This window comes from Talpa europaea (assembly GCF_964194135.1).
Source record: "Talpa europaea genome assembly, chromosome: 5".
Lineage (NCBI taxonomy): Eukaryota > Metazoa > Chordata > Mammalia > Eulipotyphla > Talpidae > Talpa > Talpa europaea.
The window spans coordinates 87,509,214-87,653,392 of record NC_140071.1 but is presented as its reverse complement, the minus strand read 5'-3'; the positions used below and the strand labels follow the sequence as shown (position 1 = coordinate 87,653,392).

The 144,179-nt window shown below is 37.1% G+C and overlaps 1 protein-coding gene across 1 annotated transcript; it reads left to right on the top strand.

The window, feature by feature from the left end:
* Positions 1–30,244: 30,244 nt before the first annotated feature.
* MMRN1 (multimerin 1) lies at positions 30,245–85,194 on the top strand (the record flags this gene model as incomplete). Its single annotated transcript, XM_084234068.1, has 8 exons — positions 30,245–30,828; positions 41,575–41,694; positions 52,124–52,230; positions 63,224–63,340; positions 64,788–64,961; positions 69,722–71,707; positions 83,057–83,209; positions 84,773–85,194. 8 exons carry the CDS (start codon positions 30,245–30,247, stop codon positions 85,192–85,194), a joined length of 3,663 nt encoding a protein of 1,220 aa, XP_084090194.1.
* Between the last annotated feature and the right edge of the window lie 58,985 nt (positions 85,195–144,179).

The following is a 144,179-nucleotide window of genomic DNA, read 5'->3' as shown; positions in this document are numbered from 1 at the left end:
TTTGTCAAAACTGTTTTTTTTTTCTTTTCCTGACTGAGAAATAAGCATTTGTTGATACTCTGATTAGTAAACAAATCCAGCAGCATTTTTTCAAAATGCATGGCTAGAAATGGAATCTTCCTTAAAAGACAGTGCCTGCACACCTCTTTGCCTCTTTTTCCACTTTTTATTTTTCTTTATTTCACTTTTAAAGCACAAATATGTTGGGGAGAGCTCTTCCTGCCATTTTGGAAACCAAGGTCTTGAGTCATATACTGGAGATGGCAGAGCAGAGGATTAGTTGCACTTTTGATCCTTGAGAAGTTTCTGGAACAGAGTTGCTATTGCTCCTTCCTTCCTCCCTTCCTTCCTTCCAGCACTGGGTACAGTCAGAAGCGCGGGAGGGTGAGAGAATCCACCAGAGCCAGAGCAGGGAGCAGAGCAGGCAGAAGGACCAAAGTACACTGCTGAGGGGAGCAGCAGGCGGCAGGAGAGGTCTGCGGGCCATGTGGGACCCTCCTCTGGTGGTCGGGAGCAGCTGGGGATCGAACCGGCGCCGCAGAGGCCGCGGGCAGCTTTGCAACCCAGCGCTCAACCGCTGGGCCACCGGGGAGGCCCCAAAGTTGCTATTTCAACCTTTTACTGTGTTTGAATTTCTATTTCATTTAAGTCATTGTCATTTTACATTTTTCTGATGTGTACACCTGAAAATAAACCCAACTTACTGCATCTCTATGAAAATTGTGGCTAAAAGAAGAGGCACTAGATCTCTACACTTTTCAAGAAAAATTGACCTTCCTTCATTCAGCCACCTGTGAACACTTTGACTTGCTACTCCTGCGGTAGCTCTTTTCTCTTGGTGGTTCTAAGTACTCACTGGCTGCCAGCCCCTGGGTCAGCATTGTCAGCCCCACTCTGACCTGAATTCCTATCAGAGCACTCATTCCGGTAGACCTATTGAGTTTTGTCTTGGTTTGTTTGTTTGTCTGTTGAAAACATTGTGACAATCCCCAAATAACACTCTGAAATTTTACACAATCAGAAGTGGGGAGTGATTTAGCATGATTTATTTACTTTTTTGTTTTTCAATCCCTGTAAAATAAATAGAGTTAAAAACTTAATTTTCATGCTACTAAATAAGCAGAGTAAATGTGCACTCTTTATAGGGTAGTGTTGAGGGACTCCCTGGGGGCGCAGTTGGTTGAACACAGCATTATGAAGCTGTCCGCAGCCTCTGCATCGTGAGTTCTATCCCCGGCTGGCTGGGGAGCTACCCACATGGTACAGCAGGCCTCTCCTGCAGTGCCAGCTGCTCCGCTCAGCAGTGTATTTTGTCAGTCTGCCTGTTCTGTTCCCCGCTCTGGCTCTGGTGAATTCTCTCACCTTCCTGCACTTCTGACTGTACCCAGTGCTTACATAAATAAATAAAGAAATCTTAAAAAAAAAAAAAAGAATGGATAAACTGCAGTGAAGGTAGTCTCTTCTATACATGCAGAGATATTATGAAACTATATTAAATGGGACTAAAATAGTTTAGTAAATTTAAAATCTATTTTGTCAATTATAATAAGAATTTGAAAAGAACGAGGTAGAGAAAATGGAAAAGAATATATTGTAAATATTTTGCTAAGTGATATATATCATTTTGAATGCTATATTAGAAGAGAGAAAAATTATGTTTTTTGAAGAAAAAGGATATAAACAAGAAAAATGGGATAATGATAGGTCAAGAGAATATTTTAATTTAAGTTTCCAAAATGTTTTTGTAACAGGGTGGTCCCCAGGAAAGAGGGAGGTTCCCTGCCCCACCCAAGGGAGGGTGGAGCTGAGAAGGGAGAGGAGAAGCTGGAGAAGAGACTGAGGAAGGAAGCAGGATGGAGCCAGGAGACCTGGAGGAGGCGTATGGAGCCTAGAGACATGTGAAGAAACTGCGCTTGTCTTTTGGTCATGGACTGGGTGACACAGATGTGGGTGAGACCCGTGGGGAGGTGACAATGGAAGCTTTTATCTTGATGTTGATTTTGCTCTTTTCCTTCCGGGCTTGTCTGGTTGTTTCTGACCCTTTGCTGTGGGTCCCCACTGGAAGATGCTTTAGACTTGTGGCAGGCTTTGGGGCCTTGTTCTGGGCCGATCCCATATGGATGGAGTTTTACCCACGAGGGGATGGGTAACTTTGGATGGGTAACATTTAGAAACTAGACTCTTGGCCTTACCTGTTTTGTTTCCTAGTTGAATTAAAGTTCCTTCCCATTAAAGTCTCATATGTTTTGTGTTGATGCAGCGGATGGCAGAACCCATTTAGAATAGGCAGGTTTGCGGGGTTTGGGCTGCCCCTTTCCCTGTCCTATAACATTTTCAGAAAACACTTAGCACAATAGAATGCCATAAGCAGGACTGCTGAAAATAAAGCATAAACAGGTAAGCCCTTAAAGTAGGTAAATCTACTTTCTGACACAGCTGGCAGCTCCAGGGTGAACCATAATAGAAGAGTCAATTAGGCAAAGTTGCTGACTCTAAACTGTCCTCCCAAAAACTCATGTTCATCGAAAATTCTGTGAAAAACGAACCTGTTCTCTGTACGCCAGCCAGTTTTATCTCTCCTTTGACAATGACTTTTCTCCCTCTCATCTTCCCCCTTCAGTCATTTTCCAAAATATTGTAACACACTGCCTTCTGGAAGGAAAGAAAAAGCCAATTTGTTCCCCTCATGTGAGGGGACATATTTCCACATCGTGCCTATTGTAATGTAGCTATGAACGTGGGCATGCAACTCCTAAAATAAAAGCAACAGTTTAAGCCACCATGCCTCGATTAAAAAATAAATAAATAAAATGTAAAAAAGTAAAATAAAATTAAGAATGGCTATTTAAAAATTGGTTAATTTGACACATTTTATTATTATCTTTTAAAAGCAATTAGACTGCCAGGCATTTGGCTTCCCTGTGGCGATTTAGTTCTAAGAACTTTTCTCCCATAGGTCATTCTAATTTCTACTAATGTGTGGAGGCGATTATCCTCGTTTTCAAGTGGAGCTTTCTAGCTCTATTAGTGTAAATCAATTGGATTATGAGCTTTGTTTCATTTGCTTTGATGTAAATGTCTCTAAAATTTTCAATCTTTTTTTTCAAGTGCTGTCAGATACTAATTGTGAAAAAACAGTATTTTGTTCAAGATAATGTAAACATTTTTCTTCAAAACTGAATGTCAAAAAAACCACATTTCCTGAATTAAAGCTAATTGGATTTCTGAGGCTACAGCAGTCACTGTGAATGTAAAAATAGATTAAGAAAAAAAGGGAATCACAGAAAAGAAAATGAAAGTGAATTTAGAATTTTATACTGCCATCTATTGCTCAGAAATAAAATTGCCTCGGTTTTAAAGCTAGAAGTCCTTTCTGTAGTCATTTTTAGGCAAAAAGTCATATAAATTAATTTAGCCCAGGTTATCAATACATTTTAAAGAGAGAAAAATATGGTACTCCACTCATGCTGTTCTAAATTTGTATTCAATAGCATATGTTGTATTATAAATATTGCATAAATTATATATAGCTTTGAAATTGTTATAATTATAGATATTGTATAAGTATTTACTTATAAGCTAGCAACTGGGCCTCCCCCGTGGCGCAGCAGTTGAACGCTGGGTTGAGAAGCTGCCCGCAGCCTCTTGCCGCGCTGGTTTGATCCCCAACCGCCAGGCGAGGGTCCCACATGGCGCGCAGACCTCTCCTGCCACCCACTGCTCCCCTCAGCAGTGTATTTCGTCAGTCTGCCTGTTCTGCTCTCCACTCTGGCTCTGGTGAATTCTCTCACCCTCCCACGCTTCTGACTGTACCCCAGTGCTTGTATAAATAAACAAATCTTTAAAAAATAAAAAGTTAGCAACTCCTGAAATGTTTATTTCAGATTATATATTTTTTAAAGATTTATTTATTTTTACACAAGAGCTGGGGTACAGGCCAGAGACAGGGAGGGTGAGCGGATTCACCAGAGGCAGAGTGGGGAGCAGAACAGGAAGACGATAGAAATACACTGCTGAAGGTAGCAGTGGATGCCACAGGAGAGGTCTGCCGCGCCATGTGGGATTCCTGCCAGCCAGCCGGCATCAAACCCGCACTGCAGAGGCTGCAGACAGCTTCATAGTATGGAGTTCAACCCACAGTGCCACCAGGGAAGCCCTCAGATAATATTAAAATAAAAAGTAAAATAGAAGTTATGCGAGATAAAAATGATACTTCCACTATTGAAATGACCTTATTTAGAATGCTAAAGATAAGATTGTCTTCTGGTTCTGAACAGTGAAGACTATGAATGAATTTGTTACTGTGAAAAAATATAAATACATACCTAAGAGTTGGAAGAATAGAATTAGTTTTTTAAACATTCAACTTGTTTAGTAATGTGAATTATATGTTCTCCTATTTGTTTCAATCAATGACCTTAGAAATTCTCAAATATTTATGTACTTAGCATTAGCGTTACAGACAAAAATGAAAGAAACATTTAATGATTTATTAAAAATATTTGTTTGGGAGGAAATGCAAATGGCTGACAGGCATATGAAAAAATATTCAACATCACTTTTAACCAGGGAAATGCAAATAAAAACTACAATGCGATACCATCTTACACCAGTGAGAATGACACATATTAAAAAAAACTAGCAACAAAAAATGTTGGTGAAGATGTGGGAAAAAAGGAACTCTGTTGCACTGCTGGTGGGAGTGCAAACTGGTTCAACCATGATGGAAAGCTGTTTGAGATTCCTCAGTCTACTAAAAATGGAGCTTCTATATGATCCAGCAATACCACTCCTAGGTATTTACCCAAAGGACTCAAAAACATTAATTCAAAGGACACCTGCACCCTTATGTTTATAGCAGCACTATTTACAATAGGTAAGCTATGGAAACAACCCAAATGCCCAAAAATAGATGACTGGATCAAGACGATGTGATACATACACACAATGGAATATTACTCAACTATCAAAAAAAAATAAACTCATGCCATTTGCAGTAACTTGGATGGAGTTGGAAGGGATGATGCTCAGTGAAATAGGCCGGATAGAAAAAGAAAAATACCGGATGGTCTCACTCATAACAGGGATTTAGAAAAGCTAAATAATGGATCAGGAAAAAGACTAATTAAAATAAAGTAAAAATCAAAATCAACAGGCAACTATAAACCAGAGATACACTATGGGGGTTGAGGGGAGAAGGAAGTAGGATTTTATGGGGACTATAACCAAGATGAAAATGCATGCATTGTACAAAAATGAAAAATTATGTAAAAAATATATAAAATTAAAAAATTGTTTTGAACTTTTTTTTTTTTAACAAATATACATAAGTATATCCTTTTTTATTTGGGTGATACAAGAAAAATATTTCTATTGAACTGCATTGAATTATTACACTTTGTCCAAAGATCTTAAATATTTAAAATAACAAAATCAAGTTATTAAATAAATGGTGTTATTTAAGGGGACAAAGATAATTAAAATTACTTATGATTATTGTCTGTATTTATTACATGGTATTCTAAGAGTTTATTTCAATACATTAAAAATAGAACATTTCTAGAACAAATTCAATATTTTGGTTAAAAAATCAAAATTCCAAAGAAATGTGTTAAGCTACTTCATTTTCTTTTATATATAATTTATTGTTTCATCTCTGTCACTTCTTTATAATTTGTCAAAAAGACTTGTCAGTATAATAAATTTGTTAATATACTAACAGATAAAAGGAAATTCAGGAAAGTGCTGAACAATTTAAGTTTGTGATATTACAAAAAGATCATTCGTTGAGTTACATTTCAAATCACATTATATTCTTGTTCACAAAGATAGTTTAACATTTCATGGTAGGTCATTTCATTTAGCTCGAGGCAGAATTTTTTTCTAATGGTATTACATTTGCAAGTGGAATAGTAAAACTAATTTCTTGAATTAGATTCATCTCTGTATTTATTTTGAGTGCTTTCAACTGATAAATATAGAAAGTTCCAATTTTTTTTTCCAGAATGAAGAAACACACTCATCTCCTCGTAACTACTGATAGTATATATAATGCAAGATTTGTTCTTTTATGTTTAACTCCATAAGAGACTCATTAATAATAACTTACACTAATGAATTGATTTTAGACTACTTAAATGTTAGCCTGTTCAAGCAAATCTTCAGTTTTAACTGTCAAATAGATATGAACTGCAAAGGAAATTGGTCAATCAGACTGACGCTTCTATCCAGGTGTAGTATCATAGATTGGCTTTATTCCTTTGCCTCTAGAACTGAAAAAAAAAAAAAAAAGGAAAAATATATGAACAAATGCTTTTTTGACACTGAACATCAAACGACATTGATTGCTAACATATAAGGTGAGTATTATGTTTGCCTACACTGGAGAAGGTATGCAAGCCTTGGTTGAGAAGGGGGTATCTAAGTTGAATTGAGGGTTGTCTTTGAGTTTAGCAGGTAGAATTGGGAAACTGAGACAGCAAATGTGAATGGAGTTTGGAGGATAGTATGGAGAAAAAACTGTTGCACAGAGAGAAAATTATAAATTCTGCAGTGTGCCAATCTCAAGTATTTAGTTAAATTATGTTTAGCATATTCATAAGGAAGGAAATAATTATGCAGAAGATTTAAAAGGAACAGATTTCTAAGAACACATAGGTCCTGGAATTGTGTCTATTCATAATTCCAGTGGTGGTAAACTACTTTTTTTTTTACAATGTATCATAATACCAGAAATTGTCTTTCTTCAATAATCAAGAAAAATTAGCCCTTACCAAATGCTTCTCTGTTCTGCTTAACAAGATTAAAAGCAAGAAAGGAAATGAGCATACTGCTCACAGGTAAGGTAATCATACTCCTTAACAACTCTTAAGAATATTTAATGTAATACAAAAATATCCAGCATTCAGACAAGAAACAATTCACTATGAATTGTTGAATGCTGTTGAAATTTGCCAGACATGAAAAAGAAAGGACATGCAAAATGAGAAAAAAATTGAATCAAGTAATAATTATCATAGAATGACACAGGATAAGTTTAACAGACAAATATTGTGAACAGATTAAATTTTAATCCATGTTTAGTAAACTCAAGGTAATATTAGGAATGACAAGAATTTTTTTGTCTCATGGGGCGGCAGGGTTGGGAGCCACACAGGATCGAGAAAAGACAATTCAAAGTCCAAGGAGATATATATAGACAGAGACCTAGAGGGGCTTCAGGGAGTGCAATGCCTATTTGTCTATTTCCAGGGCTGTCTCACATTTATTGGGGATTAGGTTTAGGGAAGGTGGGCAAGTATGTGGAGGACTGTGTGGAGGAATGTTAGGGGATGTAGATTGGGGATACTTGAGAGACTGGCACAAGCTGGGGGTAATGAATAGGGGCTGTTGCCTGGGGTCCTCCATTGTTGCTGATCAAAACATCCTATCTCTATTTCCTGTTTACATTTAACTTTCTGACAAGATGGTCTAGCTTCTTACCCAGACTCTTGTCCTGGTGAGAGGCCCCTGCCTGACTCCACATTTTAGCTTGATCAGCAGGAACTCTGGGTGCCAAGGCAATATCCTGAGAACAAGGGGGGCTGGGGAATCCACAAGTGTATATATGAATGACATAAAATGTGAGACCCAAATAAACAATGTCTAAAATTGAAAATACACCGGATGGGATTTGTGGCAGATAATATACTGTACAAAAAGATCAATAATCAAAATAAGGTGACTGTCCAGATTTTAATCACAAAGACATGGAAGATTATATTGTTATAGAGTAGGGAGAGGGGCAGCCCAAACCCCGCAAACCTGCCTATTTTAAATGGGTTCTGCCGTCCGCTGCATCAACACAAAACATATGAGACTTTAATGGGAAGGAACTTTAATAAAACTAGGAAACAATACAGGTAAGGCAAAGAGTCTAGTTTCTAAATGAAGCACCCAAAGTCACCCGTCCCCTTGTGGGTAAAAGTCCATCCATATGGGATCGGCCCAGAGCAAGGCCCCAAAGCCTGCCACAAGTCTAAAGCATCTTCCAGTGGGGACCCACAGCAAAGGGTCAGAAACAACCAGACAAGCCCAGAAGGAAAAGAGCAAAATCAATATCAAGATAAAAGCTGCCATTGTCACCTCCCCACGGGTCTCACCCACATCTGTGTCACCCAGTCCACGACCAAAAGACAAGCGCAGTTTCTTCACGTGTCTCTAGGCTCCATGCGCCTCCTCCAGGTCTCCTGGCTCCATCCTGCTCCTTCCTTCCTCAGTCTCTTCTCCAGCTTCTCCTCTCCCTGCTCAGCTCCACCCTCCCTTGGGTGGGGCAGGGAACCTGGAACTTCCCCCTTTCCTGGGGACCACCCTGTTGCAATATCACCTTTAGAAATATCAAAAATGCTACAATAAAGAAATTCAAATAGAAGGACAACTAGAAAGCAAGTCAAAGTGATAGAAGAAAACTTTGAAAATATAATCAGCCATACAAAAAATTGAGAAAACAAATGAATGAGCTCAAAACTAGAATTATGAAAAGGTATAAAATGAAACTTTAAGCAAATAACAGGGATTTAGGATATAAAAGGTGCAAAATGAGGTCAATCAAGGACCAGTGGGGCCTCCCTGGTGGTGCAGGTGGTTAAGCACAGCGCTGTGAAGCTGTCCACAGCCTCTGCAGTGCTGGTGCGATCCCCACCAGCCGCAGAGAAACCCTCATGGCGCGGCAGACCTCTCCTGTCTTGTCTCGCTGCTCCCCTCAGCAGTGTATTTCAGTCAGTCTGCCTGTTCTGTTCCCTGCTCTGTCTCTGGTGAATTCTCTCACCCTCCCGCACATCTGGCCTGGACCCCGGTTCTTGTACAAATAAATAAAAATCTTGGAAAAAAAAAAAAAAAGAACCAGTGAGGAAGGATCGCTGCACCTCAATCAGAATGGTGACTTTAAAGAGTATTGCACAAAGGACCCGAGTGGAAGTATTTGGGCCTTCTGGACACCAAGTGCACTATCTGGGATGAGACAGCTCATCACTTGCATCCTTAGGAATATTTTCCTTTTCCTAATCTCTTGTTTACTGAATGAACTCTGGTTGAACCCTGAACCTGACTGGTCTTGCAATTTCGTGCATGAGTGAGAACTTACTGATAGTGATTGTGCCCTGTCTAGGTCTAGGTCACTTAATACTGTTTGAATACTATGTTGATTGATTGTTTCATTACTTCAAAAAAGTTTAAAATATAAAAATTAATGATTAGCAACTTGTATCTGAAAAATAGATAGATGCCAGATATATATATATATATATATAAATATATATATGGGTAGGTAGGTAGGTATGTTGTTATTTTTGGAGTCTGTGGGTTTGGAGAGCAGGATCTTTAGGTTCACTCTGAGAAAGATTTCACCAAAGCACCCATTTCAGCGACATGTGGCAAGTTTCCCAGGCGAGTTTCTCCACGAGGCAGAGATGTTAATTATACTTAAAGGGCAGGCTTATTAAGGAAAGGGACAAGAGAGTAAAAGACACAAGTGGGCAGGAATAGCTGCCCGGAAAGGGACAGATTTGCTGAGAGGCCTGCATGGTTGCGGGCGGGTGGCCTTGAGGAGAGCTGCCTCTGCTGAGGGAAGACAGTAAAGAGAAGTCCCAGCATGGTACAGGTCAGGCATGGTGCCGGTCATGGCCAGGCAGGAGGTTGCTGCCCTGCAGAGGGAGAGAGTTGGTGAAAAGAAGCACCTGCATAGTCACAGGCGGGCAGAAAGAGTGCTATCCCGAGCCTGTGCTCTGCACTGATAGTCTTCTGTTTGGGAGGGATCACTCCTTGTAAGCCTTCAGTTAGTTGCTGATTTTGGATAACTATGTAGAATCTGAAAGGGACCAGAGATTCCACAATGGGCTCAATCTCCATATCTTTACCTTTGGGGTCTGTTGGGCTCAATCTCCATATCTTTACCCTTGGGCCTGTGCTCTAGACACTCCCTACAGCAGTCTGATACCTGCTTGAATCTTATGCTTTGTAATCTAGCATTGGCACCTAAGGATCTTGGTTTCCATAGCTGGGTCAATGGCTATGCTAATCCCGTCCACCCCACTTCCAGCTCTTGGCATTGTGTGAGCCAGGTTTACAGACAGACAGCCAGGTAGATGATAGATAAGCATCCACTATATATTAGCAATCATTTTAGGCAATAAGATAGATAAATGTGATGGGCAAGCTCCTTTGCCATAATGGAATTTAGCAACTCATTTGGGAGAATGGTTTAAAACAAGTAAATAAATGATTTACCATCCAATTGTGATATGTGACAGGAAGAAAGTAAACTGCAATGAATGAATAATTGTGAAATTCATATTTGAAGGACATATTCATGCAGAAGAGGGAGCTAAATAAACAAGAATTAATGAGAGGGCAACAGGTATGGGAAGAGATATTTCTAGACATGGGCACAAAATATTCAATGATAGAGTGACTAATTTGAAAACTGGGAGAACACCAGTGTGTAACAAGGACATTGTAAGCAAAAAAGAGACTAATATTGTTGGGGTTTTGTGGAGTTGCGGGGTCCTTGGGTTCACCCTGGGAAAGGATTCACCAGAGTTGCTGTTTCAGTGGCATGCTGCGAGTTTCCCAGGCAAGTTTCTCCATGAGGCAGATACGTTAATGATTTCAAAAGTCAGGTTTATTAGAAAAGGGATAGACACTTGCATCGACACTAGCGGGCAGGGAGGCTGCTGCCCTGCAGAGGGAGAGAGTTGGTGAAAAGAGGCACGTGCATAGTCACAGGCTGGCAGTGGTAGTGCTGCCTGGAGCCTGTGCAGAGACTGCACTGATATAGTGCCCTTCTGTTTGGGAGGGGCCACTCCTCTGTGGAGTGGCTTGTTCGTTGCTGGTTTGGGATAACTAGGCAAAACCAGGAAGGAATCAGAGATTCCAGGGTGGGCTTAATCGTTATATCTTTACCCTCAGGTCTGTGCTCCACTCCCTATAGCAGTCTGATCCTGCTTGGGTCTCCTGCCTTGTGATAGGGTACTGGTGCCTGAGGGTCATGACCTCTACAGCTGGGACAATGGTCATGTTATTCCCCTCAACCCCCACCTCCTTGTGTGAGTCAGGATTTAGTCTTGTGAGGATTCCTTTCCAGTTTTTCTATTCTTGTCCTTCATCAATATGAAATAATTGGGAGGGGTAAGATCATTCAATACCCAAGAATTTGGTTTGTGTTGTAAGGGCAATGGGGAAGACAATGATTTAACACAGAGAAAAATACATAATCCAGTTACCATTTTACATAAATTACCTCTGGTTGCAGTAGAAAATTGATATTTGAGAATTGAAAAAGCTTCAGAAAAGTTGATATGACTCTTGAGAACTATTTTCAACAATTATTTAATAATCACATAAATGTACCACATTCTAGAGATACTATTATGACAGAAAAAGACAAAATTTTTTGAGCCAGGAAGCTTAATTTTTCCATGAGGAAATTATCTCTTTATCTACACAAGCACACACACACAACACACACATGCACACACACAACACACACACGCACACACAACACACAGACATACAAATAAATAAATGAAAGGTAACCTCTGAATAATTCACATAGCTATTTACTTATTTTTGGCTTTTTAAAATGTTTATTCATTTACTATGTACCAGTTATTTGTTATATGTCAATGTACATATATACCCATTATACAAACAAAATTATGCATATAGTCTATGCACAATGTTATTCATGTATCTTGTGATAAATATGTATGTGTGTGCACAGTATACATGTACACTATAAAGCATATATAATATTACAGAAATAATATGTAATTTATACAAAGTAATACATTTATATTAGATGTTTTCATGTCTAAAAATATTTGAAAGATGATACTAACATATCTAGAATGGCCTTTGCGGTATAATCTCAATACTGTGCATCATACTCACATAATAGTCTCTGCTGATGTTCACATTGCTGTTTTTAAACATTTTTATTAGTCAATTTTATATTTTTATTTTAATAAACAATTTTAATATAGATCTGCCTTTTATGAATTTCATGTGAAATATACATATCTAAGCATAATTTCTTATTTTAAAATGTAATGTTCAGGTCAAACTTTAGTGTTTAAGTAAAAGTTTTTTATTTACCTGTAACTTATTATTTTATTCTGTTTGTGATCAGGTTTTATATTTATACAGCAGTTCAGAAGTTTCTCTACCTTGACTAAAAAGGCTAAGCTAGAGGAGCATAGAGAACTCCATGCAATACTCTTAAGACTTTTACACAGTGTCTTTTCATAGGATCCTGTGATAGAATTTTAGGTTATTTCATGTGAAAGTGATACTAGGAGAAACTGAGAGGTGTCCAGGAACCCCAACCATTAAGGGGAAAACACAGATTGCCCATTCTACAGGTCATACTGTTATAGAGCAACCCTGATATTAAATGGGTTCCTGGCTGTGGGTCCTCACCCGCGCGCTTTAAAGGGACTTATGAATACTCTACTACACACACTAAAAGGTTAATAAAAGGTTTATTTACAAGAGGAAAGGAAATAAGGAAAATGTACAACTCAGGGAAAAAATAGGGAAATAAAGTCTTTAATGCGTCCTACCCGATCCGACGACCCGGAAACCCAAAGTCACTCTCAGAGCTGGCCGGACGCTGCGAGCTGGTGGAGAGCCCAAAATGGGGTCCCCCAAAGCCCACGTGTCTGCCTTTTCTATCCACCTGGCTGCTTAACCCCACCCTCAGGTCCCAGCCACCTTCCCTTTGGTGGTGATGGGATTTGGAGTTCCCAGTGTCTTTGGCTTTGACCTGGGGTGGGGGTGGATCCCACAAAGCCTATATGGAAATAGCTTTGGGACATCCTTTTCCCCCTAACAATACTACCTGTGTGCATAAAGGCAAAAATATCTGACACTAGTATGCTTAAGACTTTAATAGAGAGAGAAAAGAAGCAGAGGGAGATAATGACTTCAGAATACAGACTTTTGTCCAACTCTGAAATCATGCAACCACTTGTGCAAACACCCAGCCAAACAGGTTGTGTCCAGGGTGGTGAGCTGAGCCTGAAAGCAAAGCTGCAGGAATGAACCCCAGGTATATAACAGCAGGGGGGCCCAGCAAGGTGTTTGAATGGGTTCAGAAAGCAGGGAGGGGCTGAAATTCACAATGTGCCATTCAAACAGGATTATCCATGAGATCAAGATGATGGCTGCCATTGCCTCTGGAGAGCACATCTCCCCCCCAACTGCTGAGGCTGCCAAGAGCAAAGACTAGGAGCAGCCTGCCTACCTGTCCTCCATTCCTCACATGTTGCAGACTCACTCCTTCCTCCTTTCCAGCAGCCCTCAACTTCAGTTGAGAAGTGAGATATCTGAAATATCTCCCAGTAGAAGTAAGATGCAGAAGATGGCACTGTTGTTGCTGTGGCAGTGAGTGTTCTTCTCTCTGGTCCAGCAACACATCCTGTAATAAAATATTGATGCTAATATGTTATGGTTTCTATCCATTTCACAAAAACAGGATAACAAATGGAATATATATGTATTTTTTTTTTTCTGGCTGCTTTTTTCCCTAAATATGACATTTTTTCTTTGAACTGCAGACCATTGAAATGAACTGAGGGGCCTCCCTGGTAGTGCAAGGGGTTACATCTCAGTACAATGAAGCTATTGGAAGCCGCTGTGCCATGAGTTCGATCCCCAGCCAGGGAGGTCACCCACAGGTCACCTGTCTTACCCACTGCTTCCTTCAGCCATGTACTTCACTAGATCTGCCTGTTCTGTTCCCCACTCTGTCTCTGGTGAATCCTCCCACCTCTCTGCACCTCTGGCCTACACCCCTGTTCTTGTATGCATGAATCAATAAATCATTTTTTGAAAAAGAAAATGAACTGAATTTTAGTTGCAATGACACTCCCACCCATATGTAGTTAATCTTTCAGTGGCGTTTCAGGAGGCGATCTGAATGGTTAAAATTTGAAGACTGTCAACAGTGAACAATGTGCTCAACTGATAGCAAAGCCCAGGTCCTCCTTTTAGGTTACAGAGGCAACCGAGTTACTCAATAAAAGAAATGGAGCAAATGCTGAAATAAAGTGAAATAAGATTCAGCTTACTGAATTTTCTTTCTGCTTTAGAAAAATTCTGTCAGAGACGTACATTCCTAAGAACTCATTTTCCATACACTTACAGGAGGTGTAAGACACTAGGAAGTTTCAGCAAAGAACTGGAATCAATTTTATCATGGTCTGAGAAATACTTTTAGGAATGCAACCTAGGGTTTCAACAATGTGTAAACAAACAAACAAAAAATAAAAACAAAACAAGCAAAAAAATGGAGCAGATTGCCCTTGCCTATTTTTGTCTTATTTTAAGTCAGGTAGAATTAATTCTAAATCTTAATGTATAGGATTTGTATATTGTGTCTGCTTTCAAAATTGGCTTAAATAATGTTAATTATAAAAAATATATATTGCAATGAAGATTCTGGGGAAAACTCTTTGTCTTACATTATTCAGAGCCCTTTGTTCACCATGGTGACTAAACCTCAAGTTGGATAACACTTTTGTGTAAGAGCTTGAGGATCTCATGAAGGGCAAATGGCGGCCTGGGGGCAAGTGGCCCCAGGCATCTTGGATTCTTGGCCTCTTGGTTTCTGTTGCTAGGCATTTTAGTGAGAATAAAGTAGGGCCATTGAAAGGGAAATTTGGCTCTCACTCCTCTTTTAAGCTTCTGGTCTCTGCTGGTGAAAATTTGGAGAAAGCCTACAGCAAGAGGAAAACAGGTTTCCACATGTGCATCTAGTTTACATACACAGGCAAAGAATATTAAGGTAAGAAACTAGCACTGATTTCTTTTTTTAATTAGCATTCTACTTGAAAGAAACTTTTTTTTTTTTAAGAATAAAAGTTTGCTAAATTGCTTCTAACGAGATCGTGGGTCTATTACTAGTTGTATACATTTGTTTGTAACATACTATGAATTTTTTCAAATATTAATTTTCCTTTAAAATGGCATTTTTCATAATATTGTAAGAGTGTGTGTAGAGATAAACTCTTGTCAGAATTTAATAATATTACGTCAAAATAGCCTGTGGGATGCATTTTTTAAAATGGCTTTTACACAATAACTTATTCTTTTAGTTGATAGACTACCTCATGTACTCAATCAGCAAATGTACTGTGAAATTATTATCTTTCGGATGCTGGAAGTCGCAGCTTTAATTTTAATCTTTAAAAAAAAAAATTCTCTGGATAGCTGACTATGGAGGATGACAATTGGTGTACTTGCAAGCACTACTGCTTTCTTTTCTTTTGAAACCAAGCTCTGTGATGTTTACTATTTTTTTTAAACCAGTTTTCTATAATCAGATATAGACGTCCATATGTCAACAAAAACTTAGAATCTAATGTGTGATGTCTGGTTCTTCTGGGGGACAGGATTTATTTATGTTCTAAAGTTAAAGAATCTGGATTCAAATCACAGTTCTGTCAGTGTCAGCTGCCATAACTTGGGCAGTTACTTGACATCTTGATAAAATGGGGATTATGAATCACAATGTTGTGTGTTGTTAGTGTACTGAAATAAGATAATATATATATCTTATAGTATCTATAAGATACTATAAGATAATATAGTATATACGATAATATACTGAAATAAGATAATAAGATAATTGTAGGGTCAGGAATACCACAGTGCAGGTTTTGTATGATCCAGCAGACCAGGTAAAGGAGGAGTCAGAGCCCTCAGTGGCTTTTTGCAGGCTTTTATTGGCGTTTACCTGGTACACAGCAGGCAGGGATATTGGGGGGCCGGGAGGCTGGCAGGCCTCCCAGCCCCCAGCAAGTCTCACTGTATCTGGGCTCTCCGGGCCTTCTCTCTCTCTCTCTCTCTCTCTCTCTCTCTCTCTCTCTCTCTCTCTCTCTCTCTCTCTCTCTCTCTCTCTCTCTCTCTCTCTCTCTCTCTCTCTCTCTCTCTCTCTCTCTCTCTCTCTCTCTCTCTCTCTCTCTCTCTCTCTCTCCTTCTGCTGCTGCTGGCATCCCCGTGACACCGCCCTTAAAAGTCCAGTCTCTCAGCCCAGGTGTACCCACTTCAGATGCCCGCCATCAGGCATGTATTCAGGACCATAGGGTTCCCTCATGTATCCTAATGGTGGGAGGGCAGAAAAGCCTGATACCTTTTACCTACCCTACAGTAAAGTTGTGCCTTAATGGAGGCTATGTTTTAGTAACATAATCTGAAAAGGTGTGAACCTATACATCAGATTAATATATGGTATTGTAAACCAATATTACCTCAGTAAAAAAATAACATAAAAAAGTAAGTTATATGCCCTTTAATATAATGCTTAGCCCAGAAGCAGCAGATAAGGAGCCAACAAATTTTGAATTATCAGGAGAAGGGAAGTCATTACTAATCTGTCCTATTGGCGTAAGAAGGGACAATTCAGATATTTGTATATCCAATGAGATTGTAGAACATGTGACTTGCACAGAAGACTTTCCAATGTTTAGAATAACTCAGCCTTACTGATTTAAGAAACACAGGGATAGGCAGGTCCATGTTCAAGTGATGGCAAGAAAAGAGAAAATACAATGGAAATTAAGCATAGGGTTGATAAAACATAGATCTATTTTCTTTATATAATAATATACCATATTTCACAATATATTACTTTGCATGTATAAACCACTCTGTATGTGTTGACTCACATAATCTTCAGAAGACTATAGAATAGGAAACGGAAGCTTGGGAAACTAAGGGGTATGTCTAAAGTCATACTTACAGTATATGCCTGACTATGGATGAGAAAGTGATTTTTGGGTCAAATCTAGTCTATCTGTCATACTGCCTTCTTCCAACATATGCTGCCTGCTTCTAAAAGAAATAAAGGGTTAGGGCTTCCCTGGTGGTGCAGAGGTTAAAGTCTCAGCGCTATAAAACTATCATCAGCTACTGAGGCCTGAGTTTGATCCCTGGCCAGGGAGCTACCCACACATTGCAGCAGACCTCTCCTGTCTCCTCAGTAGTGAATTTCAGTGGATCCATCTGTTCTGTTCTCCACTGAGTCTCTGGTGAATCCTTTCATGCCCCATATCTCTGGTCTACACCCCAGTTCTTATATGCATAAATAAATAAAATAAATCTTTTTTTAAAAAAAAGAAATATAGGGTTAATAGGGAAGGGGCCCATAAAAATATGAGAAAAACTTTGTGCTTTATTAGGATATAGATGTATTCAGGAGAGCTAACATTACCTATTAGGGTTTGGGAATGAAAGTGATGGAGGACAAGGATAGAAAAAAAAAAAAAAAAGGAGGCACCACAAGACCAGAAACCTGGCTCACACAAGGAGGTGGGGGCAGAAGAGATTAGTATAACAATCCACATAGTTGCAGAAACTAGTATCCGGAGGAGGCTTGGCAGTATCCGAATTGGGGACGCCTGGATTACGAAGGATAACATCCAAGCAGGTATCAGACTGCTGTCTAGAGCACAGGCCCAAGGGGAAAGATATAGAGATTGAGCCCATTGTGGAATCTCAGGTTCCTTTCAGATTCTATGTAGTTATTCAAAATTAGCAACCAACTGATGACTCACAAGGAGTGGCCCCTCCCAAACAGAAGACCGTATCAATGCAGTCTCTGCACAGGCTCAGGGCCGCACTCCCACTGCCCACCTGTGACTGTGCAACTGCCTCTTTTTACCAATTCTCTCTCTGCAGGGCAGCAGCCTCCTGACCACCTGCAACCATGAAGGCCTCTCAGCAAACCTGTCGCTTCTGGGACAGCTATTCCTGCCCGCTTGTGTCTATGCAAGTGTCCTTTATTTTTCTGACCCTTTTCCTAATAAACCTGCCCTTTCAATATAACTACCATCTCTGTCTCATGGAGAAACTCGCTGCGTGCCTCTGAAAGGGGAGCTCTGGTGAAACCTTTCCCAGAGTGAACCCAAGGACCCCACACACCAAACCCACAGATTCCAAAAATGACAACAAAAGCATTAGTGAATGCAAAGGAAAGTGTGTTAATCAGTGAGAATCCAGTCATTTATGTAGCTGTTGGATTCAGATAGTGGGGTCCTTCAACTCACTCTGGGAAAGGTTTCACCAGCGCTTCCCTTGCAGTGGCACGCAGTGAGTTTCCCAGGCAAATTTCTCTATGACAGAGACATTAGTTATATCCAAAAGAGCTGGTTTATTATGAAAAGGGAGAGAAGAATAAAGGATACTTGCATAGACACAAGTGAGCAGAAAGAGCTGCCTGGAAAGGGACAGGTTTGCTTAGAGAGAGGCCTGCATGGTTGCAGGCGGGCGGCCTTGAGAGCTGCCTCCACTGAGTAAGGTCAGTGAAGAAAAGACCAGGCATGGTACAGGTTACAGGTTGGCTGGAAGGCTGCTGCCATGAGGAGGGAGAGAGTTGGCAGTGAGGAGCCTCTGTATAGTCACAGGTGGGCAGAAGGAATGCTGCCCAGAGTCAGTGCAGAGATTGCATTGATAGTCTTGTTTTGGGGGGAAGCTCATTCCTTTTGAGTCCTAGGGCAAGTTAGGGATAATTAGGCAGCATCAAGGACTGTGCAGGGACTTCAGGAGAGTTAAGGAAGGCTCCAGAGATAGGGGCAACAAATTCCAAAGGGGACTAATCAAACACCCCAGGACTTATGACATTAAGGACTTACTTTATGATCTTAGGGTCAACAGGACAGTGCAAATTGAGGACAATGAAGGAAAAAAGATAAGGGCTGGGACACAGAGACTTAGTTCTGGGCACAGAGACATTTAGGCAGTAAGTGAGACCACTGAGAACTAACCAAACACAAAGAGACTGGTGGGGCTTTAGAATAATCAGGGAAAGAAGGTCTATATTCCCTGAGACATGACTCCACTTCTTTGCCCCTCCCTGGCCTGGTTCCATGGCCTCGGAGTCCCACTTTATTTCTGTTCCCTTTCTCCTCAATAAACTTTTTCTTCCTCTAAACAAATCTGGCTTCTTCTCACTTGCTTATCTGAGTGTCTGTGAAGTTCCTGCTGCGGCTTCGTGAGAGACCAACCCATGGTGGTCTAGTGGCTGGGACTCAGCGCTACCCCTGCAGCGTGGGGTCCGTTCCTGGCTGGGAAACTAGGCCTGAGAACCTCAAATTATGGTATCGCTTTGTGGAGTGGCCTGTTTGCTGTTGATTTTGGATAACTATGTAGAATTTGAAAGGGACCAGAGATTCTACAATGGCCCTCAATCTCCAAATCTTTACCTCTCTGGTCTGTGCCCCATGACGCTTTGCTTGGGTCTGTGCCTTGGTGCCTACGGGGATTTTTAGTTTCTGTAGTTGGGTGAATGGTTATGTTAATCCCTTCTTTCCCCACTTACAGTGCCCAGCATTGTATGAGCCAGTTTTCTGGTCTTGTGATACCTCCTTTCCAACTTTTCTATTCTTATCCTCCATCAAGAATACGGGGGGTGATGACTAAAGAAAATTAACAGCGCACATATCCAGAACCCCTGGAAACTTTTGCCAGGCTCAGTGAAGCCAGGAGAGAGCCAGGAAATGCCTGGAGGTGAGAAGGCAGTTCCAGATGCTAACCACCTGACTGAACCAATAAACCAACACCCACTGAGTGTCTGTGCTGTAAATCCCAGAAAGTAAGAGTGAGCCTCCTCACCGAGTTTAAGTCAGGAGTCTTGTTTTTTTAAAGATTTGTTTTTATTTGTTCAGACAAGAACTGGGATACAGGCCAGAAGTGTGTGTGTGTGTGGGGGGGAGGGTGGGCGGGGAGGATTGACCAGAGACAGTGGGGAACAGAACAGGTGGATTGGCTAAAATACACTGCTGGACCTCCCTGGTGGCGGAAGGGGTTAAACACCGCACTATGAAGCTATCTGCAGCCTCTGCAGCATGAGTTCAATCCCTGGCTGGCCAGGGACCAACCCACATGGCGCAGCAGACCTTTCCTGACTTGCCCGCTGTTCCCCTCAGCAGTGTACTTCAGTCAATCTGCCTGTTCTGTTCCCCACTCTGTCTCTAGTGAATCCTCTCACCCCCACATCTCTGGCCTGTACCCCAGCTCTTGTATGCATAAATAAATAAATCTTTGAAAAAAAATACACTGCTGAGGGGAGCAGCCGGCAAGACAGGAGAGGTCTGCTGTGCCATGTGGGTGGCTGTGGATAGCTTCATAGTGCTGCGTCTTAACACCTTACGCCACCAGGGAGGCCCTAACTCAGGAGTCATCTACCATCACTCTCATTTGTTCTTCCCTGGATTCGGCCTGCCTGAAACTCTTCCCAGGTGTCCTATCCCAAAAACCTTTGCTTTGCTTGGATGTGTCTTTAAATTCTTTCATGGAAATAGTCAAGAATTGAGCAACTCCCAAACCCAAAAATATCTAAGGACTCCCAAACCCAAAAACAGAAGAGTATTGTTTGCTGTTTCATTTCAATCCTAGAAAATTCTTTTGCCTGTATTCATAGGAATGTTTTGAGTGTATCAGTCCCTTTATTGAAACAATGATACACAGATTTCCATACAGTCAGATAAAAAACAAAATGTAAACTATACATGAAGGCAAATTCTTAATTTTATTGGAGTGTATGTTAGTATCTAGTTAATCTAAAATTTTCTGACAGTTCAAAAAGATGGGGGTATAGCAAAGATGGCTGGCTCACTCCTCCAGACACACAGAATAAACTGATGCAAAAGAAAGACAATAACCCCCAAGAGAAAAACTTAATCATCTACACAGTAGGAGCATCAGACCTACTGAAAGAGGTAGGAAAAACTTCAAGTGAACTTTGTTTAAAATAATAACAAGGCAGTACAACCTACCAGAGGGAGGAGTGACTGTGGGGCAGAGCTCCCTGCAGCTATTGCCTGGGGCATACACCAGTATGGGGGTACTAAAATACAGCATTGTACTAGATAATGAGGCACATGAAAAATCACCCAAGATGGAGTGTGCCCTCTGGGAGATTTCCATAGGTGAAAACAGAATGAGAACCACTGGGTTGAGTTTGGGGCTCTTTACACAGAACAGGTATTGTCTGAATTGGGTCAATACTTCAGAACTTTGCTACGGAAAAGACTATTACTGAAGTCCAGGCTGAGAGATACCTGAAGCACCTGCCACTCCCCACCCCAGGCTGAGACATGGAAATGCTTGCCAGCCCAGAAGAAGATAGTCTTTACAGGAGTATCAAACTCCTGAGTCTACCAGAGGTGATCATTTCATGCTTCTTGCCCCAGCCTTCTTTTAAACCTACTACCCCTTGCTGATATCAGCAGCCTGACAATGCCAATGACTACCAAAACCAACAATTGAAAATTAATTCTTATTAATACATACACAAAATTTAAAAAAGAGAGGCAAAGCAACACAGTACAAATGCCAAACAAACAAACAAAAAACCTTGAAAGGAGTTATGACTCAGTGGAAATGTTGATTATGACGGAGGGGAATTCAGGGCAAAAGTCTGGGCAATGCTAATGGAATGAAAACATACAATGAAGGGTAGAAAAATGCAATAAAGATATTGGTATGTAATTATATGGTTTTTTTTGTTTGTTTTTTTGTTTTGTTTCTTTCTTTGCTCTGATGACTAACATGCTTTTAAACAAATTTTACAGAGGTTATTTGTATATATTTTGTTATGTGTCTGTCCAAGTATTTTGTCAATTTAATTGGATTTTTAATTATTTATTAATAAGAATTCATTTTACATTTGGAATGGACAATTTGTTCAAATATCTTTTTTTTTTTTTTTTTGCTAGAGTGTGACTTGTTAGTCATTTTTTAAAGTTTGCCCTTTGATGAACTAAAATGTTTAATTTTGGAGAGGTTCGATGTATCAAATTTGTTATGGTTCATCCTTTCTGTTCACTATCAAGTAAACATTTCTTTTTTCTTTTTTTTTTATAACACAATCAATAATTTAATGTTATCAAACACTGAATATGTATTTACATTTTTATGGTTAAACAGAAATGTTATCTTTTAATGTAGTTGGAGTATCCTTTTTTTTAAATTTACACCTTCCATACATTCTCAAGAAATTATGTGCTACCATATTGTTAGTAGAATGTTCTCCTAAATTCTTTACCTATTTGGTTTATTCATTTAACCTTTGAATCACATGAAATTGATTTTTGTGTAGGATACAAAGTAGAGGTTCAATTTTTTTTCACTATTCTTTTTTTTTTATTAAATAATAAATTTTATTTTTATATTCCCCTATACAACTGCACATGCCCCATTCTGACCCCAATCCCTCTCCTCCCGGCCCCCAACCCCCAAAAAGTGTCTCTGGTTCATAGTTTTTGTTGGTTTTGATTTTCACTTTCTTATAGTTATTCTTTTTCCTGATCCCTTATTTAAGTTTTCTAGATTCCTGCTATGAGTGAGACCATCCGGTATTTTTCTTTTTCTTTTTGGCTTATTTCGCTGAGCATGATCCCTTCCAGCGCCATCCATGTTGCTGCAAATTGCATGTGTTTATCTCTTTTGAATGCTGAGTAATATTCCATGGTATATATGTACCACATCTTCTTGATCCAGTCATCTATTTTTTGGGCATTTGGGCTGTTTCCAAAGCTTAGCTATTGTAAATAGTGCTGCTATAAACATAGGGGTGCAGGTGTTCTTTGGAATGGATGTTTCTGTGTCCTTTGGGTAATTACCTAGGAGTGGAATTGCTGGATCATATGGAAGCTCTATGTTTAGTAGGTCCAGAAATCTCCACACAGCTCTCCATAGTGGTTGGACCAGTTTGCATTCCCACCAACAGTGCAGGAGAGTTCCTTTTTCTCCGCAACCTCACCAACATTTCTTGTTGCTAGTTTTTTTTAATATGTGCCATTCTCACTGGTGTAAGATGGTATCTCATGGTAGTTTTGATTTGCATTTCCCTGATTACAAGTGATGTTGAACATTTTTTCATATGTCTGTTGGCCATTTGCATTTCCTCTTCAGAGAAGTTTCTTTTTAGCTCTTCTGCCCATTTTTTGACTGGGTTATTTTCTTTGTTGTTGTTGAGTCTCATCAGCTCTTTGCAGATTTTTGTGATCAGTCCTTTATCATTAGTGTTGGGTGCAAAAATGTTCTCCCAGTTGGTGGGGTTTCTCTTTGTTTTTGTTATTGTCTCTTTTGCTGTGCAGAAGCTCTTTAATTTGATGTAGTCCCAGCTGTTTATCTTTGCCTTTACTATCACTGCTTTGGGTGATGTGTCTGTAAAGATGTCTTTGATATGCAAATCACATAGTGTTTCACCTATATTTCCTTCTATGTATTTTATGGTTTCAGGTCTTATGTCTAGTTCTTTAATCCATTTTGAGTTGATTTTTGTGTATGGTGTGAGGTAGTGGTCAAGCTTCATTCTTTTGCATGTAGCGACCCAGTTTTCCCAGCACCATTTATTGAACAAACTTTCTTTGCTCCAATGCATATTCTTTGCTCCTTTGTCAAAGATTAGTTGACCATAAATCTGTGGGTTTATTTCTGGATTTTCTATTCGATTCCATTGGTCTGTATGTCTGTTCTTGTTCCAATACCATGCAGTTGTGATGATTATGGCTTTGTAGTATAGTTTGAAGTCTGGGAGTGTGATGCCTCCATTTCCTTCTTTTTTTTTTCAGTAGAGCTTTGGCTATTCCGGGTTTTTGGTGATTCCATATGAATTTCATCAATAATTGTTCTATTTCTTTGAAGAATGACATTGAAATTTTGATTGGAATAGCATTGAATCGGTAGATTGCTTTTGGTAGGATGGCCATTTTAATAATGTTTATTCTTCCAATCCATGAGCAGGGGATGTCTTTCCATTTCTTTGTGTCTTCTTCTATTTCTTTTAACAGTGTTTTATACTTTTCTTTGTATAGGTCCTTTACCTCTTTTGTTAGATTTATTCCCAAATATTTGATTTTTTTTGTTTCGATAATAAAAGGGATGTTTTTTTTTTATTTCTTCTTCTTCAGATTTATTGTGTGTGTATAGGAAGGCTACTGACTTTTGCGTGTTGATTTTGTATCCTGCCACTTTACTGAACTGATTGATAAGTTGGATTAGTTTTTCTGTGGAGTTTTTGGGGTTCTCTAAGTACATTATCATATCATCTGCAAATAGTGATAGTTTGACTTCTTCTTTTCCTATTTGGATTCCTTGTATGTCTTTCTCTTGTCTTATTGCTCTGGCTAGGACTTCCAGTATTATTTTGAAAAGCAGTGGTGAGAGTGGACATCCTTGTCTTATCAAGTAAACATTTCTCTATACTAAAATCAGAAAGATACTTTATGTTTGCTTCTTGAAGGTTATGGTTTTACTTTTTATATTTAGCTTATGATCTATCATAAATTAATTTTGTGTTAGGGATGTATCAGAAAGGAAGGCACACTTTTGAATTTATGTAATTATTTGCTCCAGTATCTTCTATCAATAAGATTTTTTTTTTTTAATCATTGAATTGACTAAGTGCTTTTCTCCAAAATCAGTATGGATTCGTTTCTGGACTCACTGTTTTTTTTCCAATGTTATATTTTCTATCTTTTCACTAATACCAGTTTGTGAGGTTTAAGAGCTAAACTTAAGATGCAATATTATGTGCTGCCTTGACATGAGAAACTTGGAGGACCTCAGATGGTCTAACCACAAGTTGCCTTCCCTACACTGCTCCACTGGATAAGGAACCCTAAAAAGAAATCCTCTTTATCAAGGGAGCCAGACACAATTCCTGCTTACTCCTGAGTAGTAGGTTACAGTTCCCAGCCAGACTGTAGAATTATTTAAACAAGTCAATCACATTGTTCTTTAGGAGCAGGGGTGGCCCCACATTCCAGATATTACAAAACCTGTCTCCTACAGCCCCTGGTTTTTCCTCTAAGCCAAACTGCAGTCCCTTTGTGGCCCTGTGTAGTACCTGGTGTTCTCCACAGAGTTGTATATGCACATGTAAACTGTTGCCTATCTCATTTGAGTGTGGGAATTATTTCCTCACCGGTGAGGTGAAAAGGAGGTGAGCAAAAACATTATTAGATTTTGGAAAGAATCAGAATTGAGCTAAATATGTTCTATGCATTACCAGTTTGTTATCATAGCGAGTTATTTATTTCTTTTTTATTGTATTACTTTTTTATTGGGGTAATATTGGTTAATGTCAATGATGTTGTTGCAAATAGCAAGATCTAATTTTTTTTTTTTTAATAGGCGAGCAGATGCCATTGTGTATCTTTATTGCTCCTCTGTCCTTAGGCGCCTTCCATAGCTTGGCTGCTGTAAATAGTACTGCAATTAACATAGGAATTCAGATATTCCTTTCATTTAGTGTTTTTACATTCTTCATGTATACAGCTAAGAGTGGAATTGCTGGATATATGGTAGATCTACTTTTAATATTTTTAGAAATCTCCACACTGGTTTTCATAGGGGCCCAGTCTACATCCCCACCAGTAGTGTATGAGGGTTCATTGTTTCCCAAATTCTCACCAACTTGCTGTTTCTGGTTTTTCTGATATGGATCATTCTCACAGGTGTAGAGTGGAATCTCATTGTGATTGATTTGCATTTCCCTGATGAAAATGATGATGAGAATTTTTTCATGTGCCTGTTGGTCATCTATATGTATTCTTTGGAGAAGTGTCTATTTGGCTCTTCTGTCCATTTTATGATTGAGTGATTTGTTTTCTTTTTGTTGGGTTGTAATTTCATTAAGCTTAATTTTTATCAATAAAATTAAGAGTTTAATACGTAGCATGTTTGACATATTTGCCTTATATAGCACATTGTTCAGCTCATCAAAATCACACATAAGTCTGTTACTTTCCTTACCCCACTCATGTACTATATTATTATAAATTTCATTTGCCCACATACAAATTTAAAAAGGTTTAATAATTTTATTTTTTTATTATTATATTTTTTAAAGATTTATTTATTTATTTATACAAGCACTGGGTAGTCAGAAGCACGGGAGGGTGAGAGAATTCACCAGAGCCAGAGCGGGGAGCAGAGCAGGCAGAAGGACCCAAGTACACTGCTGAGGGGAGCAGTGGGCAACAGGAGAAGTCGGCGCGCCATATGGGACCCTCACCCGGTGGTGGCCGGGGATTGAACCGGTACTGCAGAGGCTGCCGGCAGCTTCACAGCCCAGCGCTCAATTGCTGCGCCATGGGGGAGGCCCGGGTTTAATAATTTGTTTTTTTTTTTTTATTTATAGTTTTTTTTTTAAAGATTTATTTATTTATTTACACAAGCACTGGGTACAGTCAGAAGCATGCGAGGGTGAGAGAACCCACCAGAGCCAGAGGGGAGAGCAGAACAGGCAGACTGATGAAGTACACTACTAAGGGGAGCAGCGGGTGCGGCAGGAGAGGTCTGCACGCCATGTGGGACCCTCACCGGTGTCCGGGGATTGAACCGGCACCACGGAGGCTATTAGCAGCTTCTCAGCCCAGCGCTCAACTTCTGCGCCACCGGGAAGGACCTGGTTTAATAATTTTAAATCAATGTAAAAGTGCAGCTTAAAACTTTGCTTTCTGCAATTATTTTTGGATGATTTCAATTTATAGAGAAGTTTTATGATAAAACTTTTAAATGTTTAAATTATTTGAAGAAAATAAGAATTTCTCATGTGTAAAAGAAAATCTGCTAATACATTTTATTTAGTACAATTTTACAAAGAATATATTTTGTAGCATTAGAAATAATTTTAAATGATAATAGCACAGTCTATAAACAATGGGTTCCTCAATCTAATATTTTCTTTTAACTCATTTATATATTGTTTAAACTTAAAGTTTTTGGTTTTTTCTTGTAATTAGAAAATTAATTCATATATATTCTATAAGTGAAAAAAGAGAAGGAAAGTATATTCATTATTCCATCACCTAAAGAAATAATTTTGCAATGTATTGTCAATGCTATGCTGATGATACAATGAAAAATGACATTAAAACCTCCAGATAGTACATAATGTAATGAGTTCGTAGTTTCTTGTTAAATTATTCAAAGTAAATAAATGACAACAGGGTGGAGCAAAATTTAATAGGAACAATCTATGAGCAATAGGCGTAGAACAGAATGATAGGGCTCAGGTATACAAAATTCTGATGGTATAGTTTAATCCAAGCACAGCATTTAAGGTGTCTAGAAGAATGAATTCAGTATTCTTCAGGCAGGAATTACAGGAATATTATTTTTCTTAATTGTTTTTTGATGGATATTCATGATTCCCAGAAAGCAGGATTTGAAGTTAGGCCTCTGACAGTTTCTAAAGTACCAATATATTCTATGCCTCCAATTAAGGAATGATGCATAAACATAAAACAATGCAACAGCCTGGGAGTTCTCTGGGGATTCACAGCATCACATGGCTTAGTGGATTGATAATGAGATAAAGAATCTTGGGCCTCCCGGGTGGCGCAGCGGTTGAGCGCTGGGTTGCGAAGCTGCCCGCAGCCTCTGTAGCGCCGGTTCGATCCCCGGCTGCTCCCCGGCCACCGGAGGAGGGTCCCACATGGCGCGCAGACCTCTCCTGCCGCCCGCTGCTCCCCTCAGCAGTGTACTTCGGTCCTTCTGCCTGCTCTGCTCCCCGCTCTAGCTCTGGTGAATTCTCTCACCCTCCCGCGCTTCGGACTGTACCCAGTGCATGTATAAAAACAAAAAACAAACAAAACAAAATAATAAATAAATAAAACATGCCTCTATTAAAAAAAAAAAAAAAGAATCTCTAGCCTTTTGGTTACAAGGTAAGCTAGGGTGGGGTAACCAAAAATCATTATTGGTCAATACCTTTCAGGGTAAAATGAATTGCTTGTCTCAGTTCAGTTTTAATTACCAGTCGAGAGGCATTTGTTATCACTTATCGATCCAATGAGTGACCCCTTACCACTGTAGTTCACTGATCGTGAAAACTATAGCAGCAAAAAAAATCTATATGTACCGTTATTCTGGCCATATCTTTAAGGACAATCTGTTCACCCACTTTCCTTAAGTCTAACTCCTTAGATTTAAAATTGTTCACTAACTAGAAAATTCACTTGCATTTTCTGAATTACTGATTACATCTAAGCCAAAGCTGATTCTATCCTTCTGTCTTTTTCCAGATGAAGAAACTGTAATATCTTTATCTTGGTACTAAAAACTGTGCTTGTTCTGAGAAAAATATGCAGTTTCATTGTTTATTTTAGTAGCTAATTGATGTCTGGATTGTCTGTGGTGGAACTTTTGACTTTTTCGCTAATGCATGGTTTTACTGTAAGAGTTTTCTGTGGTATATCTGAGAAATAGCTGCTTTGTACTCCATATCAGAGTCAATTGGGGTTGCTGCTGCTGATTGTGTGTCATTTTAAATGACTTCATATTATATATCATCTAATATTTCAACAATGTACTTTCATTTAGTACATTCTAAATGAATGGCAAATATGAAGAGCAATGGAAGTGTTAAGAACAAGTAGTTTAGAATTCATGAAAAAATTAGGACTTGTTTCAAATCCTGGTGTTCTGTGTGTAAAATTAGGAACAAAAGTAATACATAACCAAACCAGCTCAAGATTTCCAGTTTTCCAATTCTGAAAGAAAATATTACATGACTGAATATTTACCAAGAGCCTAATGCTTGGCACGGAAGTTGACAGAAGGATTAATTACACAGGAATCTAACCTTTGGATAAAATACAATGGATGATAAACAAACTGAGAGGATATTTTCTAGCTTTCCTGTATAATCTCAGCACCTAGAGAGTATCTTGCTGAAGCTGATTAAGGCTTTGTGTAATTATTGAATAAATTGATACATAATCAATGGATACATAATAAATACATAATAATAAATACATAATAAATTGATACATAATAAATTTTTATAACTTGCTATTTATATATCAAAGAGTCTACTATGAAATTATGTTTACAGTTAAGAGAGCTTAATTGAAGCCTGAGAATCAGAAATTTGCTGGAGTAGTGAAACCATAAATTCCATAAATGTGGCTAGTAAGAAAATACCCATAGAAAAGTCTTTGATTGGGCCTCCCTGATGGCACAAGGGGTTAAGCACCGCCCTATGAAGCAATCCACAGCCTCTGTAGCATGAGTTCGATCCCAGGCTGGCCAGGGAGAAAACCACATGGCGCAGCAGAAGAGGTCTGCTGCTCCCGCGGCTCTCTTCTGTTGTGCCCGCTGCTCCCTTCAGCAGTGTACTTTGGTCAATCTGCCTGTTCTGTTCCCCACGCTGTCTCTGGTGAATCCTTTCACCCCCACACCTCTGGCCTGTACCCCAGCTCCTGTATGCATAAATAAGTAAATCTTAAAAAAAAGTCTTTGATCAATTTAGCTGTCTATTATTTCTAGCTAGTATATTTTTCTACTAGAGTAAAAAGTACAAAAGCATTACATATAATCACATTTTTAATTTATTTTCATGTGACTTCCAATTTTTTCTCATCCATTCCTTAGTAATACTAATAAAATGCTAATTACTTCTCACCACTAGATCAGGATTAGAACACAGAGGAAATAAAATACTGATTAATTTTATTAGTTAATACTGAATGAAATTCTGAAAGCAAAATTCAATGTTTCCTGTATTGTTCAATTACTTGTTTTCTTTCTTTGTTATTACTTATAAACATTAAGATTTACTTCAAATAATGGTATACCTGAGGTATATGTATAAAAGTGGGGGATATATGTGTATATTCATAAATCAGCTGGTGATACATAAAAATGTAGACAATGCAAATGAGATTGTATTTACTTGTGTGCATGCATATATGCCCTTCAGCAAAATGTGGCTTTCTGGATGGAGTATACTGGAAAATTGTTGCAACACTTCTCAATTCCCTTGTGTAGTAGAACAAAATATTAGATTTACTGACTCAGCCCATTCAAACAAAATTCCTTACACTGTATCATCAAATGAAGTTTCTTTTTTAAAAATAGCAATGCACAAAGCATGAGTGTTCTTACTTCATATTTTTCACATATATTTTTCTGATAATAATTGCTGTGTTTTCTCTCATCTACCCTTTGTTTTTTCAGAGAGCCTTCCCCACTTCCATAGATCCACCACACCAGAGGTCACAGATCACACAAAACTACAGAACCAGGAAATCAAACTTCCTGAGTCCCCTACAAAACAGAGAAACCTGTTTCCTTTACACATCTCAAATTGGCAAAGTGCTTAACAGACTCAGTGTGGAAGCAGCTAATGGAAAGACGCACAAGACCTTATCCCTATTTCACATGAGTTTCCTTGCTTCAAACTACCAAGATGAAGGGAGCCAGGCTCTTTGTCCTGCTTTCTACTTTATGCAATGGAGGCTTTGGGCTTAATAACACTACACATACTTGGACTACACCTGAGGATGAAAACTATCAGAAGAACATGACTTCTGCTTCAGTTGATTCAGAAAAAATGCAAAGTTTCCAAATGCCAACTACTCAGATCATGTCAGTTGAGATAACCACAACTCCTGAGACCAGAATTTCTGAAGAGAGTCTTCTAAAATCAACGCTTCCCTCAGGGACAGCAGAATCTCCTAATGGTCTGAGAAAGCAGACTGTCACACCCACAGAGAAGACAGAAGAAGAGGTGTTACCGTCCAAAGCTTTTGCCCTCCCAAGCAAATCCAGCATCAAGTTCATTCCTAGAGCAAAGTCAGAGGCCATTTCCAACTCTACAATGAAATTCCTTCAGAGTTTTGCCAGAAAGTCAAATCAACAAGTAACTTCTCTCAACTCTGTCGGAGGTGTGGGCAATCGGTCTCCACGGGAAACATACCTCAGCAGAGGTGACAGCAATGGAAGCCAAAGAACCAGCTATCAAAAACCAAGTTTTGAAACAACTAGGGGAAAGTAAGAAACATTCTTTTCTTTTTTCTCTTTAACTCTATGATCTATAAGATTGCAAGCTAACAAACTATCACACTCCCAGAAAATGATTTCACGTTCAAGTTGAAATTGAATCATATTTCAGTTAGATAAGTCAATTTTAAATGTTACCTTATGTGAAGAGGAAAGGGTGAGAAAACCAAATGCAGCCATTTTATTTTAATGAAGTAGCCAGTCACTTATAGACTTGCTTGTATGTAGGATAGTGACTAAGATATTGTGTAGCATCACAGTGACAGTTTACTTACTTAAACTCAGTGATAAGTTGGTTGTGCTTAGAACTACCCCCACAATGCAGCTGGGATGTGACATTTTAAAACTGAAACATCTTGATACTGGAGAAAGTGTACACAGGGCTGGATTGGAACCCGAGCTCCAGCACTCTCCAGATCTGTCATATGGGAGCAAGACAATAGTCTCCCTGAAATTCAATTTCTTCACATGAAAAACAAAGATATAGCATAACAAATACAGTTAAAAAATGCCAACTTGCAGGGTTATTATGAAAGATTTAAATTAATGAATCGTGCTTGGACACGTACTTGTCACAGAATTGGATTTTCCAGTAGTGTTATATTGAGTTATGCCATCATCATGAATTGATGAATAGAAAAAACAGTTTTTCAAATTGATTTTGACTTAAAGTTAGAGAAAATTCAATTTGAATTGCTGGAGTAAAATAATAAAGCAATTGTTAACCAAGAATTACTGAAGAAAAATTTCAAAAGGACCAAAAATAAAACAAAACCAACAACCACCAAGGCATCTGTGGAAAATGCAGGTTAGTGTTTTATTACATGAATGTTCAGAGTTCTCTATATGTGTGGAACCCAGGAAGTGTTACAAAACTAAACTTTCAAGTACCCTGTACCTACAGTAAAATAATTTCAAGACACCAAATAATGTCTTGGAACGTAATTGACTAAATCATTTATCAACTATATAACAAGTTACAATAATAGTAGCTTACACCTGTTATGTGAAAAGCATTTTGTTGAAGCTGTTGTTGATATAAAGATAAGGAAATACTGGAAAGGACACAAGTTAATTGGCTCATATTTATGTGTTCTTTATTATTCAAATATGGTATTTCATTGATTTTTAAAAGTTATAGACTTTTTAACATATGTCAGTATCAAATTTTAATTAAAAGCTTATTCACTTGGTGAAAGTTGAAATAATCCCAACTTGCAATAAAACAAATGGTACCGATGATAAAATGTTCAACTTGGGATGGCAAGATTTTTGCCTGTAACAGACATTTTCATAGATATAAATTAATCTTTCTTTGGGGCAACAGAATGTGGTCTATTTAATAAGAACAAATGCCGTTTTTCAAGCTTTCCATGTTACTAACATGATCATTTCTATTAATTTAATTTCTGTAATTTGTATGGAAGATTACATAGAACTTTTAGTCACTTGAAGGAAATAATTGCAAACCTTTTAGAGGTTCCATTATCAAAGCATTTTGAGGAGAATAGGAAGTATTTCTTCAAAAGAAGAATACGGCCATTAATCACTTAAATTGTATGTAAAATATAGAGAACATAAATAGTTGTATTATAATTAGAACTAGTAATCGATATATTAATCAATATTAGTTTCAAAATAATGTGAGTACAGGGATCTCACTGTCAAAGATTGGGACCACATATTTACAGATAGTTCTCACATCACCTCTCACAGTGCTAGACTCTGGAATATGTAAAATTTTAATAAGAATAACCTGCCTCCAAAGAATATGTAATAAAATAAATCAAACCAATACTTAAAAATTCAATATGTATTAAAAAGAAACAAGATATAAAGTTATAACCTGTTGAACAGAACTTCATCCCTGGACTTTTTAAATGAAAATGGTACTAGAGAAAATTTAGTTACAACTCTTAATGACAGAGTACTGATACATGATTCTGTTATTATTTCTTTACAGAAAGCTTACATGACAACTAAGCTCACTTAACTAGTTTGTCTCAGAACAAAGTTTAAACCAAGGCTGACTGGCTTCAGAAACAGTTTCAACCCCACATTAAATTTCAACCCCATCAATAAATCCCCTCTATTATCCCAAGTGGGAAAATGAGAGTGACCTATTCACTTTCCTGCTATGAGCCTTTAGAGGCTATTATTTGTCTCCAGAATAAAATCCAGATTCCTTGTCCAGTTAGTCATACAGTGCCATCCATGTTCTGGAGCCTGCCTACCTTCTCAGGATCATCTTTTGCCACCTCCAGCCCATTAAAATGTCTAGTATTGTCCAAAATATGCTGTTTGTTAATCTATCTTTGTTCCCTATTTATCCTTCTGGGTAACATGGTCTTCCTTTTCTACCACTTTCTTCATTTACACCTAATAATAATACCTGTCGAAGGCTTTCTCAGGCTGACAGTTATAATGATTCTTAATAAAAGGAATGTGTTTGTCTATAGGTCTTTTCTGGCATATTTTTGTTTCATCTTATACTTTCTCTCATGTTAGCACTGCAGGAACTCTGGCTACCCCAGAGCTGTGGTTTCCTGTCTTGCGGAGTGGGGACTCGGCAGTGACTAAGCACTATGAAACAGGCAGGATAAAAGAAGACCTTAGGATTAACATTTTCATGTGTTGAAAAGTATTGGCTGAATATCTAATCTGTCTCCGGCACTGTATCTAGGCTGAAGATAAAACAGTGAACCAAACCCCCTATGTGTTCTGCCCTCATAGCTTCTACAGCTCAATAGTAAGGGCGCAGAGAGGGAAAAAAGTGAATCACAAATGCTGATATTGAATCAGAAAGGTGGTAGATTTTCTTTCTTTTTTTTTTTTTTAATAGAGGCATGTTTTATTTATTTATTTGTTTGTTTGTTTGGTTTGTTTGTTTGTTTTGTTTATACATGCACTGGGTACAGTCAGAAGCGCAGGAGGGTGAGAGAATTCACCAGAGCCAGAGCAGGGAGTAGAGCAGGCAGAAGGACCGAAGTACACTGCTGAGGGGAGCAGTGAGCTGCAGGAGAGGTCTGCGCACCATGTGGGACCCTCCTCTGGTGGCCTGGGGCAGCCGGGGATCGAACCAGCGCTGCAGAGGCCGCCGGCAGCTTCGCAACCCAGCGCTCTACTGCTGCACAAGGTGGTGTGGAACTTAAGCAAGGCTACACATAGGGAAGAGCCTACCTTAGAGTTAGGAAGCCTGTCCTGAGGTGATAATAGGTGAAATGAAGAATTGATATTTACTATTTACTTAACTTCTCTCACAACCCCAACAATGCACACACGTATATCAATCTTCACATTCTCAGTGAATAGCTAATTCCATAATTAGAAACTAGAAAACTTGGATATATCTATGACATTTTTCTCTCAGTCACAGCATTCATTCAGTCTATCTACAGGTCTTCGTAGCTTCCCCCCCATGTATTTCAGATACTTTAGCCTCTTCACTATCACTATATAACCTGCTGCTAGTCTCCTAACTTGTCCACAAGTTTCTACTCTTGTCTCCTGTAATACACACGCCACAAAAGTGACAGGTCTTTTGAAACCTTTTCCTATGATTTATCTACTTCATTTGATGTAAGACTTCATATAACAAGTAATGATACATTCATATTTTAGGTGCAAGTAAGAACAAAAAGTATGACATTGTGCATCCTTAGACTTTTTATATTTTATTTCTCTTCACCTTAGAGATTTTTAAAAATATATGTCTCTTTTATATACTAAAATGTAAATATAGGGCCTCCCCTGGTGGCGCAGCAGTTGAGCACTGCGCTGCTAAGCTGCCCGCAGCCTCTGCAGTGCCGGTTCGATCCCCGGCCGCCAGCGAGGGTCCCACATGGTGCGACAGATCTCTCCTGCTCCCCTCAGCAGAATATTTCGTCAGTCTGCCTTTTCTGTTCCCCACTCTGGCTCTGATAAATTCTCTCACCCTCCTGCACTTCTGACTGTAACCAGTGCTTGTATAAATAAATAAATAAATCTTAAAAAAAAAATAAAATGGAAATACAAATGAAACCAGATAAGGTACTTCCAGAGCAATGACAAAGGGCACTGTCTGACCCATAGTGACAGAAAGATACCATTGATTTCAAAATATATGTTTGATTTCAGAGATATGAAATTCTAATGGAATTTGACTTTGCCCATGTGTTCAAAATCATTCAGGAGCTTTCTATTCCATTTAGAACAAAATCCTAAATCCTCACCATGGCCCACTAGGTCTTGCTTAATTCATATGACCCCTGACTGTCCTTATGATCTCATCTCCATTAACCTCCAAACTCACTCTCCTCCACTTCCTCCAGTCACACAGAACTTTGGAGGCACAGAACACTTCAAGTTAATATGCATCTCACTGAAACTTCCTGTTTTCTCTTGCTGATATGCGCATCCTTCAGTATCTAGAATTAGGGTCTCCATTCCCTCATACTACCTCAGCTCCTGAAAGAGACCTTCTTTGACTATCCAAATTGAAGTGTCATTTCTCAGCTCTTCACCCTTATGTTTTTATCCATAGCACTTATTTGAAATTACTGGGTCTATTTATGTGGGCAGTTGTGTATTTTGTCTTTCCAAAATAGAACATACATTTCATGGAAAAAAGTAATTTTATCTGTCTTACTAATTCTTTTAGCTGCCTAGTACAGTGCGAGGCATGAAGTAAGAGCTCAACAAAACTCTGTGGACTGACTGATTATTGTATGAATATGGATTTCAGAGCAGAGTAAGACAATAAATACAAATTTGTAATATAAGATATATATAGGGAGAAATATGAATAATTGAGTAAGTTTTTTTATATAAAAGCTTGGGAAGAGACTGTCCAGAGAGTTTTCCACTGTTTGGTTATTATTTCGTGTGTGTGTGTGTGTTCAGGATGGTTACACATATGACAAAATATTAACAAGAAGGGCCAGAAAGAAAATAAAAATTGAGTGTGGGACATAACAAGTATTTTATTTGCTGAGTTTAATGATTTATTTGTTCTATAATTTCATTTGTTTATTCTTTATATTTAAGCTACACAGCTTATTTATGTATAAGTAGGTGACAAGTTAAATGAATTGTGATTTCTAGTGTCTAAATTGATAACTTAATAGGTCTTTTGATAGACCACTTACTAATAGAAATTTTCAATACCTCATTTTACAAATGTTTTGAAATTACTAAAACTAATCCTTAAACTAATTCTATCAAACATATATTTTTGCTTAGTTAATGTGAATTATGCAAAAGTTTTAGATATGAGAAATCAGAGTAATTAAATATAGGTTGTCTCAGTCCATTCAGGCTAAGTGATAGACTGAATAGGTTATAAACAACAGAACTTTATTTCTCATAATTATGGAAGCTGGAAATCCTAGTTCAGGTTGCCTCCTAGGTTGGGGGGTGAGGGCCCTTTTCTGCACACTTCTCACTGTGTCCTCACATGGCAAAAAAAGTGAAAGATCTCTCTAGGGTCTCTTATCAGAGTATTAAACTCATTCATTTCTACCAGTGAAAACTAAAACCCAATGAAGTGTATTCAGTGTCTCAATCCTTTCATTAAATTTTTCCTTTCATTTCATTCCTTTGCTGTTTCTAATCACTAAATATGATTGAATATATAAATATACATTTTATTATTATGCTAGAACTTAACAATTACTTAATAGTCCAGGTAATTACATCAGGTGTTTTTGTATTTCCATACATATTTATAATATTAAAACATTATTTTAAAAATTACTAATTGGAGGAAATTCTAAAAGAGTCAATTTATAGGAACAACCAGAATAAGCAAAAAAGTTAGGCATTGCAAAATGTTTTAGGCTTCCTTTCAAGAGGCTTTGTGGCCTGCACACCGGGAAAGCCTGACACCTACTGGGATAGAAATAGTTTGCAATGGCTATGCTAAGGTGGATATGCTAAAGTCAAAGGTAGGAAAAAGAAATAAAAGTAAAATTAGTTAAATAAACCAAATTTATGAAAAAAACAATATTAAGGAAATTTTAAGTAAAATTAGGTTAAATAAAACAAATTTATGAAAAACATTATATTAAGGAAGTTTACATTATATCATTGCAAAATAAATTGGCCCCAAAAAGCAAACTCCCTGCATATCCTGGAATGGGGACACATTCATGTCATTCTCCTGGAACTTTACATTGAGAATATTGTACACATACAATAATTTGTGACTCTGACATTGTGCAATGGTTGATCATCAAGAGAATCCAATTGTATTCACCATACTTTGCATTCTATGAAAGACAAATTAATGATGTCTACAAAAAGCTTTAATTACAAAATTTGGTATATACATATTAAGTGGTTTCTTCTTAAATCCTAAATTAATCAGAAAATTAAACGCTAAGAAATTTTCCATGATCTGAATTTTTGCATGATTGCCTTTCAGAATTTATTTAAAATATTGTAAAACAAATAATTTTACCAAAACAAATACTTCTATTCCAGTTTAAATAGTATATATGGGCCTCCCCGGTGGCGCAGCAGTTGAGCGCTGGGTTGTGAAGCTGCCCACAGCCTCTGCAGTGCTGGTTCGATCCCCGGTCACCGGGTGAGGGTCCCACATGGCGCGCAGACCTCTCCCACAACCTGCTGCTCCCCTCAGCGATGTATTTTCTCAGTCTGCCTGTTCTGCTCTCTGCTCTGGCTCTGGTGAATTCTCTCACCCTCCCGCACTTCTGACTGTACCCAGTGATTGTATAAATAAATAAGTAAATCTTTAAAAAAATTAAATTAAATTAAAAATATAGTATATATTATTTTGAAAAAGAATGGACTATATAAAGTCACCTACAGTGAAATAAAATGTACTATAATCAATATTCTGTTTGAAAATGGTAATTTTCTTAAGATAATTAATATCAAGATGAACTTCTCTTTATAAATATTAGCCCAAACTAAATAAATCTAAATATAAAAAAGTCTAGTGCTATATTCATGTGTGATTTACATATCAAAACTCATTTTATTAAATATAAATTATTTTTTCCAGTTTCTATTAATTATTTCTTATTGTGTATATTTCCTTTGGATTTCTTTCTCATTCATTACTAACATACTGCATGTATACATTTTGAATTATTGGGATATCAGAAAAGTCATGATGCATTTTTGCTTGAAAAACAGGAAAAAATAGGGCTTCCCCGGTGGCCCAGCGGTTGAGCACTGGGTTGTGAAGCTGCCTGCAGCCTCTGCGGCGCCGGTTCCATCCCTGGATGCTCCTGGGCACCGGGTGAGGGTCCCACATGGCGCGCAGACCTCTCCTGCTGCCCGCTGCTCCCCTCAGCAGTGTACTTCAGTCCTTCTGCCTGCTCTGCTCCCCGCTCTGGCTCTAGTGAATTCTCTCACCCTCCCGCGCTTCTGACTGTACCCAGTGCATGTATAAACAAAAACAAACAAACAAACAAACAAATAAATAAATAAATAAAAACATGCCTCTATTAAAAAAAAATACTCACCATTTTTCCAACAATACATTCAGATTTTCAGACATTGTGAATATTTTTCTGAACACTGAGCTTTTTCATGTGAATTGCACATAAATGATGAGTGTAGTTTTCTGATAGAGGTTTTTTTAATTATTGATACATGTAAGCAATTATGTTTAAACTAAATTTATCAGGTCACCAAAGAACTGAAAAGACCTATATCTGCTTGCATATGAGACAAAAACATCAGGATACATAAATATATGCATGTTGGTACTATATATGTTCTCTTTATTAAAAAGCCCCACTGAACTCTGAATCATTTAGCAGCAGCAGCAGCAGCAGCAGCAACAGCAGGTGTTTTACATGTGTTATATTAACTCATTTAGTCTCAGTACAATCCTATATTAAGGAAGTTTTAAGAATCATTACATATATATGGACCTCCCGGTGGCGCGGCGGGTTGAGCACAGTGCTATGAAGTTGTCTGCAGCCTCTGCAACTCAGGTTGGATTCCTGGCCAGCCAGGGACATACCCACATGGCGCGGCAGACCTCTCCTGTCTCAACCGCTGCTCCCCTCAGTGTTGCTTTTGGTTCGTCTGCCTGTTCTGCTCCCTGCTCTGTCTCTGGTGAATTCTCTCACCTTCCCGTGCCTGTGGATTGTACCCCAGCTATTGTATAAATAAAAAAATAAATCTTTAAAAAAAAAAAAAACTTAAGGCCTCCCCGGTGGCGCAGTGGTTGAGCGCTGGGTTGCGAAGCTGCCCGCAGCCTCAGCTGTGCCAGTTCGATCCCCGGCTGCTCCCCGGCCACCAGAGGAGGGTCCGGCATGGCGCACAGACCTCTCCTGCCGCCTGCTGCTCCCCTCAGCATTGTACTTCAGTCCTTCTGCCTGCTCTGCTCCCCGCTCTGGCTCTGGTGAATTTTCACACTCTCTGGTGCTTCTGACTGTACCCAGTGCTTGTATAAATAAATAAACAAATAAATCTTTAAAAAAAATAAAAAAAGAGTACTTTGCGAGAGAGTTTATTTAAAAAAAAAACTTAAAAAATCATTACATATATATCTTATTCAATATACCTTCTTAATAGATACTACATTGCAAAATCGACAGGATCCAAAAAGCAAACTCCATTGCATATCCTGGAATGGGGACACATTCATGTCATTCTACTAGAACTTAACATTGAGGATATTAGGTATATATTATTATACTTTACTGTATAGATGACACATTTAATCATTGATGACAAGCTAATGACTAAAAAGTTATAGAGTCAAGATCTAAAAGCAGGTTGTCTGGCTCCAGCATCTACAAATCAGCATCTGGATTACATGCCTCTGTATTCGGGGATCATTTTCCTTCATTATTTTGTTTTACTTTTGCAGGTATTCCTGGCCCTTCCCCTCCCACTTAATTCAGCATTAGAAAGAAAAACAATTACTACAGACACACCCTCTCTTCTTCATTTGTCCACAAATGAAAATCTTGTTCGGCAGGCAGTCCTTCATCTGAAATGACATAAATTTGACAGACACTAAAAGTATATGTCTATGAAGACTGTGCAGTTGAGTCAAAATATTTTCGCATACCTTTCTAAAAATCAGAGGAATTTGAAGAAAATAGGACTGATGAACACAGGAAAGAATAACTTTGTTATCTTTTATTTCTTAAGAAAGATATTTCTTGTGGTCATTACTAAACGCATCCATTGATGCTTCATTCCACTATCAGTTTAGAATAAGAATGTATGTGGTTTGGGGTTAGGGACATTTCATATGGCAAATGAACAATTTTTGGATATTTTAAATTTAGTTTTTCCACTAGTTGCCTTAGATTATTGGATTTCTAAAACATGCCAACCAAAAGTCTATGCATGAAATTCTATGCACACAGTTCCCCTAGGTCATTATCCACAGACGTCAAGTTGTATAAGTCAAAATAAAATCCTTTTACTATCATCTTTTTTGCAAACTCTTTTTTTTTACAAATAACCAAAGATGTCTGCTTCTGCCTAGAACAAACGTCTTACCTATTAAGCTGGAAAAAAAAATCAATAAAAGCTTTTTCAGTACACTTTGCTGCACAAAAATAACAGTGCTATTTCCTTTAAAGAGAATCCCAAATGTAATCTGCTGTTTGGGGGGCCCCCTCCCGCCCCCGATCCCCACTGTGGAAAGCTAAACACTTCAAAGTAACTGTTTTCCATTCACCATAATCAGTCTGGAAAGGTACAAAGGATTTCTAGATTTAAGCAAAATACTTATCTGGGATCATTCCATTTACCTTCCTGCTTGTCACCATTTTGTCATAGCATGTTCTATTTTCAAGCTTATATTTTCAGATAATTTGGTTTTAAAATTATATTGACATTTTTTAGCATCCCTTAATGAGCTTATGTCATCAGGAGCATAAAACCAATTATGAGTCACACCAGGGGATCTTTGGCTTTGGATAGTTCTTTCAGTTTACACTGGATCAAAGATTACTGGGTTGTGAGCAATCTACTGATTTGGTTTTGTTGCCCCATCTGTGCTGAACCTATCTGCCTTATATAGGTGAATCACTGAGTCAGCTTTATTTGTGGAAGTACATCTGGTCTTAAAAGGTCTAAATATCCCGGAGCAGATATGAACTATCTTTAGTGGCCCTATTCTGGGGGGAAATGTGTGGCCCTTTAACATTAGGTTGATTTTTTTGTCCCAAAGTTAAGTTGATTTTTTTGCATTATTTTAATTTTAAAGCAGACGAAATTTCTTACAATCCACTAATTTCAAGGCATATATCTCTTACTGATATGAACTTACAGTGATTTGATTTTATAGTCATAGAACATATTTAATACTGAACTTTACAAATTGCCCCTGTCCCATAACCACCCCCTCAAAAAAAGGTCACAAATATGAGGGGAGAATATAAGTTGAACATAACAAGATATGTATTCACAACAGGAAAATGATAGTAATCTCAATGCTAATATCAATAATTGTCATAGGACAATTCAGGATTGTGACTTAGTTCACAGTTAAATAACAGGTTCTGAGTTTAGCTTAGATTTATTCTGAATGTACTTTAGTGATATAGATTTTGTTTTTGCTTTTTTTTTTACTTTCATGAGTATAGTAATATAGTAACATGTTTATTCTATAGTATCTCTAGATATTTTAAAGCTAAGTACCAATTTTTAAAGAATCTTATTTCATAAACCTAGAATATAGGTTTATGAAAATAATTCGGAAGCAAAGAATTCTCGGCAATGATTATTTTCTAACAAAAAGTATCTCTTCCTTAGGAATTGGTGTGCTTATGTACATACCAGATTATCTCCTACAGTGATACTAGAAAACCAAGACACGTATGTGCCAAGTGGGAGAGGACTCTGTGGCTGGACCAGAGGATCCTGTCCTCAGAGGTATGTAATGTCTCTTGAATATAGTCACTGTGGGCCTCTGGTGATACAGGGGTTAAAGTCTCACTGCTATCAAGTTACCTGCAGCCACTGCAGCATGAGTTCAATACCTGGCCAAGGGGCTAACCCACACGGTGCTGCAGACCTCTCCTTTCCTCGCCTGCTCCCCTCAGCATTGTTATTTCAGTCAATCTGTCTGCTCTGCTCCCCACTCTGTCTCTAATGAATCCTCTCACCTTCACCGCCCCCCATCCTCACACCCAGTTCTTCTTTGCATAAATAAATAAAAATAAAGCTTTTTTAAAAACAACAGAAAATAGTAATTTCTTGCATTGAAATCATTCATAGCTTGGAATATATAAAGTTAATCATTCCAGGTAAATATGTAGAGTAGGGCCTCCCTTGTGGCGCAGGCAATTGAGCGCTGCACTTGAAGCTGTCCACAGCCTCGGCAGTGTGAGAATCCCACATGGCATGGCAGGCCTCTCCTGTCTCGCCTGCTGCTCCCTTCAGCAGTGCATTACGTCAGTCTGCCTGTTCTGTTCCCCACTCTGTCTCTGGTGAATCCTCTCACCCTCCCGCACATCTGGCCTGTACCCCGGTTCTAAATAAATAAAATAAACCTTTAAATAAATTAATTAATAAAATTTATTAATTAATAAATAAAATAAAATAAAATAAATCTTTAAATAAATTTATTAATAAAATAATCTTTAAATAAATCTTTAAAAAATATGTAGAGTAGGAGTAGGGAGAGTCTCTCTGGCTGTATGATCTTGAATAAGCTAAATTAAACTGTATGTGTGATCTTAAGTAAGAATATGAGGTAATGTAGTAGTGTATTTAGCCTAGTACCTGGTACTTTGTAAATCTTTAATAAATATTAACTCCCTCATGCCTATTACTATTTTTACTATTATTATTACATTACCTGATCAGCAATCCTTTAATTCCTAATGAAATTCATACCCATTTATAAAGTTTTACTGATGACTTCCAATTCATGCTAGGTCAGAGATAAATTCATAATTTTGCAAAGCATAATAATGCATGGCAAATCAGCTAAATAAATTCTTTTTTCTTGTATCTATTTTAAAGACTCATGTTATTTGGTGTTTTTTTTTTAATTTTTCTAATTGTCCTAAAATATGGGGCAGTTTAATTGATAGAGTCCCTGAATTCATAAGGTCAGTTAAGATGGATATAACAGAAGAAACAAAATAAAACCTAAAATTGTTATTCAAAACATGATGGCTAAGGTTATGCAAATTGCCATATAAATAACTCACATGCTGCATCTGACACATGGGCAATCTGGATGAATGCACAGTAAGGATACATAAAATCAAGGTATTTCTTAGTCCCTTGAGGAATAACTAAGGTTCATGGTCCAAAAATCAGCACAGATCAGGGATCTGAGAGAACTAAGCTCCAGTTCTACTTTCAGCATTACTCCCTTTGTGACAATTTTCTTGTTCACATGAGATACAAAGGCTGCATTGTTAATTCTTTAGCAGTGAAAATATTGCCACAGTAACACATATCATACTGACATTCTGGGTTCAAGAAGAGCTCTCTTTTTAAACAAACCATAAATATGAATATGTACTTTATTCTAATCACTTATCTTTCCCTACCTCTGAATGGGCTTCTTCGTTCAGTCACTATGTCAGTACTTTCACACTATTTGTCACTTTTTCTTTTATTTGTGTCTATTATGTACACCAGAGATCAAGTTTGACCCCGACAATAATGCAACTAATGGCTTGTGTTCACCCTAACACATTCTAAAGACCCCTTTTCCAAACTGCCTTACCTCCTATTTAATTTTAGATACTTGGCTGGCGATGACATGTCTTCAGATAAATTTATATATGGAATAGAATTGACTGAAATAAGCAGAGATAAATGACTGGCTTACTTTGAGAGATGGAATGATCTTATAGCTTATTTTAATTAATCATTTTTATTTATTATTTATTTTATTATAAATTGTTTATTGCTTAATTTATTTTATTTATTTATTTTTATTAGTTTATTTTTTAATTGTGGTAGCATTATGATTTTCTCTATCAGGTGTCACCACAGTATGGCATCCACCATCAAATTGCTCTAGTCCACCAGCATAGTGTACTGTGCTTCCTTCCCTCTTGTTCCCTACACCTTCCCCTCACCCTCTCCATTTTGGATACTTCAGTTCCAGAGTCAGTTTTCAAGGAGTAGCAGTTACTATTGTGTTTCTATGGCTCTTGGTTTGGTTTCTCTATATTGCACTTATTAGTGACACCATCTGATATTTATCTTTCTCCTTTGTTTTTTCATTTAGCATTACTTCTCTCAACTTCACCTATGTTGCTGCAAAAAGACATGAGCTTACTTTTTTGACTGCTGAGAGTGTATGTGTGTGTGTCATGTATATGTGACATGTTCAAAACCCATTTATCTGATCTTGAACATTTAGGCTGTTTCTGTATCCTGGTTATTGTAAACAATACTGTAATGAGCATTTGAGTGCAGTTTTCCTTTTTAATTACTATATTTGTGTTCTTCAGGTAATACCAAGAAATGAAATTACTAGGTCATATAGCAGAACTATTTGAAGTCTTTTGAGAAAACCCCTCACTGTTTTCCATAGGGGATGAACCAATTGAACATTCCAACCAACAGTATAAAAGGGTAACTTTTACTCCACATCCTCACCAGAATTCATTGTCTCTGGACATTTTGATGTGGGTCATTCTCACAGGTGTCAGATGGTATCTCACTGTAGTTTTGATTTGCATTTCTCTGATAATAAGTGATTATGAACTTTTTTTTTCATGAATGGTGTGTAAATATATTTTTTTCCATCAGTGGGGTGTCTTCTCTGTTTTAGCTATAGTTTTATTGTTGTTGTTGTTGTACAAAAAATTTTCAGTTTTATGTAGTCCCATTGTTTTGTATTCTCCTTTGTTTTGCTTGCTCCTGGAGATGAGTAAATAAAGATGTTCCTGTAGCATATCATGGACTCTTTTTGTTTATGTTTTTTCCTATATACTTTAAGGTTTCAGGTCTTCTGTCCAATTTTTTATTTTCATTTTGAATGATATTTGTGTATGGCTTGAGATAGTGATATAGTTTCTTTTTTTTTTTTTTTTTTGTATGTGGCTGTCCAGATTTCCTGTAGCCACTTATTTAAGAGGCTTTCCTTTTTTCCAGTTTACATTCTTGCCTCCTCTGTCATAGGTTTAAACCCAAGATATAGGTTTGGGTTTAACTCTGGGTTCTCTATGTTACTCTGTTGTTGTATGTTTTTGTTTTTGTCCAAGTACCATGCTATTTTAATTATTATGGTTCTGTAATACAGTTTGGGGTCTGGAAGTGTGATACGACCAATCTTCACCTTTTCTGTGAGGATTGTTGTGCAAGTCTGAGTTTTTTGTGTTTCCATGTCAATTATGGTAATGGTGTTTTGTTTTTTTTTAGATTTATTTATTTATTTATACAAGCACTGGGTAAAGTCAGAAGCACGGGAGGGTGAGAGAATTCACCAGAGCCAGAGCAGGGAGCAGAGCAGGCAGAAGGACCGACGTACACTGCTGAGGGGAGCAGCGGGCGGCAGGAGAGGTCTGCGCGCCATGTGGGATCCTCCTCTGGTGGTCGGGGAGCAGCCGGGGATCGAACCAGAGCCACAGAGGCTGCGGGCAGCTTCTCAACCCAGTGCTCAACCGCTGCGCCACCTGGGAGGCCCTATGGTGTTTTTTTTCTTTGACGAATGTCATTGGACTTTTGATGGGTATTCTGTTGAAACTTTGGGTAGGATGATTATTTGACAATGTTGATATTTCCAATCCATAAGCATGGAATATCTTTCCATGTTGTTGTGTCTTCTTTCATTTTTTTTAACAGTGTCTTATAGTTTTCTTTTTATAAGTAGTTCACCTCCTTTAGATTACCTCCTAGGTATTTAATTTTTTGAGACATAACAGTGAGTGGGCTCTTTTTAAAATTTCGTCCTATCTCTTTTTTTGCATAAGTGACATTAACTGATTTTTGTGTTTTGATTTTATATCACTTTGATTTATATGATATTTTATATTCACTGTGCTGAAATGACTTACTGTTTCAGTTAGCTTTTCAGTAGAATATTTAGAATTCTTTATGTATATTATCATGTCTGTGAAAATGATGTTTTTACTTCTTTTCAAATTAAGATTTTTTTATAGCTTTCTCTCATTTAATTGCTATGTTGAATAGTATTGGTTAGAGTGGACATGCTTGTTTTAAACCAGATCTTTGTGGAAGAGCTTTGTAGTTTTTCACTATTGAGAATGATATTAGCTGTTGGTTTGTCATGTATAACCTTTATTATGTTGAGATAGGTATTCTTTATCCCAAGTTTTTGAGGGTTTTATCATATATGGATGTTATATTTTATCAAATGATTTTTTGGCATCTATTAATACGATCATATGCTTTTTGTTTCTTTTTACTGATGTGGTCAATCAATATGATTGATTTTCATATGTTGTACCACCCTTATATTCCTGATGTATATCCTGATTTGTATGAGTCTTTTAATGCATTGTTGGATTCTGATAACTTAGATTTTACTGAGGATTTTTGCATTTGTCTTCATTAGGGAGATTGATCTATATATTTCTTGAATATTCTCTGTTTTAGTTTCATTAATCCTTTGAATTGTCTTTTTAACTTCTAATTCATCAGTTTATGGTAACTTCTATTATTTCTTTTTCTTTTTTTCCATTGGCTTTTGGGTTTGTTTGTACTTCTTTCAAGTGAGGGATAAGGTTATTTTTTTGAGTTCTTTCTTGTTTTATGATGTGGCCTGAGTTATTATTTATCTTCCTCTTATTACTACTTTTGCTGCATCCCATAAGTTCTAGTGGGTTGTGTGCCCATTGTCATTTGTTTTGATATTTTATTTATTTCTTCTCTTATTTCCTCACTAACCCAGTATTTTTTAAGTGCTGTGTTGTTCAATTTCCATGTATTAGAGGTTTTCCGTGTGTGTGTGTGTGTGTGTGTGTGTGTGTGTCGGGGGGGGGTGGTTGTTGCTGTTGTTTTTCTGGTTGATTTCTAGTTTGATGCCATTGTGTTTAGAGAAGATGCTTGGTGTTTGTGATGTGTGTGTAGTGAACTAACATATGGTCTATCTTGTAGAAAGTCCTATCTACACTTGAGAAGAATGTGTATTCAAGTTTTTGGGCAGTGACCCATGTATCTCTACTAGACCTATGTGGTCTAGTTCTTTGTTTAAGATTATTGTGTCCCTATTGATTTTCTGTTTAGTTGATCTGTCCAGTGTTGAAAGTGGAGTGTTAAATTCCCCTACTACAACTGTGTATATCACAGTTGATGTTTTCAGAGTTGATAGAAGTTGCCTAACATATTTTGGTTGTCCTTCATTTGGTGAGTATAGATTGATTACTGTTATGTCTTCCTGATAATGTTCCCTTAATCATGAAATAGTGTCCATCACTATACACATTACTTTTTTTTTTTTAGCTAGAAATCTATTTTGTGTCATATAAATATGGTATTCCTGCCTTCTTTTGAGTCCCATTTACTTGTGGGATTGCTTTCCAACACTTTACTCTGTTTATGTTTATCTTTGAAGCTCAGTTGCATTTCCTAGAGGAAACAGAAAGTTGGGTTCTGTTTCTTTCTTATTATCTTAAATCATTGTTCATTTTTGTACTGTATTTGGTTTCTCCCCTCAGGTGTAGTCACCACAGTTCTCCTATCACCTTATCACCAGTCAGCTGTCACCACGGTCCCTTGTGCTCTTTCCTGCCCTTTTTTGACCTCCTTTCCCTCTCCCTCCTTTGATTTATACCTCATATTTATGGTCAGCTTGCACATTTATCTTTTTCTTGACCTTTTGCTTGGTTTCACTATATTCCACATATAAGTGAAAAAATCCAATATTTATCTTTTTTCTTCTGACTTATTTGGCTTAGCATAATCCCTTCCAGCTCTGTACATGTTATAAAAGGCTTGAGTTCATCTTTTTTTGATCACTGAATAGTATTCCATTGTGTAGATGTACCCCAACTTTTTGATCCATTCATCTGTTTTGGTACATTTAGGTTGTTTTCATATGATAGCTATTATAAATAGTGTTCAAATTAACAGAAGAGTGAAGATTTCCTTTTGAATTAATGTTTTTGTGTTCTTTGGGTAGATTCCTAGTTGTGGAATCACTGGGTCATATAATTGATCAATTTTTAGTGTTTGGGGTACCTCCAACAATTTTCCATAGTGGCTGGACCAGTTTATATTCCCACCAGCAGTGTAAAAGTGTTCCTTTTTCTCCACATGCTCATTAGCATTTGTTGTTTTCAGTTTTTTAATGTGTGTCATTCTCAATGGTGTGAAGTGGTTTCTCATTATTGTTTTAATTTGCATGTCCCTGATAATTAATGATGTTGAACATTTTTTCATATATCTGTTGGCCATTCATATTTTTTTCTTGGAAAAGTGTTGTTTTAGCTATTCTACCCATTTTTTTAGGTTATTTGCTTTGTTTTTATTGAGTTGTTTAAGTTCTTTGTATTCTTTGATATTAGTTTCTTATCATTTTATGGTATGTAAATATTTTTTTCCCATTCCGGAAGATAATAGGTTATATCTTCATTTTGGTTACTATCTTATTTGTTGTACAGAAACTTTTATTTTAATTATTCTAAATATATATTTATTTATGCATAGAAGATCTGGGATGTAGGCCAGAGGTGTAAGGGATGAGAGGATTCACCAGAGACAGAGTAAGGAACAAAATAGGCACATTTTCTGAAATAGACTGTTAAGGGGAGCAACAGGTGAGACAGGAGAGGTCTGCTGTACCATATGTGGGTTAGCTGCCTGGCCAGAGATTGAACTCAGACTAACAGCAGTGATAATGCTGAGACTTAACTACTATGCTATCAGGCAGGACCCAGAAGCTTTTTATGTTGATGTAGCTCCAGCTGTTTATCTTTTCCTCATTTTCCTTGCTTCTGGAGATGTGTCCTCAAAGAGATATCACCTTACACCAGTGAGAATGGCACATATTAAAAAAACAGGAAACAACAAATGTTGATGAGGATGTAGAAAAAAAGGAACTCTCCTGCACTCATGGTGGGAATCCAAACTAGTCCAACCACTATGGAAAGCTGTGTGGAAGTTCCTCAAACTACCATAAATGGAGCTTCCATATGACCCAGCAATTCTACTCCTAGGAATCAACCCAAAGTATACAAAACCATTAATTCAAAAAGATACCTGCACCCTGATATTTATTGCAACACTATTTCCAATAAGTAAGATATGAAAACAACCAAAATGCCCAAAAATAAATGGACCAAGAAGATGTGGCATATATACATAATGGAATACTATTCAGCAATCAAAAAAGATCAAGTCATGCCATTTGCAACAACATGGATGGAGCTGGAAGGGATTATGCTCAGTGAAATAAGCCAGAAAGAAAAAGAAAACTATCAGTTGATTTCACTTATAGGAGGAATATAGAAGAACCAAATAAGGAATTAGGAAAAATTAATCATAATAAATTAAAAAACAAAATTAATAGGCAACTATTAATCAAAGACACTCTGCAGGGGAGAGAGACAAGAGGGGTCAAAATAGGGGAGGAAAGAACAAAGGGGTGGTGGAACAAAGGGAGGGTGATGGTGCACAGGTGAATTGGTGGTGGGAATTTTATAGGGACTACAACTGAGAAGAGAAAGCATACATTGTACAAAAAAGAAGAATGATGTAAAATATATATGTATAAAATATATATTATATAGAATAAAAAATTAAAAATTGATAATAAAAAAGATGTTTTTAAAGTTTATGTCATGGAGTATTTTGCCTATGTTCTTTTTCATATATTTTAGGGTTTTAGGAGTTATATTCAAGTCTTTTATCTGCTTTGAGTTAAATTTGCATGTGGTATGGGACATTAGTGTAGTTTCATTCTTTGAGACATCTGGATACCCTGTGTCTTTTAATTGGTGAGTTCAGTTCATTTACATTTAGTATGATTATTTATGTATGAAAATCTGTTGCTGTCGTTTTATCTTTAGGGTTTTTTTTTTTTTGGTTCTACTTATTTCTTTGTTTACTTCTTTATGTATGTTCCTTCCTTTCTTTAAGTTAAATATAAGAACTTTAAGTATTTCTTGGGGGCAAGGGTTAGTTTTGCAAATCCCTTCAGTTTTTGTTTGTCTGTAAAAATCTTTATGTCTTCCTAATATTTGAAGACGTTTCCTGCAGGATATAGTATTCTTGGCTGGCAGTTTTTATTTTAAGTATTTGGAACACATCATTCCTTACTCTCCTTGCCCAAAGTATTTCTTCAGAGAATTCTGATGTTAGCGTGATCATGGTAACTTTATTTACTTACTTCCCCCTTGCCAGCTTCAGATTCTTCGTCTTGAACTCTTGAGAGTTTTATTACTAAATATCTTGTGTGTCTTGTTTTGTTTAGATATCCTGGGGTTCTTTTAACTTCCTGGATTTGTATATTTATCTCCTTCTCTAGGTTTAGGAAGTTTTCCTCCATTATTTCTCTAAATATATTTATTGTTCCTTTCTCGCTCTCTCTCTTCCCTCTAGTATCCACATTATTCTTATTTTTCCTTTCTTTATGGAGTCAGCTAATTCTCAGGGTAATTCTTCATTTATTTTGTTTTGTTTCTCTTTTAGTTTTCTATCTGGATTCTTTGTCCATTCACATCTTCAAGTACATTGATTCATTTTCCATTTGGTTTATTCTACTTCCACAGCTTCCTCTTGTATTTCTGCCTCCTCATATGTTCTTTTTATGCCCTGAATCTTCATTTCTTTTCTCAGAACTTCAATTTGGGTCTTTTTTCATTGATCTCATTCTCATGAAATTTATTGGTCTTTCTGCATTTTCTTTGTACTCTTCCCACGCCTTTATTTTCCTTGTCATGGCAATTTTGAATCCTACATCAGATAGAAAGACTATCTCTTCCATTTCTTTTTGTTTTGGTTCTTATCGTTTGTTCTTTCTGTGGTATTATGTTCCCCTGGGCTTGGTGGTTGTTTTCTGCGCTTTCCCTCCTTCCCATGTTAGTTTTTGTATTGCTCAGCCATGGATATGGCTTCTGTTTTCCTAAGCTGGCCTGGGCTCTTATCAGGACCTTCTCATTTGACTTTGAATGAGGTACACAGTGGTTGTGCCTGGGGATGCTGTGGATTCCTCCTGCTTCCTCCTTTTTGAGCCTGGGTTGGTCCAATTCACCTGGAACTGCTCAGAGTGTTGGGGAGCTGACTGCAAAAGCCATGGTGGCTGGGGGGATGATGGCACTTTCTCCAAGACCAGGCTATACATTTTTAAATTGAGGAATAACTTCACACATATTGAATTATCTATCAGGTTAAAGCAGAAATTGAAACCTAAGTTTCCTAAAACCTAATCTGTTGTAATGCATTTTGTCTATATAATTACTATTTGGTAATAAAGCTATCACTATTTTCTCCACATAAGTGTATGTAGCATCTAAAATAATAACAGAAGATGCTAACTCACACTGTATACATTAAAATCCAGGCTCTGTTACACTTAGTTACATGGCTTTGTGCAAGATATGTCATCTCTCTATTCCTCAGGCTCATCCTCAGCAAATCAGGATAATAACACTCTCCTCATGAAACTAATATGAGGATTAAACAAAAGAATGTCTACTTACTTCACAGACTCATTTGATACATATTAGCTGTATATTGAAGTCACAGGGATAAGAGTAATACAGCCAGGATGTATTCATGAATACCATTTAGTTTTTATACTGATTTTTCTGTGGAAATATCACTTTTTTATTTCCCTTCTGGGGTTTCTTCTCAGAAATAACATTTTCTCAAGTAAACCCCCTGCTCAGGGAAATACTATATGAGAAAAATAACAGAGACTATAATTTTAAAATTTGGGAAATAAGAAAGTACAAGCTGGAAATGATAAATGATTACCTTAATTTCAATTAGATCACTAATATCCAATTTATTTTAAATTGTTTGGTATTTATATGGAGGAAAAACAGATCTTTAATATAAAGATATACAAATGATAAGAATGGAAATAAAATAAGTTACCTCTATAAACTATTTGAAAGTTGGAATAAAACAAAATTTAACACTGACTTAGTGGAAGTACTACAAAGGGAAAAGCTATAGAATCATTAGAAAATGTAAGAAGAAGTATAAATACAAAGAAACAGTATAATGCCTAATGTTTTCATAATGTATTTAAAGAAAAATAAGCTTGACGATAATATTGAAGATGATAATAACAACAACAGATATTATTTACTTAACTCTGTATTTCAGACACTGTCCCAAGTACTTTACATTTATCATTCCATCTGGTAATTTAATGTGACACAATAATCTGTTTTCCCCCAATTGCTCTCCTCTCTAGAACTCAGAAGATATCAAATCCTGTTTACAGGATGCAACACAAAATCGTTACCTCATTGGAATGGAAGTGTTGTCCTGGATTCAGTGGAGCAAAGTGTCAGTTAAAAGGTACATTCTAATATTAATTTCAAATAACAAATAGAAGCAAAAAAACACCTCTGAAAATTAGCAACAGATTTCAGCAAAGAAAAGAAACGCTTCTGAGCCAAGTAGCTATTAAGAATGCTACCTTTCTAGAGCTTCCAAATGTGGTAGCTATTATTCTAGTAACCTATAATCTCATAAGATATCCTTTAACTTCTCTCTGCATTTTTATGTTAGTTTTATATAATGAGTAGATGGGGATCTGACCTACATCTTACTTGTTCCTAACTAAATGCTATTGAGGCATGCCTTATTAAAATATCAGAAATCTTAATTGTATTTTTAAATGAAGCAACCTGAGATTTTAGAAGTGAGTCTGTGTAAAAATAAGACTGCACTTCAGTTTTGTTCCAGTTTATTTATTTGACATAATATGCCTATGACTACAATTCAATTTTAAAGAATTTACAAATAAGGCATGAATAATTCCTCTTTAAAAAAATATCTTAATGGAGCAGTTTTTTTCAACTGAGATTTTAAGCATTTCTGAGAACAAAGCTGATCAAACACATGGTAACTTACTATGGCCTAACATCCATGTGAATATTATCTTGCTTTTCATTTTAAGCAGGTTTCCTTTGAAAAATAAGATATGGCATCAGCATACATTTTAAATGAATTAATATTATAAGAAACCCATTAGCAGTGGTGGGGAATTCAATCAGCAGTGTAAAAGACTGTGATTAAAAATTAATGCGAGTGTGGAGAAACCATTATGACTCACATTAAGAAAAAGAAAATTGTAATACAAAAGCTCTAGGAAGCTTGCAGTTTAGTTAGGAATATTATATATGGTTCTTCTAGTCCCTTCAATCAGAATCTGTAGGCAAATTCACTGGACTGAATTTCAGAGATTATATATAAATCCAAAACATTTTTACAGGGTAGCGTGGAGATATACTGTATTTTTTTTAAAGATTTATTTATTTATACATACAAGAGCTGGGGTACAAGCCAGAGGCGCAGGGAGTGAGAGGATTCACCAGAGACAGAGTGGGGAACAGAACAGGCAGCCCAACAGAAGTATACTGCTGAGGGGAACAGCGGGCGAGTCTGGTGAGGTCTGCTGTGTCATGTGGGTTGCTTCCTGGTTGGCCAGGGATCAAACATGTGATGCAGAGGCTGTGGACAGCTTCACAGGTTGCATCTTAACCCCTTGTGCCACCAGGGAGGCCCAAGATACACTGTATTTAAACTCCTCTAATATAAACTTTTAAGCAAAATATTTGGAAACAAAGTAATTAGCATATTCTAAAAATCCAAATATGGTACTTTATTTCAAATGATTTCTGACTTTCATGAGGTACACATTTATACTCACATTGGTAAAATATATTTGTGCCTTGTCTTTAAGAAGGTTAATTTAGTTAACCTAGTTTAATAGTTAAAATTTCTAACAGCATTTAGAATTATATATTAAAATATAAGATTTGGCTTTATATTTGTCTTCTATCAGAAGTATTAACTTCATATTGCTTCTTAAAGATTTAAGTGTGCTTATTTACAGAATACCTTTCTAGAAATTTAGGATGTCATTACACACTCTAGTGCACATGAGAGACTGAATGTGAATACGTGACAAGGAGCAAAGTCTGTATGTCAAAATTGTCAGGGGCTCCAGGTGATGAGGATGGCTGTAGCTGCATGCTTTGTCATTTATACCTACCAATCGATTATTTATCACCACAGAGGACTATATACACTAAGAAGGGAAAACACTTGGAATGTCATCGTTTTAATATAAATACAAGAAACAAAGACTAGCTGACAATTTTGAATATTTATGATGTACTATCATTCCCTTTATTCCAGAATATTATCTGAAACATTTAAATTGAATTCAAATACTAGCTTTGGTTGTTTAATGACACCCTGTGTTCTAATTGGAAGCAACCTTGGATCTCTTTAATCATACATTTACAAATTGTTATCTTCAACCCCATTAAGAGAAATATCCCAGAATATGCCTATGACTTTTGTCACAGTACTATAATTAGAACTACTCACAATTCAGGTGTCTGCTGACTACACTAAGTGGAAAGATCTTTCTAATGAAATCTATGGCAGGAATAATATTCTGATGGCAGATATGCCCATTGTGTCATGTTGTACCACCAATTCTAATATAACTGTGATTCCAAAAGAAACCACTGTCGCTCCCAAACATATTCTGACCATCCTCTTCACTTTTATTGCTGTACGTAAAAGCTGTTGAAATTTTTATTAGTGCACTAATAGTATCAACAACTCTAGTGTCCCTTCATCCATTGAATCATTACTTATTAGCTCTCTATTCTGTTTTTTTCCCCCCTCACATTTTCCCCTTCTGATTCCTACCCAATTACACATCAATTCTCTCTCCCCTTTTTATCACATTTTATGTATGTGCCAACAGTCTTTTATTCTTAGAGAGAAAATCATCAGGTTTCCTTTTGACATCACTTTCCATACTGCCTTATATGACAAGCAGCCTTAAATGTGGCAAGAATAATCGGTGTGGCTGATTCATTCTTTAAGCCTCTTCAGAGCCCTCAAGGGTTTGGAATAACCTAGTTACATAGCTACCAAGATAATTACTTCAGTGCTCATCCTTCAAGACATCAGATTATTTTATTTACAGAAAGTGAGTAAAATACTACATAAATTTCACAAATCCCTGCTTCCCCAACAATTTTCCTCTCCACAGACAAAATAAATTTCATTAATAAAATAACAATTTTATTTTCATTTAAAATCCAGCAGGGAGATCTTTTTCAGTATAGAAGACAGGCCAATATATCAAGTTATAAAAGGAGCTGCTAGCAATTGCACTCTCTTAGTCGTTTGCCACTTTTTTGCCCTTTTCTCCACCCTCACCCCTGAACACACACACAGATCCATTCCCAACCTGTTAGGAAGGGTGTTGTGATTCACTATCCACTGGGCAGTTTCTTCCTGCTGCCATATCTCTAATATGCTATTTATAATATTACTGAATCACCACACATGCACTTTTTTGTTGCAAATCAGGCGATAAAAATTCTAGTAATAAGTTCTAGATTAACTTATTAAAAATATTAGTTATATTGGGGGCCTCCCTGGTGGCCCAGGGTTTGTCTCAGCGCTATTATAGCTATGGCATGAGTTTGATCCCGGCCTGGGAATTGACCCACATGGCACAGCAGACCTCTCTTGCCTTGCTGGCTGCTCCCCTTAGCAGTGTATCTCAGTCAGATTGCCTGTTTTGTTCCCCACTCTGTCTCTGTTGAGTCCTCTCACGCCCCCACCTCTGGCCAACATCCCACTTCTTCTACAAAATAAACAAACAAAAATAAAATAAATAAATAATTTTTAAAAAACAAAAAAATATTGGCAGTTATACTAACAAGATAAAAACAATATTTTTGTATCATTCAACTGTATTGAGCACAAAGCAAGATTAAGCATCTTTGACTTGGTTGCACACAACTAAAGTAGGAGCCCAGGGAGGTTAAGACTGCACAGCTTTCCTTGGCAGGAAGATGTTCACCCTGTAGTTCCATCTTCTTTTTTTTTTTTAATTAATTAATTAATTTTTATTTTTGCCTAGAAGAACTGGGGTCTATATCAGAGGTGTGGGGGATGGGGGAGGAGCATGAGAGGATTCACCAGAGACAGAGTTGGGAGCAGAACAGGCAGATCTACTGAAATACACTTCTAAGGGGAGCAGCTGGCCAGACAGGAGAGGCCTGCTATGCCATATGGGTTAGCAACCTGGTTGGGGATCTTACTTAGGCCATAGAGGTGAAAGAGCTGAGACTTAACCAGTTGGCCACAAGGGAGGCCCCTAGTCCTGTCTTTTGTTCAAAGATAAATCTATGTTCTTTCTGTTGCCATAGTACCTTTAATGGAAAAAAAAAAAAAATTAAGTCTGAGTGAATAGACTCTTGCTTTCAAGAAGGCGCACCAATGAAGTAATTTTTTTAATTATACCTTTTTAAGGGTCACAGAATTTTGTCTTTAGATAGGTCCCTGATAATGTGCTATGATATCCAAGATATTTTTTGGAAAGTCAGTAGCAAGAGACATTTTAAACCAATTTTGTAAAATATGCAATAATGTGCTTTTCCAGTAGATATCTTTAAAATGTTCAGAAGTAGAACAAGGAAATTATTGGCTTGTTCTAATGACACAAAAGACAGATATAAAGAAGGAAAGAATAACTTCTTTGCAAATTTGTTTTTTTTTTAAATCAGTCAAGCTTAATCAGTCTTTCTATTATAGAGAAAAGTTATCTTGTAAAATTATGTTTTATAAAATATATTATAGGCCCTCTGAATACTGAAACAATGCAATCATGAAGTTATTGGAATAAATTGACCCCTACCAAAAATTATGAATATATGCAAATACTTCATTTCACAAAGGTTGTAGAATTATTCAATAAATTACACTAAAACTATTATAACATTTTAAATATGATTTCTTTTGGACTACCTAAAATATTATATCAAATAATATAAATAACATAAAATTTAAAACAGAAAAAAAATCTATGTTCCCCAGTGGGGATTAATGTTTTCTTTTTTTGAGGCACTTGCTCAATAAAACTATGATCAGAAAACACAACCTGTCTTCAGTCTTTAGAAAGCATGAAATTGCTTTCTTTGATTTAACTAATGAATTATAGTAAATTTTTACATATGTCTGAATGTCACAAAGTAAGCATTCACTTCATATCCCAGAATCAGCTGGAAGCCCATCTTGGCAAGTTTCAAAGGAAGGTTTCTGGTCCTAAGAGGAAGAGAGCAAACCTCCTCATTACTGACTTGGCATTAATGACTTCCGCCATATACCTCAAAGTCCTGGAAGGGGGAGGGTGAGGAGGGCAGAGCACACAAGTAAACCTGTCTAATTAAATAAATAAAAAAAAAGCACCTGAGAAGGAAGCTGTTGCTGGTGATACTGCTGACCTTGCTTTCTAAGACCTTGATCGGCCAGGTCAGAGTTTCCAGTGCAGAGAAAGAAGGGTGATCATACTGGGAAGATAGAAAAAAAGGAACTCAATTTTAAAAATAATCTACATTTTTTAGAAGCCTGAAGTAAATAATTCTCTTTAAAAGTTATTTACTTTAAATAAAATCCCTTTTGTCTTGACACCTATTTCTCAGAAAGACCAAAAAGAGACTTAGAAATCTGCATCTACGAGCAAAACAAAGATCTGTCCCTAAGTGCAAGACAAGATAGATTGCCTGGTAAACCTAACATCCTTGGCAGTTTTTGTAGTAGTGAATACATTTGAGAAGACAGAAAGATTGTTAAGTGAAAATATAAAAGACCATTGATCACCTGGGAACCTATCGCAAGAGTGACTCCACTGTCAGGGATCTTATCAGCACTTTTCATAGGTTAAGTCCCCAGCAACAAATTGGGATGGAGGCCAGTATTGAACTCTGGTCAACAAATTGAGCCAGAAAAAGATAACATAAACTGTTAAATTTGTTAAACAAGCATTTTAAGTTTTAACCTTCTTGGCAGGGAACCCATCCAATTAACTGCACAGAAAAGGGGTACACAACAACTAGATCTCAAGGATCTTTGTATGACATATAATAGTTTTTTCTTTATTTTACATTTACAACTTTCTTACTTAGTTTCTCCCAAGATAATTAGTCTGAAATCACTTAAGACTAAATGGGAAGTTTGATGCAAAGCACATAAGCACACATTTGTAATTACATTAGTTTTTGTTATTCAACAATTAAAGCTTTATTCAATTACATTTGCTTTCAAAGCATTTTTTAAATTTTTAATTCCATTAAAGTTGATTTACATTTTTATATTTGTTTCAAGTGTTACAGGTTCAGACCTCTACAATTGTATGTTTTCACATCATACCCGCCACCAAAGCACTGAACAGTTTTGCAGTCAGATATCAACACTTTATTATTTCTTTGGTTTTGTCTGACATTTTATTTGATTCTTTGTATTCCATATACAAGCGAAACCATGCTGTACTTGTCTTTCTCCTTCTGATTATTTTCCTTAGCATTATCCTCTCCAATTTCATCCATGTAGTTGCAAATGGCAAGAGTTCGTATTTTTTAATTGATGAGTAGTATTCCAGTGTGAGCACGCACGTCCTTGTGTGTGTGTGTATGTGTGTGTGTGTGTGTCTGTCTGTCACATTTTTCTGATCCACTCCTCTGTCCTTGGACACTTAGATTATTTCCATAACTTGCCTATTGTAAAGAGGGATGCGGTGACATTGGAGGGCATATACCCCTTCAATTTTTTTTTTTCATTATCTAGGTTGATACCTAGGAGTTGAATTGTTGGATCATATGGTAGAACTTAATTTTAATGATTTGAGAAATCTCCATGATGTTTCCATAGGAGCTAGACCAGTCTACATTCCCAATAACACTGTACAAGTATTCCACTTTCTCCACCACTCCTTGCCAACACTTGTTGTTTCAGATCTTTTTTGATACGGAGCAATTCTCACAGATGTGAGATGATAGCTCATTGTGGTTTTAATTTACATTTCCCTGAAGATAAGTGATGATATATATTTTTTCATGTGCCTTTGGCCATCTATATGTTTTCTTTGGAGAAATGTCTTATTTAGCTCTTCTGCTAACTTTTTGATTGGGTTAATTGTTTTCTTCTTGTTGAATTGCATGCATTCTTTATATATTTTGGATATAAGCTCTTTGTCAGATATATGATATATACATATCAAATCACTCACTCTTTCTAAAACTTTAACAAAATTTGGAGATTCATTTTTCTTAATTTATATAAATTGTATCTACCTAAGAATCACCAAGAAGCAAGAAAATGAAAGACTTCCATTTAATACAGGCATATCTTCTTATTATTTTTATTGCTGTTGTTGTTCTGTACTTCCTTCAGTTTCTCTCTGAACATTTCATTTCCTTGTTATAGATTTAATATTTTTATCATCTCTTAGGTTTTTCTTTTTAAACTGCTTATTTCTCTAGCATGTTACATTTTTCCTATCCCATTATTTAAGTTATTTATTTTATCAAAGTAATGTTGGTTTACACACAGTATAGGTTTTAGGAATATAAGTTTACACCACTTCAAATGTGTGTTATCACACCATGCCAAACACCATAATCTCCACTAGGTTCCAAAGGCCCTCACCACACACTGGCTATCTCTGGTAGTCTCAGTTCTGCAGTCAGATTTCTAGGGTTTATTTTATTGTCTTTGTCTGTTCTTTTCATTTACATTTTTATATTATAGATATGAGTGAAATAAACTGTCATTTGTGTTTATCTCTTTTCATATGAAACTTTAAAATTTTGTTAATTTTTTTAATTTACTGAGGTAACATTGATTTATACCACTGTATGTTTCAGGTGTGTAAGCGCACACCTCTATAATTGAATATTATCAAACCACCCACAACATTAATCTTTCACTTCCCTTTGTTCCCAATTCCACCTCATACTCTGTTCTAGTAAATTCAGTTCTGCAGTCAGATGTCAAGGATTTTCTTTTTTAATTTTGTCTGTTATTTACAATTGGGCATAAATATCTGTTCTATTATCAGAATGTTACCCTAGGAAGCTATTTAATTTCTTTTTCACTGTACTATCTTTTATTGAGGTAATATTGGTTAATATTGGTCCTGATATAGCAAATGACAAAAATTAACCATTTTTTAAATATCTGAGTATTATTCCATTGTGTGTATATACCACATCTTTATCCATTCATCTGTCCTTGACATTGCAACTATTATCATAATCTGACTGTTGTAAATAGTACTGCAGTGAACGTAGGCGTGCCTATACACCTTTAAATTAATGTTTTTGCATTCTTCCAGTAGGTACCTAGGAGTAGAATTTATGAATAATATGGTAGATCTGTTTTTAAAATTTTGAGAAACCTTCATACTGTTTTCCATGAAGTTTGGACTAGTCTTCATTTCTAGTCTTCATTTCCATCAAGTGCAAGATAATTTCTTTCACTCTACATCCTCACCAACATTTGTAGTTTCTGGGATTTTTTTTTTCATATGGATATATGATTATATTTTATTGTGGTTTTGATTTGCATAAGTTATGGGGAGCCTCTGTATGCCTTCTGTGGAGAAGCATCTATTAACACTTCTGCTGTGCATTTACAGTACTGTAACAACTGCTACCTCAGTAAATATAATTCAAAAATTAAAAAAAAATTAAATGTTTTCTTTCTTTTCTCAGTGTTTTTAATAATTATAAATTCCTGAGTTATATTTATCAAAAGCTGCACTGAGAATAGTTAGCAATGTACTAATGAGTAGGGTAAAGTAAGAAACAGTGATATGGAAACTATAGTAACTACATAAATTATACATGATAATAAACTGATGATTCTGCTAAAACACTCAAAGTTTCATAAAGTGTATGTGGTGTATGACACACATGCACCATATATGTGCATATGGGACAAAAAGCTGCTCTTAATGTTTGCGATTTTTCAAGTGCTTCTGACTTCCATTCATGATGAGAAGGTATTGTTATAAAGAAATTATTTTTAAAAAACATAATATGGGCCTCCCCAGTGGCTTAGTGGGTTGAGCCCTGTGCTGTGAAGCTGTCTGCAGCCTCTGCAGTGCTGGTTCAATTCCCGGCCTTCCGGGGAGAAACCCACATGGCGCCCAGACCTCTCCTGCCTCGCCCGCTGCTCCCTTCAGCAGTGTCTTTGGTCTGTCTGTCTGTTCTGCTCCCCGCTCTGTCTCTGGTGAATCCTCTCACCCTCCCATGCCTCTGATCTGTACCCCAATTCTTGTATAAATAAAAATAAATCTTAAAAAAAAACATAATGCATGTGTAAGAGTTAATGATAGAAAAGGACATCTGAATATAACCCTGTATGTCATAAAACAAGTCTTCTTTCTTACTATACATATGCATAACATCCTAACAAAGTGCTGCCTGCCAAGTTAATGCATGACTTTGCATGTTCCAACTCTTCGTTTCCCAAATAATCTACTTGAAAAGCTAAGATTAAGAAAAAAAATTTTCATCCTGTTAAACCGACCTGATGCTTTTGCTGTAATCCTTCCATCTCTGTGTCCTGAATACTTTCCTGCCTATGAGACATTCAGGGAAGGCAGGAAATGGTAAATTGTAAAGGAAGATTTATCTTGACTCTTTATTCCAGTGTTTCTCAACTGTAGAATGCATTGGAATCACCTGGGAAATTGTTAAAACATAGATCATAGCCCCACTCCAGAGTTTCTTCAATTATCAGGTCCGTGCAGGAGCCTAGACATTGTACCTTAAAATTTCCCAGGTGAGGGCCTCCTGGTGGAGCAGCGAGTTGCGTGCAGCACTGTGAAGCTTGTCCATCAGCCTCTGCAGCGCAGGTTTGATTCCTGGCTGGCCAGGGACATACCCACATGGTGCGGCAGACCTCTCTTGTCTCGCTGCTGCTCCTCTGAACTTTGTTTTTGGTGTTCTGCTTCCCGCTCTGTCTCTGATGAATGCTCTCACCCTCCCATGCCTCTGGCCTGTACCCCAGCTCTTGTATAAATAAATAAATCTTAAAAAAAAAGTTCCCAGGTGATACTGATACTGCTGATAGAGAAAGCCCTGTTTGAGAACCATTTCTTCACTCTCTAGTTAGCCTGGTAAGTAGAGTTAGATTCTAGTTGCCAGATAAAGTTTTTAATACATCATATAAGGAGGAACCTTGATAAAATTTTGCATCATTTAATGATATATTTGTACAAATTATTTTGAATTTAGACTATAAGAAACTTATAGTTTGGGTTTAGCAAAAGAAAAATAACACTTTGCACTACCTACTGCAGTGCTCAAATAAGCACAATTTTCCCCAAGCTGCAGATAGTTTTCTTCCACTAAATAAAGCAAAAATTACACACATCATTCTGTAATGCAATGGAGAAAAAAAATATCAAAATAAGAACCTTGGACTTGAATAGAAATTCATTAATTTGGCTCAATTCCCTGAAGAAAAGAAATGCAAAATTCAATCTAACAATGGACACTGACTCAAATCAGTGCCAAATGTATTTTCTATGAAGTAGAGATACTTTAGTATTATTGTCACAGCCACGTTGCCTTGGGGAGCATAAATAACAGGTGCTAAAGGTACAGTTTCATTGGTACATGATTTCACTTGGGAAGAAACTCAGCAAAACCCCCAACACTTGTTTTCTCGTGTTAGATACACAGACTTCAAAGAATAAATTTGTACATTATAAGTCTGCAAATGACAGGCATATATTACTTGATGTATTCAATATATTTTAATACATCTTCCCTCTAAGTTGTTTTCCCCAATGAAAAATTGTATTGGCATTTAAAATACTACTTGTCTTAGAAAATGGGAAGTGATTTTTGGCAGAGTACATTTATTTTGTGAGAATTTTCTTTTTTTATATTTCACTGATTTCACAGGTTGACTCCTAGAGAGCTGTTCTGTAATAGTACAATTTACTTATATTCAGTTTGAGTATATATCTTAAAAATCTGGGAACTCATTTAAATGGCACTATTGCTTAACCAGATACTCTTTCAGCAAGAAGCCTGGATTTCTCCCTTATTTAAAAACAGACACCAGTTGGAAATCGCGTTGTTAAACAATCAGCCTTTATGGCAATCCACTTTTTAAACGGCTGTAGCTTCTAATACAGCTGATTTTAAAGTGCCCTCAATTATGCAGGCAGTTTAAATCCACTCGTTTACATAGATCCTCCAAACTACCATCCATTTTTGCCTGAAAAGAAACCTGAATAATTTTATTTTTTCCAAGCAGAATTAGCGTCTTCCACTCCGACACCAGCGTGGGAGCACATTGCCCTCCAGATGGGGGTGGAGCCGCTTACTCTGCAATCATCGCAATCCATCATGCTTCAGTACCCAGGGAAATGGATGTCAGTCACATCATTGCCCAGCACTGGAAAAAATGAGTCAGTTGCAACGTTTAACTCTCTCTTTTTGCTTCTGTTTAGCACAAGATCAGCATCCCTTGATACACAGCAACCAGGCGGAGAGTCAAGATGCCGCTGGCAGAAGGGCAGCCCAGCAGCAGCAGCAGCAACAGCAGCAAGAAGACTGTGGTGACCCAGGTCACAGATGATAATTACCACCATCCTTAACACAATTATTCTCAGCTCTATTTATGACAACTTCCAAACAATAAATCACTGCTCTGTCAAATGTTTCATGGTGCAAATGAACATGGTGACATATTGGAGCTGCATGTTGGGAGAATCTGGGTGAATCGTGTGTAGGTTCTCAGTCCGAAAGGAGCTTGTGCAGTTAGTAAAGAAGAGCAAAAGTGCTCTCCTACCAGGTTGCAGGGAAATCATAGGTTTCCAAAATAAAATCAAACTTTTGTTGTCCAAAGAGTACAATCATGGAAAAATGTTGACATGGAAGGAATGACTTATTTTCAAGGGAGCTAAAAAGACTGTTCTGTTGGCTGACCTGAGTTCAGTAAGGGATGCTGATCACTGACTCAGGCAAAGAATTGTATCTAAGACTCCACAAGAATTGCATATTGAACCTAATGTCACATGTCATTTATTTTCTAATTTTTATAATCATAAATATGATTTCTTTTAATCTTAAATTTATCTCATAAACAAAAGGGTGGTTATTGCTAAAAAATCTCACTTTGTTTAGCATATATCTAGTCATTCGAAAAAAAGCATCAAGTTGAGAAATGTGACTTTAAGGAATCTCTTTAAAAATGTAGGTGAACATATCTTAGAAAATGCAATTATTTTAAGGGATTGGAAATCAGTGTCTTCATAAATTATCATAAAACCCTCCTTGAATTATTAGCATGCACAGGTAAAAGTATGGAAACTATCATTGATATAGAAAGTATTACAAGCTAAATTCTTATTCTCTCTATCTCTCATGAAAGTATATCTCAGGAGGTTGCCAGAAGGGAGGGAGTCAGGGAGCACATGGGGGAGGGGCCCAAAGGACCATGGTGGAGGATTATGGGTGCCTTGGTGGTAGGTATAGTGTGGTAACATACATCTGACAAGATGTTTACCTATACTTCCAAGTCACATAAAATATTATAAAACCAGATTACATCAATATATTCTCAGAGTATAGATATAACTACAAGCATATATAATTACATATATTTATACATATAGTTGTACATATATAAATATGTATATAGTTATACATATTTAATGCTGGAGCATTAGATTCAAAAGCAGGTTATCCATTAGCTCTGTAACCTTAAAAAATCATTTTGGTTTTCTGACCTTCAGATGGCTATTGATTATAACAATAACACTTTGAGGTTAAAACAAAAAGGCTGAATTTTGGGGGAAAAGATCAACCATTTGGGAAACCTATGATATTATAATATTTTCCACCCAAATGTTCACCCCTAAATAGTGTAGAATTCAAGTTGTCATTTGCTTCGTGAGTAGTCTGTATTTTCAAATATATAGTGTAAATATGGTTTATCTTTATCTATTGTTGAATTGAGTGGTTCTAAATAGATATTTTTTAAATGTTTTCAATTTTCTCTTCCACATGCAGCAGTGACACAAAAAATTACTGACCAGATGAGCCACCAGGCGATAAAATTAACTCTTCTGCAGAAGAAGATTGACAATATTTCTTTGGCTGTGAATGATGTAAGGAACACGTACTCCTCCTTAGAGGAAAAAATCAATGAAGATAAAGGCAGGGAATTTCAATCTTTTCTAAAAGGTAAAAGTACAATAAATTTTTCATTCAGTTAAGACACAAGGCAAATGACTCATTTATCTTTTTGCACTTTATTCTGGGATCACTGCTTTACAAAAGTGGCATAAAGGTGAAGAGATATTTTTTAAGTATCTTTTAATTATTTAATTTATGAAAGAATTTGAAACATCTAAATATTTGTGACTATACAGTCACATATTTAACTAATATTTCAACTGATTTATTGATGTTAGTTACCTCCTAACTTGTTATTTCTTTATAAAGTGAGCTATACTTAATGTAGCTCCATTGTGGATTCCAGTTCAAGAATAAAATGAGGTTAAGAGATGATTATCTTGGCAGTTAGATTCTTGGTTAGTCTCAATAATATTGATGGAGATACTGAAGATAAATATAAAGTGCACAATTATCACAGAAATTATCTAGCTCAAAGAGTATAATCAATAAAACATATCCTGTATTACCTCAGATCAAAGAAATAAAAATTTCTTTGTAAATGTGAATCAGTCTTGCCTAAATTTCATTCTCTTAAAACAGTAAAGTTTCTTCCAAAGATTTTCCAGGATAGTCCTTCTTTGCTGAATTGAAGTTGTCAGAATTCATTTATTTGTAGTTGTGGGACAGAAGTCACATTTTCTTGGTGTCTATAAACTAGGACTTGGCAGTTGACCTTCTTCTACCACATAGGAGTCCTCATGGCTTCTGATACACCCCCCCCACTTCTGACTTCCTATTTTAAAGACTTGTCATTGCTTTGAGATTTTGGATCATCCCCTTATATTTAATCATATCTGCCAAGTCCTTTTCACCATGCGAGGTAACATCTTCATAGGTTCAGAGAATTAGGGGGGTGTGAATATCTTGTGGAGGGGCAGCATCCTACTACATCCACAGAGACTTACATATAGTCAGTATTTGTAACAGTAACACCATGCATAGGATACAAAGAGACCATGTGATAGTTTCAATAAATCCAGTCTAAGAATCCCAGGGAAAATTCTAGAAGAAAAACATCACAGATGATAAGTGAGGATCAGAAGTAGTTAATCAGACAAAGCAGTTTCCATATCATCACCAGTACAACAGCAACCATGTTTTTTTTTTAAACTTGTAAATAATTGGTGTTATTAAGCTACTGAAAAGACCTTGTCCTAATACAGTATGTCCCCTGTGACCAAAACTCACTGATGGAAAACATGAGAGAAGAACATATTCTCCCTGAAATGATAGCTTGAGAAAGTAGTCAAATAGAAACAGTGTTTAATTGACTATCACCACTGTAGTGGGTTTGTTTAGTAAAATTTGATCATGACCTAGAGAGAATTAGGACTGTCCGCTGCTTTTTCTGAACCTATTAATAAACTTTTGGGTACGAACATAGGGAAATACATGCATTCATAGCAAAACAGTTACAAAATTCCCTCTCTAATAGAAGGCATTGTGTAATGAGCACAATCAAAATTAAGAGCATCAGAGGTCTTGCTGGTTTTTTTTTTTTTAAAGTTGGTTACATTATTATTTTTTAAAGATTTATTTATTTATGTATACACGAGCTGGGGTACAGGCCAGAGGTATGGGGGTGAGGATTCACCAGAGACAGAGTAGGGGAACAGAACAGGCAGAGTGACTGAAATACACTGCTGAGGGGAGCAGGGGTCGAGTCAGGAGAGGTCTGCTGTGCCATGTGGATAGCTCCCTGGCCGGGGATTGAACTCGTGCTGCAGTGGCTGCAGACAGCTTCATAGGTTGCATCTTAACCCTTTATACCACCTGGGAGGCCCAGGTCTTGCTGTTAATGAATGTTTTTACACTCAAGGAAAACTAGCCTCAACCCCAGGTGCCTTGTAAAACACAGCCTTTTCTCCTGCTCCTTCTACATCCAGAAAGAAAGAGAAATACAAAAGGAAAAAAAAAAAAAAAGAAACAACACATTAAGAATCATCTGACACCATAGAAAGGAAATACAAGAATCATAGGCGAAAACTGCCTTGTCTGACAGTAGCCATATTAACTATTAAAAATCAAATTCCCCAACTTTTGCAGAGGTTTTGAAATATTACAAGTAGATCAAACATTGAAAATAACAGAAGAGACATGCTTATATAAAATATACCTGTTAAGACATCAAATACAATATCACCTTTTCCAGAAAGCAGAAACAAATGAGCCACATGAAACAGAATCAAATGGAGTAAAAATGATGGCCTGCTCAGATATTAATATAAAACACTTTGATGTGCTTTTGAAAAATCAGGTTTTTACATAGATGTTTCTTTAATAATAAGTTGTAGAAATATTCTCTGATAAACTGCTGATCCTGAAGTTAGTTTCTAATTTAATAATCTGCTTGAGTATTTCAGACACTGCTGTGAAAAATCACAAAAGTCCTTTACAAAAGTCCTTTACCCAATGTATTTTTCTATTATTGCTTTAAAGCATTTCAAATGAAGTAACTCCTAAATTTCATTTTAATTATTTAATTTTTCCTAATTTCCTTAATCAAGATTTTGTACTGATATTTATCTGTCTGAGGAGACATTTATTTCTTTATTTTATCTGATGGAAAGCTTTTGAGGATAGAATAAGCTTACCTGGAAGTTTTTTTCTTGGAGTATTTTGAATATGTCAGTACACTCTCTTTTTTATTGTAGTGTTTCTTCAGAGAAATCTGAAGTTAGCTGAATTGGGGCTCCTTAATAGATTATCTTATTGTTTCTTCCTTATCAGCTTCATTCATTTTTCCTAGTCTTGAACTCTTGGAAGTTTTACTATTATATGTCTTGCTTTAGGTTTTCTGTTGTTCAAGTAGCTTGGTGGTGTTTTAGTTTTCTATAAACCTATGTTTATATATTTACATTTATTTCCACTAGGTTAGAAATGTATTTTTTTCCTTTTACGTTATTTAGCAATATTGGTGTTTAGGCTGTAGGAGTTCCACGAAAATATTTATCTGTGTAAACAACATTTACAACTTTGTCTTTGTACCAGATAAACCACTATCAGGATACTCAAGCAATACATCATTCTCGTTGCTATAACTGCTATTTCACAATAATTTTTATATATTTTTTTATACATTTTAAATACTTTTAACAAAACTTTCTTACAAAATTGAGACATATAAAGAATGCATATTTTTGTTTTATAACCCTTCATATAAATAGGCTAAATAATAACCATAAATCATTTAGCTACACCCCATTAGCAGACTTTCCTAGATAAAATTCTTTGTACTATGTTGATATATTTTACATTATATGCATTGGCTACATTTTGGACATAAATGGACATATATAATTTATAAGTACTTCAGAACTATGTATTATAATTTTTTTTATTTTTATATGTGACAGGTTTCATATTTTTAAATATTCTGTTTTCTATTTTATATAGTTCTGAATAATCTATAACCTTTTCCCATTTCTAATGCTTAATTAGAATTGTCTACAATTATGATTCATAAGCAATCCATGTTTTGTACTTCTGGAGATATTAGTATTGACAATTCTCTTTTTGTTAAGAAGTTAAGTCAGAGGACCTCCCTAGTGGCCCAGGGGTAAAAATCTCAGTGCTATCAAGCAATCACCAGCCCCTGAGGCATGAGTTCGATCCCTGGCCAGGTATCTAACACACATAGTACAGCAGACCTTTCCTGTCTTGCCCGCTGCTCCTTCAGCAGTGTTTCAGTAGATCTGCCTGTTCTGCTCCCCACTCTGTGTCTGGTGAATCCTCTCACACACACCCCACACACTGACCTGCACCCCACTTCTTGTATGCATAAATAAATAAAAATAAACCTTTAAAAAAGAAGTTATATCATATTATGATAATCAAAGTATATATTGAATATCTGTTTCTATATGAGGTTTACTTTGTTTTGTGATTCCCCAAACCTCTCATCATTATCAAACTATTATTGCTGTGAGCTATTGTTGAATCTTTTGACTTATACTCATGTTGTTACTCATGTTGTTGAGAATCCTATTAAATTTCTCCTCTGTTGTCAAGTTTGTTATTTTTTTATAAGCCCATAACAGAAACTCTGAAACCTAATTACGAGAACCTAATAACAGTAATGAGCTAACTAACACCAGATATTATTTCTCAAGATAGAAAGCCCAGGGCCTCCCTGGTGTCCTAAGGGTTAAGTCTCAGCACTATCACAGCTACAGTCTGAGTTCGATGCCCAGTCAGGGAGCTAACCCACATATGGCGCAGAAGGTCTTTCCTGTCTCACCTGCTGCTCCCCTAGCAATGTATTTCAGTAAATTGTCTGCTCTGATACCCACTCTATCTCTGGTGAATCCTCTCACCCCCTCCCTTACCCCACACCCCATTTCTTCTATGCAAAAATAAATTTTAAAAAATGATAGAAAGCCCAATCCATTCGTTTTAGTACAATACTAAGACTGGACCTATAGTTAGACATACAGAAGTCTTTACCTAAAGTCTGTTGTAGTTATTCCTGTCTTTATTTCCAGAGAACTTTAATTTTGTGGTTTTAAAACATGTTCCACACCAAAATTGAGTCTTCCCCTTAGATTTATGAATTAGGAAGCAAATAGCCTTCCACAATCTATGATAATTTTTGAAATTCTTTAGTAAGTATAATGAAGAAATATTTTTATGATTTATGTTATTAGTGTTTAAAAAGATAAAAAATTGAATATAAACACTAAAAAGATAAAAAATTGAATATAGAGCTATGTAAATCATCATTAATATCATGTATAATTTTTAATGCTTATTATTTCTTTCTCTAGGTCTGAAATCCAAAAGCATTACTGATTTGGTAAAGGGCATTGTAGTGGAACAATTTAAAGTTTTTCAAAATGACATGCAAGAGACTGTAGCACAGCTCTTCAAGACTGTGTCACGTCTATCAGAGGACCTTGAGAACACCAGACAAGTAATTAAACAAGTTAATGAATCTGTGGTTTCAATAGCAGCCCAGCAAAAATCTACTTCAATGCAAAATATTAGACCCACTTTGACTGACATTATAGAGCTAAAAAATCAAATTGTGAATCTAAGGCAAGAAATGACTTTTACATGTGAGAAGCCTATTAAAGAACTAGAAGCAAAGCAGACTCATCTATCAGGTGCTCTAGCACAGGAACACTCAAGAAGCATTCTATATTATGAATCCCTCAACAGGACGCTTTCTAAAATGAAGGAAGTACATGAGAAGATTTTATCAACAGAACAAGTATCAGACCATGGGATTGTTCCAGCTCCTGAATCAGTTAGCAATAATGTCACTGAGTACCTGTCTACTCTACAGGAGAATGTAAAGAAGCAGGCTTTGATGCTGCTGCAAGTATTTGATGATTTACACATCCAAGACAGCAAGATTAACAATCTTTCTATTGCTTTGGAGATGGAAAAAGCATATGTCAGGAGTGAATGTGAAGACATGCTATCCAAATGCAGAAAAGACTTTAAATTTCAAATTAAAGACACAGAAGAGAATTTGCAAATTTTAAACCAAACTTTGGCTGAGTTTCTCTTTCCAATGGACAATAAGATGGACAAAATGAGTGAGCAACTTAATGATATAACTTATGATATGGAGATACTTCAACCCTTGCTTGAGCAAGGAGCATCAATTAGAAACACCTTGACTTCTGAACAACCGAAGGAAGAAGTAGCTACAAAGAAAAAGGTGGAGACTCTAACTAGTGCTGTGAATAATCTAAATTTTCTTATCAAAGAACTTACAAAAAGACACAATTTACTTAAAAATGAAGTACAGAGTCGTGCTGACATCTTAGATAGACGTATCAATGAATATGCCGTTGAAATGGAAGATGGCCTAAATAAGACAATGACAATTATAAATAATGCCATTGATTTCATTCAAGATAACTACATACTAAAAGAGACATTAAGCACAATAATGTATAATCCCATGGTCCATCAGAAATGCACCCAAAATATGGAAACAATTTTGACATTTATTTCTCAGTTCCAGCGTTTGAATGATTCTATTCAAATTTTAGTCAATGACAATCAGAGATATAACTTTGTTTTGCAAGTTGCCAAGGCCCTTGCAAACATTTCTAAAGATGAGAAACTAGGTCAGTCCAACTTTCTAAAGATTTATCAAGCATTCAATGAAACCACTTCCCAAGTGATGCAACACCAGCTAAACATGAGTTATTTGGAGGAAAAACTACTTTCAGCCACAAAAACTTCAAAAGATTTTGAAACTCGGTTGCAAGACATTGAATCCAAAATGACCAAGACACTCTTACCTTATTATGTTTCACTGAAAAAAGGAAGTGTGGCTACAAATGAGAGAGATCAGGCTCTTCAACTGCAAGTATTAAATTCCAGATTTAAGGCACTGGAAGCAAAATCCACCCATCTTTCAATTAACTTCTCTTTGTTTAACAAAACTCTCCATGAAGCTTTAGCAGTGTGTCATAATGCTTCTGCTAGAATATTAGACCTTAATGCTACCATACCTAAGTGGATAAAAGACACCCAACCAGATATTGAACTTCTTCAGAAAGGTCTGACAGAATTTGTGGAATCAGCAATTGAAATAAAAACTCAAGTTGTCCTGTCTAATTTAACTTCATATATAAATCGGTCATTGTCTAGTAGTCCTGCAAATGTCAAGTCTCAAAAACAAGTAAAACAGTTGCTGAAGAAACCTAATTCTCTTAAAAAACCAACAGAGTTTCTTACCACCGTCCAAATAGGTCGGACCCAAAGAAACACAGAAAATGTTTTATTTCCTGGTAAGTTATTGCTAAAGTATATATTTTTAATCTCTTTTTATTTCAATGATATTTAGTAGATTTGTACAGGTTAACAAGACCATAAAATAAAAGATGCTTGCTAGAACTTTGATATACAGTCAAATATTGAGAAATCACTAATAGATTATTTTAATCTAATTTTATTGTATGAAATTAGACATCAGGTCAAACAACTTCTTATAAATGTCTGCTATATGATTTTTAGCATTTTTCTGACAATCAAATATGAAACAATCAAATTTGCCACTATAGAACATTTTTCTTTGCTTTGGATATTAATATTCTATTAAACAAATAGCTCCTTTATGCAAAAGACAAGACTGTGTTTTATACCTCTTAGCATTACCTTGCAAAATGTTCAGTATACAATATGAACACAGTAAATATATGTTGAATAGCTATCTAACTGAATGGATGCAGAAATTAAATTGGGATAGAATACACAAGGGCTAAATGTCTTAGTTTATCCAAGTGGCAATAAAACACATTGACAGACACAAACATGGACTAGGTAGCTTGTGAAAAACAGAAATTTATTTTGGCATGTTTCTAGATACTTAATGTCTAAGATCAAGTAGCTACATGGTTATATTCTGGTGTGACTATAACCCCTCTTCCTCATTCATAACCAGCAACTACTCTGTGTCCTCTCATGTAGAAAGGGTGAAGGATTTCTCTGGGGAATCCTTTTTTTTTTTTTTAAAGAAAACTAATTCCATTCATGATTACTCAAATTTCATAATAGAAACACTTCCCAAAGTCTTTCCCTCCTATACACATTCAGATTAGACATGATTTTGTAATGGATGGATTTTGAAAATTGGCAGCGTGTTTGGATGTGGTAAGAAATGTATCTCAGAAGTGTGACTCTAGCACAAGTGTGTAGTATGGTTGCAGAAAATTAAGTTAGAGGTACCAATTCAGATGTTACTGAGTGGATATGGTCAAGAGCAGTGTGAGCCAGGGATAAGAAAGAGGTAACTGACAGAGACAGATGTGAGAAATGTTGTGAAAGTTAAATTAGAAACAGAAGGATGGTGAGGAAAGGAATGACCCAAGGCACCACAAATGATGGTTCTGGCCCCTGTTGTTTAGTACATGTCTGTGTAGCCTGCGAAGGTTTGCTTCTCGGGTCTCAGTTTCTTCCTTTTGGGTGTTAAGTTTGTGACAAATATTTTGCAGAGCTCACTAATATAAATATGTTGCAGACTGCATACTGTAGGGAAAAGAAAAATATGGCTATTTGTGAACAGCCTGAATGGTGCCATTAGGGAAAGGGAGAAACTTAGAATATTCTGAGGTTTTGCATTTGGGAAACGAGAGGGATTAACAGATATAAACATGAGTAGGAGCATAAACTGGGAGGAAAGAAGAACTCAGTGTGGTACTGTAAACTACTTAATAGTCCCTCTGTATGAAAGAAGTATTTTATGAGTTTGTTTGGCGTGAGTAATATGAAATGATCATTTCACAATGGAAAGAATAGCTGATCATTACTAAGAGAAATAGTAGTATTGCTTTCATGTGAATCTGTTGTTAAATTATATGCCGATTGGATAAATACCGTAATTTTTAATTCCAAAAGTGTGATCATTATCCTGTCATTATGAGTCCTCTTATTTTATCTCTGAATGTTTTCATAATGTTGAAGATTACAGAAAAAAGGGAAGTTAAATTGATAATTTGCTGTATTTATTTGTTTATTTTTTTTGATAATTTGCTGTATTTATTTGTTACTACCTCCAAATTAATCTGATCCAGGAACACTAATCTTGCCCAGTGAGATTAAAGAACAAACCATCTCCAGGAGGAAGGTAGTTTTTTAATATGAGGTATTCTTATAATGATTTTAGGAAAATAAAATCATTCTACTTTTAAAATCAATCCATTCTACTTCAATCCTCAGTCTCCCTGTGGACACAGAAAATGAGTTTCAGTTAACTTCCACAGAATATGTGATCACACTGCAGGCAAACCATACAATTTTTTTCTTAAACCAAAAAAAAAAAAATACCTGTCTATACATAACTAAGTGTAATTACCTCAAATTAATTGAGACAAAATGTTTAATAAGATGAAAAACTTACAAATTTTGTGGTAAAAAGAATGCATGTTAGAAACATAAAATTGTATTAAGATATTTACACAGCAGCTGTTTCCATATTAGGCTTATGAGCTCATTATTAGCTCAGTTCTAACTTTTTTCAATGAAAACTTATAAAATTGTCTCTGTTCCTTTACTTACCGTACACGGAAAATTTTTATAGACCTATCTACCCAAATTAAAAATTAATTGAAAGGTTTTTTTTTTTTTAATCTCAGCAAGGATAACCAATAATAATGTCTGGGCAATAGGGATATATTGGCTTATGTTCGTGTGTGGAGTGTATATTCACTTTATGCAGGACCAGCATAAAAATGTGTGAGCTCCTCTAAGCAGGTGCATAGATATGAAGCTCATTAAGCCAGTGCTGCTGCTTCTATGCAGGAGAGAACTGCTGGCCCTTCCTGGATGGCTGAACAGTGAAGTCTGTGCAGGTGACAAAAACAATGGGCTGAAGCTAAGTTCTCCGTAAGAATAAACCAATTAAAAATTAAAATATTTCAGTTGGCAATGTTGTATCCCAGGGATGGAACACACTGGCACACTGGCTGTTTCCTTTGACCTTAACCATTATATTAGAAATACCATATGGCCATACTGCTTCTACTCGTAACTAACCCCAGATGATGATTTATCATTACCTTTTAAAAAAATGTTATTGAAATACCATTATAATAAAGCATTACATAAATTTCAGGTGCACCATTATAAATCAATGTCTCTAAATACTATATTATTAATATTAATGCATGTTACAGCATTTATCATGTGTCGAATAAGCACAGTTGGTACAAAGAAAGACCTTATAAAGCTTTAAAATTTTAATTCTGATTTTAATAACTAATAACTTACTTTGAAGTCTAATAAAAGTGATACTACAATAATATGATAATAGGTACTAAATAATATACAGTAACCCCTGCACTGTACAAATTATACCATAAACATTGCTATTACTTCATTTAAAAATACTTCTGAGTTAGTTATCATATCTCTTATTTTGAAAATGAGGAAACTAGCTCTGAAATAAAGGATCTTGCCTAAGATCATGCAGTAGTCAGTGATAGCATCTCAGGCCTAGTCTGTGGCAGACAGGTATTGGGTCTCAATCCCTGTACTCAGAAAAAGTAGAGAATGCAGTTTGTCTATCCCATAGTCTGGTCATATCCATATCCCATGATGCCAGAGTTGATATTCCAGGGAATTTTCTTTCTTGAGCATCCAAACATTGTCATTCGTGTCAGCAATGTCCAGAAGCGGGTACAGGTGCTTGTTTTCAGTTTGTCTGTTATGCGGTGTGACCAGTGAGCAGTTGTCATGGCAAGGACCATTAATTATTCAAAAGGTCTTCTTAGGACTGACACAGTAGAAGTACATAGTGCAGAGTAAGCAACCCTATTACTTCCTTTTAGTTCAATTGTCCATTAAGTTGTACTAATTAGGATTCTGGGCAGATAAGCTTTCTGGTTAAATCCTAAATATTTGACTTGTGTCTAAACCATATTCCAGGAGACAACAAGGGGTTTTTATTTCAGCTTTGAAGATTGTATTTGTAAAACAATTGGCAGATTTGTCCTTGTAGAGAGAGTTTGGCTGCTTACCTTCCCAGATGCACTGCGTTCTGCCCCATTGTAATGTCAGCAGATGCACTCCTGCTTCTAACACCAACTTTGTAACCATCACCCTATTATTTACCAAATATAATCTAGCTTATTTTAAGATTTATTATGATGATTTATTCTGAATTCTTATGATTTATTATTAAGATTTATTCTGAATTCTTCAGACCTACCACATAGAAAATCATTACAACAGTCCTGGAGTGAATAAATGAAGATATCAACTAGAAGATAAATTCAGGATAAAGTGGAAGCTGGAAATAGTAGTTAAATGGGAGTGCATACTAGTAGAAAACAACAGCAAATTGAAAATACAAACACAATGAAGAATAACATTGCAGTTTAAAGAAAACATCAGTGAATGGGAAATTGATAATTCCAAAAAATGAAAAGAGTAGCACTAAGGTGAAATACATGTGTACTCGGGAAGGAAAGGTTAGTCTGTAATAGCACTTTAAAAAGCTCTGATTGCTATGGAAATATCCAATTAGGTCTGAAACCAGAGAAAGTTTGTTTATAAAAGTTGGAAATTATTTGCACAGAGGTGATATTTGAGAATGTGGAAGTAAATTTGATAGCTAGAGAAATAAAAAAGAAAAATACAGAAGCATGAAGATGTCCTATAATTGAAGAAAACATGAAAGAGAATTATTGAAGAAAAAAGAAGCTTATCAGAACCAGTAAAGGGCACATCTTGTGGAACTTAAAATTGTTAAGAAAGAACAAAAAGTAAGAAGACAAAAGGATGTAGAAGGAAGTTATGCAAACAAAATAACAGAAATGAAATTGTTGGGAAGGTGTCCAGGGAAAATAACTATTTTGGAATGCAGTGAAGATCCATCTCAGTGACTACTGACAAATATGATTGAAGAGTCAGTATGACCATTTGAATGTTCACCTTAAAAGGTGTAGTTAAACATCAGCTATGAGAAATCTATTGCATTTTAAAAAAAGAACATTTTTCTAGCTCCCAGAGTAACGTAATCATAATGGAAAATATGCAGTGCCCATAAAATGCAAAGAATATAGAATGGCATACAGTAAGTCCTCAAATGATTTTGGTTTTATATTTTATCATAATTATAATTTATTACAAACATTTACAAAGTGATTGGTATTTATCCCCAATGATTTTTTTTCCTATATTCTAATCTTATAGACAAGGCATAAGGTGCTCTATATATGTCAATATTTTTGAGTTTCAAAACAATTTCTGCAGATGGTATAATTATTATTTTCACTATAGGTGAGGATACTGTATCCAGAAAGATTAAGTAACAGGTACAAAGTCACAGAGGTAATTAGTTTTGGAGCTATGATGCAAACCTAAGCAATCTGTCTCCTCTCATGCTCAAAATGATATACTGTCTCTCAGTTCCATGAAAGACTCTGCTGATATTTTTAAATCTGTATTCTTTTTTGACTTTCAGAACATTTTCAGTTTTTCTCTATTATATATACTGTTGCACCAATAGAGAAGAGTTTGTGCACATCTTTAATTTTTTTCTTAAGATTATATCCAAGAAATAAAGCTGTGATTTCATTTTTAAAGTATTTGATAAGTATTGCCAAATTTTTATTCAAGGACAGCCAATTCATACCTCCAAAACAATGTATAAAAGTAAGTGCCATATGTGTGCATACACACATGCACTTTACATTTTCCCGAAATAATGTTTAGGTAAACATCTAAAAAATTAGTAATTCAAGATTTTGACAGGCAATCATGTTTATAATGTAGAACATTGAGGTAATAATATATTTCACATCTATATCACATCTATATCCCATCTATATCACATCTTTAGTGGGTGGCAAACTGGTTTGAAAACCACTACAATAAGGTGGCAGAGTTTGTATACATTGTGAAATATTACTCAGCTATCAAAAAGGTAAATTCATGCCAATTTCAGCAGCATGGATAGAGCTGAAAGGGATAATGAGAAGAGAAATAAGTCAGAAGGATTGTGTCACTTATATATGGAATATAGGGAAATTAAAGTTAGGGTCAGATAATGACACCTTTGAAAACTAACCTTTGAAAGCTGGCTATAGAACTGAAGCATCTAAAAGGCGCAGGAGGAGAGGGAGAGGTGAGAACAAGGATGAACAGAAGCACAATGGACTAAGGAGGTGACTAAGGGTGACTTGGTGGCAATACCTGATAGGGGAAGATACTATTCTTCCAAAATACCAGCAGTAATGTAAGCCAATGTCAACTTAATTAAAAAAAAATCAATCAATATAATAAAATCACTACAATCATCTCAATATGACATTATGAGAAAGTCAAATAGGATATTTAATGGAGGTGAAATGGAAATAAATAAGCAGGGACCTATTTTATTTTGGGACACTGTATTTAGTAAAGGAGTAAAAGCTACAACACAAAAAAGAAGTAAAAGAAAAAGCATGGATTATATTTTCAGCAATTTTGAAATCCTGGAGAGGATCTTGAGGGGCTTAAAACAGACAAATTTAGAATTTGCATTCAGTTAAATATGCTGTTTTGGGTGTACAGCCTTTAAAAAATGCATAGCTGTGTAATCACCATCACAATCATGATAGAGAATACTTTCTTTGCCCCCCAAAATTTCCTTGATACCTTTGTAGTCAAGCCCTACTTCCACTGCCAGTCACTGCAATAAGCAATACTTGTTTTTCTCCTGCAGTATTATCTTTTCCAGAATATCATATGAATAAGATTCTAGAGAATGTGAGACAGGAATCGAACCCGCACTGCAGAGTCTGCGGACATCTTCACAGCACTGCGCTCAACCCTCTGTGCCACCGCGGAGGCCCAATATATGAGAATGCTAATTGTTCCGCAACTGTAGTAAAACTTAGCACTCTCATTTGCTTATTTTACCATTTTAATAGGTGTATAGTTCTGTCTAATTGTGATTTGATTTTGCATTTTCCTAGTGATGAATGATGTTGAACATACTTTAATATATATGCCACTTTTCAAGTTAGCCTACCATAAACATTAGGGTGAAAACATTGCAGATAGCATTGGAATCAAGATAAAAGATAAAGTTCTAATGTTTTATTGAGTATATTGCCTAGTGTGGAGTTATGTGGTGAATTCAGTTAATGTTTTACTCGATGCGTTACAAAACTGTACTAGAAACAATGACAGCTGCCTTGACTGATCAGTTGGAAACTCTATTTTACCCCAGGCAAGGATCAGTGTTATTTATCTTCTACAAACATCCTGTTTCAGTGAAAAAATTTTAAAGTATTAGCTCAATTCTAGTGTAGATGTAGGAATAAAATTTTAAAAATCAACTTAAAATAAAAGTAGTAATATGTACAAGTTAGAGAAATATTTTATGTTTTAAAAAGTAAAAGAAAGAATGAAATAAAAGATATCAATACTGTATGTTTTTATTTTATTCATCAAATACCTGTTGAGTAAATTTGGAGTGAGCTCTGAGGACAACTGAGTGGACAAAATGGCAAACTCAGCATTGTCCTTCTTTTCATGGATCTCATACATTAAGCAAGTAATTATAATGAAGAATGGCAAATGTTAGCAAAAGCAGAGTACTTTGAAAATGCATGGAGCTCTCCAATCAGTTCAAATTTAACATGAACATTTATGAAATATGGAAGTAGGACTAATAGAAAGTGTAACATGAGCATACATCAGGGTCCAGAAAGCAAAGACCAGAACAAATTGAGACTTATGGAACATTCCATAACAATGACAAAGGAATTTTAGTCATGTTCAGAGAAGGGAAATGGATATTGAAAGATTAGTTATGCTATTTGCACAAGGTAGTAGAATGTTGAGTTGGCATAACTGTTCAGCTAATTCCACTGATCTCCATCAAAGAAAATAAATGGACTGGAAAGAGTTTAAGAGATTATTAAAACTCAAGGTAGGAGAGATGCTGCAGAAATTTTGCTAGAAATGATTCCATATCTCTACAAAAGCATGCCAATGATATCATACAGTGAAACTATACCTGATCTTTAAAAACCTAAAGAGATAGAATATTAGATCTTTAAAAACATAAAGAATGTCACCATTCAATTTTTCTACTAGCTTGTTTATTCAACTTTTAAAAGCATTTCAACTTTTTATTTCAGCCACTGTGGTAGTCAATAGTGACACAGTTTGAGAAATAAAGTGCCTCACACAAACTCACGCTGCAGATGGAAGTAAGACAGTATGTATAGTATTACTGTATACTATCACAAGTTTGACAAAATCAAACTTCAGAACATCAGACAATAATTTAGGGAATCAATGAAATGAATTTTATTCACAGGAATGAGGGAAGATGTAAGAAAAACGATGCTTTGCTAGAGTCTGATTTATGTGTTGAATCAACAGCAAATTGACTGTTTATCACAATAGGCAAGGAAGCAGGAACTTTTAAAGGTACCTAACCATTTTTTAATTATTTTGATAATAATACAGAAAGTCTGACTCAGATGTACAAAAGTAGATATGTAGTTGGTTGTAAAACAAAATACAAATAGTTTTGGTTGACAAATAAGTGTCAACCTGTCTTTAGTTATTTGTTATGAGATTCTGTACTTTACATTTCATCCACTAAGTATTTTTATCACTGATTTGGATGAACACATAAAACATAAATTTGGAAAGCTGGAAGAGGTGATTAAAATGTTGCATACAGAATTAAAACAAAAGAACAATTTCTATGAACAGAGATAAGTAAAATAAAATAAATTTATTCATAATAATTATGAATTCTTGTTAAATTAAATAAATAGGGGATTTTCAAGAAGTTCACTGACATCAGAGCATAGAAAACCTGTTATGATACAATATGATACAGATGCCAAACACACACACACACACACACACACACACAATGCACCTAAAACTCATATAGCATTAAATTAAATGAAATGTCTTTTCAGAAGGGTAACTGGCAATTGTTATGGTAGCCTGCTATAATTAGACTCAGTTCACAATTTGTTGAACTCTGGGAGCCATGGGTGTAGTTTGTATATTGTAATACAGATTACTTTGGCAGGGATCTGGGGACCAGAGAGATCTAAAATTTCAAGGAAGACAAAGAAAGGAACTTGAAACACAAGCAGCAGAAGCACTTGCAGGCCAGTGCAGGCCAGTGTAAGGCTCCCTGGGCAGCAGCCATCATGAGAGGTGTCCTAGAAGACAAGCCATGTGCAGTCTCAGAAATTTTGAGTGTAGCAGTGAAAGGAGGAAATGCAGGTCCTTAATTAGACTTAAGTGGACCTCTTCTCCCAATGAATGACCCACATAGAATAAAGGCAAATATAAGGAATAATGGCAAAATGACACCCACTGAAATGACACAAAAAGGAGAGTAAGGCAAGACACCATTGTTGCAATAATAGAGCAGAAGGAGGAGAAAAACAGAATGCACATCCTGGACAGTTAAATAGAATGCAAATATGGTACTGGTCTTGTAAAATCAGAGTAGAAATAATAGTATTGCAGAGGAATTAATATCTAGTTATTCTGAAATTTTCCTCAGAGAACAGGTTTCATCCTTGTTTCACTGGCTCCAGATCAGAGAAACATTTTCCCATACGGGGAAATAAGAGTGTTAGAGTTGATCAGATTACATAAATAGCGCAATGTTGCCCAGCTCCACTGCAGTTATTCATTCCTAGTGAAGCACATTAATTAACACCTTGTGAGTTGATCGCTGTACTACATTCAGGAAACGTGAAAACAGATGAAGCCAATGTGCTGACATAAAGAATACACAATTTTATGAGTAATAGACACTCATTGAAGCATTAAAATTAGCAAGTAATGGACTATATTTAATAATGATCACTAATAGTGGAAAGTTTTACTAACCTTTTTATTTGATTGAGAAATGATGTTAAAGAAATGTGGGCCGGTTTGAACCATTTTTTAAAGGATATGACATACATGTGACATTTTTCATAGACATCTTCATGAGGATAATAGTTTATAGGATATAGGATATTTCAGAGAATGTGTAAATGAATCAAATCAGTCTCTTATTGTGCAATATATTTTCTAGCAAAAAATATTTAATGATATTAAGTCATTGATATGCAGTTCGGTCATATTTTATGTGAACTTGAATAATCTAAGATAAGATATATGTAATAATTTACACATTTTACTTCTTGAGAAAAATTGTAAACAAATTGTGTAAATTGAATAAATCTGAATTTTATAATCATGGTTTGAAATGAGTGAATTGCAAACAGTTTGAGACATTGCCACAAGATGGCGCCATAGTGGTAACTGTGACCAGTAATGTATTATCATTTTCTCTGTATTTACATAATCATGTGCTATGTGTATTACCATACTCACAATCTGATTCTTTCTAAATAAATTAAATTGTTCCATAACTGACATATGAACTGAACTTGTCTTTAGTAAATCAAATGTGTTGGGGATCTATCTCATCCTATAACTGCTGTCTAATATTCCTTAGAAGGAACATACTATATAAATCACTTAACAAGTCCTGCATCAGCGGTCACTTTGATGTCTTAGACTTTTTCACTAATGAAAATGATGTCATAAAGCATTCTTAGTTATGTACATGGGCATGTTTGTCTGGAGTACATACTCTATCAGGAGAAATTTCTGGCTTGAAGGAAATGTAACTTTTCAGTTCAATTGTTCTCTAAAAAATTCTAACAATTTAATCCCTAATCAACAATGCATGAAACACTCTTTCCTCCCATTATGCCATGGCTGAATGTTTTCTACCTTTTTAGATGTTGCCACATGATTTAAAAATGTAATTTATTGGGGGTAATTTATTACTCCCTAATTAGTAATGAGGTTGAATGTGCTTTAAATATTTTAGTGAGCTTTTCTGGGTTTTGTTCCGTTATTTTCCCTTTTCTTTTCACTTTTTAAAGGGAATTGCTGCTTTTCTTTTGCACTTAAAGCTTTTAACTTTTTTGCTCATTGTTTCTATTTATTTAAAAATCTTATCTCTTAAACTGTTGCTCATCGTTGAACTTTGATAATGACGAACTTCTTTGCAGATGACTTTTAATTCTTAGATGGCTAAATATGAGGATTTTTTTCTGTGTTGTGGTTTCTGGTTTTGCTTTTGTTTGGCTTTGAATGAACTTTCCAAAATTTTAAGACTCTATAAAGAAATGATTTGATTGTAATGCTTTTATGTTTACTACATTTTTATACAAGTATGATTCATGTTTTTATGGATATCCAGTTATCTTAGCACCATGTATTGAGTGGACATTTTTCTTCACCAATAATTTCATGTACCAAATCTTTATCATGTACCAATTCCAAATCTATTTGGTTCTCTGGCTAGATATCCTATTCTACACTTGACAAAAATCTTAATATTTTATTACAAATAAATGCAATAGATCCCAAGTGATGATTCACTTTGAAGAAGCAAGAAAGGGAATTCAGAGAATAAGTAAGATTCGTTTTGCATGAGATTTGTTTTGCATGTTTCGTTGTTTATACTGGTGGACAACATGAACTATGGGGGTCATGTCTGTTATTTCTAATTCAGTATTTTTCCCATGCAAATGCAAACTGATTTCAGATAGATAGGAAAATAGCTGACTTCATTCTTTCTTTTCTTGGTGCTTTTTCAGTAACGAAGGAATATTCAGACTGTAGTAAGTCCCCGTGCCAAAATGGGGGCACATGTATAAGTGGAAGAACCAACTTTATCTGTGCTTGCAGACATCCTTTCACTGGTGACAACTGTACTGTCAAGCTTGTGGAAGAAAATGCTTTAGCTCCAGGTAAGCAGTGCATGCATCCTTGAATTTGTTCAATGTCATAAATGAACCTTTTTTTTTTTTTTTTTTTGAGAACAGAATAGGTGGATTATTGAAATACCCTGCTAAGAGAAGCAGCGGGTAAGATAGGAGTGGTCTGCTGCTCCTAAACAAACATTTAAAAAATGTTTACAAATATGTATTTAAATTTGATTAATCAGGACTTGCTGGAGAACAAATTCATTTTACTCATGAAATTTATGGAACACATACAGTATTTACAAATGAAAATTTTTATCAAGTAAATTCATATTGGTACACACTTCTGGAAAATCTCCCTGTTGGTGAAATAGAGGTAGTTTAATGAAAATGTTCTATTCTCTCCAGTTTTTCATGCACCTTAAAAGAAAACACAGATGTGTATATCTCACTATATAAACTCTCTCTCCTCAAACAAATTATTAAAGAAACACCTTTGATACATGTCAAGTAAGGTCATTTAAAGGAAGCTTTAATAAGTGCTTAACAGTATATTTTCCCTGAAACTAATATTGCCATTTGACTGGTGAGGACTGTTAGAATATGCTCACAAGTATTGAGCAGAACAAAATGCCTTTTGCAGATGCCACTTACTTTCATAAGTATTGGTTGCTGTAGATTCATTTCTGATTTTTATAAAGGATGATGTATACAGCATTTAAAATGCATTCTTAAAATACCAGATGGTCTCATTCATAGCAGGAATTTAGAAAACCTAATTAAGGGACAAGGAAAAAAACTAATTAATACAAAGTAAAAATCAAAATCAACAAGCAACTATAAACCAGAGACACACTACGGGGGCAGGGAGAGGGGAGAGGAAGGATTAGGGTCAAAATAAAAGGGGGTGCAATTGTATGGGGAATATAACCAAAATGAAAATGCATACATTGTGCAAAAATGAAAAATTATATAAGAATTATATAAAATAAAATATTAAAAATATTTTAATGTAGCCAATAAATTTCAGTTGAAGCTTTTCTTAATATACTTCATATTAAAGCGTAAAATTTTTAGTCTATTTTTAAATATCGTCCTGCTTAAATACATTTGGCATTAATTACACAGAAAATTGCTTTTGTCTAATTCTCTATGGTGCCTGTGACTTTATTTGGTTTCTCTTTTTGCCTCTTTTGACAAGGTGCTGGAAAAATTGTCTCTACATCATGTCCGTTTCAATTCTTGTGAGGGTCTTTAAAACAGCTGGCATACCCTAATAATCACAGAGTGCTTTGAGCTCTTCTACCTCCAGAGAGATCATAGCAACGTGCAAATTAATCTTTGAGGCAAAGCTAAGAGGGGGGTATCAAATGTTATTTTCACGATCTTCTAATCTCAATAGAGAAACTGAGGCTCAGAGAGGCTAAGCCATTTAGGGTAACTCAGTCAATAGAAGAGGCAGGCATCAAAATTCTGAGCTCTTTTTCATCCAATGAGTGACCTTTTTACTTCTGCTAATCCTTTTTATATCTGAGATAAACTAATAAAGGCAAGAGAAAGAACAAAAGAAAAACATAAAAGCTCTCTCTGTATTTTTCCCTCCAACAGATTTCTCCAAAGGATCTTACCGGTATGCACCAATGGTGGCATTTTTTGCATCTCATACCTATGGAATGACTACACCTGGTCCTATCCTATTTAATAACTTGGATGTCAATTATGGAGCTTCATATACTCCAAGAACTGGGAAATTCAAGGTTCCTTATCTTGGGGTTTATGTTTTTAAGTATACCATTGAGTCATTTAGTGCTCACATCTCTGGATTTTTAGTGGTTGATGGAGTAGACAAGCTTGCATTTGAGTCTGAAAATATTAACAGTGAAATACACTGTGATAGGGTTTTGACTGGTGATGCCTTGTTAGAATTAAATTACGGGCAGGAAGTGTGGCTGCGACTTGTAAAAGGAAAAATTCCAGCCAAATTTCCTCCTGCTACTACATTTAGTGGTTACTTGTTATACCGAACATAAATTAGTATAAAAGGCAGACTATCACCTTTACTAAGAAGTAACCAGTGTTTTTATTTGTCTTTTCATGCACATATGCTCTGTTTTTGTTTTATTCTATAGGAGATGAAAGCTAACTTCTGTTTTAATCTGTCTAAGCCTATGAGTTTATTCACCTACTTAAGAATTATTTGAATATCTATTGAATAATCTGTATTTGAAGGAGTTATTGCTCCTTAACAGAATAGTGTCACAGAAAGCAAAGTGCACATGTTATGTTAGCATAACTCTTCCTTTTCTTGTTTGTTTTTCATGTTAAGTCATTTCAATGTAAAGTAATACTATAAAAGGATGATTATTCATTATTGTCAATCTCAGTAATTCCAATAAAACACTTAACTTTTGTTATTTCCTGTGACAACACATAACTCTTTTCTTTAATTCACAAATTCAAGTAAGTTACTCTAAGACTGACAGGTGCTTTTGAAAACTGATTTTTACTATTTACTGTTAAGTTGAACAATTTTAGATATTAAAATTTTCATTCATATCCCAAATTATGAAAGTTGAATTTGATATTGAAATATTTGTAACTCATTCACTTCCTGTAGTTGCAGAATAAAGAAACTATTGACAAATATTTGAACATTGATATCCAAGTCTTAGGATATATAAGTGGATCATTTACTTGTATCTACTATACATTATCTAGAAGGGAAAAATACAAACAAATGAGCACTCTTTTGCAGCAACCTTTCAGTCCTGCCCATATTGTAAAGAGATTGTTTCATAATGGTCTATCACGATATTATGATTTATGGAATATACACTCTGCTTGGTTCTCTTCTAAGCAACTTACATGTAATATCTCTTTGATTCCTTACAAAATGTTTTATAAGAATAATGTTATTATCATTTTTTATAGTTGCAGTAACTGAGACACAGAAAGATTAATGAACAGATTAAGCTCCACACTGAGTAAAGGCTGAAGCAGACTATTTTTTAAAGATTTATTTATTTATGTATACAAGAGTAGGGTGTAGAACAAAGGTGAGAGGTGTGGGGTGGGGGTGAGCAGATTCACCAGAGACTGACTAGGGAGCAGATTACTGAAATACACTGCTGAGGGGAGCAGCAGGCAAGACAGAAGAAGTCTGCCAGGTCATGTGGGTCTCTCCCTGGCCGGGGATCTAACTCATGCTACTGTGGCTACAGATAACTTCATAGTGCTAGGACTGAACCCCTTGTGCCACCAGAGAGACCTATGAAGCAAAATTTAGACAGTTTCCCCCACACCCATATCCATTCTTTCTCTGTATTGTCTCCTACAGATGTAGGTCATTTAGACCATTTCCAATGTGTTATTGTTACATTATTTTCACAGTGAACAATATTTCATAGTGAACCCTTAAACAGCATCTCTTTATATGTATGACAGAAGTATTTCTGAACAGATTTCCATAAATAAAGTAATAAAGTAATAATGAAAAAAAAACATTGGCATGGCAAGAATTGTTAATGAATGGATTAATTTATTATATACTTACTATAATCCTATGAATTACTATTGACACTATAAACAACATATTATATATTATCATCCTCTCTCCACTGATGAGAAACAGAGACACTAGAAGGTAAGTTCCCCAATATTACAGAATATTATAGAAAATTTGTGGAACATAGAATAATTGTATTTTAAATTTTGATAAATTTGTCCTTGAAAAGATTTGTGCCAATCCATAGCCCCATTTTTTCATGTAAAAGGGCAAATCCCAAGGATATTCTTATCCAAACTTAATTTTGAAAATATTGCAAATCTTGAAGGTGAAAAAGTAGAAACTTGAAAAATTTCAAATATACTAAAACTTGAAAGGAGATGCCCAGACAAAGCCTCTTAAATGAATATTTGCAGTGACTTTATTTGTAATAGCCAAAATGACAAAAATGTCACATATCCAGTGACAGAAGAATAGTTAAGCAAACTCTAGTACATCCTTAGACTAAAGGACTGCCAAGCAGTAAAAAGGAAGTGAACACGTTACAGCATGTATGAGTGTCATAATTATCCAGGAGAAGATTTCACATTGCAGCCTGTCGAATCTCAATCAATCCTGCAGGAAAGTGTGAAGTAAGTAATTTTTTAATTGAGATGTAATTGACATATAACATCATAAAGGTATGCCAAATGAACTGATATATGTGCATATTGCAAAATGATTACATTAAGTCAGTTAACATCCATCACTCACATAGTTACATTTTTTTCTTGTGATGAGAGCTTGTATGACCAACTATATATGTTTTTTTTTAATTTTTTTTATTTATGCATTCAAGAATTGGAGTCTAGGCCAGAGGTGGGGGAGGGAAGGAGGAGAGAATTCACCAGAGACAGAGTTGGGAGCAGAACAGGCAGATCCACTGAAATACACTGCTGAGGGGAACAGCAGGCAAGACAGGAGAAGTTTGCTGTGCCGTGTGGGTCAACTCCCTGGCCGGGAATGGAACTCATGCTGCAGTGCCTGGCTATAGCTTGATTGTGCTGAGACTTAACCTTTTGCACCACCAGGGAGGTCTCCTATGACCTACTATATTACCAACATTCATCTACACATTACAAATTGTTAGCTTTAGTACGGCCATCAGTATGTGTCATGTTGAGCCCAAATAGCTGGGCCTTTATACCCTCATCTCTCATTAGAGATTCAGGTAACATGGAAGACTGTGTGTTAATTGTCAATCTCAGTAATTCCAATAAAACACTTAACTTTTGTTATTTCCTCCATGACCAGTGAGCTGGTGACTGACAATATTTTTATTCTCTATGACAATATTTTTATTCTCTAGTGTCATTTTTCAAAAATATTTGGAAATTTTCAAGTTTCTTTAGTTCCCATTTAAGATTGCATTATAATTTACAATATTTTTCATTCTATTCCTTCATGTACTCGGATATTAAATGGATTTTTTTTTCAAATACACTTTCAAATATACTTAACATAGAATCCAGAGATTTCAATGTTCTGCTTTTTCTTAAACATTAGCAGAACAAAAGAAATTATTTGAGAATATTTGTCATATTGTTATAGGGCAGCCCCGATATTGAACAGGTTGCCTGGCTGTGGTTTGCAGTGTTTGGGCTGCCCCTCTACCTGCCCTCTAACAATATCCATGTATAATTTATTGGTTTTGTAGCTAGCTAATTAAGAAAATTTAGTATTATATGGTGCTTTGGTATTGGGAATTTTAAATTTTAAAATTCTTTCTTTTTTTAAAAAAAGATTTATTTATTTATACAAGCACTGAGCACAGTCAGAAGTGCAGGAGAGTGAGAGGATTCACCAGAGCCGGAGAAGGGAACAGAACAGGGAGACTGACAAAATACACTGCTGAGGGGAGTAGTGGATGCAATTAATGGAAAATTACCATCAATAGTGAAATGGCATTTTTCACTTTTCAATTTGCTGTGAAATTGCTTGGTTATATTTTAAAAAGTCACCTAATAGAAAGTAAGACAATAAATTGAGAAATGCATTTTTAATTGTCATTATCAGACTTACCTATGTAGAAAGGATCCAGCACTGGGATTTTCTTTATTTCTTCTGTGGCAGCAACAGATTTTTATGGATATTTGTAGATAGAATTCCAGAGTCCTCTCTCTTCAGAACTTCCTATACAGCAAGTTCCTGAAGCACAGAAAAGCTTGAATTATTAGTGATAATCTCATACCCATTCATTCATCAATTGTTTAATAAACATCTAACTTATGACTGGTAGGAAAAATTGATGGAGGACAAGAATTAAAAAACAAAAAAAGTGAAAAGGAGGTGCACTGCAAGACCAGAAACCTGGCTTACACAAGGAGGTGGGGGTAGAAGAGATGAGCATAGCCATTGACACAGCTGTGGAAACCAAGATCCTTAGGCGCAGACAACACAGTTGGAGAAACTAGTATCCTTAGGCACGGACAAGTATCCTTAGGCCCTGACACCTAGATTACAAAGCATAACATCTTTGCAGTTATCCAAGCAAGCGCACATCCAAAGGTAAAGATATGGAGATTGAACCCATTGTGGAATCTCTGGTCCCTTTCAAATTCTACATAGTTCTCCAAAATTAGCAACCAACTGACTGGGCTCAAGGAGTAAACCCCTCCCAAACAGAAGAAGACTGTCAGTGCAGTCTCTGCACTGGCTTGGGGGCAGCAATCCCACTGCCCACCTGTGACTATGCAGGTGCTTCTTTTCACCAACTCTCTCCTACAGGGCAGCAGCTCCCGGCCTGCCTGGCCATGACCTGTACCTGCCCGGACTTCCCCTCACTTACCTTCATCAGTGGAGGCAGCTCTCCTCATGTCCGCCTGCCTGCAGCCATGCAGGCCTCTCTCAGCAAACCTGTCCCTTTCCAGGCAGCTCTTCCTGCCTGCTTGTGTCTTTTACTCTCTTATCCCTTTCCCTGATAAGCCTGCCCTTTAAATATAACTAAAATGTCTCTGTCTCGTGGAGAAACTTGCCGTGTGTCACGGAAAGGGGAGCTCTGGTGAAACCTTTCCCAGAGTGAACCCAAGGACCCCGCACTCCAAACCCACTGAGTTCAAAAGCGACAACAAAAATCATATAGAAAGATAATATAAAAATAAATATCGTGAAAATCTATACAGACAGATGTTGCATTTTTTTAACCTGTTATGAGATTCATCTGCTGTTCACTACCTCTAAACTCAAGAGCAGTCTGTGAGAATGGAAATGTATCATTAATACAAGCCCCTCTTTTTCCTGCACCTTTGACCAAATTTCCATTTCATTCTTTTAGCTCATTCCAAGAATTAAAGAACTTCCCAGTCCGACTAAGAATGTCTAAATTGTCCTTCCATACTCTCTTCCACCAGCCAAAATTCTCATTTTGGAAGAAAGGGCCAATATCACTTGGGAATTAAAAAATGATGAAAAAAAAATTGTTGTATACCTGCAACTAATGTTCTCTGTTAAGTTTCCCTCAAAGGAAAAAAAAATTAAAATATAGCAATTTCAGTTTATTAAATCCTTTTAGAGGGGAAATTTTGGTTGCTTATCTTCTGTTTCAAAATATAAATTTACAGTCAAATGAATTCCTTATTTGTATTTCTGTTAAATTGTATATAAAAAGATCCTTTTATATATTTATGTTATGTATTCAATTATACACAGATTAAATATATTTAATCAAATATAGTTATATATCAATCTAAATAGATATATAATTTTTATATATAAAACTTAAGCAATTTATTATGTACTTGTCATTTACTGAAGAAAATGGATAGATTTGATATCTTTTAAATTACTATGGTATGGAGGGCAGATCAACATGGTGGTGAGGAAACACTGTAAGATCTCCCATAAAAAAAAAAAAGTTAATACGGAGGAAAAGCGGCAGGTCCCAGTGAGAACTGGGACACGGAAGATTAAACGGGCGACTCCAGCAAACTACCCGAAGAAGAAAGTTGTCATAAAAGAGGACTAGAAGGGAGGAAAGCTCAGAACCCTGCTACCCTCCCCCACCCACAAAGTCGGCACTCTCTGACCAACAGAAAGGAGGAAAAAACAAAAAAACTAAAACAAACAACAAGAACAAACTATGCATCAAGTGGGACTATGAGCGGAAAGGAACTATTTCAGCCACCACACCCCGTGAACTGGAGCTGTGGAGAACCCTGCAGAATTCCCTGCCGAGGTGAGCAAACGGCTCCAGGAGCCATTAGAGAAAAACAAAGACTTGGAGACCTACAAACAGCCCTGGGCCAGACGGTAAGCTTGTGCAGAAAAGCTGCGTGCTTGAAAAGGATACGAGGAGAGGATCGAGGATCGTGGCTGCCCAAGTCCTCGCGCCTGCGAACTAGGCTTGTGGGGAGACGCGCAGGGGCCCTCACTGAGGTGAATGTCCCTCACTGAGTAAACAGAAACCAGGAGCCCGGACACAGGAGCGGGGTGCAAAAGGTGCCATTTCTGCAGACACTGAACTGGGCTACAGCCCATGTCCTGGACCTGAGGGCTTTGGATCTGAGACCCGGGGCACGAAATTCGGGGTGTGGGATCCCCATGACGGTGAGGCACAAGGCAGACACAGCACCCCAAAGCTGTTGAGGCTTTCCCCACCACTCCCACTCTGTTCCCCTGTCCCACGGGGTGAAAAAACAGCTCCCCAAGGACACTAGGCGAGATCTCTGGTGCCACCTAGTGATCAGAAAAAAAATCACCAACACCCTATAGAATAGGGACCTTTCTTCAGTAAAGACTGCTTGAAACCTGCAGAAGGCTCCCAGAGGACTCAGAGGTAATCTGGAAGTTTGCCCAAGCCAGGCCTCTTCTGACCAGCAGTCCGAGCCCAGAGGGAAAGCAGGCACCCACGGCTGGGGCAGACTGGGTGCGCGGAAGAGTGTGCCTGTATCCAAATTGCCATTTTAGAATAGTGACCTTTCCTCAGTAAAGACTGCTTGAAACTGGCAGATGTCTCCGGGAGGAGTCAGAGGTGAGCTGGGAAGTTTGCCCAAGCCAGGCCCCCCTCTGACCAGCAGTCCAAGCCCAGAGGAGGAGCGGGCACCCTCTCGGCTGGGCAGATCCAGCGTGCAGGAGAGTGTGCCTATCTCCAAACCACCATTTTAGAATAGGGAACTTTCTTCAATAAAGACTACTTGAAACGGGCAGAAGGCTCTCGAGGAGCCAGAGGTGAGCTGGGAAGTTTGCTCACACCAGGCCTCTTCAGGACAGCAGTCCTAGCCCAGAGGGGGAGCGGGCACCCACAGCCAGGGTAGACCAGGCGTGCAGAAGAGTGTGCCTGTCTCCAAAGCTCCATTTTAGAACAGGGACCTTTCTTCAATAAAGACTGCTTGAATCTGGCAGAAGGCTCCCCGTGGAGCCAGAGGGACAAGGTTCCCAGCGCAGTCAGAGGTGAGCTGAAGGCCCCCACAAGCCCGGTCCCGCCTGCAGGAAGTCGGAGCCTAGAGGAGGATCCAGAGATTTGGAACCCAGAGTGCAATCCAGCTGCCCCACCTCCAGTGAAGTCGGTGGGACTTCAAGACGCACATTTGTAACTAAACACAGAAGGAGGAGAGATTCTGTGACAGTGACCTTTAACATACTCAAAATACCACTGCCTCACTAGACTTCTGGCATAACAGTTTTTGACACGTTTGGATTACCAGTTTCTGAAACTCCTGAAAGAACACACCAAAAAGATGCCAGCCAGAACCAGCGGCACAGTGTCCTAACGCATAAGGCAAATTAGAAGATAGGCAGCAGGGAAAAGAAAAACTACAAGCAACATAGCAACGCCTCAGAAAAAAGACACATCACAAAACAAACAAACAAACAAACAAACAAAAAAAACCACTTACCAGCTTGCAACTACGGTGACTTGGAAGAACTTCTGAGCCATCAAGAAAAAGAATTTAAAATTGCCATGATGAAAAAACCGATGGAAGTCATTAAAGAAAACAACTCTCAGAAGAGTGCAATTGAGTCCCTAAAGAGGGAAGTAAAAGAAATGCAGGAGATCAAAGAATTAATGGAGGAGCTAAAGAAATCTGGGAAAAGCAATGAAACCAGAAAAGATGAAATGGAAGAATGAATAAGTACTCTTGAAGACACAGAAATAAAAAGAACCAAAACAGAGAAGGAAAGAGAAGTATGAAGGAAAAAGACCTAAGAAAGACTTTGGGAACTACCTGACTCCATGAGGAAAGGAAATATAAGAGTTATAGGAATCCCAGAAAGAGAGGAGAGAGATGTAGGAACAGGGAAAATATTCAAGGAAATAATTGAAGAGAACTTCCCAAACGTGAAGAAGGAGCTGAAAATTGATACAGGAAGCAAGAACACCAAACTTCCATGATGAAAGGAAAAACACAGCAAGACACATAATAGTACAGCTCCCAAGAATCCAAGACAAGGAAAAAATAATGAAGCTGACAAGAGGGAAGAAACAGATAACATTCAAAGGAAAACCAATCAGGCTGACATCAGACTTCCCCGAAGAAACACTACGGGCAAGGAGAGAGTGGAGGGTCATAGTCAACAGACTCCAAGAAAACAGATGCCAACCAAGAATACTCTATCCCACAAAGCTCTCCTTCCTCTATGAAGAAAGAATAAGGACCTTCCCAGACAAACAGAAACTCTGGAATTTCATTACAACTAAACCCCCACTCCAAAAAATACTACAAGGAGTCCTAAAGCCAGAACCTCAGAGGGATGAGTAACAACAATAGAAGGCAAAAAAAAAAAAAGTTATTAAAAGAATAAATAAATAAAATCAAAGGAAAGACAAACACAATGGCAAATACAGATGCTAACATATGAATATTAACTCTAAATGTAAATGGACTAAACTCTTCAATAAAAAGACACAGAGTTGCAGGCTGGATTAAGAAACAAAACCCAACCTTTTGCTGTCTCCAGGAAACACATTTAGCTACAAAAGATAAAAATAGACTCAAAGTTAAAGGATGGAAAACAATTCTACAAGCAAATGGACCATAAAAGAAAGCAGGAACAGCTATACTTCTATCAGATAAAACAGATTTCAAACTCAAAAACGTAAAAAGAGACCCCAACGGTCACTCCATTATGATCAAGGGGACAATACTTCCAGGAAGAAATACCACTCATTAACATATATTCACCAAACGAAGGAGCACCAAAATATATCAGACAACTATTATCATCTTTGAAAACAGACATCAGAGAAAACACATACGAAGTGGGAGACTTCAACACACCACTATCAACAAAGGGTAGATAAACGAGACAATAAATAAGTAAACACACTAAAGCTCTAAATAAGGATATAGAGCACTTGGGCTTAACAGACATCTACAGAACACTAACCCCAAAAAATCTGAGTACACATTTTTCTCAAGTGCACATGGATCATTCTCCAGGATTGCTCACATACTGGGACCCAGACAAACATCAACAGATACACCAAGATTAAAATTATACCAACCATCTTTTCTGACCATGAAGGCATCAAATAGAAATAAACCATAAAAAGAAGGCAAGGAAATCTCCTACCTCATGGAGATTGAAAACCACACTACTGAAAGACTACTGGACTAATGAGGAGATCAAAGAAGAAATTAAAAACATTTTGAATTGAATGACAAGGAGGACACCAATTTCCTAAATGTATGGGATGCAGCAAAAGCAGTAATAAGAGAAAAATATATAGCAATAGAGGCTCACATCAAGAAACAAGAAAGAAATCAAAGAAAAAAACCTAATCTCAAAGATCAAAGATCTAGAAAAAGAACCACAAAAAAACGCCTAAAACCAGCAGAAGAAAAGAAATAATAAAAACTGAAGCAGAAATAAATGAAATTGAAACAAAACAAAACAAAAAAAATCCAAAAGATCAATGAAAGCAAGAGCTGGTTCTTTGAAAAAAATCAAGAAAATAGACAAACCCCTAGCCAGGCTCACAAAGGAAAAAAGGGAGAAAGCACAAATAAACAGGATCATAAATGAAAGAGGAGAAATCATAACGGACACAGCAACAATCGAAAGAATAATCAGAAACTACTATGAACAGTTATATGGAAACAAGTTCAACAATCTAGAGGAGATGGACAAATTCCTACAACTCTACAATCACCCAAAGCTAGATAAAGAAGAAATAGAACACCTAAACAGACCAATTACAAGCAGCAAAATTGAAATGGTAATCAAAAACCTCCCCAAAAACAAAAGCCTGGGACCTGATGGATTTACAAATGAATTCTAACAAATGTTCAGAAATGAATTAGTGCCTATCCTTCACAAACTCTTCCAAAAAATTGAGAAGGGCGGGATAATACCAAACACGATCTATGAAGCCAGCATTACACTAATTCCAAAACCGAAAAAGGACAACACAAAAAAAGAAAATGACAGGCCAATCTCCCTAATGAATACTGATGCAAAAATCCTCAATAAAATTTTAGCTATCAGAATCCAACAATGTATCCATAAGATAATTCACCACGACCAAGTAGGATTCATTCCAGGGACACAAGGATGGTTCAACATCTGAAAATCAATCAACGCTATCCAACACATCAACGAAAAGAAATACAAAAACCATATGACAATATCAATAGATGCCGAGAAAGCTTTCAACAAAGTGCAACACCCATTCATGATAAAATCCCTTGAAATTCTTGGGATACAAGGAACATACCTCAACATCATAAAGGCCACATATGACATGCCAACAGCCAGTATCATTCTCAATGATGAAAAGCAGAAAGCATTCCCATTAAGATCTGGTACAAGACAAGGATGTCCACTCTCACCACTGCTTTTCAATATAATACTGGAAGTCCTAGCCAGATCAATAAAACAAGAGAAAGACATACAAGGAATACAAATAGGAAAAGAAGTCAAACTATCACTATTTGCAGATGATATGATAATATACATAGAGAACCCCAAAAACTGCACAGAAAACTAATTCAAGTAATCAATCAGTTCAGTAAAGTGGCAGGATACAAAATCAACATGCAAAATTTAGTAGCCTTCCTATACACAAACAATAAATCTGAAGAAGAAAAAATTAAAAAAAAATCCCTTTTATTATCAAAACAAAAAAAATCAAATACTTGGGAATAAATCTAACAAAAGAGGTAAAGGACCTATACAAAGAAAATTATAAATCACTGCTAAAATAAATAGAAGAAGACACAAAGAAATGGAAAGACATCCCCTGCTCATGGATTGGAAGAATAAACATTATTAAAATGGCCATCCTACCAAAAGCAATATACAGATTCAATGCTATTCTAATAAAAATTTCAATGACATTTTTCAAAGGAATAGAACAATTATTGATGAAATTCATATGGAATCATCAAAAGCCCTGAATAGCCAAAGATCTCCTGAAAAAAAAAAAAAAAAAAAAGAAGGGACTGGAGGCATCACACTCCCAGATTTCAAATTATACTACAAAGCCATAATCATCAAAACTGCATGGTATTGGAACAAGAACAGACACATAGACCAATAGAATTGAATAGAAAATCCAGAAATAAACCCACAGATTTATGGTCAATTAATCTTTGACAAAGGAGCAAAGACTGTGCATTGGAGCAAAGAAAGTTTGTTGAGTAAATGGTGCTGGGAAAACTGGGTCACTACATGCAAAAGAATGAAGCTTGACCACTACCTCACACCATGCACAAAAACCAACTCAAAATGAATGAAAGAACTAGACATAAGTCCTGAAACCATAAAATACATAGAAGGAAATATAGGTGAAACACTACATGATATGCACCTCAAAGACATCCTTACAGACACATCATCCAAAGCAGTGATAGTGAAGGCAAAGATAAACAGCTGGGACTACATCAAATTAAAGAGCTTCTGCACAGCAAAAGAGACAATAACAAAAACAAAGAGAACCCCCACCAACTGGGAGAACCTTTTTACACACAACACTAATGATAATGGACTGATCACAAAAATCTACAAAGAGCTGATGAGACTCAACAAAAACAAAGAAAATAATCCAGTCAAAAATGGGCAGAAGAGCTAAAAAGAAACTTCTCTGAAGAGGAAATGCAAATGGCCAACAGGCATATGAAAAAATGTTCAACATCACTTGTAATCAGGGAAATGCAAATCAAAACTACCATGAGATACCATCTTACACCAGTGAGAATGGCACATATTAAAAAAACTAGCAAGAGGGCCCCCGGTGGCACAGCGGTTGAGCGCTGGGTTGCAAAGCTGCCCGCGGCCTCCGCGGCGCTGGTTCGATCCCCGGCTGCTCCAGGCCACCGGAGGAGGGTCCCAAATGGCGCGCAGACCTCTCCTGCCGCCCGCTGCTCCCCTCAGCAGTGTACTTCGGTCCTTCTGCCTGCTCTGCTCCCCACTCTGGCTCTGGTGAATTCTCTCACCCTCCCGCGCTTCTGACTGTACCCAGTGCATGTATAAAATAAACAAACAAACAAATAAATAAATAAATAAAACATGCCTTAATAAAAAAAAAATTAAAAAAAAAAACTAGCAAGAACAAATGTTGGGGAGGTTGTGGAGAAAAAGGAACTCTCCTGCACTATTGCTGGGAGTGCAAAGTGGTCCAACCACTATGGAGAGCTGTGTGGAGATTTCTGGACCTACTAAACATAGAGCTTCCATATGAACCAGCAATTCCACTCCTAGGTATTTACCCAAAGGACACAGAAACATCAATTCCAAAGAGCACCTGCACCCGTATGTTTATGGCAGCACTATTTACAATAGCTAAGCTTTGGAAACAACCCAAATGCCCAAAAGCAGATGACTGGATCAAGAAGATGTGGTACATATATACCATGGAATATTACTCAGCATTCAAAAAAGATAAACACATGCAATTTGCAGCAACGTGGATGGAGCTGGAAGGGATCATGCTCAGCGAAATAAGCCAGAAAGGAAAAGAAAAATACCAGATGGTCTCACTCATAGCAGGAATCTAGAGAACTTAAATAAGGGACCAGGAAAAAGAATAACTATAAGAAAGAAAATATCAAAATCAAGAAACAACTGTATGGGGGACAGGGGGTGGGGAAAGGAGGGCTTGGGGTCAAAATAAGGGCGTTGTAATTGTAAGGGAAATATGAAAATAAAATTTAAATAAAATAAATAAATTACTATGGTTTGTTAGTGTCAAATTTTTTCACATTAGAAACTAATGAATGATAGGACCTCCCTGGCGGCTCAAGGGATTAAGCACCACACTATGAAGTAATCCACAGCCTCTGCAGCACGTGTTCGATCCCTGGCCGACCAGGGAGAAACCCACATGTGAGGCAGTCCTCTCCTGTCTCGCCCTCTACTCCCCTCAGCAGTGTATTTCAGTCAATTTGGCTGTTCTGTTCCCCACTCTGTCTCTGGTGGATCCTCTCACCCCTGCGTCTCTGGCCTATACCCCAGCTCCTGTATGCATAAATAAATAATCTTTAAAAAAAAAGAATCTGAGTGATATTCTTTGTATATGTTCTTCATCAAACACAGATTTTACATTTTCAAAATTTTCCTTATTCACAATTGTTTGACTATCTTATTATAATTCAAGGCTCACAAGTGACATGTTAAAGCAGACCAATCACCTCAGCTTGAGAGCTTTTATCACAACTCAGTGAGAATCTTCAATGTGTTTTGAGAAAGCAGCATTCATTTCCCTGACTGACATTCTAATTAAATAATCCCAATTGTGGAAAAGTCCAAATTTTAGAGTTTTTATTATTTTATTCATGGATTGCTTTGTAAATTGTCAAAGCCCAGGCTTTAGTTAAAAGCAAAACATATTAAAAAAAAAAAAAAGCAAAACATAAATTGAAAGAGTAAGAGAACCTGTGGGAAAAGGAAGAAAAGGAGGACACCGATGAAATGAGGTAAGTTGCGGGAGTGAAATGAGAAAAAATATACAGCTACATTGTTTAGTTTTGAGAGAGAAAAACACAGGATGAGATGGTGTGAAGAGTGAAAACCACCAACGATGTTAGATACTGGCGACTTTTGACATCCCTCTAGGATTGATGGTCTAAAAACTAGCAGCTATCTGTGAAAGGGAATGATTACGGTCACGACCACTACTGTGGTATGGGTTCAGTCTATGATACTGACTCTTGAGAAAAGTGCTCATTATCATTGTCAGATGACAGGCAGGGAGACAGGTGGCAAGGCTCAAGTCTGTCTCTGATTTGAAGTCGAAGGGGCTTTTATAGGCAGAAAGAAAAATAGGAAAGAAGGAGCTTTGTGACTTGGTAAATTTTGATTGGTTAGTCATAAAGTGGTCTGTAGGGTAAGGAAAAAGTATCAGGCTTTTCTGCCCTCCTGCCATTAGGATAGAGGAGGGAACCCTGTGGTCCTGAATGCATGCCTGATGGTGGGCACCTGAAATGGGTACACCTGGGCTGAGAGACTGAGTTTATAAGGGCGGCGTCACGGGGATACCAGCAGAAGCCAAGAACAAATGGAAGCCGAGAGAAGAAGAGAAGCAGAGAACGCCAGAGAACCCAGATAGAGTGGGGATTTGCTGGGGGCTGGGAGGACTGCCAGCCTCCCAACCCCCCAGCACCCCTGCCTGCCATAAGCCTGGTAAATCTCAATAAAAGACTGGCAAAAGCCACTGAGGACTGTTCTTCCTCAGAAAACCTGCTCAGTGCACTGTTCCTGCCCCTACATTGTCCATTTATAGAGAAGCATGCAGAAGCTATTTCACATATTCTGGTTCTTGGGATTCCTGTTGATGAACCTCTTGTCACTAAGTGCAGTCCGAGGAACTTCTCTGTTTCTTTTAGTTCTGTCAGCACCTATTAGCTCCAGGCAGCTTGGGGCTTGGCGCGAGGTGACTCAAACCTACATGTAGATGTTTCATTTGCAGATAAATGTCAAGTTCTGCTGTACTTGTAAAAACAAGGAAAGTTTGATTTTTTTTTTTTATTTGGGCTAGAGGTCTGAGGGTGTAGGGTCTGACCGGGCACAGTGCAGGTTTTCTGATCCCATGCAGACTGGGTAAAGGAGGAGTCAGAGTCCTCAGTGGTTTTTTTTGCAGGTCTTTTATTGGGGTTCACCAGGCATATGGCAGGCAGGGGTGCTGGCTGGGGGGGCTGGGAGGCTGGCAGACCTCACAGCCCACAGCAAGTCTTCACTCTATCTGGGCTCTCTAGCGTTCGTTCTGCTTCTCAGCTTCTCTTTCGGCTTCTGCTTCGGCTTCTACTGCTGCTGCTGGCGTCCCCGTGACAGTCTTAGCTCAGCTGAAAAGCAGTCTTAGCTCAGCTGAATCCCATCTACCTATGCCCACACCCTATTCCAGGTGCCCGCCATCAGGCATGCATTCAGGACAAGGATCCATCATCTATCCTGATGGCGGAAGGGCAGAAAAGCCTGACATTTTCTTTACCCTACAGAGGGCAAATTGACCTTGGTTTCATTATTCACTCCAGTTGCAATTTTGAAAACCTAAAAGTTGAGATATACATTGTCCTTTGGACTTTGCAAAATACTCTTCTCTGAGTTATGTGACATCAACTTCACAAACTAGGAAGGAAACAGTTTATTCCATAATTTAAAAAATTCTTTGTGGTTATGTATTCTTATTTTTTGCTGTCTTGTTTTGTAAGAGTAGCCGTTGTGGCTCTCGGCTCTCTGAAGGCACTGTGGCCCCAGCTGGGCGGCATCGGCCTGGGCTACACCACAGCAGCTGGGTTTGATGACTGACCCCATACATTGGGTTTTGAGTTTTTTGGTACTAAAAAAGGCAAGAGGTGGAAAAATAAAAACATGAGAGAAAAAATACCACAACATACAACAGGTTTAAAACTGGCCAGTGCTAATCAGATCTTGTCTGTCCAGCTCCAGCTGGAGAACGCACGGGGTGGGTTGGATGCTGTAGGGTAAATAATTGTCAGGTTTTTCTGCCCTCCCACCATTAGGAGTGCTGATGGATCCCTGTGGTCCTGAATACATGTTTGATGGCGGGCACCTGGAGTAGGGTGTGGGCATACATAGGTGGGTACTCCTGGGCTGAGACTGGGCTTTTAAGGGCGGTGTCCCGGGGATGCCTGCAGAGTGAAAGAGAGACTGCAAGAGAACCAGCAGAGAAGCAGAGGCTGCAAGAGAATGCCAGAGAGCCCAGAAAGAGTGAAGATTTGCTGGGGGCTGGGAGGCCTGCCAGCCTCCTGGCCCCCCAGCAACCCTGCCTGCCATGTACCTGGTAAACTCAATAAAAGTCTGAAAAGCCACTGAGGGCTCCAGGATTCTCCTTTACCTGTCTTCTCCAATCATAGAGATCCTGCCCCGTGCCTTCTTGCTGCTATAGATGCGTGATGGAGATTTTGGTTTGCAAACCTGTAGGTTAAGGAAAAATATCAGGCTTTTCTGCCCTCCCGCCATCAGGATAGATGATGGATCCTTGTCCTGAATGCATGCCTGATGGCGGGCACCTGGAATAGGGTGTGGGCATAGGTAGATGGGATTCAGCTGAGCTAAGACTGTGCTTTTTAAGGGCGGTGTCACGGGGACTTCAGCAGCAGCAAGTAGTAGCAGCAGCAGAAGCCGAAGCAGCAGAACAAACTCCAGAGAGCTCAGATAAAGACTTGCTGGGGGCTGGGAGGCCTGCCAGCCTCCCAGCCCCCCAGCCAGCACCCCTGCCTGCCATATGCCTGGTGAACCCTAATAAAAACCTGCAAAATCACTCAGGACTCTGACTCCTCCTTTACCCGGTCTGCATGGGATCAGAAAACCTGCACTGTGCCCAGTCCGGCCTCTATACTCCTCCTTTACCCGGTCTGCATGGTGTAGGGTAAAAAAAATATCAGGCTTTTCTGCCCTTCCGCCATCAGGATAGATGATGGATCCTTGTCCTGAATGCATGCCTGATGGCGGGCACCTGGAATAGGGTGTGGGCATAGGTAGATGGGATTCAGCTGAGCTGAGACTGTGCTTTTAAGGGCGGCGTCACGGGGGGACGCCAGCAGCAGAAGCAGCAGAAGCAGCAGCAGTAGTAGTAGCTGTAGCAGCTGAAGCAGAAGTCGAAGAGAAGCCGAGATCACCAGAGAGCCCAGATAGAGTGAAGACTTGCTGGGGGCTGGGAGGCCTGCTAGCCTCCCAGCCCCCCAGCCAGCACCCCTGCCTGCCATATACCTGGTGAACCCCAATAAAAAACCTGCAAAACCGCTGAGGACTCTGACTCCTCCTTTACCCGGTCTGCATGGGATCAGAAAACCTGCACCTGTGCCCAGTCCGGCCCTTACACATGGGATCGGAGAACCTGCATTGTGCCCAGTCCTGCCTCTACAGGGATATATTAGCAGAGTCTCCAGTGGGGTGAAGAAATAAAAGACAAAACAAGAACTTGAGAGACTATCCTGAAGGGGCTTCAGGAGAGACTGGTCTAGATTCTCTCCTGAGAAGATCTGCACATAGACCTTTGCTTCAGCTTCACTCATGGGGGGGGTCTACTGGTCCATATCTGGTATAGGGTAAATTAAGTGAATCAGGTATTTTTATGCCCTCCTGCTAGCCTCTATGACTACCACCTGCAGTCTTGCCCTCCTCCTAGGTTGCAAGGATGCCCAGGGCCAGGGATCATGGTCTCAGGGTAAGCACGCCTGTGATTGTGGATGCCTGGGCCCAGAGAGACGGGCATTGGCAGATGTAGGTGTGGACACCTGTGCTGAGAGGCAAGGGATAAAAGGATGGGGTCCACTCTGAGGCAAGACTATCCCCAAACTTCCCAGCCTCCCCACCTCCTTGGATCTGGGAGCTCGCCTTGCCTGCTGGCCACAACATCTGGCATCTCTGAAGCCTGTGAATGCTGGTGCCATGGTCCGTGGACACCACCTCGGAGAGTTGTCTGATGTCTGGCACTGCCCACCCTGGCCTTAGGATTTTTGCAATTTAGTAATTTCCCTATTAAGAGAGAAAATTACCATCCCCTCCCCCTTTTTTGGTGGACTCCAACGTCAATTTCTGGAATAATGTAACCATTAGTTTGTTCAGCAGACTCCTCAGAGGGCTGCCAGGCAGCTCCACACATTAGGATAAAAAGGAGGTAGGTAAAGTGGATGAAATTTTAATAAATAGAAATTAAGTTATATAATGCAATTGCCAGGTTTCTGCAATTATATTGCTGCTGATAAAAGTATGTTAGCAAATAGGCTTAAAAGTTTTCTGTTTTTTTGCACTCTAGAAGTGAAGAAAGTGCTAGAGATTTTTTAAAATTTCTTATTAAATGCAGATTTATTTGAAGTTGCTTTTTTTTTTTTTTGCGTAGAACTGGGGTGTAGGCAGAAGTGCAGAAGGCAAGAGAATTCACCAGAAACAGAGCAGGGAATAGAATAGGCTAGATCTACTGAACTATACTGCTAAGGGGAGCAGCAAGAGAGACAGGAGAGGTCTGCTGTGCCATGTGGTTAACTCCCTGGCCCAGGATGAACTCATGTGGCAGTGATAGTGCTGAGACTTAACCCCTAGGCCACCAGGTGGGCCCTAAATCTGCATTTAAATAAGGTTTTTGGACCCATCTGCAAAGTAAAGCTGGTGTGTGGAGAAGCTTCCTCACACCAACAATTCTTAGACATTAGCAGGTGTATTCAACTCAATTCAGCTCAATTCTGACACCATCTACCCATAGATACCATCAATTTAGAGCTCAATCTCCCAAGACTGCCTCCTAGCTCAGACTCCATCCATAAGCCCAGGCTGTCATCTGTGCTTTTGACCTACTAACTACATATTGCAGGTTCCCAGACCCTAAATAAATTGCTAGAGGCACTCACAGAACTCAAATCTATTTACTCATTAGGTCACTTTAGTGCAAACACACACGGGGCAAGTTCATTGCCGATTAGAGCAGACAGATAAAGAGTCCTGGAGCCCTAGATAAATTTTACAGGCCTTTAATGCTCTCTCAAGGACCCAGGTACACAGGTGTAGGGTAAGGAAAAATGTCAGGGTTTTCTGCCCTCCCGCCATCAGGATAGATGATGGATCCTTGCGGTCCCGAATGCATGCCTGATGGCGGGCACCTGGAATAGGGTGTGGGCATAGGTAGATGGGATTCACCTGGGCTGAGACTGGGCTTTTAAGGGCGGCGTCATGGGGATGCCAGCAGAAGCTGAAAAAGATGCCGAGAAAGAAGCAGCAGAAGCCAAGAGAGAAGCAAGAGAAGCAGAAGCCAAGAGAAAGCCAGAGAGCCCAGATAGAGTGAAGACTTATCAGCCTCTCGGCCCCCCAGCACCCCTGCCTGCCATGTACCTGGTAATCTAAATAAAAAAACTGACAAAAGCCACCGAGGTCTCCAGGACTCTCTCCTCCTTTACCCCGTCTGCATGGGATCATAGAAAACCTGCTCCATGGCCAGTCCTGCCCCTACAGCAGGGCACACCAGGCAAGGAGGCTGGCATGCAAGGAGGCAGGCACAGGCCAGGCAGGCAGCTAGGAGGCAGGCAAGCAACTCAGCCTCCCACCCTCTCACCACCCTCAGGAATCTTTGTACTCTTTCTCAGGCCTCTGGCATTCTCAGTTTCATATGCCTCCTGGTTTCGCCTCAGAATGGTCATTCTAATAAAGCTGCCACAGTGGCCTTCAGCCCCCCTCTAGGCAGGTCTAGGGTAAGGTAAAAAGTATCAGGCTTTTCTGCCCTCCCACCATTAGGCTAGATGACGGAACCCTGTGGTCCCGAATGCATGCCTGATGGCGGGCACCTGGAATAGGGTGTGGGCGTATGTAGATGGAATTCACCTGGGCTAAGACTGGGCTTTTTAAGGGCAGCGTCACGGAGAAGCCAAGAATGGACAGAAGCAGAGAAGCAGAACAGAAGCCAAAAGAAGAAGAGAAGCAAAGAGAACGCCAGAGAGACCAGATAGAGTGAGGATTTGCTGGGGGCTCGGAGGACTGCCAGCCTCCCGGCCCCCCAGCACCCCTACCTGCCATGTACCCGGTAAATCCCAATAAAGCCTGCAAAACCCAGGCCTCCCCTGGTGGCACAGCGGTTGAGCGCTGGGCTGCGAGGCTGCCCGCAGCCTCTGCAACGCCGGTTCATTCCCGGCCGCCGGCGAGGGTCCCACAAAAAAAAAAAAAAAAAAGCCTGCAAAAACCACTGAGGGCTTCAGGACTCTCTCCTCCTTTACCCCTCTGCTGGACCAGGAAAACCTGCACTATGGCCTTTCTGCCCCTACAGCAGGGTGTGAACTTTACTCATGTGCATGCCCTGTGGTCTCTGGGCCCAGGTGTCAGCAGTCTTAGGCACCTGTGCCCATGCCCATCCCCCCCCACCAGCCCAGGCATCCATAGTAGCAGCTGGAAAGCATAAAAATGTCTAATTTTTAACTTCAATTACCCTATAATCGCCACTTTATTACAATAGATACTAAAGGGAGGCAATTCAAGAGTCAAGTGAAGAGATTCATAGGGAAAGACCTCAGAGCATCCTGCTGTCTGGGCACTCTATTCTCCCAGTACCTTCACCTGCTTGCAAAATGGGAAGCCCTCCAAAGCACCCCCCCTTTTCAGTTTTTTTTGGAGGCTTCATGTCTTAGGTATGATGGATTAACTCATTACCATTGATGATTGATTTGATCTCCAGTCTCCTCTCCCCTGAGATCTGAGGTGGGAATGGATGTTCCAACCCTTAATCACATGGTTGGTTCTCTAGGCAACCAGCCCCCACTTTTAGATGCTTCAAAAAAATCACCTCATTAACACAACAAGAGACACCTTTATCACTCTCAACACAGGAAATTTCCAAGCCTTTGGGGAGTTATGAAACAAACTATGGATGTGAACCAAATATATATGAATGGTCATCCGAACAACATATATAAGATACATGAATATGAATATATATATAAATGTCTTATAAATCACTATCACCAAATTGAAGTAAGAATGCATTTAATATAATTTGTATAAATGTTGATCAGAAATTGATTTATAATAACATAATTCTCTCCCCCAAACAGCTATTAAAAGATAAGACAAAATAAATTTCCACCTAAAGTGAAATTTCATTGAATTCTACCTACATTTCTTTTGAAAAAGGAGAGGATACTGATAAACATAAATAACCAACTGTGGAGGTGGAGTTTGGGAGAGGAGATTCTTCATTAAATATCAAAACAGGTATCACAGGTATATTCTCCTATTGTGTCATTCCTGAAACAACATCATCCAAGGTTAAAATCACACATTTCAGAATGACTTGGAAGATATTCTGGAAGGTTCATTATTCTGTTTTCCAACCCTCTCATTAGAAACAACAAAGAAATAGGGCAATTCTGTTGTTTCTTGCCCACTTTAAATCTTACTTTAACCTCTAAATTCACCCTCCCTGTGTTTCTTGGCAACTCCCTGCACTTCCTCAGGAGGCTCTCCTGCTGTCATCAACCCAGCAAATAAGTGTTCCAGGTGCAGACAAATGGCGTGTGCCTCACCTGAGAACTAGCCAAGACCTAATTGCCTCTCTGTGAGCCACATTGGCAGGAGATCTTACTCATTCTTCCTCCCACATCCTCTCCCTTTCTAGGAAAGCCAGCCAGGAGGCAGGATATCACTTTCTCATTACACGCCAGCTTGAGTATCTACAGGAGACCTTCAGAGTCAGCAGGAGATTGGCCTGGCAAGTGAAAGGAAATGCTTTGTCTTCTCACTTCCAGGATTCTGCATCTTCTTACCCCTGCCCCTCTTCCACCTCCTCTTTCTACTCACTGCTCCTTTCCCCTCTTCCTTTTCTTTGTATTGACAAACTCCTTGTGTTTCCTCCGCTCATCTCTGTCACCCTGTGATCTTTCACTTTGACTTTCAGTCTCTGCTCCCTCTCTCCCTTTCTTTTTCTCACTCTCCCTTTCCTGCACACATTACCATAAACCATTATTAAAAGAATGTGCAGATGTTAGAATTATTCTCCTCCTTTTTCCTCTTTTAATTTTGCCTAATATTTTCTAAAATCCAAAAAATAATTGAAAACACTCTCTAAGACGTACTCTATTTTCAAAGAAATTAATTTCCATTCTATATATTACCGAAGCAGGCCTAAATTGCATTTTCCTTATTAAAGTATTGCTGCTAATGTGCTGTTCAGTAGGACTCTATAGCTATAGATTGAAGTAAATGGTCATCTGGGTTGTACATTTTTAAAAAATATTTTAATATCATTACTTACAAACTACTGCATCCACTTTAGATATGGATGACCCTTTACTTATTTAGGTCAAATATTTGCATTGTTCAAAGAAACATCAAATAACAAAAAACCTGGTATCTATAGAAAAAAAAGTCATCTTTATAAACAAATAATATGAAAACTATGCAGAACTAAATAAATGGTTCACAATAGGGATGGAGAAACACTTGGACTGTACTAGCTTCTAAACAAAAAATGTCATCAAAGAAAAATTTTTCTTCCTAAGTATCTGAAGCCTTTTGAATGTCCACAACTCACATTATTGAAAATCAGTACATTTCAGTTGATGAAGATTAAACATGATGAATGCTTGATTATCTCAGATGAAATCACATGTCTGACAGAACATCTGGTACAGCTTCATTTCTTGTTATTTTGTTGCAAATTTACAACCTATTGCAATTAAAATCACATGATTAAAATTATAGAGATTTTGAATAAAGGTTAATTTATAGACCTCTCTAAATAATCAAACCTATTTTGCAAGTGACAAATTTTGAAAAGAAAATATTTCTAATATATATATACTTATACATATAATGCTTTTTTACTATAAAAATACTGTTATTTATTATCTACATTCAGGCATAGTCGTACGGGGTGGGTAATCTCAGAATAAGAAATCTTCATTAACCACCTATTTGTTGTATTTATTACAGCTATTTCACAGGAACTTAATATAGGTTTTTCTGGTTGCTTGCAATATTCACAAGGTCTAGCCCAGGGACCAACCTAAAGTAAGAATTTATTTAGTATTTATTACTGAATGCTTGACTGGAAAAATGAATGTAGGAGTAAAGTGTTCATAAGAATATATGTTCTAGATGTGCACAAATATATTTCCTCAGAAAGTCAGTACAATTACTTAAAACTGAAAGATACCACAAATAAACAGATAATAAATAAATGCATAATGTCTGTGAAATGGTAAGACTAATATTAAATTAAATCAACAGAACTGGATCTGCTCCAAATAGAAGACTTCGAGAGTCATTAGTAAACATACAATTGAATTTTTGCTAGATATCCTAATTTCATCATTCATTTACCTTAAGTCAAATTTTCTATCCATATTTTAGCATAGATTTTGGTGTTCCTTTTTAGCAAGGCCTAGAACCAGTTGGTAAAAGCCAAATATCATGCCTCGTGTATGGCAGAGGCAATCTGGGGGGTGGGGGGGAAGAGGAACTGATGGGCCTGGATTGAGTTTAAACTGTAACTTTTTTATGTCTCATTTTTTTATCTGAAAGCAGACATACAATAATTTTGACTAATTGTTTGGATTTTAAGTTGAATATGAAGATACATACAACACGTTAAACACTTAGGTTAGTACTTTAAATACTCAATAAGTACGTGGCTAGCACTAGTATGCTGGGAAGAAGATAGTGAAGGGTAATGACAAATGTACAGAAAAGAGGAGATGATCAGCAAGCTCTCACAGATGCTTATATTGGACTGAAGCATTGACAATAAAAAGGAAAAGCAACAAAATAAACAGAATTAGTAGAGAAGGACAATTTATGAAAATGAATAGGACAAAAGAGATCATGTCTCTGGAATAAACTTGTTCAAAGATCCTCTAACTGAGGGAGGGAGTGAGGGAGGGAGGAAGGAAGGAAGGAAGGAAGGAAAGAAAGACCAGGTTCCATATATCTGAAATGAAATGTATCCTTACCCTAAGATAATGCATAAGTGTGTGGGAGAAAGATAGGCGCACATGAAAAAGAAAATTCAACAGAAAATAATTTGTTACATTCCAGATGCTATATAAATTCTTCACATTTCTTTCCATCATAGGGACACAGATTTTGCAGGTATATAAAAAAGGGTTAACTACAAAAGAATATGTGGATATAATCATTGCCAATATAAAAGTGACTTCCCACATAAATAAAAACTTAAATCAGTTTTAGTTGGATTATTGCCTTTTTCAATTTTTATCTAATTTATTTATTTATATATGTTACATCATTGTTAATTTTTGTACAATGCTTGCTTTCTTTTCTCAGATGTCGTCCCCATAGAATTTCCACCACCAATTCACCCGTGCAGTGCACCATCACCACAGTCCCTTGTGCTCTTCCCTCCCCTATTTTCAACTTTCTCCCTCCGCTACCCCTGTAGAATGTCTTTGACTTATAGTTGCCTATTAATTTTGTTTTGTATTTTATTGTTATTATTTTTCCCCATTCCCTTATTTGACTCCCCTATATTCCTCCTATAAGTGAAAACATCCAATATTTTTCTTTTTCCTCTGACTTTTTCCTTCCAGCGCCATCCATGCTGCTGCAAATGGTAATAGTTTATCTTTTTTGATTGCCAAATGGTATTCCATTGTGTATATATACCACATCTTCTTGATGCAATCATCTATTTTTGGGCATTTGGATCATCTCCAAATCTTACCTATTGTAAATAGTGCTGCAAAAATCATAGGGTTGCAGGACATTTCTACAAAGAGAAAATGCAAATGACCAACAGCGTATGAAAAAATGTTCAATATCCCTCATAATCAGGGAAATGCAAATCAAAACCACAATGAGATACCACCTCACACCATTGAGAATGACACATATTAAAAAAAAAAAAAACAAAAAACTAGCAACAACAAATTTTGGCAAGGATGTGGTGAAAAAGGAACTCTCCTACACTGCTGGTATAAATGCAAACTGATCCAACCACTATGGAAATCTTTGTGGAGGTTCCTCAAACTACGAAAAATGGAGCTACCATATAACCCAGCAATTTCACTCCTAGGACACAAAAACATTAATTCAAAAGGATTATTGCCTTTTTCAAGTTAGTTTTACTAGGAACCATCACACACTATTAATGGGAATGTAGCCCATTCCAGATCCTATGAAAAACAGTATGGTGGTTTCTCAAAATTTTAAAAATATGTATCACATGATCCAGCAACTCCACTTCTAGGTATTGACTCAAAGAATACAAAAGCACTAATTTGGAGAGATGCATGCATTCCTATGTTCATTGCAGCATAATTTACAATAGCCAAGTTTTGGAAACAACATATATGCCCAACAACATGTGAGTGGATAAAGAATATACACATATATATATATATGTGTGTGTGTGTGTGTATACACATACACACATATATATATGTAGATCTATATGTATATACACATAATAGACTCCTCAGCTATTAAAAATGATAAAATTTTTGCCATTTGCAACAACATGGACGGAACTGTCAGGGATTATGCTAACCAAAATTACTCAGGAGGTGAAAGACAAATACTGAATAACTTACTCATATGTGAATAAAAAGAAACAAAGAAACAGACAACACTCCACTGTAAGAAATCCTAGAAATCTGACTGCAGAATTGAGGATACCAGAGTGGGAGGATGGGCTGGGGAGCACAGGGAGGAGGTGCCCAAAGGACATTGGTGAAGAATTATGAATCCTTCGGTGATGGGTGTGGTAACATGCAGTGTAGGGTAAGGTAAAAGGTATCAGGCTTTTCTGCCCTTCCGCCATCAGGATAGATGAGAGAGCCCTGTGATCCTGGGTGCATGCCTGATGGCGGGCACCTGAAGTGGGTACACCTGCGCTAAAATACTGATCATATAAGGGTGGTGCAGCAGAGTGTGGTGTGGTGGTAGTGCGGTGTTAAGGGTGGAGGAGTGGAGTGTACGGAGGAGTGTTGGAGCGACTACAAACCACGGCGAAGAGCATGTGGCTGCTAGAACCGTTCATAAACCTGCTCAGAATGGGTTGGTTGCTTTACATGCAGCTAAAGAGTTTTGTCCCTAGACCCCTAAATTAGACAACAGTGTTGTAAACCAACCACACTTCAATAAAAATAATATAATCTAAAAGAAAATACACCTCTTTTAACCATGCTTGAGTTGTGTTAATTAGTTGGCAGGTGACTGGAATCCCTGGATAACTTCAGGATGGGAGCTGTTTCCAGAGCAACCATCCCTGTGATTAGAGAGTTGAAACCTTCATTCCCACCACCTGGACCTTCAAGCGAAAGGAGTCGGGCCAGGCTAGCGTATATCATCCACGATCAATGACTTAATCAATTGTGCCCATGAAATGTTAAAATATTTAAATGAAGAAAATTCAGATTGCTCCTGGGTTGATGAATACATCTTAATGTCAGGAAGTTGGTGAACCCTCAGCTTCATGGGAGCAAAATCTCCTGTGCTTGGTACATGTCTACATCTCACCTTATGTACCTATTGCATCTGGCTGTTCATTTGTGTATCTTTAATACTGTAAGGCAGGACTGGACACGGGGCAGGTTTTCTAGGATCCAGCAGACCGGGTAAAGGAGGAGTCAAAGTCCTCAGTGGCTTTTTGGAGGTCTTTTATTGGGATTTAGCAGGTACATGGCAGACAGGAATGCTGGGGGGCCGGGAGGCTGGCAGTCCTCTCAGCCCCCAGTAAATCTTCACTCTATCTGGGCTCTCTGGCGTTCTCTCTGTTTCTGTTTCTGCTTCTGCTTCTCTTGCTTCTCTCTCGGCTTCTGCTGGAGTCCCCGTGATGCCGCCCTTATAAGCCCAGTCTCAGCCCAGGTGAATCCCATGTACCTATGCCCACACCCTGCTCCAGGTGCCTGCCATCAGGCATGGATTCAGGACTGCAAGGATCCATCATCTATCCTGATGGCGGGAGGGCAGAAAAACCTGACATTTTCTTTACCCTACATATACTATCTTTTTGTAATAAAACACTAAAGGTAAGTAGAGATTCTTCCTAAATTCTGTTAGCCATTTTAACAAATGTCAATCTGAGTAGGGCGTTATAGGAACTCCCAATTTGTAACCCAGTAGGACAGAAGTGTGGGTAATCTGGGAACCTACTACTTGTGATTGGTGTCTAAAATGTGTGTTTGTGGGGGGTAGTCTTGTGGGACTGAGCCCACAAGCTGTAGATTTTGCACTATCCTTTTTTTTAAATAATAAATTTTATTTTTATATTCCCCATACATTTGCAACCCTCACATTCTGACCCCAATCCCTCCCCTCCCGCCCCCCACTCCCCAAAACTGTCTCTGGTTCATAGTTTTTTGTTGATTTTATTTTAACTTTCTTATAGTTATTCATTTTCCTGGTCCCTTATTTAAGTTCTCTAGATTCCTGCTATGAGTGAGACCATACGGTATTTTTCTTTTCCTTTCTGGCTTATTTCGCTGAGCATGATCCCTTCCAGCGCCATCCATGTTGCTGCAAATTGCATGTGTTTATCTTTTTTGAATGCTGAGTAATATTCCATGGTATATATGTACCACATCTTATTGATCCAGTCATCTATTTTTGGGCATTTGGGCTCTTTCCAAAGCTTAGCTATTGTAAAAAGTGCTGCTATAAACATAGGGGTGCAGGTGCTCTTTGGAATTGATGTTTCTGTGTCCTTTGGGTAAATACCTAGGAGTGGAATTGCTGGATCATATGGAAGCTCTATGTTTAGTAGGTCCAGATATCTCCACACAGCTTTCCATAGTGGTTGGACCAGTTTGCACTCCCACCAATAGTGCAGAAGAGTTCCTTTTTCTCCACACCCTCGCCAACATTTGTTGTTGCTAGTTTTTTTAATATGTGCCATTCTCACTGGTGTAAGATGGTAACTCATGGTAGTTTTGATTTGCATTTCCCTGATTACAAGTAATGTTGAACATTTTTTCATATGCCTGTTGGCCATTTGCATTTCCTCTTCAGAGAAGTTTCTTTTTAGCTCTTCTGCCCATTTTTTGACTGGACTATTTTCTTTGTTGTTGTTGAGTCTCATCAGCTCTTTGCAGATTTTTGTGATCAGTCCATTATCATTAGTGTTGTGTGCAAAAATGTTCTCCCAGTCGGTGGGGTTTCTCTTTGTTTTTGTTATTGTCTCTTTTGCTGTGCAGAAGCTCTTTAATTTGATGTAGTCCCTGCTGTTTATCTTTGCCTTCACTATCACTGCTTTGGGTTATGTGTCTGTAAAGATGTCTTTGATGTGCATATCACGTAGTGTTTCACCTATATATCCTTCTATGTATTTTATGTTTTCAGGTCTTATGTCTAGTTCTTTAATCCATTTTGAGTTGATTTTTTGTGTATGGTGTGAGGTAGTGGTCAAGCTTCATTCTTTTGCATGTAGCGACCCAGTTTTCCCAGCACCATTTATTGAACAGACTTTCTTTGCACCAATGCATAGTCTTTGCTCCTTTGTCAAAGATTAGTTGATCATAAATCTGTGTGTTTATTTCTGGATTTTCTATTCTAATCCATTGGTCAGTATGTCTGTTCTTGTTCCAATACCATGCAGTTTTGATGATTATGGCTTTGTAGTATAGTTTGAAGTGGGCGTGTGATGCCTCCATTCCCTTCTTTTTTTTTTTCAGGAGAGCTTTGGCTATTCGGGGTTTTTTTGATTCCATGTGAATTTCATCAATAATTGTTCTATTTCTTTGAAGAATGACATTGAAATTTTTATTGGAATAACATTGAATCTGTATATTGCTTTTGGTAGGATGCTCATCCCCATGAGCAGGGGATGTCTTTCCATTTTTTGTGTCTTCTTCTATTTCTTTTAACAGTGTTTTATAGTTTTCTTTGTATAGGTCCTTTACCTCTTTTGTTAGATTTATTCCCAAGTATTTGATTTTTTTTGTTTCGATAATAAAAGGGATTTTTTTTTTTTGATTTCTTCTTCTTCAGATTTATTGTTTGTGTATAGGAAGGCTACTGACTTTCGCATGTTTACTTTGTATCCTGCCACTTTACTGAACTGATTGATGAGTGGAATTAGCTTTTCTGTGGAGTTTTTGGGGTTCTCTATGTATATTATTATATCATCTGCAAATAGTAATAGTTTGACTTCTTCTTTTCCTATTTGGATTCCTTGGATGTCTTTCTCTTGTCTTATTGCTCTGGCTAGGACTTCCAGTATTATATTGATAAGCAGTGGTGAGAGTGGACATCTTGTCTTGTTCCAGATCTTAATGGAATTGCTTTCAGCTTTTCACCATTGAGAATGATACTGGCTGTTGGCTTGTCATAGATGGCCTTTATGATGTTGAGGTACGTTCCTTGTATCCCAAGAATTTCAAGGGCTTTTATCATGAATGGGTGTTGCACTTTGTCGGAAGCTTTCTCAGCATCTATTGATATTATCATTTGGTTTTTATATTTCTTTTTGTTGATGTGTTGGATAACGTTGAATGATTTTTGGATGTTGAACCATCCTTGTGTCCCAGGAATGAATCCTACTTGGTCATGGTGAATTATCTTATGGATACATTGTTGGATTCTGATAGCTAAAATTTTATTGAGGATTTTTGCATCAGTGTTCACTAGGGAGATTGGCCTGTATTTTTCCTTTTTTGTGTTGTCCTTGTTTGGTTTTGGTATTAGTGTAATGTTGGCTTCATAGAACGTGTTAGGTATTGTCCCTTCCTTCTCAATTTTTTGGAAGAGTTTGTGAAGGATAGGTACTTATTCATCTCTGAATGATTGGTAGAATTCATTTGCAAATACATCAGGTCTTGGGCTTTTGTTTTTGGGGAGGTTTTTGATTACCATTTCAATTTCGCTGCTTGTAATTGGTCTGTTTAGGTGTTCTATTTCTTCTTTATCTAGCTTTGGGTGATTGTAGAGTTGTAGGAATTTGTCCATCTCCTCTAGATTGTTGAACTTGTTTCCATATAACTGTTCATAGTAGTTACTGATTATTCTTTTGATTTCTTCTGTGTCTGTTGTGATTTCTCCTCTTTCATTTATGATCCTGTTTATTTGTGCATTCTCCCTTTTTTCCTTTTGAGCCTGGCTAGGGGTTTGTCTATTTTATTGATTTTTTTGAAGAACCAGCTCTTGGTTTCATTGATCTTTTGGATTGTTTTTTAAGTTTCGATTTCATTTATTTCTGCTTTGGTTTTTATTATTTCTTTTCTTCTACTGGTTTTGGGGTTTTTTTGTTGTTCTTTTTCTAGATCTTTGAGCTTTGAGATTAGGTTGTTTCTTTGAGTTCTTTCTTGTTTCTTGATGTGAGCTTCTATTGCTATATATTTTCCTCTTATTACTGCTTTTGCTGCGTCCCATACATTTAGGATATTGGTGTCCTCCTTGTCGTTCAATTCAAAGAATTTTTTTAATTTCTTCTTTGATCTCATTAGTCCAGTGGTCTTCCAGTAGTGTGGTTTTTAATCTCCATGAGGTAGGAAAGTTCCTTGCCTTCTTTTTATGGTTTATTTCTAGTTTGATGCCTTCATGGTCAGAAAAGATGGTTGGTATGATTTCAGTCTTGGTGTATCTGTTGATGTTTGTCTTGTGCCCCAGTATGTGATCGATCCTGGAGAATGATCCATGTGCACTTGAGAAAAATGTGAACTCCGTTTTTTTGGGGTTTAGTGTTCTATAGATGTCTGTTAAGCCCAAATGCTCTAGGTCCTTATTTAGAGCTTTAGTTTCTTTACTTATTTTTTGCCTTGTTGATCTATCCATTGTTGAGAGTGGTGTGTTGAAGTCTCCCACTTCGTATGTGTTTTCTCTGATGTTTGTTTTCAAAGATGATAATAGCTGTCTGATATATTTTGGTGCTCCTTCGTTTGGTGAATATATGTTAATGAGTGTTATTTCTTCTTGAAGTATTGTCCCCTTGATCATAATGTAGTGACCGTTGGGGTCTCTTTTTACCTTTTTGAGTTTGAAATCTGTTTTATCTGATGTAAGTATAGCTGTTCCTGCTCTCTTTTTTGGTCCATTTGCTTGTAGGATTGTTTTCCATCCTTTAACTTTGAGTCTATGTTTATCTTTTGTAGCTAAATGTATTTCCTGGAGACAGCAAAAGGTTGGGTTTTGTTTCTTAATCCAGCCTGCAACTCTGTGTCTTTTTATTGAAGAGTTTAGTCTATTTACATTTAGAGTTAATATTGATATGTTAGCATCTGTATCTGCCATTGTGTTTTTCTTTCCTTTGATTTTATTTATTTATTCTTTTAATAACTTTTTTTTTTGGCCTTCTTTCATTGTTATTCATTCCTCTGAGGTTCTGGCTTTAGGACTCCTTGTAGTATTTTTTGGAGTGGGGGTTTAGTCATAATGAAATTCCAGAGTTTCTGTTTGTCTGGGAAGGTCCTTATTCTTTCTTCATAGAGGAAGGAAAGCTTTGTGGGATAGAGTATTCTTGGTTGGCATCTGTTTTCTTGGAGTCTGTGACTATGTCCCTCCACTCTCTCCTTGCCCGTAGTGTTTCTTCAGAGAAGTCTGATGTCAGCCTGATTGGCTTTCCTTTGAATGTTATCTGTTTCTTCCCTCTTGCCAGCTTCATTATTTTTTCCTTGTCCTGGATTCTTGGGAGATTTACTTTTATGTGTCTTGCTGTATTTTTCCTTTCGTCGTGGAAGTTTGGTGTTCTTCTTGCTTCTTGTATATCAATTTTCAGCTCCTTCTTCACATTTGGGAAGTTCTCTTCAATTATCTCTTTGAATATTTTCTCTGTTCCTACATCTGTCTCCTCTCCTTCTGGTATTCCTATAACTCTTATATTTCCTTTCCTCATGGAGTCAGATAGTTCCCGAAGTCTTTCTTCGTTCTTTTTCCTTCCTACTTCTCTTTCCTTTTCTGTTTTGGTTCTTTTTATTTCTGTGTCTTCAAGAGTATTTATTCGTTCTTTCATTTCATCTATTCTGCTTTCATTGCTTTTCCCAGAGTTCTTTAGTTCTTCCATTAATTCTTTGATCTCCTGCGTTTCTTTTTCTTCCCTCTTTAGGGACTCAATTTCATTCTTCTGACCATTGTTTTCCCTCTTTAGGGACTCAATTTCCTTCTTCTGATCATTCTTTTCCTTTATGAGTTCTGTCATTTTTTTAATCACGGCAATTTTAAATTCTCTTTCTGGAAGGTTCAGAAGTTCTTCCAAGTTACTGTCGTTGCATTCTGGGGGGTGGTTTTCTTTTAGTGGTGTGCTTTTTTCCTGAGGAGTTGTTAGGTTCCGTGTGGTTCTTCTATTCCCTACTGTCTGTTTTCTAATTTGTCGTATGCATTGGGACACTGTGTTGCTGGGACTGGCCAGCATCTTGGGGGAGCGTCTCTGCTTCCCTCTGGCTCCTCCAGGAGCCATCTGTCGATTTCAAGCAGTCTTTACTGAAGAAATGTCCCTATTCTAAAATGGCGATGTGGGGACATACTCCCCTGTGCAATTGGTCTGCCGCGGTGGTGGGTTCCTGCTCCCCCTCTGGGTTTGGACTGCAGGCCTGAAGGGGCCTGGCTTGGGCGAGCTTCCCTGCTCACCTCTGGTTCCTGAGGGAGCCTTCTGCAAGCAGTCTTTACTGAAGAAATGTCCCTGTTATAAAGTGGTGATGCGAGATGCACTCCCTGCTTGTCCGTTCTCAGGCACACTCTTCTGTGCACCTGGTCTGCCCCGGACCGCCGGGGAGCAACACACATGGCACAGCAGGCTTCTCCTGTCTCACCTGCTGCTCCCCTAAGCAGTGTGTTTCAGTCAGTCTGCCTGTTTTGTTCCCCTCTCTCTCTGGTAAATCCTCTCACCTCCCTGCATCTCTGGCCTGTGCCCCAGCTCTTGTATGTATAAATAAGCAAATCTTTTTTTTAAAAAAAGATTTTTTGAGTAATAAAACACTGATAAATGAATAATCATGTTTAAACAACCCAATATCTATTGATAAAGCATGCAATTAAGTGAAATACAATGGGGCTATAACAAGGTTAAAACTGATTCAGCTGTGGGGCCTCCATGGTGGTGCAGGCTGTTGAGCACAATGCTGTGAATCTGTCCCCAGCCTCTGCAGCGTGGGTTCCATCCCAGCCTGTAGGGGAGATACCCACGGGGCAACAGACCTCTCCTGTCTCACCCGCTGCTCCACTTAGCAGTGTTTTTCATCAGTCTGCCTGTTGTGTTTCCCCCTCTGTCTCTGGTGAATCCTCTTACCCTCCCACACATCTGGTCTGTACCCTGGTTCTTGTATGAATAAATAAATCTTAAAAAAAAAAAAACTGACTCAGCTGTGTTGTCAGATTAGTGATGTGGCAATGAAAGAGAAAAGAAGAATAGTGAGAATTGACAACATATTAAAAGATACTGTGACATTTGGCATAGACATGCAAATACAAATGTATATATATATGAAAAGTTGAAGTATAGGATACAGATCACTGAGTTGATTTTGCTTTTGAGATTTCCCATCTACTTCTGAAATGCAATGTGTCATTAACCTATAATAAGCAGTTGTTATTCATAGAGAACTGGGATATTACTTGGTATTAAATCCCATACATGTTTGTGTTTAGGGAAAAACTTGTATATTTAAATGAGAGCATTGAAAAAGGAAAATGTAAAATGAAATTATTTTCTAAAATTCAGAATTCTGTTCTATGCTGCTCTATAACTTAACTAATCATTTTGTTCCCATTAGAGTTTAAATTACATCTACATGAACTATAAAATGAAGTTTTATAGATTAAAATATATTTATTATATAAAATTTCTGATTTAAAAAAACTATAATAGTATTATTTTTTTTGTTATTTTCATGATGTAATATTTGTTCACTTAACTATATAAAATATTGGCAAGAATTCATCTTGACATTCAATATGAAACAATTATCTGTTAGATGTAGCAGTATGAATCTCTGATCACAAATGCAGGGACCAAATCCTTTCACTTTATCAAACTACTGGTTTCCATCAAGATAAACATAAAACCTGAACTTACTATTCAATATAGGATATAAACACATTTGGAATTCACTCTGCCACTCTTCTTAACCCTCAATGGCATCTTCTTTCTTATGCCTACTTCTATCTTGGACAGGCTCCCACAAAGAAATCCCTTTTTAAATCATTGGGAACAAAAATTACTTCAGTTAATTTAATCCATTTATTTGGTTTGATATGACTTGAGAAAATACAAAGGATAGATATAAAATAATTTTTATCAATAGGTATTGGGTTGTTTAAATATGATTATTCATTTATCAGTGTCCTATCACTCAGAATATCTTTTTATAGTGGTCTGTTATTATAGGATAAAATAATTTTTTAATTATCCCCAAAAATCTAATTGTATTTTGTGTTAAGGCATTATAGCTCTTCAGCCACACAGTGAACAACACAGTTAATTTTCCGGAAAACAAAACAAGGACACATTAGTGCCAGGGTTGCTTTTAAATTGAGGAAAAGTTAATTGCTTTATACCCCCAAAAATCACTAAAAAGGAATTCTCAAATATTTTAAATTATCACATTCCTTTTATAGTTAAAATTGAAGGAGAATAAAATGGTAACCATACCATTATATTTCACAGTCTTTGACTTTCCAGAATCACTGGCTACCACCAGATGTTAAAAGGTCACTCCCTTTTTCACTTGTCCATGGGTTTCTCTTCTCTGAGAGGAAACAAATCAGTAATCACATGCTAAATTTAGATAATGTGCAAATGATTATGTTGCATCAACTGTAGAAAGTGAAGAAAAGAACATGTCATGGAGAGTATCTGGAATGATCCTGCCTTTAGTGGGCATAGTGGTTATTAAATAATGAGCACATTCTATTTTAAGTCACAAGTATTGTTCCCAATATTGAGGTAAAATACATCTCCTTGTTATTTTTGTAAATTCACATTACACCATAAATACCTGAACATTGAATTTAAACAATTGTCAAACTTTTCACCTATAGTCACTTTATATTTGTGTACTGTTAAGGGCTCTTTTATTTCTTTCCCCAATATTTTTTTAAAGATTTATTTATTTTTATACAAGAATTGGAGTACAGGCCAGAGATATGGGGGGTGAGAGGATTCCCCGGAGACAGAGCAGGGAACAGAACAGGCAGACAGACCAAAGTACACTGCTGAGGGGAGCAGCAGGCGAGAACAGGAGAGGTCTGTCCTGCCATGTTGGTTTCTCCCTGGTGCTGGGAATCGAACTCATGCTGCAATGGCTGCGGTTTGCTTTATAGGTTGTGTTTTAACCCCTGCACCACCAGGGAGGCCCTCTTTCCCCAATATTTAAAAGTTAAGATACTAACTACCAATACCTCAGGATGTGCCTGTATTGAGTGTGAAGTCTTTAAGGGGTGGTTAAGTTAAACTAAGGTCTTTAAGATGGGCCTTAATCCACTGATCTATGTCCATAGAATAAGAGCAGCATGCTCATAGAGGTAAGATGAAGTGGGGACACATCTACAAGCAAAGGGAGCAACCTCAGAAATAAACAAACCTAGCAACATCTGGATCTTAGGCTCTTGCCTCCAGATAAATTCTATTGCTTAAGTCAGTTGGTAGAATTTTGTTATGGCAGTCCTAGCAAATTAACACATGCATATCATGTATAATTACCATTTTTAGCATTATGATCTATCATTGCATATAATCAAATGCATGTGAATGTATAATTATATATAATATATAAAGACATGCAATAATCCATAAATTAATATGTAGCATATGTGATATTGATATATATTAATCTAAGATTAGTTGAATATAAATTAATAACAAATTAGTAGTATATATATTTAATAATCTAAAAATTATATTTAGTTTAAAATATTTATGTCATGACATGATTTCTTTTTTTTAAAAGATTTATTTATTTATTTATACAAGAACTGGGATACAGGCCAGATGCAAGGGAGGGTGAGAGGATTCACCAGAGACAGAGCGGGGAACAAAACAGGAAGACTGACGAAATATACTGCTGAGGGGAGTAGCGGGTGTGACAGGAGAGGTCTGCAGCACCAGTACATGACTTCTTATAAGTATTTATCTATATTGGAAAATACTAAACATGAGATAATTACAGAACAGAATGAAGAGGTCCTTTTTCATTGATAACATATGTGAGATATATAATTCTATTTTTTTGCCAAGCAATTTGCCTTCTCTAGTCAAGAGCATTTTAAAAATTGCTGAACACACACTTACACAATTGCCTTTAATCTAACAGTCTTAACGAGAAATTTCTATCTGTGTTTTGATCTTCCCACAACATGATGCCGCCGCTCTCAGAGCATAGTACCATCATTTACTCATGTGTGCTGTTAACAGCATGCTGTCAACTCTACACTGTTGGACATGACTATTGTATTCGACATACTGATCATGGGTCCTCACAGTCTTTCATAGAATATGTTATTACCTTAAATAAGGCTTATTTTTGTTCATATTGTACCTTATTGTTAACATTGTCAAGCATCTTCCCATTAATTTTAAACATAATATTAAGATGCATAAAATTTAATTGCCGAATAAAGATGGCTGCATATTGTTGAACCTGTAATATTTTCCTTCTAAGACCATCTGTCTGAAATATGTTTTTTGTGGATATTGTTATGTTGAAAATATATGAATTGGGCTGCCCTGGTGGCACAAGGGGTTAAGCCTCATCTCTATGAAGCTGTCACAGTCACTGCAGCATGAGTTTGATCCCCGGCCAGGGAGCTACCCACATGGTATAGAACTCTGCTGACTCGCCTGCTGCTCCCCTCAGTGTATTTCAGTCAATCTGCCTGTTCTGCTCCCCACTCTGTCTCTGGTGAATCCTCTTACCACCACCCCTGCACCTCTGCCTGCACCACAGTTCTTGTGTGCATAAATAAATAAATCTTAAAAAAATAAAATACATGAATTTATTTTTTATTTTGCAAAAAGAAGTCTAAAAAGTACTGGAGTATCATTTGTAAAGTAAATTTATGAACATCCATTCATCACCTGAATGGTAATTTATAATTCTCAATTTCATGTTCTTTGACTATAGGAATATTTTCATTCCTATATATTTGGTGACATAGAAAACTTCACTGATTCCTACTATAATTTAGATTGAAAACATGTTGGTACCTTACTTCTTTTAAATATTTACAAATGTGACATTTCAGAATAATATATTAAGTTACTTAATTTATAATTAAAAATTAAAACTCAAAATAAGTCTACCAGATATACAATTTTTCACTATTTTGTACAAGAAAATACATGAGACTCATAAAAGTTAGATTATCCACTGATCTGAACTAGATGTCAGAGAGAAGATACAAAGCATCACTGATACCAAAATCCATGCTCTCATTCACTTTGCCACAGTCAAAATTAACAATCTTTAAAATGATTTAAGTAAATTCTCAGTTGGGTTTTGCACCTAAGGAGTCATTATTTTAAGACTGATGTTATCCAGTAAATCAGAGGTTTCCAGATAGTTATTAAAACTCACACAGTTCATTTATAAAGGGATTAAAAGTAAGCATAAGAAATGGTTGTGGGGGCCACGTTGGTGGCACAAAGGATTAAGTATCAGCACTACGAAGCTGTTGGCAGCCCCTGCGGCATGTGTTCAATCCCTGGCAAGGGAGCTAACCACATGGAGCAGCAGACCTCACCTGTCTTGCCCATTGTTCCCCTCAACAGTGTGTTTCAGTCAATCTGCCTGTTCTGCTCCCCAATCTGTCTCTGGTGAATCCTCTCAACCCCTGCACTTCTGGCCTGCACCCCTGTTCCTGTATGCATAAATAAATAGATCTCTCAAAAAAAAAAAAAAAAAGAAATGGTTGTGGGGCCTCCCTGCTGGCGCAGGAGTTAAAGACACAGCACTATGAAGTTATCGCCAGCCACTGCAAAATGAGTTGGCTCCCTGGCCAAGGAGATAACCCACATGACACAGCAGACTTATGTCTCGCCCACTGCTCCCCTCAGCGATGTATTTCAGTAGATCTGCCTGTTCTGTTCCCCATTCTGTCTCTGGTGAATCCTCTCACCCCCCACACCTCTGGGATACACCCCAATTCTTGTATACATACATAAATAAATCCTTTAAAAAGGAAAACAAATGGTTGTGTAAGCCTTAGAATAGAAAAATTTGTTATTTTGTTTGATATTAAAATTGGTAATGGAGATGTGTACAAAAATAATAACCGACAGAAAAGACAATCTAAAGAACGGAGAAGACAATCTCAACACAAACATTCAAGAAAGAATTTTTCATTAGAACATCAAAACTCCTATAAATCAATAAGGAAAAAAATAGGTGAATGGACATAAATCTTTTAAAGGATCTATACAAAAGAGATATTCAAATGCACAGTGATATTTAAAAAGGTGCACAACATCAAGAAATGCAAAATTTAAGCACTGTGGAGTAAGTATACACACTATTTGAATTAACAAAGGTAAAGAAAAGAGCAAGTTTGAAGTATGTAGCTAAGTATGTAGTGAAATCAAACTAAGATAATTCTTGAAAATAAAATCAAGAAACAAGAATCAGAACAAGGTTTGTTAAAGCTCATCTTTCATACAAGCTGTAGTGGAGATGAACATGTTAATATTTGGAAAATGTCCTTCAATAGATTTTCACTTGAGAGTTCCAAACAGCATTATTTTCAAGATACACTGATATTATCTCTTCATCCCTTTCCGTGACAGTTCTGAGTGACTGTGGGATAATCAACTTGAATTTGAATGTTTTTCTCTTACATTTTCTAGTTTTTCTCATAATGGGACTGATGTGACACTAGGAAAACGTGGCAATGATGACTGACAACAGCAATATTACCGTACTAACATCCTCGGAGGTATGATTTAATTCTCTAAGAGTGTTTTTAACATTTTTTTCTTATATTATCCAGGAAACTTCATGTATGGAATGTAAACAAATAAAATGGAAAAGGGCTGATATAGTTGTGAAAATGGCATAGGAAGTATGACAACTCTGCTAGCCTTACATGCTACCTCAACAGGAAAAACTTGACCACGCAATATTTACTTCTATTTCTACAGATGATTGTGAGGGGACAATGTTTATTTAGCTGAATCACCCATGCGATGAAAACGCCACTCTTCATCATAAGCATTACTTTAAAAAAAAATGTATTTTCCAGAACCCCCAGGAAAATTTACCACAAATGCCATGTGAGACACAGCAATTGAAGATGTTATATAATTTAACTTACAAAATATTAAATTATAAATTAGCACTATACATGAGAAGTTCTCTCTGCAAGAATTTGTAGGGTTATCACTGAAATAAAAGCACACATTTTATCATTTCTCTTCGAATATTTGATGCCCAGTCTCTGCAATTCACAAACCTCTAGTTCACCTATACAAAACCAGTTTCAGAAAACACAAAAAAGTATGTTTTTGATTCTAATTTAATGTGAGGTTTCTCAATAAGGAGGTTGGAATCTGGCTTCAGCTCTGTCTTCTGTTGTTATGTGTCTGTGTAGATCACTTCAACTCTGTATAATTTCCCCTCATTATAAATGAGTCATGTTAAATGATAGCTAAGGATACATGATTGGCCAAGTAATGCCTCTTTACCCCAAGCTTAACCCCTGGAAAAAGTAAAATAGCATAAATTGGCAGATGTGGAAAAAAAAAAGATTCTCATTTATAGTGCTAATTTATGATTTAAAATATTTTGTAAGTTTAATTATGTAAAATCTTCAATAGTGTCTCACATGGCATTTGTGGTCAATTTTCCTGAGGGTTCTGGAAAATATATTTTTTAAAGCAAAACTTATGGTGAAGAGTGGAATTTCATTGCATTGGCAATTAAGATAAATAAACATCTTTCCCTCACACTAACCTGGAGAAACAGAAGTAAATATTGTGTGGCCAATATTTACTCCATATCTCTGATATGGGGAGATTATCCTGGATTAATCTACTGGAAACCTAAATGCAATCACAGTTTCCTTATAAGGCAGAGACAGAGGAGAATGTGATACAGAGCAGGAAAAGTATATGTAGTCATGGAATGATGCAGCCAGAAGACATGGAATGCTAAAGTTCAGAAGAATCTGAACAAAGCGAGGAACAGATTTTTTTCTCTTGAGCCTCTGGAGGGAGCATGACCTTACCAGAGGAATGAAGGAACTAATAATAATGGAAGAAGAAATGAAAATAAAAATGATATTCCAAAGGATTAATGAAAACAAAAGCCAGTTTTTTAAATAGTCTAACAAGTTTCATTAAGAAAATAAAGAGAAAACTCTAATAAATAAAACCAGAAATGAAAAAGAAATTATAATAATCGTTTCAGAAATATAAAGGATCATAAGAGACTGCAATGAACATATTTATGTTAAAAAATTGGAATCTTGAAGGAATGGAATATTCTTAGAAGCATACAACCTTCTAAGACTGAATTCACACAAAGTGAAAAACCTAAGCCAATCACAAACAAGGAAATTGAAATGATAATCAAAGTTCCCCAAAAAAACCAAAGTCAAGGACCAGATGGTTTTACTAGTAAGCTCTCCCCTTCAAGGAGGAAACTAATACTTCTCCCTCTCAAACTTTTCAAAAATACGAAGAAAAATTTGATGTAGTCCCAGCTGTTTATCTTTGCCTTCACTATCACTGCTTTGGGTAATGTGTCTTTTTTTTTTTCCACATATTTATTTTTATTTATTTATACAAGCACTGGGTACAGTCAGAAGTGCGAGAAGGTGAGAGAATTCATCAGAGCCAGAGCTGGGAGCAGAGCAGGCAGAGTGAAGTATACTGCTGAGGAGAGCAGCAGGCAGCGGGAGAGGTCTGCGCACCATGTGGGACCCTCCTCCGGTGGCCGGGGAGCAGCTGGGGATCCAACTGGTGCTGCAGAGGCTGTGGGCAGCTTCACAACCCATTGCTCAACCGCTGCGCCACCGGGGAGGCCCCATGGGTAATATGTCTTTAAAGATGTTACTGAGGTGTATGTTATATAGTGTTTCGCTTATATTTCCTTCTATATATTTTATGTTTTCAGGTCTTATGTCTAGTTCTTTAATCCATTTTGAGTTGATTTTTGTGTATGGTGTGAGGTAGTGGTCAAGCTTCACTCTTTTGCATGTAGCAACCCAGTTTTCCCAGCACCATTTATTGAACAAACATTCTTTGCTCTATTGCATATTCTTTGCTGTGTGGAGATTCCACAACCTGCTAAAAATGGAGCTTCCATATGATCCAGCAATTCCACTCCTAGGTATTTACCCAAAAGATACAGAAACATTAATTCAAAAGGGCACCTGCACCCTTATGTTTATAGCAACACTATTTACAATTGCTAAGCTATGAAAACAACCCAAATGCCCAAAAATAGATGACTGGATCAAGAAGATTTGGTACATATACACAATGGAATATTACTCAGCAATCAAAAAAGATAAACTCATGCAATTTGCAGCAACATGGATGGAGCTGGAAGGGATCACACTCAGTGAAATACACCAAAAAGAAAAAGAAAAATACCAGACAGTTGCACTCACAGCAGGAATTTAGAAAAAGACAAATTATAATAAATTAAAAATCAAAATCAACAAGCAACTATAAGCCAGAGACACATTATGGGGAGAGGGGGAGAAGGGAGTAGGATCAAAACAAGGGGAGTGGGTATTGTGTGGGGACTAGAGCCAAGATGAAAATGCATACATTATGCAAAAATGAAAAATGATGTAAAATATATAAAATTATTTTTTTAAAATAGGAAGAAAAAGGAATGTTTCCAAATAAAATTTATTAAACACACATTAATTTGATACTAAAAGTAGACAAGGACATCACACACACACACACACACATACAAAAGAAGGAACTACAGGTCAATATCCTGGATGAATACAGATTCAAACATCTTTAGTAAAATCTGTGAAAATACAAGATATTGTTCAAAAAGAGATAAGAATGCACAAAGAAATGGAAAGTTATTCTTTTCTTCTGGATGGAAGAATTAACATTGTTAAAATAGCTAACTTGCCCAAAGCAACACAAAGATGGTTTAATCCTTTTTAGAGTTTCAATTAAATTATTTTATTTTTTATTTTATTTTATTATTTTTTAATATTTTATTTTATATAATTCTTACATCCTTTTTCATTTTTGCACAATGTATGCATTTTCATTTTGGTTATATTCCCCATACAATTGCACCCCTCTTATTTTGACCCTGATACTTCCTCTCTCTGCCCCCCAGTGTGTCTCTGGTTTATAGTTGCTTATTGATTTTGATTTTTACCTTGTATTAATTAGTCTTTTTCCTGGTCCCTTATTTAGGTTTTCTAAATTCCTGCTATGAGTGAGACCATCCGGTATTTTTCTTTTTCTTTCTGACTTATTTCACTGAGCATGATCCCTTCTAGCTCCATCCATGTTGCTGCAAACTGCATGTGTTTATCTTTTTTGATTGCTGAGTAATATTCCATTGTGTATATGTACTGCATCTTCTTGCAAGAAATAAAGCAAACATTACTGAAAGTTATATCAAGACACAAAAGAGCCCAAATAGCCAAAGCAATCTTTTTTTTTTTTTAAGATTTTAGTTATTTATGCATACAAGAACTGGGACACAAGCCAGAGGCATGGGGGGTGAGAGGACTCACCAGAGACAGAGTGGGGAACAGAACAGGCAGACTGACTGAAATACACTGCTGAGGGGAGCAGTGGGCGAGCCAGGAGAAGTCTGCTGCACCATGTTGGTCACCTTCCTGTGGGGATCGAACTCATGCTGCAGTGGCTGCAGATAGCTTCATAGGGCTGTGTCTTAACCCCTTGCACCACCAGGGAGGCCCCTTTTTATCTTTCCATAACTCACAGTGACTACACAAACAAATATGAAGACACCTGGAAAGTGTATTATTATGGATGACTAGCTTTTATGAGCTCAGAGTAAATAAAGAGGGTTGTATTGAGGAAAAAGGAAAACCTATAACAACAGAATGAAGGATTTGGGGTGAGAAGGATTAGTATAAATGTTTTCTCTGAGGCAGAATTATCTTGGAGGAACCTTCCCCAAAAAGACATCCAGTTAAGGCAAGGACCATAAAATATAAAGGGTAGAAGTGGGTGAGAGATACAACCAAATATCAAACAGATATATGTCACCCATGTAAGTAAAATGTGCATCATTCAAGTTCCCACATAAATGATCCAAGTGCAAAAAAAACTTTTGAACACCTGCCAAAAATAAGTAGAAACAGAAAACTCAGAAGCTGATCCATGTTTTCTTCTTTCTGTAGAATCCAAATGGCCTTATCTGGAACTATTTGAACAGCACTGCAACAACTGTAGTATTGGATTATACTCATAAGGATCAGGGATCCTATTTACCAGAAAACATGGATCAGCTTCTGAGTGCCTAATTAGTACATAGTTTTCTTAGAAAATTACCTCCCTACAGGCAAGTAGCTCTGATAAAAATGTTTATCTTTTTCTAGTCCCTATGAAGATGCATCTAACTTGAATTCCTACATGAGATTAATGAATCAAGTCACTGCCTTTTCTTGTTGGTCACTTCCCCAAAATGAGTTTTGAGGTCACATTTGCTTTCTTGAAGGTTTGTTTAATTGGCAGAAATTTGTGAGGTTAATAGTGAAGAAACACCAAAAAGGAACAAGAACATGGCCTTTAACTTATCCTGCTGGGAAGACAATAAATAAATAAATAAATAAATAAATAGATAAATAAATAAATAAATAAATAAATAAATAAATACATAAAAGAGCCAAATAGTACAGAATGCACAGAACCTAACACTAACTTGAATGAGACATGGATTGTTTTTTCTTCTAAATTTCATGATCACTTTTGGGTCACTAATGTATAATTTACTTTACTAGAAGTAATTTACTAAATGTATTCTGGAGGAATCTCTGAGATGTATCACTGAAAATGAGCAATTTGTTCCTTTCTTGTGTTATCAGGCACAACAAATTATATAGAAATAGGGGAACAAGAAATGTCATTAAATATATTGAACTGTTTGAAGTAGTGATTTTCAAACTGTGTTTCAAGGTCAGAGGCCTTATGCAAAAGGGCAAAGATGCAGTTTCAAATAGGTCAGCTCCATATTTATCTATTTTATATATTGACTTTCTACATGAGATTAAATTTAAAAATAGAATTATGCTCTAAAATAAATTAAAAAAAAACTATTGGACAGAAAAATGTGCATCTTTCAAATATATTATAAGACTATGTTCAATTATACCAGATAACAAATTAATAAAACATATCATTTTAAATTTCTGTATCTATCATTTTAAAAATATTATCATATGTATAATTTGATAATTTTAAATTATAGGGAAGTAGGAAAGAATAAAAGAGAGAGGGAAGAAGACAGAAACATTGAATTGGCTTCAAGTTTTAGTTTATTTGTCTTTAAAGTAAATTATTTAGTGCTAATTCCCCTTTAAGTCTATGAAAGCAGATTTGAAATATCCATGTGATTGTTTATTTTTATTCATAAAGCTAATATTGTTTTAAAATATGAGAATGTATCCTTAAAGACTAAATAATACTCTCAAATGATACTAAAATATTATAGGAACATACAAAACAATCTGAGTATTTGTTTAATAAAATAGTGGATAAAATTTCAGTGAAAGGTACAACTTTATAATTTTATCTTTTCATTAAAATATCAGATGATGATTAAAATTTTGTGAAATTATATGTATTTCCATGCACTGGTAAGAAACATTTTTTATTACTTTACTTGAGTCTCAAGGAAAAAGACTTACTTGAGTCTCCCTTTTTCTTAAGGTGAAACTCACATAAAATTAAACATTTTAAAGTGAACTGTTCGACAGCATTTACTACATTTGCAATGTTGTAAAACCACTACTTGTATGCAATTCCAAAACATTTTCATCATCATCCCAAAAGAAAATTACATACTTAATAAACAGTCAATCTCCAGACGTCTCTATTTCCAGCAACCACCTAGTTTCTTTCTGACTCTAGAGATTTGTTTATTCTGAATATTTCATATAAATGAAATCACGCAATGTGACTTTTATTACACCTTATTTCATTTAGCATAATGTGTTTGTGATTCATTTATATTATGGCATGTAATGGTACTTCATCCCTTTTATTATTAATAAAATTCTATGTATATACCATATAGTGCTTATTCATTCACTTGGACTATTTCTATCTTTGGCTATTATAGGTAGTGTTGCTAACAGCATTTATATACAATTATTTGCTTGAGTACCTTTTTTCAATTTTCCAGGTACATACATATCTAGGAGTGGAAATTTTGGGTCATATGCTAATTATATTTTAATGTTTTAAACTATTTATTATAGTGTCTGCACCATTTTACATTCCCAGGGGCAAAGTACAAGGATTCCAATTTCTCTACATCCATACCAATACCTGTTATTTTCCCTTGGTTGTCTTTAATCAAACATTTCTGTGATTAAATATAATCATTAGTTTAATGCAGGAATAAGTAGTTCAAAAATAATTTCATTTTTCATATAGCTTACATTGCTATATTTTTCAAAATTGAATTCCTATTCCACTTCATTCAGTGTGTGTGTGTGCATGCATGCAGATAGATAGGTAGATAGACAGATACACAGATACACAGGTGAATAGGTAAAGCTTCTGGTTTTATCAAGACCCCCACAAAAAAGATCACACATTTAAACTGTGGGAACTGCTTTCTTTAAATGGAATGCCAGGATTCATTAGGAAACCAGATAACAATCCTAGTATTTTTTTTATTACATCCCACTCAATTCCCTTAACACCATATTTTTTTTTTTCTTTTTCACTCAGTACTTTTGTTGTAGAAAATCTAGGTCAGTTATGCTGATTTTTTAGAGAAATGAGGTAATGAAAGATTTGAATTAGAAATTATTTTTAAAATATCCATACTATAAGTTTTTTCATATCTTTACATCAAGTTATTTCATAGCACAAGTCTCAGAACAACGGAAACATGGGAATTGTGTAATATCTTTTGATATTTTATTATTATTTTATGTGATTTTGCTGGTAATTTTGCTTTTTGTTCATATAGCTGTATTTTACTTTTCCATGACTATGTTATTATCTAGAATTAGTTGCTTAGGTGACTATACTCTGGACATACATAGGTTTAATGCATTTCTGCTCAAGCAGCAATCAGTCACCTGCAAAACACTGTAACTGACTGCTAAGCAGACAATTTTGACAGACTCCTCCCAGGAGATTACCACATTGTGTTTTATAATGGGCAGTTGTCAGCAGGATCACAGTCTAGGAATGTAAACCTGAAAGCAAAAATGAAAAACGAGGGAAATAATAGATGAAAGCACAGAAGAAAACCTTTAAAAAACAGAAGTATGTGTTTAAAGATCATAAAACCATGAACAATAGACAGAGCAGGCTATGAAGTGTGACCTCTGGATTAGAAAGATAAATAAAAGAGATTGTACAGGATGGTGGCCATTGTAACTTAAACATCCAACAAAAAGAAATTTAGAAAACAACAAAGGGAACATACATAGCATTTGGCAGTTTTGGCCAAATAAGTTGGAAAGGTCCAGGACATTAAGCCCAATGTAGCAGAAATAAATAAGGAATACAACTTGCACATAAATGACACAATAATTCCTAAAGACCAAAGTTCATTTGTAGAACACATGCTTTCCATTTTGAAACCTATCACTATTTGCTTATATGCACTTGTAAGTGCTTAATTAATATTTATTAGTTAGGCAAGAAGGACATTTTCATATGTAAAACATAAAGAAAACATCATTTATTACTTTCTTCTAACCTGCAGGGACATATTAATCCGTATTTATTGATATTTCCTTAGTGTCTATCCTCTAAAGCAGAATAATGTTCTTTTACTCTATGACGTACTTATCAGGAAATAACATGAGATAAACCATTTAAATATAAACAAAAGAAAGATTATTTCTTTATAAAACACTAGAGTTAGATGTTGTGAACTGGACTTCTGAAGTGGGGTATGGGTCCCCAAAGGTTTCCTTCTCCTTATCACACTGAACAAGTTGTGCACCTACAAGCAAAGAAACCAGAGCTGGTCTTTGAATCCTGTTCAAGAAGAAGACAAAGGTTCCATTGTGGCTTTTTTCTACCCAAGCAAGAGTCTTGTAGCACAGGATCTGTTCCTGAAAGGCTGAATGGAAGGAAAGCATATTTGAGAACAGATGCTGGAATATTTAAGCTTTGTTGATAGAAGCTACAAGTGACAGGCCTGGTCTGATTGGCAAATATCTACTCTCCCTAAGCTATACAATGATGCCTTCTTTTGACTAAGACAATGAAGATGGCTTTGCATCAAAGAAAAAAAAGAAAGAACAATAACAAAAAAACTATTCTAGTATTACACTTGTTCACCTTCTTTTTATAAGTAGCATAATAGAATAATAGAACAGATAAACAAAGTCACAAAGACAGAAGATTCACAAACATAGGAAAAATGAGAGAATAGTTCTTTAAAGAGAGGGTGGGAAATATTGAAGACTTTTATTAAAGTGGGGGTGGTGGGGAATGCTTAAGAATCAAAAGAAGTTTGTGTGAAGACCAACAAATGAGTATCAGTAATGCCTCTGGAAAAAGAATGTTACAAAAAAAATAAAAGAATGTTACAGAAATTTTAAAGTATGTCCATTAATTACAGAAATTCCACCATCATTAATTCTTTGGAATTTAAATATAAACATGTGTATACTATTGGGCTGCATTATTTATGAACAAATTTATATAAAACCTGTTCATAATGATGTCACAACAAATGTATCTAGTAATACATACAGTATGATCAGCTCATCACACAAAGTGAGTTTGATTCTATATAATCTTTATTTATTTATTTATTTTTTAAAGATACACTTTTTTTTTCCAAATTTTTTTTTTTATGATTTATTTATTTATTTATTTATTCATACAAGCACTGGGTACAGTCAGAAGCACGGGAGGGTGAGAGAATTCACCAGAGTCAGAGCAGGATGCAGAACAGGCAGAAGGACCGAAGTACACTGCTGAGGGGAGCAGCGAGCGGCAGGAAAGGTCAGCGCGCCATGTGGGACCCTCCTCTGGTGGCCGGGGAGCAGCCGGGGATCGAACCGGCACTGCAGAGGCTGCGGGCAGCTTCGCAACCCCGCGCTCAACCGCTGCGCCACCGGGGAAGACCCTATAAAATCTTTAATAGAAACATTATAAATAAGGTATTGCTGGGCCTCCCCGGTGGCTCAGCGGTTGAGCACTGGGTTGTGAAGCTGCCCGCAGCCTCTGCAGCGCCGGTTCGATCTCCGGCTGCTCCCTGGCCACCGGCAGAGGGTCCCACATGGCGCGCAGACCTCTCCTGCCGCCCGTTGCTCCCCTCAGCAGTGTACTTCGGTCCTTCTGCCTGCTCTGCTCCCCACTCTGGCTCTGGTGAACTCTCTCACTCTCCCGCGCTTCTGACTGTACCTAGTGCTTGTATAAATAAATATTTTTTTTAAAAAAGAAATAAGGTATTGCTGGTGTCTATAAATTTAGGATATAACAAAAGTGATTCAGACATCATTAGGCAAAGGATGCTGTTTGTGTGTCCGCATATTCACCTGTTTTATAATTTCAAATATGTTTGATCAATGAGTTCAGAGGTTTCTCTTAAGGTTAATAAAGTAATATTGATAACCATTAATTAAATACTATAGGAGCAGGTTATAATTTAGTAAACATAAAGAACTAAATAATAAATTCAAGTAGCACAGGTAGAGTTACAGTGACGTTCCTGCAAATCACCAATACCTTCTTAGACATTGACGATACCTTAGGCTCCCGACAAGCAGATCTGTATGGATCCTTTTGCTCTTTCATCAGCTTCCATTATTTTTGTGGTAATTTATATTGTATATAGTATTTTACTAAAATATGTCAGACTAATTACTTCTTTTTATTAGAATTGGTGAGAAAGTTTCAAAACTTCTCAGTGGTTGAGAAAACATGAAAGTTTAGGGAGGTCAGAATCCTAGTTCTGTGACCTTGGATGAGTGGCATACAAGATTCCTCTTCTATGAGAAAGCAGAACATTCCCATTTGGTATGATTTAGTGGATTATTTGGACAATAGCTCAATGATTTTTCTGTGTAAGTTAATGGCAATAGTTTCCCCAGACCCAAAAATGATCTACAATAATAAAATCATACCAGATAGGGAGTTTTACTTTCACATATAGGGGGAAACACTTTTACCCTTTATACTACTTGCAGCAAAATGGAACAATCTACCAGTCAGAGTCCTGTGAGGATTTGAGACAGCTTGCACAGGGAATGATGCTATGTACATGATTAATAAATGGAATATCTGTTGGTTTGTTTTTTTTCCCTCAACTTTTTCTAGGTTCAGTCTGAAAATTGCAATGATTTTCTTTCTCAAAAATTTTTTTTGATCCAATTGTTATTGCTCTATTCCTTTAACAAATTGTTGATACGACATCCATGTTAAACAGTTCAGAGAGTAAGGGTTTCTTAGATGTGTACACAAAATCAATGAGTTATATATATATATATACACACATACATAAATACACATACATATATATGTAGAGAAATATTCTATCAAATGTCTATCAAATGTCTTATTCTATCAAACATCTTCTACTTCAGCTGTAGTAAGGGTTTCTTCAGTTCTCCTAACTTGTGTGGGGGCAACTTAACCAAAGACTTGATGGAGTTGAAGGAGACTTACTTTGAAGAAACACCAAAAACTCTCAATCAGATATTGGCAATAATGTTCCTTAAATTCCTTTTGGCAACCATGCCACTTGGGGTTTCTCATTGACTTTGTTCCATAGAGCACACATACTTAAGCTACCTCACTCAATCTTTTTCATAGTACCCCATTTTTTCTACTCCTTTTTATTTAATTTAGTCCCTCAATAGTTTTTGTTTTCCAAGAGACCTTTCATGTTATATGTCATATTATTTTCCAAAGTCCTTAAGCAACAATGCCATTAAATTTCTATATGAAGGATTAATTTAACTTTTTTTTCACTGAAAGGCAAAAAAAGAGCAAAAGATAGTTCAGTCAGTTTGATCTTAGAGTGGGCACTGATATACCACCAGGATGCCCCTTCAGGACAGAAGGATTTCTTTCCTAGCTATTGGTAACTCCTATGTAAGTTCTGGAACTGGCTCAAATGAAGAGAATCTTCTGGAGCAGGGACTTATTCCCATTCTAGCGGTAGCCCAGACTTAGACACTCATCAAGGTACAGGTAAAAATGTCGTGGCCTCTCTCTTGAACTCAAGAACTTTGACCCGCTCTCTCAGCTTCAGTGCTCCCTGTGGGACCAGTCAACTAAGCTGAAATTGTTGCCATGGCAATGCTGCAGCGCCACCTCTCTCTCTGTCCAATCCTATGTTTCTCCTTTACTTCCACAGCATTAATCCAGAGACTATTCACTAATAAGCTCGTTAATGGACTTTTCATCTCAGAATCTACTTCCCACCCACCCCAACCTGTCACAGTCCCTAATTTATGTGGAGAGTCTTAAAAAAAAAAATTAGAATAAGAGAGAAAGTGTGAAAATGAAGAACCAAGAGCTTTAACACTTAAGAATAAAAATTTTATTTGTAACATCTTGGCAGTATCAATTTGGCAACAAGAGTGCAAGTAAGAAGAGACTGAGATAAAACAACAAAAACTAAATGATCCAAATAGAAACCTTTCATTGCACTACAGAAGTATTTCTCTGTACCAGTCAAAACAACATGTTAGGATTTAAATTATCTTTGTGCTTCCAGCAGTTTTGAAGTATACAGTGTTGTCTTTACACAATACAAATTTTTTAGTCCATTGGTTGCAAGTCCAAAGATTCTTACTTCTTGAATAAATGTAGTTGCAGAAGATAAATGCCTAGTTATGAAAAGTAGGAATATTTTAACAAGCTACTTAAAAAAATTATTCCCCAAAGACATTGGCTGTAATAACCAATGAAAAATATTTCCTTGGTTTTAGTCATGGTAGGTTCACATCTGGCATTTGGTCAATCACTCATTAAATATTAATTAGCATTATTTATGCAATTTCAATGCTCCTTTACCCTTTTAATGGGAGAAGACATGAAGAAACAGATTTTCAAGGAACAGGTTCTTTCTCATCAATTGCAGTTTGTTTATCCAATTTAAGTAAATTTCTTTTTCTCATTTCCTTTTACCTTAAGCCTAAAATAGAAACAATAAGTTAAGTTAAGGAGAAGAACTTTACTTCTCAGAATGCAATTTCCTTCCAAATAAAAATGTCATTCATTTAATTACTGTTAAGAGGAGAAATCACTACCCTGGTTTTGCATTTCTTGAGTTTATGTTTTCAGTTTTTTTTTTTTAAAGCCGTGAAATAATTACATATAAAATAAATCTAAAACTGAGGCATTTTTATCTACAAATTTGACTCTTAAATATGTTAAGAGTTTAAAAATCATTCGGAAATATTTTTAATTTTTAGACTAGTAACATGCATCAGTTAAGTCATATTAAAACACACACACACACATTTAAGTTGCTGTTATGTGCCAAGTCTTGCATACAAAGAATTTCAGAGGAAACACATGACTGCCTGCCTACTTAGCAGAAATTCACCCTCTAGTGAGGAGACCAAGAAAAAATTAGTAATTATACTGTAGTGAGAAGAGCGCTATAGGGCCTCCCTGGTGGTGCAGCGGGTTGATTGCTGAAGCTGTCTGCAGCCTCTGCAGCACGAGTTCAATGCCTGGAGGGCTGGAGAGATTCCCACGTGGCAGGCAGACCTTTCCTGCCCCGCCTGCTGCTCTCCTCAGCAGTGTCTTCGGTCCATCTGCCTGTTCTGCTCCCTGCTCTCTCTCTTGAATCCTCTCACCCTCCCGCGCCTCTGAGCTGTACCCCAGTTCTTGTATAAATAAATCTTAAAAAAAAAGAGCGCTATAACGGACCTGTGCACAAGGAGTTGAGAGAAAGACTAATTCTGAAGAAGGGGTCATGATCAGGGAACATTTGCTTATAGAGCCTTATTCATGCACAGATATGAAGTGAAATGAGGGAATAGACAGGATAGGGTGAAGGGACATATTCAAAGCTGCAAGTTGTGAGAGATCCTGGCATATCCTGAGAATGGTGTTTCTACATCATTAGGCAAAATATTGCGTGTGTGTCCAGGCACGTGTGTACATAGCAGCAGATATGACTAAATATGAATATAATAAGAAATTAATGAAGGATCTTGTATGCCTTATTAAGAATTTTAATGTTATCCTGAAATCTGTGGGGATTCTGTGAAAGATATTCCAAGAATCTTAACCAGCAAAGACTGAAGCAAGGAAAGTAGGTGAATAGAAGAAATGAAAGACATTCTAAAACGTATTTTCGCTTGATTGAAAAACAGAGAATTGGAGGAAAAGAACACTGACTTTTAAGCAGCAGAGACGGGGAGGTAATCGTGGCACATTTCTGTCTGCTCTGGGCTGGGACTTTGGCTGACGTGGGCAGGAAAGGACAGAAAAGTCTCCACTCTCTGCCTTTTCTTGCGCATCAAGACTGTTTGCCACATAGGAGTGAACAGGAAATTCCCAAGGCCAATTTTTATCAGTGTGATACCCATGAAAATGGGAGGTTCTGGGGTTCCCTGGCCGACCTAAAGAAGGGTGGAGCTGAGCAGCGAGAAGAAGCTAGAAAAGGCTGGGAAATGAAAGGATGGAGGCTGGAAAAGGAAGAAGGAGAGAGAAGACTAAGACCTGGAGGAGGCACGTAGAACAAAAACATATGAAGAAGCTGCGCTTGCTTCTTGGTCTTGGACTGGTACCAGGGACTTGGAGGACGTGGACAGAGACACTTGAAAGAGACAGAGACATGGCTCAGAGATCATGGGAAGGCTGACAGTGGCCAGCCTTGATCTTATATTTTTATTTAGCTCTTTTCCTTCCAGACTTGCCTGGCCCCTTCCATACCTTTCCTGTGGGTCCCCACCAGAAGGTGCCTTAGACTTGTGGCAAGCATTAGGGTCTCAGCCGTACTTCTTTGGGCCAACTCTGTTTGGTTGGGCATTTACCCATCAGGGAATGGGAAACATTGGGTTTTTAATGGGAAACTATTTTAACTATATTCTTTCTCATCCCTTTTCTCTATTGCACACTAGCTGTATTAAAGTTCTTTCTTATTGAAATGTTTTGTTTTATGTGGCTGTAGGGTAAATGGTTTTTCAGGCTATTCTGTCCTGCCACCATTAGGATTGCCCTGCTTAATGGGGCACCTGCAGTTGTTACATTGTTGTAAACTGTCTTGTTTACTTCTGGGGCCATGGAAGGATTATTGAGATAGTCACCAGGAGAAGCAGAGGCAAGAGGGGAGAGGCCTGAGAGAGAAGGGGAGAAAAGAAGCCAGAGAAGCCCAGAGTGAAGACTTGCTGGGGGAAGGAGGCCTACGAGCCTCCTGGCCCCCCAGCACCCCTGCCTGCCACATACCTGTTTGCCACACTACATGTAAAAGTTCAATAAAAGCCTGAGAAAGCCACAGAGGGCTCCAGGACTCTCCTCTACCCATCTGCCAGATCATAGGAAACCTGCTCAGTGGTCATCCTGCCGCTACAGTGGCGAATGGCAGAACTCATTTAGAACAGGCAGGGTGGGGGTCCTGGGGTGCCTCTCATTCTGCTGGCTAACAATTTGGGTTTTAAACAATTACTTGGGTGAACTCAAAATGTTTCAACTACTACTCTACTATTTAGAGGTTTTTAGAGTCAGAAGATTTTTTTTTTATTTACTTTTTATTTATTTATTTTAAAGATTTATTTTTTATTTATTTATACAAGCATTGGGTACAGTCAGAAGCGCAGGAGGGTGAGAGAATTCACCAGAGCCAGAGCGGGGAGCAGAGCAGGCAGAAGGACCGAAGTACACGGCTGAGGGGAGCAGCAGGCAGCAGGAGAGGTCTGCGCACCATGTGGGACCATCCTCTGGTGGCCGGGGAGCAGCCGGGGATCGAACCGGCGCTGTAGAGACTGCGGGCAGCTTCGCAACCCAGCGCTCAACAGCTGCGCCACCGGGGAGGCCCCCCCTTTTTTTTTTTTTTACTTCACTCATGGGAGCACAGACAGGCAAAGGAAAGCCCGCATATTTCTTGTACTACTGTGGACAGGATAAAAGAAAACCTACCAAAATGAAATCACTAGGTGTGTCTCTACATCTGCATGCCTGAAAGCGTGTGCTCACACCTATCATGACAGGTGGTCTTACCTCAAATCACACCAGCTGAGCATTATCTGAATAGCCTTGTTGTAGCCATTCTGTCTTTGATTTTCTTTGTATTTTTTTCTGAATCTACAAATATCAAATCAGATCTATTCTTTATTTTTCCTTATGATGTGATCTATTTATTTTGGGAAAGAAGTGAAGAATATTCAGTCCTCTCTAGGATATCACTCTCAATCAAACATTTGAAGATTATTTTGGAAATAATACAAAATCTGTACTTTAAGCTATTTGGAATGTGCTACAGATAAATGTGTTTGTAGATTACATAAAGTTTTCTCAAAAAGATCAGCAATTTGGGGTTAAAATATATAAACATGATTTGTCAAATATAGTCAAACCTGTCTTCAGACTTCATTTCCTGTAGTCACTATAAAACATCTTCTTATTAAGAATTAAATAAAACTGAATAAAGGGTAAGCTTGCATTTTGTTTCTCTTTCCTGGCGATCTGATTTTAAAATGAAATTCAGATGATAAAAAATTAACATTAATGTAAAAAAAGGGGGTTAATTTGATGTTGCCATTGGCACACTGCAGACCAAGGAATAGCTCTAAATTTAACCTTTTTGAATTTCACATTCACTGTGTCAAAAGGGGCTTTAATGAGGAGGCTAGTAAGATCATGACTGTGGAATGTGTTAAGCTCTTTTATTTACAGAGAAATAAGCAAATGTGAGATTTTTATCATCATTGTCATTATCATTGGCTTCAAGGGGAATTTGTCTTTCATAACTCAGTGGGTGAAAAAAAGATAAGAACATGGATGCTGGTTTTCAAATAAACATCAGGGTCATAAATTCAAGGAGAAGGTAAAGAAACAAAGAGAAAATCACCCTTTCATTGATTTCATTGATACATAAGTGATGAGAACCAGCTCGAGCAAGACTGAATTCTAAATAAACTACTAGGTCAAAACAAAACATACATTTTTTTCTTTGACGTTAACTTCAAAAGACAAGCAAATTCGCTTTGAATATACTCAACAGTTTTTCTTAATCCATGTATTAATGGAATTTTCCTAATGTTTAATGTTGCCTATATGAATGAAAAATATAGCAGATGACTTCTGTTCCATTAATCTGAACATAGCTATTTGGTTCTAAGAAGTAACATCTATAATCTTCCATTTTGAAATGGATGGCACTATTGAGAAGAAAATCTTAGCCTTCTATGATTGTTGGTATTATAGAAGTGAAATCAAAAGTGACACATTTTAAACATAGCTTAATATTTGTTTTTTTTTAGCACAACTGAGAGCAAAAAGACAAATCTGTCTCATATCTAAAACTGCTTATTGAAATGTAAATCACAGCAAGTGACATATGTAGTAGTACCTAAATAGACAAACAGTAGAAAAAATAAAAATGTATCACCTCTGTACATCCATTTGTCTTCTGACAGCATGAGTAAAACTTAAGTCAGATGCAATTAAATGGACTGAGACTTTAACAGTGACTTTTGAACTGCTTGAATTAGCACAATCAATCCTCATGAATTAAGCTATCAGTGATCTATGATATAATTAAATTCCATAATCAAAAAATGCTACAGTGCATGCAGTGTCACTTGTGCTCTTTCTAACACTGAATTTTAACTACTGCTGGCTAACTCTTCCTGCAGGGTTGTGTAAAACTCCATCTGGCACACTAGACACTAACATTATGAAACACGGTTTCTTTTCCATTCTTCAATTTAGGCTGACATCTGGTGGTCTAGGGAAACGACTAGTAATGCTTCCGAATGTAAACCAACCCATGATGTGGCTTTTTAAAATAATTTTTTCACTTTTCCCTTTGTCTTTTTGAAGTGCTTGAAATTGCAACCAAGCCAGTTAATTACATGGAAACTCACACAGCATAACAATTTAAATGCAGAACAACAAGGGTGAAGAAAGTGACCTTCATGTGATGAATTACATACATATAAGTATATTGAACTCTGTAGTGACTTAAAAAGCATAAATAGAAAGAACCATATATTGGTCAATTAGACCCACTCAGAAAGGGTACTAATTTAATGGCGCCACATTGGGAATCATAATGGGAGTGTGCTACATGTAAGATTCCCTTCTTCCTTTCTTTATGTCAGACTAGTTGGTGGAAGGGAAATGAAGAGAATGAGGGGGAGGGGTAGAAAGAGCTAATGTGTATAATCAGAAATTGATGTTTAAGCAGCCATGAGGTGGTGTTAAAACGCTTTTATCTTTTCTTTGGGAAGAAGGGGGCACTCCCACAGTAAGTGGCAGTCCAGATGGCACAACACATTGGGCAAGAAGAAGAAGCAATTCAACTCCCCCTACTCCTAGGATTTAAAAAAAAAAGCTCCCATTAATTTGCTATGGTATATTTCACTAATTACCAAACATAGAGGAACAGAATGATGCACTGTTGGCCCTATGACTTTCATAACATTTGTATTATTTACTAGCATGGTAGAAGCAAAAAAGAAAAATAATCCTTTGATCTTTCACACTTTCAGTGGTTAGCTATATCATGAAGAGGAATACTAAATCTTCATAAATGTGTATTTTTCTGTTTGATTATTATTTTTCTCTGTGTGTGTCTTATAAATCTGATTGTAAATAGTATAGGAAATCAATGTGATGCATGAATTAATGTCTTTGTCCTATGTCCATAGATCTGAAACATTCTAGATTGATAGAATTATAGAAAAAGATCCCTGTTATGAAATACAACTACAAACAAAAACAACAATAACAATAACAATTTTAACTTTGTCGCAGAAAGACCATTGGGAATGTTTGGTTTGGTCTGTATTTCCACTTAACCTTGTGTCTGTGAAAAGGTTATTGGAAGTAGTGCCAATTACATTGGTACTTTTGAAACGTGTCCAGGTCCTCTAGGAGGTAGCCTCAAGCTGCCAATACCTAATCTCATAAAGGTCACTGAAAAGTTCAAATGAAATGGCTTTTAGTTACTATAAAATTCACTTGAGTTGAAATGAGTAAACCAAAGTTAAAATGTTTCCACATGCTCTTATCACCTGTTATTTTTTTCCTTTAAGAGTGAATTTCTATTCTATAGCTCCAGATCTTTCAAGAAAGATTTATTTTCTTCTAATAAACTTATAATTAATATATAAGCTTTTAAAAAAGGAGAATGAATACATGTCTATAAGAAAAATTTCTACAACATACTTTCAACTGGAAAAGCAATATCATTTTAGTAGACTTTAGTAGCCCTCTTTCTTTTTTAAAGATTTATTTATTTATACATATAAGAACTGGGGTGTAGACCAGAAGTGCGGGGGTGGGAGCATATTCACCAGAGTTTGTGGGGAGCAGAACAGGCAGACTGACTGAAATACACTTCTGAGGGGAACATGGGGTGTGGCAGGAGAGGTCTGCTGTACCATGTGAGTTGCTCCCTGGCCGGGCGGGGATGGGACTCATGCTGCAGTGGCTGGCAATAGCTTGATAGTGCTGTGTCTTTAACCTCTGTGCCAGTAGAGAGGCCCCTAATAGCCCTGTTATATTCATTAAGGGCTAGGGTAGAGAAGAACTTAGACTAATTTTATGAGTACTCAGATATCTTACATTGATTATTGATTGTTAATGAATGAGATAGAAAAATTACACACCACTTCTTTTGTCTTTGGGCTTTATGGCTTCTCAGAATTTAAATATATTCCATGGAATCTCTTTTAGAATTATGTCTTATCTTACCAGTTTAATTTTTTTTTTTTAGAAATATAAGTTTTTTCACAAATGTAACTTCCATTTTTTCTAGCTCATCTGGAGTGGGTATAAAAATGAAAATGTTCAGAAGAGCAATATTATTTCTATGGTAATATAATAAGATAGCTTTATCTTCTGCAAATGTTAGGGGGAAGGATGTCCTGAGCAAACTCCATACAGGTTTTGTGGACACCAACCCCACTCCAGACCAAAGCCACCAAGACACTGGGAACTACAAATCCCATGATCACCAAAGGGATGGCTGCTGGGACCTGAGGGAGGAGTTAAGCAGCCAAAAATGGCTTATGCTTGGTATAAGAACTGCCATGGGGCCAGGGATCGCTCTCTTGACCTCACAACACTTGGCTTTTCACCAGCTCTTAGCGGGTCATTGGGATTGCAGGTCAGCATAAGGTGTAGGACTCATTCACAAATTTATCTCCCCCTTTTCTCCCTGAATTATTCATTTCTTCATCTCCCCTTCTCTTATAAATAACTTTTATTAACCCTTTGTGTGTGCCTGCAGTTTAGCATTAATAAGTCCCTTTTAAGCACGCCAGTGAGGACCCACAGTCATGCAACTCGTTTCATATTGGGGTTGCCCTGTAACACAAAGACTTTTATACATAAGTCTCAAAAGTGTTTCTGTATGTTCTTGCACCAATCCTCTATTCTGAGGCTTCCATTGCCAGTAACCGACATGAAACTTATTCATTAGTTCTGCCAATGCCTCTCCACTGCCATCTCTGCTATCATCTCCTCAGTCAATGAACAAAAGCCGAGTAGGTCCATTGTCAGTTCTTGCAGACAGTAAGAGAATTTGGAGACTTTGGTATATTTTGCAGTCCTTCAATGCTGAAACAGGGAACCATATAGACAGGCAGACAGACAGAAAGCAAGAGATACTCCAACACTGAGAGAGGCAGAAGAGCAACTCTACTGCCCAGCCCTCTTTACATTGTTTAGTGCCCATAGACAAACAACCAATACTAGGTTGCAAATGCAAGGCCCATCTGTTGTTTGCTAGATGTGCAATTGTGGAAAACATACCATTTCAAGGTATGGGCAGTCTATTGTGTGGAAAAATAGCCTGATTTTCTCATTTTTCTTACATACCTCTATCATCAATCCTTCCTAATCATTCCTTCTTTCTTCCCTTCCATCACTCCTTATCAAGGAAAAAGTTCTTCTAATATATATAACCACTAAGCTATGATTGGACATGTAGTTACCATGTAATTTTTTAATATGCTACCAAAGGTGAAAAATACAGAGCACTATCAGAAAGTAGCAGGATACTATGAAACTTGCAGGCAAGATTCAAGAACTGGATCTTTTTCTTCCTAGTGAGGTAGACCTGTAACAGGATCCCCGTGGTTCCAGGATCGTGGTGCCGTGGCTGTGTTGCTGGGCTGCCTCAGCAACCAGATGCAGCAGACATTGCCAAGCTCCACTACACCCCAGCATGACACCATCAAAACTGGTGCAGGGTGGATTTTCAAGCATTTGCCAGGCTTAGATTTTGAAGATGTGCGGGTAAGGTTTAAACCTGAGTGGCAACATGCAACTTTGAAGCCAGCACAGTTTATAAATCAAACTAATCGTGTTTGAGCTCATACCAGCATCAATCAAGTCTTTGATATGGCACATTTTTAAGA